Genomic DNA, 141,475 nt, shown 5'->3' on the forward strand with positions numbered 1-141,475 from the left:
ATATTGATATATGTAGAGTATATTGATATATGTTGAGTATATTGATATTTGTAGAGTATATTGATATATGTTGGGTATATTGATATATGTTGAGTATATTGATATATGTAGAGTATATAGATATATGTAGAGTATATAGATATATGTTGAGTATATTGATATATGTACAGTATATAGATATATGTAGAGTATATTGATATATGTTGAGTATATTGATATTTGTAGAGTATATTGATATATGTAGAGTATATAGATATATGTACAGTATATTGATATATGTTGAGTATATTGATATTTGTAGAGTATATTGATATATGTAGAGTATATTGATATATGTAGAGTATATTGATATATGTAGAGTATATTGATATATGTTGAGTATATAGATATATGTAGAGTATATTGATATATGTAGAGTATATTGATATATGTAGAGTATATTGATATATGTAGAGTATATTGATATATGTAGAGTATATAGATATATGTAGAGTATATTGATATATGTTGAGTATATTGCTATATGTAGAGTATATTGATATATGTTGGGTATATTGATATATGTAGAGTATATTGATATATGTTGGGTATATTGATATATGTAGAGTATATTGATATATATACAGTGTATAGATATATGTAGAGTATATTGATATGTGTTGAGTATATAGATATATGTTGAGTATATAGATATATGTACAGTATATTGATATATGTAGAGTATATAGATATATGTACAGTATATTGATATATGTAGAGTATATTGCTATATGTAGAGTATATTGATATATGTTGGGTATATTGATATATGTAGAGTATATTGATATATGTTGGGTATATTGATATATGTAGAGTATATTGATATATATACAGTGTATAGATATATGTAGAGTATATTGATATGTGTTGAGTATATAGATATATGTAGAGTATATTGATATATGTAGAGTATATTGATATATGTTGAGTATATTGATATATGTAGAGTATATTGATATATGTTGAGTATATTGATATATGTACAGTATATAGATATATGTAGAGTATATTGATATATGTAGAGTATATAGATATATGTACAGTATATTGATATATGTTGAGTATATTGATATTTGTAGAGTATATTGATATATGTTGGGTATATTGATATATGTACAGAATATTGATATATGTAGAGTATATAGATATATGTAGAGTATATAGATATATGTTGAGTATATTGATATATGTACAGTATATAGATATATGTAGAGTATATAGATATATGTACAGTATATTGATATATGTTGAGTATATTGATATTTGTAGAGTATATTGATATATGTTGAGTATATAGATATATGTAGAGTATATTGATATATGTAGAGTATATTGATATATGTAGAGTATATTGATATATGTAGAGTATATTGATATATGTTGAGTATATTGATATATGTAGAGTATAATGATATATGTTGAGTATAATGATATATGTACAGTATATTGCTATATGTAGAGTATATTGATATATGTAGAGTATATTGATATATGTAGAGTATATTGATATATGTAGAGTATATTGCTATATGTAGAGTATATTGATATATGTTGAGTATATTGATATATGTAGAGTATAATGATATATGTTGAGTATAATGATATATGTACAGTATATTGCTATATGTAGAGTATATTGCTATATGTAGAGTATATTGATATATGTAGAGTATATTGATATATGTAGAGTATATTGATATATGTTGAGTATATAGATATATGTAGAGTATATTGATATATGTAGAGTATATTGATATATGTAGAGTATATTGCTATATGTAGAGTATATTGATATATGTTGAGTATATTGATATATGTAGAGTATAATGATATATGTAGAGTATATTGATATATGTTGAGTATATTGCTATATGTAGAGTATATTGATATATGTTGGGTATATTGATATATGTAGAGTATATTGATATATGTTGGGTATATTGATATATGTAGAGTATATTGATATATATACAGTGTATAGATATATGTAGAGTATATTGATATGTGTTGAGTATATAGATATATATACAGTGTATAGATATATGTAGAGTATATTGCTATATGTAGAGTATATTGATATATGTTGAGTATATAGATATATGTACAGTATATTGATATATGTAGAGTATATTGCTATATGTAGAGTATATTGATATATGTTGGGTATATTGATATATGTAGAGTATATTGATATATATACAGTGTATAGATATATGTAGAGTATATTGATATGTGTTGAGTATATAGATATATATACAGTGTATAGATATATGTAGAGTATATTGCTATATGTAGAGTATATTGATATATGTTGAGTATATAGATATATGTACAGTATATTGATATATGTAGAGTATATAGATATATGTACAGTATATTGATATATGTAGAGTATATTGATATATGTAGAGTATATTGATATGTGTTGAGTATATAGATATATGTAGAGTATATTGATATATGTGCAGTATATTGATATATGTAGAGTATATTGCTATATGTAGAGTATATTGATATATGTAGAGTATATTGATATATGTTGAGTATATAGATATATGTAGAGTATATTGCTATATGTAGAGTATATTGATATATGTAGAGTATATTGATATATGTAGAGTATATTGATATATGTAGAGTATATTGATATATGTAGAGTATATTGATATATGTAGAGTATATTGCTATATGTAGAGTATATTGATATATGTTGAGTATATAGATATATGTAGAGTATATTGATATATGTAGAGTATATTGATATATGTAGAGTATATTGATATATATAGAGTATATTGCTATATGTAGAGTATATTGATATATGTAGAGTATATTGCTATATGTAGAGTATATTGATATATGTACAGTATATTGATATATGTTGAGTATATTGATATATGTTGAGTATATTGCTATATGTTGAGTATATTGCTATATGTAGAGTATATTGATATATGTGCAGTATATTGATATATGTAGAGTATATTGCTATATGTAGAGTATATTGATATATGTAGAGTATATTGATATATGTGCAGTATATTGCTATATGTAGAGTATATTGATATATGTAGAGTATATTGATATATGTTGAGTATATAGATATATGTTGAGTATATTGATATATGTAGAGTATATTGATATATGTAGAGTATATTGATATATGTAGAGTATATTGATATATGTAGAGTATATTGCTATATGTAGAGTATATTGATATATGTACAGTATATTGATATATGTAGAGTATATTGCTATATGTTGAGTATATTGATATATGTTGAGTATATAGATATATGTACAGTATATAGATATATGTAGAGTATATTGCTATATGTTGAGTATATTGATATATGTTGAGTATATAGATATATGTACAGTATATAGATATATGTAGAGTATATTGCTATATGTTGAGTATATTGATATATGTAGAGTATATTGATATATATACAGTATATTGATATATGTAGAGTATATTGATATATATACAGTATATTGATATATGTAGAGTATATTGCTATATGTAGAGTATATTGATATATATACAGTATATTGATATATGTTGAGTATATAGATATATGTAGAGTATATTGCTATATGTAGAGTATATAGATATATGTAGAGTATATTGATATATATACAGTATATTGATATATGTAGAGTATATTGATATATATACAGTATATTGATATATGTTGAGTATATTGATATATGTTGAGTATATTGATATATGTTGAGTATATTGATATATGTTGAGTATATTGATATATGTTGAGTATATTGATATATGTAGAGTATATTGCTATATGTAGAGTATATTGATATATGTAGAGTATATTGATATATATACAGTATATTGATATATGTTGAGTATATAGATATATGTAGAGTATATTGATATATGTTGAGTATATTGATATATGTTGAGTATATTGATATATGTAGAGTATATTGCTATATGTAGAGTATATTGATATATGTAGAGTATATAGATATATGTAGAGTATATTGATATATGTAGAGTATATTGATATATATACAGTATATTGATATATGTTGAGTATATAGATATATGTAGAGTATATTGATATATGTTGAGTATATTGATATATGTAGAGTATATTGATATATGTAGAGTATATTGATATATGTACAGTATAATGATATATGTTGGGTATATTGATATATGTAGAGTATATTGATATATGTAGAGTATATTGATATATGTACAGTATATAGATATATGTAGAGTATATTGATATATGTAGAGTATATTGATATATGTACAGTATAATGATATATGTTGGGTATATTGATATATGTAGAGTATATTGATATATGTAGAGTATATTGATATATGTACAGTATATAGATATATGTAGAGTATATTGATATATGTAGAGTATATTGATATATGTAGAGTATATTGATATATGTACAGTATATAGATATATGTAGAGTATATTGATATATGTAGAGTATATAGATATATGTAGAGTATATTGATATATGTAGAGTATATTGATATATGTAGAGTATATTGCTATATGTAGAGTATATTGATATATGTAGAGTATATTGCTATATGTAGAGTATATTGCTATATGTAGAGTATATTGATATATGTTGGGTATATTGATATATGTAGAGTATATTGATATATATACAGTGTATAGATATATGTAGAGTATATTGATATGTGTTGAGTATATAGATATATGTAGAGTATATTGATATATGTTGAGTATATTGATATATGTTGAGTATATTGATATATGTAGAGTATATAGATATATGTTGAGTATATTGATATATGTTGAGTATATTGATATATGTAGAGTATATTGATATATGTAGAGTATATTGATATATGTAGAGTATATTGCTATATGTAGAGTATATTGATATATATACAGTATATTGATATATGTAGAGTGTATTGATATATATACAGTATATTGATATATGTTGAGTATATAGATATATGTTGAGTATATTGATATATGTTGAGTATATTGATATATGTAGAGTATATTGATATATGTAGAGTATATTGATATATGTGCAGTATATAGATATATGTTGAGTATATTGATATATGTACAGTATATTGATATATGTAGAGTATATTGATATATGTAGAGTATATTGCTATATGTAGAGTATATTGATATATGTACAGTATATTGATATATGTAGAGTATATTGATATATGTAGAGTATATTGCTATATGTAGAGTATATTGATATATATACAGTATATTGATATATGTAGAGTGTATTGATATATATACAGTATATTGATATATGTTGAGTATATAGATATATGTTGAGTATATTGATATATGTTGAGTATATTGATATATGTAGAGTATATTGATATATGTAGAGTATATTGATATATGTGCAGTATATAGATATATGTTGAGTATATTGATATATGTACAGTATATTGATATATGTAGAGTATATTGCTATATGTAGAGTATATTGATATATGTAGAGTATATTGATATATGTTGAGTATATTGATATATGTAGAGTATATTGCTATATGTAGAGTATATTGATATATGTAGAGTATATTGATATATGTAGAGTATATTGATATATGTAGAGTATATTGATATATGTAGAGTATATTGATATATGTAGAGTATATTGATATATGTAGAGTATATTGCTATATGTAGAGTATATTGATATATGTAGAGTATATTGATATATGTAGAGTATATTGATATATGTGCAGTATATAGATATATGTAGAGTATATTGATATATATACAGTATATTGATATATGTAGAGTATATTGATATATGTAGAGTATATTGATATATGTAGAGTATATTGCTATATGTAGAGTATATTGATATATGTAGAGTATATTGATATATGTTGAGTATATAGATATATGTAGAGTATATTGATATATATACAGTATATTGATATATGTTGAGTATAATGATATATGTACAGTATATTGCTATATGTAGAGTATATTGCTATATGTAGAGTATATTGATATATGTTGGGTATATTGATATATGTAGAGTATATTGATATATGTAGAGTATATTGATATATGTTGAGTATATTGATATATGTAGAGTATATTGATATATGTTGAGTATATAGATATATGTAGAGTATATTGATATATGTAGAGTATATTGCTATATGTAGAGTATATTGATATATGTAGAGTATATTGATATATGTTGGGTATATTGATATATGTAGAGTATATTGATATATGTTGGGTATATTGATATATGTAGAGTATATTGATATATGTAGAGTATATTGCTATATGTAGAGTATATTGATATATGTACAGTATATTGATATATGTAGAGTATATTGATATGTGTTGAGTATATAGATATATGTAGAGTATATTGATATATGTAGAGTATATTGATATATGTTGAGTATATTGATATATGTAGAGTATATTGATATATGTTGAGTATATTGATATATGTGCAGTATATTGCTATATGTAGAGTATATAGATATATGTTGAGTATATTGCTATATGTAGAGTATATTGATATATGTGCAGTATATTGATATATGTAGAGTATATTGCTATATGTAGAGTATATTGATATATGTAGAGTATATTGATATATGTTGAGTATATTGATATATGTAGAGTATATTGATATATGTAGAGTATATTGATATATGTAGAGTATATTGCTATATGTTGAGTATATTGATATATGTAGAGTATATTGATATATGTAGAGTATATTGATATATGTAGAGTATATTGCTATATGTAGAGTATATTGCTATATGTACAGTATATTGATATATGTAGAGTATATTGCTATATGTAGAGTATATTGATATATGTAGAGTGTATTGATATATATACAGTATATTGATATATGTTGAGTATATAGATATATGTTGAGTATATTGATATATGTTGAGTATATTGATATATGTAGAGTATATTGATATATGTAGAGTATATTGATATATGTGCAGTATATAGATATATGTTGAGTATATTGATATATGTACAGTATATTGATATATGTAGAGTATATTGCTATATGTAGAGTATATTGATATATGTAGAGTATATTGATATATGTTGAGTATATTGATATATGTAGAGTATATTGCTATATGTAGAGTATATTGATATATGTAGAGTATATTGATATATGTAGAGTATATTGATATATGTAGAGTATATTGATATATGTAGAGTATATTGATATATGTAGAGTATATTGATATATGTAGAGTATATTGCTATATGTAGAGTATATTGATATATGTAGAGTATATTGATATATGTAGAGTATATTGATATATGTGCAGTATATAGATATATGTAGAGTATATTGATATATATACAGTATATTGATATATGTAGAGTATATTGATATATGTAGAGTATATTGATATATGTAGAGTATATTGATATATGTTGAGTATATAGATATATGTAGAGTATATTGATATATATACAGTATATTGATATATGTTGAGTATAATGATATATGTACAGTATATTGCTATATGTAGAGTATATTGCTATATGTAGAGTATATTGATATATGTTGGGTATATTGATATATGTAGAGTATATTGATATATGTAGAGTATATTGATATATGTTGAGTATATTGATATATGTAGAGTATATTGATATATGTTGAGTATATAGATATATGTAGAGTATATTGATATATGTAGAGTATATTGCTATATGTAGAGTATATTGATATATGTAGAGTATATTGATATATGTTGGGTATATTGATATATGTAGAGTATATTGATATATGTTGGGTATATTGATATATGTAGAGTATATTGATATATGTAGAGTATATTGCTATATGTAGAGTATATTGATATATGTACAGTATATTGATATATGTAGAGTATATTGATATGTGTTGAGTATATAGATATATGTAGAGTATATTGATATATGTAGAGTATATTGATATATGTTGAGTATATTGATATATGTAGAGTATATTGATATATGTTGAGTATATTGATATATGTGCAGTATATTGCTATATGTAGAGTATATAGATATATGTTGAGTATATTGCTATATGTAGAGTATATTGATATATGTGCAGTATATTGATATATGTAGAGTATATTGCTATATGTAGAGTATATTGATATATGTAGAGTATATTGATATATGTTGAGTATATTGATATATGTAGAGTATATTGATATATGTAGAGTATATTGATATATGTAGAGTATATTGCTATATGTTGAGTATATTGATATATGTAGAGTATATTGATATATGTAGAGTATATTGATATATGTAGAGTATATTGCTATATGTAGAGTATATTGCTATATGTACAGTATATTGATATATGTAGAGTATATTGCTATATGTAGAGTATATTGCTATATGTACAGTATATTGATATATGTAGAGTATATTGCTATATGTAGAGTATATTGATATATGTTGAGTATATTGCTATATGTTGAGTATATTGATATATATACAGTGTATAGATATATGTTGAGTATATTGCTATATGTTGAGTTTATTGATATATGTTGAGTATATAGATATATGTACAGTATATAGATATATGTAGAGTATATTGCTATATGTTGAGTATATTGATATATATACAGTGTATAGATATATGTTGAGTATATTGCTATATGTTGAGTTTATTGATATATGTTGAGTATATAGATATATGTACAGTATATAGATATATGTAGAGTATATTGATATATGTTGAGTATATTGCTATATGTAGAGTATATTGATATATGTAGAGTATATTGCTATATGCAGAGTATATTGATATATGTTGAGTATATAGATATATGTAGAGTATATTGCTATATGTAGAGTATATTGATATATGTAGAGTATATTGATATATGTAGAGTATATTGATATATATACAGTATATTGATATATGTAGAGTATATTGATATATGTTGAGTATATAGATATATGTACAGTATATAGATATATGTAGAGTATATTGATATATGTAGAGTATATTGATATATGTAGAGTATAATGATATATGTACAGTATATAGATATATGTAGAGTATATTGATATATGTAGAGTATATTGCTATATGTAGAGTATATTGATATATGTAGAGTATATTGATATATGTACAGTATATAGATATATGTAGAGTATATTGCTATATGTAGAGTATATTGCTATATGTAGAGTATATTGATATATGTAGAGTATATTGCTATATGTAGAGTATATTGATATATGTAGAGTATATTGATATATGTAGAGTATATTGCTATATGTAGAGTATATTGATATATGTAGAGTATATTGATATATGTTGAGTATATAGATATATGTAGAGTATATTGATATATATACAGTATATTGATATATGTAGAGTATATTGATATATATACAGTATATTGATATATGTTGAGTATAATGATATATGTACAGTATATTGCTATATGTAGAGTATATTGCTATATGTAGAGTATATTGATATATGTTGGGTATATTGATATATGTAGAGTATATTGATATATGTAGAGTATATTGATATATGTACAGTATATAGATATATGTAGAGTATATTGATATATGTAGAGTATATTGCTATATGTAGAGTATATTGATATATGTTGAGTATATTGATATGTGTTGAGTATATAGATATATGTAGAGTATATTGATATATGTAGAGTATATTGATATATGTTGAGTATATTGATATATGTTGAGTATATTGATATATGTAGAGTATATTGCTATATGTAGAGTATATTGATATATGTAGAGTATATTGATATATATACAGTATATTGATATATGTTGAGTATATAGATATATGTAGAGTATATTGATATATGTTGAGTATATTGCTATATGTAGAGTATATAGATATATGTTGAGTATATTGATATATGTAGAGTATATTGCTATATGTAGAGTATATTGCTATATGTAGAGTATATTGATATATGTGCAGTATATTGCTATATGTAGAGTATATTGATATATGTAGAGTATATTGATATATGTTGAGTATATTGATATATGTAGAGTATATTGATATATGTAGAGTATATTGCTATATGTAGAGTATATTGATATATGTAGAGTATATTGATATATGTAGAGTATATTGCTATATGTACAGTATATTGATATATGTAGAGTATATTGCTATATGTAGAGTATATTGATATATGTAGAGTATATAGATATATGTACAGTATATAGATATATGTAGAGTATATTGCTATATGTTGAGTATATTGCTATATGTTGAGTATATTGATATATATACAGTGTATAGATATATGTTGAGTATATTGCTATATGTAGAGTATATTGATATATGTAGAGTATATTGCTATATGCAGAGTATATTGATATATATACAGTATATTGATATATGTAGAGTATATTGATATATGTTGAGTATATAGATATATGTACAGTATATAGATATATGTAGAGTATATTGATATATGTAGAGTATATTGCTATATGTACAGTATATAGATATATGTAGAGTATATTGCTATATGTAGAGTATATTGATATATGTAGAGTATATTGATATATGTAGAGTATATTGATATATGTAGAGTATAATGATATATGTACAGTATATAGATATATGTAGAGTATATTGATATATGTAGAGTATATTGATATATGTGCAGTATATAGATATATGTAGAGTATATTGATATATGTAGAGTATATTGCTATATGTAGAGTATATTGATATATGTACAGTATATAGATATATGTAGAGTATATTGCTATATGTAGAGTATATTGATATATGTAGAGTATATTGATATATGTTGGGTATATTGATATATGTAGAGTATATTGATATATGTTGGGTATATTGATATATGTACAGTATATAGATATATGTAGAGTATATTGCTATATGTAGAGTATATTGATATATGTAGAGTATATTGATATATGTAGAGTATATAGATATATGTAGAGTATATTGATATATGTAGAGTATATTGATATATGTAGAGTATATTGATATATGTAGAGTATATAGATATATGTAGAGTATATTGATATATGTTGAGTATATTGATATATGTAGAGTATATTGATATATGTAGAGTATATTGCTATATGTTGAGTATATTGATATATGTAGAGTATATTGATATATGTAGAGTATATTGCTATATGTTGAGTATATAGATATATGTAGAGTATATTGATATATGTTGAGTATATTGATATATGTAGAGTATATTGATATATGTAGAGTATATTGCTATATGTTGAGTATATAGATATATGTAGAGTATATTGATATATGTAGAGTATATTGATATATGTAGAGTATATTGATATATGTAGAGTATATTGATATATGTAGAGTATATTGCTATATGTAGAGTATATTGATATATGTAGAGTATATTGCTATATGTAGAGTATATAGATATATGTAGAGTATATAGATATATGTAGAGTATATTGATATATGTTGAGTATATTGATATATGTAGAGTATATTGATATATGTACAGTATATTGATATATGTTGAGTATATTGATATATGTTGAGTATATTGATATATGTTGAGTATATAGATATATGTAGAGTATATAGATATATGTAGAGTATATAGATATATGTAGAGTATATTGCTATATGTAGAGTATATTGATATATGTACAGTATATTGATATATGTTGAGTATATTGATATATGTAGAGTATATTGCTATATGTAGAGTATATAGATATATGTAGAGTATATTGATATATGTTGAGTATATTGATATATGTACAGTATATTGATATATGTAGAGTATATTGATAGCTCAATAAAGTTTGGAGCCCCTGTCAGTTGTTACATTTGATCCGGTGATTTAAATCCCCCCGTGATGTGTGATCATGGGGTCACGCGTGTACTCAGCCAGGGTACAGATCACAAGCTCAGCATGTAAGGTTTCTCCCATCTGATCTTCATTCTAATTAATCACAGCAGGGATCCCAAGCTTTAATATTTAATACCTGGTACATTAGCTACTAAAACACATGAACGCTCATAATCAGCGTGATCATACGTGGGCAGCCCGTGGACCTTTAAATCTGCTGTTCCACTTAGACACAAATATTACATGCACTCTATGGAATGCTGAGCAAATAAACTATAGGAGATATATATATATATATATATATATATATATATATATATATATACACTTCCCTGAAAAGGATTAATCACATTAGAACTACACAGAAACTTTTTAAGAATGTTTTTCAATTTCTATGGCAACAACCTATCAGAGCCGTTCTTGTGTCACATGATAATTAAGAATTCCTGGCAAAAAATATAAAAAAAAGAGCTCCCTGACTGTAGTCTGTATGTTTAGTATATATTAATAGCTAATGTGTTATAATGTATATTTTCATAATTTTATGTTGTTAATATTTTTTTACTTTTTCTAATATGTTTTGGTGGAATTAGAAATGGAGGCGAGGGTGATGTTCTGTGCTCTTGTGTCACATGACAATTATGAGCTCCCAGCAAAAAGATTTGAATGGGGTGCTGCTAGTCTCCAAAAAAGCTGCATACAAGATTAGCAATTTCATAAAATCCATTTTCTTTACCAATAAAATCCTTTTTTCCCAATTTTAGATCCCAGCTTCGGAACATTACCAATTAGGATTATTATCATTTATTGTTTTATATAGCGCCGTCATATTCCGCAGCGCTGTACAATATATTCTGCTGGATATGGAATATTTCAGTTAATGTATCACTAGTACCGCAAAGACACGTGTCCACCCCTAACAATAGATTTCCAATAGTATACGGATATGAATTAACTCTTTAAATGCTGACTGTCAAAATTTGGAAGGGTTTCTTTTTGAAATTTCAATCAATTTCAATTTAATAAGTTTTGCCAATAGATAACATATCTTTTTTTTGCATATATATATATATATATATATATATATATATATATATATATTATATATATACCAGTCATTGAACAAAATACCGCCCACCCCATAAGGGCTGTTAGCCTGATGACCCACATTTCTCTTATTTAATGTGTTCATAATAAGTACCGGCTTGTATATGATGCATGGTGATGTATATATTATCATATCATCCATAAACAAACTGGATTTAAGGACTTTAAAGGGGGGTGATTGACAGCTGTTGTTTTAGAGATGTAACTTCAGTATATATATAACTGTTTGGGGGCGGATGGCTGTTTCTGTAGATGTAAGGGATGCAGAAATGACCCCAGATCTTTGGAATTCTGCTATTATCAGGGGGCTCGTTGGGGTTCCCTGCTGGGGTATTAAGGAATGATATTACCCCAAATCTTTGAGGAATCTCCCAGGTGGATATGTCTGATGATCTGTGGTTTGGATGAGGAGTGTGAATGACAGGGGTAACAGGACCCCCAGATACCCTGCATCCCACCTGTGCACAAGGTAATGGATAATGTTACTAGCCTGGTTACCTGATCTGTGCTGTGGCTATAAAACATGCAATTGTCCTCTATGAGAAGGTATCAGAAGGTCTGCAGCCAGTCAATGTCACCCAGCTTTGTGACAACCACCTCCCTGCCTCCCCCTGACCCCATCCCTCCTTCTCTCCTGTCCTGGGTCTACCCTTGAATTATCCTTATAGCGCAGGATCTGTGTCTCCCCTCCTCCCCTGGGACCCCAGGCCCCCCGAATCCCCCCCGATCCCCCCCAGCACTTACCTGCGCTGCTCCTGTCACTCGTCTCCTGCCTTTATCTCCAGTTTGTGATCCAAGGAAGGATTTGGTGCAGGGAAGGGGGTGCTGGAGGGTGGGGGGGAGTGAGGGGGGTCCATACATGCAGAGCACCAAATCATGGACAGCTCCACACAGTATATGCATAGGCAGATATGTATATGTGTAAATGTATATATATATATGGACCATTCGCATGCAGTAATTATATAGCCTTTTGCACACTGAGATGCTTTAGGAGCCGTCCTGTGATCTGATCACGTGACAGGCTTGGAATATTTAAAGGGCTGCTGCTGTACACAGGTGTCAATCAGCTGGCTGGAACAGCCTTGATTCTTTATGTTTGTTTACCTGTATGTAAATATGTTTATTGCCCCAAAATTCTGGGGTCGTACTCTAAGACTAGCGGTTTAGATGTAATGTAAGGGCGTTTTGGAGAGTGGTAGATACAGGGAAGAGCCTCTAAGCAGATGTGGTACACATTAAGGGGATTTAAAGATGCATGGGGCAGGCATATAGCTGAGATGAGACCAACGACAGTTCCTATGGATTAGGTGCTCTTACTATACATATAGGAAAGGGGACATGCATTATATAGAGTCACGCTGGGGAAGGATAAAATAAAAGGTACGTAGAATCTGCCGGCCGATCGGGCTCATTCAGCCCGTCTAGTCGCCCGTTTTTCCTGCTATAACGACCTTAATCAGTCGTTGGTCTCGTTTTAAATTCAGGAGCTATAGGTCTATCCCATGCATGTTTAAATTACCTCACTATATTAACCTTCTGCTGGGAGACTGTTCCATTTATCCACCACTCTTTCAGTAAATCCCCAACAGATGTTATGAGAAAAGCAAGATGATGTGACGTCAACCTAATACGTAGTATTCACAGAAAATGACATTTGCACGCGGCCAACAACTCTCATAAATCTTTCCTAGCAAAAAAATAAATAAAAGTATCTATCGCCGCCCAAAATCAATTGTTTTTCCATTTTTGCAGGAATTAACAATTGAATGAATTCCACGTGAATCGACACTGCTGGATCCGTAAAGGACGGCATTGATGGCTGCCGCCGAGGAATAGGGGATAAGCACAGAACACGTCCGGGAGACTTTCCAAATCCCAGGCGGATTTACCAAAGGGTAAGAGCCGCTACGACGACAGCAGCAGGGCTCCGGGAAAATGGGAGTAACCATGGCAACAGAACATCTCCATTGTGTTAAAGCACAATAGATGTGTGCGATTTTCCCCCGACAGGTACAAGGAGATTTAAACAACAGAAAAAAAAAATACTGCCATGAATTTCCAGCGATATTAGCTTTAAAGGGACAGGAAGACAGAAACGGGGGCATTAAAAGGGGGGATTTTAACCCCGTTCATTTACGAACGAGGGGAGCTTGATGCCTTAACAGTCTTAGTACCCTAAATCATGGGGGGTGAGGGCCGTCCTCTCCCACCTCTCAAGCTTTTGGGTCAGAGACGCGATTAGAGATAACTCTCTGCCATCAGAAGCACTTTAATGCGGACGATGCTGTCAAACGACGCTTTAGCTTTCTTCTGTAGCCAAAAGCATCCATAAGAATCCGCTCTCTCGCTAAACGGCGCGCATGTGCGGCGCTATTATCCCCGCGCCAGCTCCGTGTGAGATTTCTAGGGGCTCTAAGGAGACCGATGGGACAGGATTTCTGCGTTAGCCGAATCGGGCCGGAGAGGAGAGGCAGCGTAAATAAGTAATAATTAGAGGACTTTAACATGCGCTCGTTGCTGCTGCGGCTGTGAAAGTGAGGAGCCGGGCACGCTTTTTGGAAGCATCGGCAGGTAATAAACCTTACTTTGAATATATTTAAAAATAAGTTTTAATCATTTTCTCGTTTAAGAAAATCACGTAGAAACAGTTGGTTGCGGATACGACCCGTTGATCCCATTCAGTCTGTGATGACTCGAGATTGCGGGTTTATGACCGCTAGCAAGCTTCTGGAAACGTATTCTTCCTCCTTGCTAGACCGGACCGTCTGACACGTTCTTTACCGCTAACGGGATCCTTCTCCAACTGAGGCCGAAGACGGAGCTGACCTGGGATTCTCACTGTTTGCATTCTGAGTTTTATTTAACTTTTTGTAATAACACAGAAGAGGCAGTCGTAGTCATTGGTATAAAAATCCTGGCCAGCTAAACATTCGCACCTTCAATAGCAAGACGGCAAAGGGCTGGATTTACCAAGAGTGTTTATACGACTCGTCTAAATTACCCTTCTATGCTTACTTTTCAGACGAGAACCAGGCCTGATGACTGGCGATCTTGTGTCAGCGGTAATCCGGGATGCCTTCGCATCGCCAGGACTTTTCAAAGAACGTCTGCCGTGTATAAATTGCAACAACAATTACGGAGGAAAAGCTGCCCTTAAGATCAGGGAGATTTTAAGGGCTATAAGTTTCCTTCTATTAAGTTCCAGGAGTTGATAAAGGCTGAGGTTCAGCGGAACTCACTCTTTACAGCTTCAGGTCGCTGAATTCCCACTCCCCTAACAATCAGCCGTACAACTACAGACCAGGAGTGATAGGAGTTGTCAGCTGCGGTTGGAACAGTCCTGTGTCAGGGTCATTGAGACATAAATCTTACAGCTTAATAACCTAAGATGATCAAGGTGACCCCTAGGGACAGATTCGCAATGGAACCCTAACATTCTGCGTAAGACAATCCAGTATCTTGAATAGTGAGTCCAGTAGCCTATTGGTCTTCCACTGGAAAGCTTCTTTGCACCTTTTATTTACAACTCCCAATATAATTTCTTGATGATCGATGCCCTACAGACCACTCGATGCTAAGAACTGTATTCCAAACATGGCTACAGACCCACAGATCCTGCTTGTTACATCTCCTGCAGTAAAAGAACATTTCCAACGCTTCATGTCCGGATCACAAGGAAATTGTGCCCTTTTTTCCCCCCAGGTTTTTCAAGTTTATGATCAAAAACAAAGCCATGTGAAAAGGACCTACAAAGCAGACACCACAAACGACAGGTTTATTAGAAGCAAAACGCTGCCGCTTTCATTCACGTTCCAAACAGATATTACAACACGGGAGCTGCCGGACAAGACGTCAGGGAAGGTCTGGAAGCCGGACAATTATCAGAACACAAACGTGCGCGACGTACTTTATCTTTTTGTACATATTTATTCTTGATTGTGTGCATAGTGAGGTTTTTTGCACGGCCGCGGGGAAGCCCTTCCACTTTTCAGAGGGTGCGCAGTCTTCTGCAGCACCGCCTGACATCAGGGGGCTTCTCGTACACGTAAGAGCCTTCAGCTTAGATAGAACATCACGCACTGGGTATAAAAATATGGACAGAAGTTATGGACAAACCGATGGATCGTGTCTTTAAAGTAGGCTTCTTAAAAACTTTGGCTGGTAGAAACCTAGAACGCCCCTGGCACCGCGCGCTGGGAGTCCAACGCGGCAAAGGAAAAGATTGAAACGGGGGGGGGGAGGACATCTGCATTTTTAAATTTAAGATAGCCATACACAACTGTGTTCCCAAGAATGAATGATTATTAAAAAAATAGAATCATACATTATTGTAAACAAAATGTGTACAAATTAAATTAATTCTCCAGGCAGAGGGAGCAGCTTTAGGTGCAGATCCTACTGTTTCTCCCTTCAATAAAATCTCTTCTGTTCAAAAATGTAGCTTTTTCCTGCAGGCACCTTACGGAAAAACAGACTATTTCCACGATTTATGTTACCCTGAAAAGAAAAAGAAGAAGGAGCAGGTGAGGCTAGACGTTCACATTTCTAATGTCTGTTTAATCTGCTTAAATACACATTTTAATTAAAAAAAATATATATATATTGCTGGTTAAGCTATTTTACAGTCTCTGGCCCCTGTATTAACACTGGGCACGGAATATAGGATTAGGGCATTACCTCTCTCTTGAGTTGGCTCCAGCAGTCTATCCAAGAGGTATACGCAGGCGCGTAGGGGAGGCTGCCTCCAGCCAGTCTGCACATAAAAAGAGAATGGATTTGTGTGAAATACCGGCCGATTCATTTTGGGACGTTAGTCCGACGAGATGCTGCGGCATGTGCCGTACTCACCCGCAGTTATTAACAGCCATCAGGTTAGAAACCAGGAGAAACGGGTATGTCAGCATACTGGATATGAACTGAAGGATTGAAGGGAGAGATAAGTGAGGAACAGAAAATCGGGAACATTATAAATGCAAACGTAGCACATGGCAACGTTTTTCTGCGTAATATTGCTCTATTTATTCTGGAGAGTAAATAAATATTAGAAATAATATAATAAAGAAAATAAATAAGAGGGAAGAAAAGGCTAAGCCTCTAAATTTAATATTTAAAGACATACAGTAGCCGGTGTTAGGAAGAACGCAGCCCGTAGCATCTATTCAAAACTAGGATTTTTCCGCTCTGTGCCCACAGCTTCCTCTGCATGGAAATGTCATGCGTGTCCTCGGGGCATATCAAAGAGCGCCACCTACTGTCCGATCTGCCACAACACACCACATACCCCCTAAAAATAGCCACCCTTGGCATTAACGGACTAGCAAAATCAACACCGTGTATGACCAATAAATTCTGGGCTACACAGTGAATTCAGATGTCAATCAACTCACCCCAGTAACTGCTTGCGAGTAGCTTTTCATCTCCCCAACAACCTGCAGCGAAGAAAGAGTCAACCTCGTGAGTGCAGGTAGTTCTCACAGAGAAAATTAGGGGAGGGGGCAAGTTATCTTACGAGGTCTAGTCTTACCCCATTATCCAGGGCATACGTGTTGAGGAGATAAGCCACCGTGTTACAGATCCACAGAGAAATGATATCTCCTAATAGCCTTGGAACAAGACCCCTACGAAACAGAAAACAGAAAATGAGCAAAGTATAGCTCAAAAAGGGTATCAATAATATTAAACAAACATTTGGGCGAAATAATTAATTCTTTAATAAATGGATCTAAATTTCTCCTACTCATTTATAGTCAAATGCTCTATTGCAATATAAATCAAAACGAAGGATAAATTAAGTTAAACTAAGGATGCCAAACATTCTATTAGCAGGTTTCGATGTACACATTAGCAGTTTGCCTAGTACAACGTGTAGATCAAAATGTATTGACGCAAAGCATTCCAATGACGACGAAGCCCCTTTTGAAAGTTATAAATTCTGACAGTAAACAACGCTAAGGCAAGTGAAGAAAATCAAATAAAAAGTAAATGAAACATACGCAAAGAATCCTAGAATTCCTTCTTCTTTGTATATCGTGATGATGGATCCAAACACCCCACTGCAAGAAGAGAAGGCATTACATTTCATTCACATACACAGCTATCCCTCCGACCAATCAACTCAACAGCTCAGTGGGACACCATCGCAAGGCAGGGGTGTCCACCTAGAGCCTGGCATTCATCGAACAGTCCAGACATTAAAGCCAATACACAACACAAATGGGGAAAGCGGGGTGTGTTAGGATGTCCACAAACATACATACTTATACTTGGTCTCTCTCCCAATGAACTGGACCATACATCGTAGCGTGATCACTGCAGGAAAAAAAAAACAAAAAACGATAAAACAAATAATATTATTATATTATAATAATTATACTTTTATACTCGCTACGGGATACATTACATCAGAGCGGCCGCTTTGGGAGTTTTCTGAGGGATACTCTAAATCATGACTGTGATTCCATCGTAACAGTCTTTGTTTAAGAAACAAAACAGTAGACGGTCATTTGTAGGACGTGGACAACGTACCATGGAAAGGGTGTGTGATGAGGGTGGCCGCTGAACGAGCAACCATCTCCTGTGTGGTCTGTAAAAGAGGAGAAACGTAAAAACCGTCAGTACGATCGTCTAAACCACAATTCAGCTATTAAGTCAAAAAGCTTTAAAAAACAGTTTTAAGTGGTGATGGACGGCAGTCGCAGCGATACAATTCATAGCAAATAACGAAATCGGATACTGGGATCACTTGTTTATCTATAAGACCCAATAACCAGTAAACTACTGGAAGATAGCATTGTACAGCTCTGCAGAACATGGCGATAAAGCGATAAATAACCCCGCAGCGGCTAGTGTTTACCTGTTTGATAACATGGTCAAGTGATGTTGAGCTGTCTTTGTATTCAGCATCGCCCTCCTGCAAAAGACACAACCAAGCTTGGTCACATACAATAGCTTTCTTTCGCCAATAAAAAAAAAAAAGATGATTGAATTTTGTCTGTTTTTATCACCACGGCTGGTATGTCAGAAAAGTGGCTACAAAGCTTTTTTTAGTCTTAGCCGTGGCATTAATTTTGCAGCCTTGAGGTTACAAATACATCCACTGCCCATCGAGCCCACGGACGCCGATTAATCACAGCAGTAGATGAAGAAGAGAACATATAATATGGAATCATGACGTTCACGTGTCTCCATCGCACAGCGGAACAGTCTCAGCTGATAACGTACCTCTTTTTGTTCAAGTTCATGGTAGCGCTAGGAGAAAAAGAGAGAAAGGTAAATAACCGGAGGCCACTGAGAAACGGGTAACAAGAAGCCGCAGCCCATGGCGTGGTACCGTTACGGAGGCACGTACCTGCAAGACTTTGCTGTGTACCACAGTCCCGACGGCCCCCGCGCATAGTCTGGGAGCCAGGCCCTTGAACAGCCCGCTCTTCCCGTCAATGCTAATTATGTGTTTTGCTGAAAGGGAGAGAGAATATTTTCCATTAACAAATTGATCACTGCAGCCCTTCAGCAGCTATGCATTCTGCAACCTCGGTCACGAGTGGGGGATTTAAAATATAAATTTAAACGTAAGACTGATATTTCTTTCCTCCCACCGAAGACACGGAGTGAGTAACGCTGCAGTATAAACCAGGATGGTTGGAATTTGCCAAGGTTCAGGTAAATCGTCCATGGCCCCAAGAACCTCAGAGAAACTGAGAAACTCTGTGTTCTATCTGTGTGTCCTTTGCATAGGAACGTAATATAGTCTTGTGCTGAACTGGGGGCTTCCTGCAATGCCGATGTTATTTTTTTCTACTAAAGGAAATATATCTGGTTATCGGTATAATCGGCGCCACCTTATTCTGTAAAATACTTTTGAAGCAAAAGAACACAATTTAAAGTCAACTGACATCCAATGCCCCGTCTATCCTAACCCTTTGCGGTGCGGGAATGTAGTTACCGTATGCAAACAGGCCCGGAAGCTGGTACACCTGCCGTCCAAACAGATTTCGCCCCAAGGTAGGAGGCAGTGGCTCATGTCCCACCTAAAAAATAAAAACATTCAATATTACAATTAAATCAGTTACACTTTGTGTTTAATGGCTGATTTCCCACAACACTGAATATTCAAAATCCTGAGTACACCCCGCACCCCATCGGAGTACGCCCCAGTTATCCCCCCCGCACCCCATCGGAGTACGCCCCCGTTATCCCACCCGCACCCCATCAGAGTACAGCCTCAGCTCCTGGTCTTCAAAACAGAGGGGAAGGCTGTTGATTCTTAGTGACGCTTTCTTGACTCTAAGTTCAATAGATGCCAAGGTCTGGAAAATGTCTTACTTCCCACAGCCAAAAAGCGATGTCTAAGCGCTGCGCTGTCAAGTAGGCGGGGAGTTCACGCCCCTGAGGATCCAAACATGGCAGCTAGCGGGTAGCTTTATATAAAGTGAGTAAATACTAAATAATTGCACATTATAAACACAACTGGCTAAAGTGGCCCTAATTGAAGTACTTATTCATCTCCTTTTTAAATACTTTATCATGCTGAACAGCCCCTCCGTGTACTGCTTTAAGGCATAATTTAGATCCCTTTAGGATATTTGGATTTTGAAATTTACTTCCAATGACTCTGAGCATACTTTGCAACAGTTTCACTAAATACCCTACTTAAAGGAAGAAAAGCGTCCTCTGCTTTCTGGTTGAAGCGTCGAGGCTCCTCCGTATGGAATGCCATATGAGGACATCAACTAATTGCTAGTTTAAAATCCCAAATGGAGTATATTTAGTCCGTCACATGCCATAAGGAATCACCGCAAAAAACAACACATAACCACACCATATAACCCTTTCATGGAATAAACATCTGCCACAGATAAAGGCATCACAATATAACGCTTAATACGTCTCATTAACACGCGGGTTCTTCTTGCGGCGACCAGACTTAAAGAACAGACTATGTAGGGAAAAATTCTGATGGAAGAATTAGTTAGCCAGGAGAATAGCGTTTGATACAAGAAAGGGTTACTGAATCCCGGATCATGACGTAGGACACTGCTTTCCAGCGAAGTAAAACTGAACGGAAAATTAAAGAGACGAAATTGAGGCTTCAGAGAACGGTTCCTGGGAAGGACCGCAGCCAGAGACGGGTACAGTCTATATAAAGATGTGAGATCCAAACAGTTGAGGTTTCAGTGACCCCCTCGTGTCTTTCTATAGCGACAGACGTTTATTTTCAGATGATCGGGTGAGGACAGGCGCAGAAATGAAGTGCCTTACGCTGTCGGCGCTGGGATTGGTAATCTTCCTCCACTTCCAGCCGCCAGGAGACTGCGCACAGAACCTTCCACGCCATAAGCGAGGGGTGCTGGACATGGTCGTGACCCTCTGGTGTTACAGAAACAAACTGAAGGTGCCTCTGTTGGGCATCAATTTGTACGGCTGTTATTGCGGCACCGGGGGCCGAGGTGTGCCGGTGGATGCCGTAGACCAGTGCTGTTTCCTTCACGATTGTTGCTATCACCATTCCCGGGTGGTGCTCGAGTGCTACGGCAAAGTGAAATGGGACTTCTATCACTTCTCCTGCGGCCGGGGTCGCACCAAATGCACGTCGGCGAGCGTCTGCGGTAGGATGGCGTGCGAGTGCGACAAGCAGTTTGCCGAATGCCTGACGCGGGCCAGACCCAAGAGAAAACATTTCTTCTATAACCGGAGGGACTTGTGCTTGGAGCCGAAAGGCGTTTGCCCTCAGATCTTTCCCGACGTGACGGAAATCTTTCAATGGCCCCAGAACGTCTCCGGCAAAGAAGAGGAGAGCGGGAAGCCTTGGCTACCATCAAACAAGACCCAAGGAGCTCCTCAACACAAAACCACACACTAACAATGTTCCTCTGCGTTTTCTCTTGGCAAGAAAGGCACCGATTTTGTCCGGTTACATAAATCACAGGACAATTTGCTTGTCTAGGCTGGGAAAACTGCAGACCACCACGACTACCCCAGCGGATGCCAACCACTGCCTCGGCAGCAGAGGACGCATGAAAGCTTCTTGTTTGAATGAAGTAACTTTTATAGCAAATTCAATCATCAATTAAAGTAAAGGGACTCGGTCATAAAACCTGAACCAAAACGCTCTTTCTAGGCTTTTGGGCAAACTAGCTATGAAGAACGGGCCAGGAGCGGACCCCCCAGCGGTAAGGAGAGCCGACACATTTTAAACTAAACGTTCTTTTAACATTAAGCTGTGTAGATGTACTGTATATTCGTTCAAACTAAAATAAAGATCCTAATATGTGCCGTCTAAGCATTAATCTTACAAAACAGTGTACAATCTGTTCTTATGACATCACATGCGGTGATATGACAGTAGATTCATTCACCTTTACGCAACGTTCCCGCTCGGGTACTAAAGTCCAATGGCAGTCAGGGTAATAATTAGCCAACGTACCCCGTGCCAACAGCGCTTCAGCAGCTCTTCTGATTTTCTGCCAGTCTGAGATTTAAAAGCTTTTCCTGTTAAATATTAGATGTGCCGACTACACGGGTATTGATTTCCACGCGGAATCTTCTGCCGGAGCCGCGGATCCTTTATATCATATAAATATATATATCAACGATTACAGGAAAAACAAGAAGAATCACCCGGAATCGACCCGTTCTCTGTTCATCGAAACACCTCTGAAGTCTTCTGATACGGTGAATATCACCAAAAACGTCTTTCTCTCGATGCCTCATGAGTAATTAGAACCGCTACCAAGAGCTGCATGTACAAGAAACTCCCAGTACAATAAGCCATCCTTTTCACCCCCCGGAATTGACCTCTGTGACGGAGACTGTTTGATGCAAATTCAGTGTCTGTGGACAGCAGAGAAACCAATCTACTGTACAGCGCTGTGGAATATGAAGGTGCTATATCAGGGGTGTCCAACCTGCGGCCCTCCAGCTGCTGCAGGACTACATCTATCATAATGCTCTTTCAGCTAACGGGCTGGATGAGGAGTATGGGAGAAGTAGTCCTGCAGCAGCTGGAGGGCCGCAGCTTGGACACCCCTGTGCTATATGAATCAATAGCATGGCTCGACCGTAATAAGATTCCAACATTTTACCAACACTCACGTAGTAAGTTTACTCAGTCGCCCTGCGGGAGGGGGGGGGGCAACAGATCTGATGTCCGGGGCAATATCAATGCCCATGGCTACTATAAGGAAATCTATAAGGAGGTTATTATTTTAAACAGCTGGGGAACTCTATATAGTTACAGCGTTATCTCACCAATCAGAAACATTGTTATTCCTTGGCACGAAGCCCACGTGAATTTTCTTTTTCTTTTTTTTTTTTTAAACTACGCATTTTAAAGCGAAAACACGGTTTGTATTTTATGGTTTAAAATATTTTTAGATGTGTTTAAATGCTGCTAAAAGGAAAAAAACACCCATTAAAATCACTCTTGTTTGGAAAATAAGGGATTGCGCATGTTTATCAAACCCAATAAAATCTGGAATCCTTGAACTAAAGGGAAAAAAAAAAAATACAGAAGTATTCAACGTAATAATAATACAATAAATCTGAAAATTCTGGATCTTCATTCTTTGACATAGAAATAAACAGAAAAAAGTATCTGACGCCAGTTCTAAACAAAAAAAAAAAAAATTCATCCGCCCCGGCCACGGATTTTATTTTGTTATAATTAAAAAATTTTTAACTTTCTTAATCGTCATCAGTGATCTGTGTGTCATTCAGGCAAGATTAAAAGCGTACAAGGAGAGCAAACCTACCGATTATATATTTATTATATGAAAGGTATATTATATGTGATGACATATATATATATATAAACAAAACAAATAAATAACATAAAGCAAATATTTACAACAAAACCTGACACTTTCCTCCAGCCACCCCAAGGTGCTGCAGCCAGCTGTGGGCGATCCACTGACAGATGGCAGCCAGCTGTGTGTCCAGCACCGGGCCCACGTTACCAGGACAGACTGACATCTACCCAAACATGCCCCACGGTGCAGGCTGTCAGCCATGGAATACCCCTCCCTCAGCCCTCATTCCATGCAAACAGCAGCAGCCATGAGCACCTCCTGCTCACCAGTCAGCCATAGCCCTGTACCCTGCACACTGCAGCAGGCGACGCTCCTGACAAGACACCAGCTCGGCCCACACAGGCCACCATACTTCCCGCATTACTGCTGCCAGACCAGGAAGCACCGAGCCTCTGACAGGACTGTGCTGGCCCTGGATCAGCCCCCTGCCTCAATATTTGGCGCAGACCGAGAGGAGGCCCCGCCTGCTGAGGCAGTCACTCACCTGCACCAGCATCTTCACGTACATTAACGGGTGGGACACAACCGTGAGGCAGGAGCCCACCAGCACCTGACTGGCCGTGTCTGCCATCTTGGAGAAGTCACGTGACGCGGGTCGCGGCTTCAAGGAGAAAGATTCAGGCGACAGGAAGCTCAGTGAGGGAGCACGTGATGCGCGTTGCCGGGCAACGCTGAGAGTTTGTGGGAGGAGCTACGTCTAGTTCCAGAAGCGGAGCGGTGCGGTGAGGAAATTTGGGGAGCCATTATTCGGGTGGAGGGGGTTGTCTTTTCTTAAATGGGGGTGCAGTCACTGATAGCCCCACTCACAGGAGCATGATGGTCCCTCACTTACTGCCACCCTGCTCGGTCTTTAAGAAGCTCTCACATATACCTGCCCTCCTATATACCGCCTCCCTGTATACATGCCCCTATATACCTGTCCCCTAAATACCTGCCTCCCTGTATACCTGCCTTCCTATATACCTGCCTCTAAATACCTGCCTCCCCTAAATACCTGCCTCCCCTATATACCTGCCTCCCTGTGTTCCGGTGGGACCCGGCGTCCTGAATTTAACTAGAGCTGCCGCTTAAAACATATGCTATGGCCAGCAATAACCCTATAGAAAGTATATTACGGCGGGTATTTTTGTTCAGGAATCTTACGTGTGTCAAACTGCCGCCCAGGTGTCACAGATTCAGTTCCTGGGGCTTCTTCAGTCTTTGTTCAGATGGGATAGAATGCCTAGAAGTCTTAGAACGGTGAATGGAACCCATAAGGCAGGACTTGTTAAGGGATAGTTTTGTGCTGAAGGGCAGGCCATGTATGTAGCATTACTAACATATATATATATACCGTATATCATGTTCTCAGCTGTAACCCTCAGCTCCAGACGCAGACAGATGGGCCGAGGCCACCATGTGTCCTGCACTACAGACAGATCTCAAACAGGAGGTCCGTAAGCATATATTGACCCATATATTGTGCAATGCACAGCAAGACTATGGAAGCTTCATCGTTGTGTCCTCCTCTTCTTTCTAGGTCTTCAGGGACCCCTATGAACGTTTCATGCAGCACCACCTTCAGTACTATGGTTACTTCAGAGGTGAGAGCAACACAAGACCAGTGTCCATCATTGTTTTCTTTTATTAACATCAAACATGAAATAAACCACTTATTTCCATATAAAAAGTTGAATTTGTTCTCAGATTTGGCCCTCGTGCCTCGACATCAGTGTATTGATGAGCTTGGGGATGATAGGTATTAATGTGTTAATGCCAGTTGTCATCTGACACGATCTTGATTGGGGCTTTGATTACTACTTCTTTGTTTAACCCTTGAGATCCTATTGCACCCATCATGTAATAATATAAATATATGTGGTTCAGACCTCAAGGCTAAAGAAGAAGAGTTCTTATCACGAGCAGGGCAGCGGAAAACAGAACGGGACGAGGCAGAAAGTGACTCCGACCTGCAGTATTCTCGGGACGATCAAAAGAAGCTCATGTGTGCGTCTGGCGGCATTCAGGAAGTATACTCGGCAGGTTTCAGGATCGCTCGGGCTCGCGTCCTGTCGGGTTCTGTTTGTAACCAGGAGGTGGCAAGATTTATTCAACCATTTGTGTGGCGGGATGACTCTGCAAAGTCATTGTAAAGCTACTGCTTTATGACTATTAGCCTCCCTGGAAACTCTTAGGTCCAATTACTATTACTGATAGTCCACATAGACAAAACATTAATTGTACTCCTTAGTATGCTAAGTAAACCATCCGTGACCGACCTGTCATTGTGTTTTAATCTCATGAAAAGTACACAGAAGAGTCTCAGCATTCAGCGGCACCGGGGAGAATGTTTGTAAGGCTTGGTTATGAGTTATTCCGCAGTAGGTGGAACAGAAGCTTTAATAGGATCTGATACCCAGCTTCCGAATGGATGTGATTTTTTTTTTCTCTTAAAAAGGTTAAGTGTCCCATGCCCCAGAAAACATAAACCAATGCCCTTAGTGTTATCTCACCCATTGTACAGCGCTGTGGAATATGATGGCGCTATATAAAACAATAAATAATAATCTTTATTCAGGGTTTACTGATTGATAGACTTGTATTCTCCTTCTGCTTTCATTAGATTCTCTGTTACTGAATGGATCCATCTTTAAGAGCAGACAGGTTGTGTTTGATAATCAGGAGGGTCAGGTTGTCCCACGCCTCACCAAGCCCCGCGATTTGTTCTCATCTTCCAAACACAACGGTGTCCTACAGCTTCCGCGATGGCCGAAAGAATGTGAAATTATCAACGGAGAAATCACGCATATTGGTAACCAACATAATATATCTTTATCACATCAACAATGAGAACCTAGGAGATACCAGAATAGCAACGGTACCCAGAACTTCAGATCCAAGGATTCCCCCCGAAGTTACAGGCATGGAGATTCCAAAATGAATATGGATCTTGGGGTTATTATTTCTTTTAGGGTAAAATAGATGTAATTTAAACATGCAATGCAGTTTAAAACACTCATGCTTTTGTTACATATACATATCTGAGTTCTTCCTTCTATAGAAATGTATGGTCTTTCTGTGTCTCTTCACAGAATGGGATCCACCAGATCCTGAGTATTTCTACGTCCACACGGGGAAGGAAAAAACCCCGCAAGTTTCTTCTGAAGGCAAAAAGAAAGTCGTATATGAGATTAAAGAAGGTAATGCATTCACGTTGAGAATTGGTGACAGACAGAAAGACTTTCACATAGAATGTGTAGCATCAGTATTTATGTATGATGTATGGAATAGGCACGTGTGATGGTATTGATGTGACTTTGTACGGGACATAATCTATGTCAGTGGATTGCGACTTGCGCACGTCTGTTTGTTGGTAAGTAAGATGAGGGGCTGTGTAACATGCGTGATGTATAGCTGTAAGCCTGTATAGAGTAACGTGGATCTTTGGGGTTCAGCGTGTAGTTGTATAGAACTATCTGAAGTTACGTTATCTCAGTCATTAATAAAATAATCTGATTTCAGCTTTCAAAGGCTCTTTCTTCACGGGATCTCGCACAGGAGGACGTCGCTGCGCCAACAACATTCCCTGCAGCAGTTCCGAGGGTCAGGATGACAGAGACCTGCAGTTTGAATCACGCTTTGAAAGCGGAAATCTTCAGAAAGCCGCCAAAGTGTAAGTGGGTCACTCTGGGGAGCTGGTGTCGTTAGTTACCCCTTTAAGAGGCAGAAAAGATAAACGGCGTTGTACACCGAGCCTCTAAAATGGAAATTAAACGTTTCATTTGTCTTACAGTGGGAAGTACGAGTATGAGCTGACCCTACGCACTGACCTCTACACCAGCAAACACACTCAATGGTATTACTTCCAGGTGAAGAACACAAAGAAAGGCGTCCCATTCCGCTTCACCATCACCAACCTGATGAAGAGCAACAGCTTGTATAACGCAGGCCTAAAGCCGTTGCTGTACTCCCAGAAGGAAGCCCTGCTACGTGGTGTTGGGTGGAAGAGGGAAGGCCAAGACATTAAATACTATAAGAGCTCCGTATCCCAGGATGGGAAGAGTTTGTATTGCTTGACATGGACCTTTGAATTCCCACATGATGATGACACGTGTTACTTTGCTCACTGCTATCCGTATACCTACTCTGACCTGCAAAGGGATCTCCATAGTGTGGCAATTGACCCTGTGCGCTCTCATTACTGCAAGATACGATCTTTGTGTAGGAGTTTAGCGGGTAACACCGTCTACCTGCTTACCATTACTTCTCCATCTGCGAACCTCTCAGAAGCTGCTAAGAAGAGAGCCGTGGTGGTGACGGCGAGAGTCCACCCTGGTGAAACCAATGGCTCCTGGATGATGAAAGGTTTCTTGGATTTCCTTCTGAGTGATTCTCCAGATGCTCAGGTCCTGCGGGAGACATTTATCTTTAAAGTGGTCCCCATGCTGAACCCTGATGGTGTCATTGTCGGAAACTATCGTTGCTCTTTGACCGGCAGGGACCTAAACAGGAACTATAGAAGCGTGCTGAAGGATTCCTTCCCGTGCATTTGGCACGCTCAGGATATGATTAAAAGGTGAGACTCGGTAAAGATGGCCATCCTAGACCTTTCTGCCAGCTTCACAAAGACATCTCTAGATCCAGACCCGATCCAGACCTCTGCTTGTAGGCTTGAAGCACCTCTCTGACACATATATGACCTATCTCTAGTCTTAAGATACATTTTGTCAATCAAGGTGTTACTAAGTGTTGCAGCAGCAGGTTTAGCAATGATGTTGGAGCGGGGCTTATGGCAAATCAAGAGAACAAAATGCAGTAGAAGAGTTCCAAAGCAGAGCCCACTCAAAACCAGCCTCTGCTTTAATACTATAGGAGAGATTACTGCTATAAAAATTTCCTAAATACACAATTCATTGCTTTCTTTCTTCTTTTACTGTAGATTCTTGAGTATTAAAAAAGGATTGTGTGATATTTTTTAATCTGTTGGACATGTTAACCTTCTACCCCATACTCTATTCACCGTGCCTCTTAACTTGATGTTTTCTGCACCGTTTAGGCTCCTGTCCAAAAGAGAAGTTCTTCTCTATTGTGATTTCCACGGACACAGCCGAAAGAGTAACGTCTTCATGTACGGCTGTAACAACAAGAACCACCCAGAAACCAGATTGCAAGAGAGGGTATTTCCTCTGATGCTGAGCAAAAATGCACCCGACAAGGTATCCGGGGAAGCGATCTATATGTCATGAGACCCATTTCAAGCTATTTTTAATTCCTTATGTATCCATAGTTCCCCAAAATTTGCTAAATCAATAGTGTGAAGTAACTCAGCACTAAGTACTTGCAGGATGGATTGATCCATGGTATGATTTATGTGGCATGAAGTCAGGTGTATTTGTATTTAAAGTATCTTCCATTTCAGTTCTTTTTTAAAGGGTGTAAGTTTAAAGTACAAAAAAGTAAAGAAGGAACAGGACGGATTGTAATGTGGAGGAAGGGTATAAGAAACAGCTATACCATGGAGTCAACATTTGGAGGATCCACTCTAGGCGAGTACCCCTTCCATCATACCATGATAAGACGCCGTTACTATACGCTGCCCCTTGCGATTTAACTCCCATCATGCTGATCATATTTCCCAATAAGACTTATGTGTACAGGATCAGAGTATGCTTTATGGACCGGAGACCAGATTCTGAATTTACTGCAGAAGTAAAAGGGCATTTAACCCTAAAGGGCGCACATTTATAAATCTTACTTTTAATAAGGTTTGCTTAGTTGTTGCACTTTGTTATCTCTCTAGGTGACAGAAATGGCACCCATTTTACAACAGCAGACCTAAAATCCATGGGCCGGCACTTCTGTGACGCATTGCTGGAGTATTGCAATCCAGACAGCACCAAGGTAATGACCTTATAACGTATCCTCCGGGAGCAGGGGATGTATGCGGTCCTTGCACCTTCAAACTAGAACATGCCTTCATGGTCTGTGATGGGGACCCCTTAATTTGCTACGAACTTGAGCCAGTTGTCTTGGCGGTTTATTGGTTAATCCCCACATACTGGAGCTCATACTGGTTTCCTGAAGCAGTTCATCTCTCTGTGCGTACAGTCATGGTTCCTGTCCAATTTATGGCCTAATATGTATTTTATATGCATTTTTCCCTCCTTGTAGTTCCGTTTATGTTTGTCTGAGATTCAGAGTTTAGTTGAAGAAGAAATAAGAGAAAAACTGAAACAACTTGGACGTGAAGTCGATTCAAACGTCACTTTGAGCGACATCTCGTTGTCAGACATTGAATCCAGGTGAGAAACTGAGCAGGAAGATATTCAGCAGGCAGGGGGCAGATAATGCTAAAATCACGCTGGTAGATATTCAGCAGACAGGTGGGGCAGTTAATGTCACAATCACGCTGGTAGATATTCAGCAGACAGGTGGGGCAGATAATGTCACAATCACGCTGGTAGATATTCAGCAGACGGGGGGTAGATGATGCCACAATCACGCCGGTAGATATTCAGCAGACAGGGGGCAGATAATGCCAAAATCACGCTGGTAGATATTCAGCAGACAGGGGGGCAGATAATGCCACAATCACGCTGGTAGATATTCAGCAGACAGGGGGCAGATAATGCCACAATCACGCTGGTAGATATTCAGCAGACAGGTGGGGCAGATAATGCCACAATCACGCTGGTAGATATTCAGCAGACAGGGGGGCAGATAATGTCACAATCACGCTGGTAGATATTCAGCAGACAGGTGGGGCAGATAATGTCACAATCACGCTGGTAGATATCCAGGCGGGGGAGATTATATCACAATCATGCAGGGAGATTTCAGCAGGCAGGGGGGCAGATAATGTTACAAGATTTTATATAACACATCACATCAAATATTTGACGGAAACTCCGGTGTCGCATCCAACTCCTGTGTCTGAGATTTACTGTCCAGTTATAGAGCAATATATAATGACTTATGTCTCGGAAATTGTCGTTAGTTGAAGTTGTGTAGACTAACAAGCTAATTGTATTTGTGAACATATCCGTGTCTAACCTGTATACGAGTCTTAATCTTTTTATGTAACCAACAGTGTATAAGTTACTTGGATTTGAGTATGGCCCAGTCTTAAATTTAGGGCCAGAGGGTGCATGTTGGGTAAATTGTGGGTTAGTCATCCAGACGATACAGGAGAGATTGAAAGTTGAAATGCTACATCAGGACACTTGGCTTAGCGGTACAGCTAATGGGAGTTCATTCCTATGTTACATGTGGAATGGGTGCCCATCAGTGATCTGTTTCTGGGTACATCGACATTGTCAGATTTATAAATCACGGGGCTGTGTAACGCGAATAATGCATAAATCCACATTAATCTTTCCCTTTCTTTGCTTCAGCACCAGTGGCTCCAACAGCTCCGAATCAGACGGTCTCCCTGCCCATTTACTAAACATTGCAGAAAAGGTAAGGGGATACAAAGCCTTGTGATACAGCTCAAATACCCCTGTCTTAGCTGATAAAGAGTATTTAAACTTGGACCACATTGTTGTTATTTAAGGTATCTGCCATCCTCAAACGTAGTCTGTGGCTTATGGAGGTTTGCAGGACTTTTAGCCCAGTGACAGAACTGGGCAACCCTAATCTAAAAGTTTAGAATAGTGACGTATCGTTAAAGGTAGGTGTTTGATGAATATTTGTTGGGTCACAGTTCCAAAATACCATTCAGACTCGCAGCAGAGAAATGCAATAAAAGACCTCTGAGTTTTTATGATCCCAGACTCAGCCGAAATAAATTCAAATAAAATTTGGCAGCGTATATAATGCTAAAGATGCTTTATTTCCCCAATAGCATTTTGTCCAAATCTTTCAATGATATATTGTCCGTCAGTGGGAGACAGACAAAAAAACCCTCACCCTGTAGATTGTAAGGCTGTATGGTTATAGATTTGGGGGTGATCGTGTATGCAAATTAATTATTTAATTAGTGTTGAAATTCTGCATTTGCATGTGACAACACAATGATCTCAGAATGAGCGGGACGGGTTTATTTTCTTCATATTTTCTTCTACTAACATAATATACAGATCTTTTTGTTCTGTTTATGAAAGAAGCTCTGGCACTTTCTTTAAACCCATGTCTTAAAGTCCAGTGTATGTCATAAGCCTATGTGATGGTGCTTACAGTTTAAATAAGCAATATATATATATATATTATGTGTATATTGTGATTTATTAAACAGCTGTTTTTAAAACAAGTCAATTGACTGGGAAAGCAAAAAGCTCCACAGGTATAATGTACTTGTTAAAGTCTCTTTAACGATGGTTTCTTAAACAAAGTTAGTTAGCGGGGTGCTTGTCAGAAAGCCTGAAGAACGTAATGACCGGGTTCTATGTGTAGTTCTATGTCTCTTCGTCAAATTTGAATCCCTCTCTTTGATAGTTTTATAAGAAGAAGAAGCGATTACGATCACGAAAGGAGAGAAACAGTTTGTATCGGAAGCAAAACTCCAAACAGAAACCAAAGCCAAGTGATGTTAATGTAAGAAGATAAAAGCCGGCTATGTGTTGTGGTTTTTAAAGTGATACTAAAAAAAGAACCAAGCATGTCCTTTAGCTGAAACTGATTCTGTAGACCCCCAGTCAGGACTGGACTGGGGTCAAAAATCAGTCCTGTCACTTTAAGGCCAGTTGCTGATAAATCATAGGAGTGCAGCCTTGGGATACAGACAGCTTTACAATATGCGGCCACATGTGTCCAGTAGGCAGCTTGACTAAAATGTGATTTTGCTTCTTATGATCGTAGGACATTTCTGAACCTTCTGGCCAAACGGTTAGACCTGCGCGCTCCAGAATATCAGGGAAATTAGACAAGGGGAGAACAAATGTGAAGGTGAGTACCAGGCTTGATCTGTGCAAACCATGGGTAAAACTAAAGGTTACTGTATGTACACAAACGTTGACTTATGTGCAGCTTAAAAATTGTTAAAAAGGGATTTTGTGAGAATCCGCTAAAAATGGCCTGACCCAACAGAATGTAATGTGATCAAAGGACCCCAAGCCGGCAAATGCCAGGAGGAATCAGCAGCAGGATCTGTCCTAGCTTAACCCCCTGGCATTTACGTCAAAGGAGACTCACCCTTGGTGGTTATGGCAAAAACCCGAGCATTATGCCCCCTTCCATGTTATCTCCTGTTGAAACAAAGATACCTGCTAAAACATAACAATTTTGGTCCCTCATAGGAAAGAATGTATTGCCCACCAATGTTATTTAGAAATACATTGTACCAACCTATAACTTAGTGAATGGACTATTACAGGTGAAGGATCGGGAAGGTTCATTATCACAGGCGTCGCAGTCGGAAGCGCCACAGACCACGCCGGCACAAAGCTCAGGTAACGGCATGTCACTTTAATTCAAAAGGAAACCATATTTATAAAAGAATGTTAAATTACCAAACCATGATTGGATCTGTTAGCCAAATATTTACAAAATGTACAAAATTGTTTATATATTCTGTTTTTTATGTAATTTTAAACATAAATGTGTATCTTTCTAATCTCCTGATTTCTGTGGCACATACACCTATTTCAAACCCTTTTCTGTTTGGAAGTAGTCATTGTATTCTGGCCTAAAGTTTGTAGGCTGAATTGAGTCTTGTATTAGCAAATTTAGAAAGCAGATGAGTGCAGTCATTCGATGTTTAGTATTAAAGAAAAAGTTAACTAAAGTCTTGTAATATCAAGTCATGAGATAAAATGTGGCATTCAGCTTCAAGCTACATTTTTTTTTCTTTATAGAAAGACACATCCTTTCCTATTCCCGGAAGCAAGAGCCTGTTTCTGTCAAGACTCAGCTGATCAGCAAACTTCCAACCGCCTATGTTGGTGGGTTAGATCTCCGTGTAAACCTGGTGCCTACCGGATAGAATATGCTTTTATTAATAGTCTTTTGTCCCGTAGGGGATTTCTCGATGGTCGGCAATGTGTGCCATCGTCATGCGGCTGTCAGGTCTCGTGAACCTGGAAATGGGAACCGCCTGCCTCTCATCATAACGGTAATTCAAAGAACCAGCGTCCCTCCATCTCCTATCAAACAGCATCCTCCTCCCTTCCACACCATGCTGGACTACAACGGCGACAGAAGACAGGTTGCAGACCATGTTCTCAGAAGAGGTACAGTTGGATCCAGGATCCATTACACAGAAATCTTCTTTCTTCAAATACTTTTAACTCATATCTTTTGGTTTCTTATTTTGCAGAAACAACATTTACATCCCGTGCATTAATCCCTACAGCTGGGACAAAACCATCCAGGTAGGTAGCCACAGCCAGAAGCCTAGAATAGACTGTAATTTATTAAAATAACCCAAAACACTCAACAAAACCCCATTTGTTCAGTAAAAGTTTGAAAAAACTTGGACATCTGTAAAAAAAATAAAAGTGTAACTTTATAAACCATAGATTACTCAGAACAAATATCTCTCCTTACAGCTTTGCATCAAGCATAGAAAAACAAAAACACCTTGAAATGTCTGCAGCCCCCAGCGATCTACAGCTCGGCCTTAGCCCCAAAACCCGAAGGACAAACAGAATGCGCAAGGAGTCTATCATCTCTCTAGTATCATCAGGTATGACGGTGTGTATATATATATTATATATACATATGTATGTATGTATATATATATATATATATACATATGTATGTATGTATGTATATATATATATATATATATATATATATATATATATATATACACAATCAAAAGCGAGGTCTTCACCCAAAGAATTCCACTCATGATGCGGGCAAGAGATTCCTCCAAATAGCAGTGGTATTTTTATGATTTTGAAATTTGTGCGATGATGTCATAGCTCAATACATCAACGCTAAACAGCTAAGAACAATAATTATAAACTTTTGTGTCTGCAGACTACTTTGACAGATTACTTCTGAAGCCAAAGACCGATCGATCTGACCATGCCAAAAAATTGCGCGCCGTTACCAGGTCACAGTCAAATCTATCTGCGATTTAACGTTACCGAAGGTAAGGATGAATCGGGAAGTGCTGATACATAAATGTTACACAGCATCAGAGGAGATATCAATAAGCGAACCAGCAGGCTTACAGTTTAACCCAACTTGGAATTAAAGGGACCATGTGTCCCATTTTACAGTTCCTTAATTCAATTACGCTCTCTATTTAACCCCTGATACCCTGTTGATATACTAATACTACCCTTAAAAATAACATTAAAGGCTCTGAAAGTGATGCAATTTATTTAGGTTTTGTGTATATATATATACCGTATTGGCTCGAATATAGGCCGCACTTTTTTCCCCCACTTTAAGTTTTTAAAGTGGGGGTGCGGCCTATATTTGGGGTCTAGCGCCCGACGCCCGGGACATGCAGTCCCGGGCGCCGGGCAGGCAGCGGGGTTAGGATACAGATCCCCCGCAGCGGTGCAGGGGACCTGCATCCTACTCCCCGATACGCTCAGACAGCCTCCCCTGCCCGCACTTCCCACGGGGGGGGGGGTGTGCCGGCACGGGAGGTTGTCTAAGCGTTTTACCTCTGCCCACCCCCGACTTACCGGAGCAGACTCCAAAAAGCACCAAACTTTTAGGGGGCGGCCTATATACGGGGGCGGCCTATATCCGAGCCAATACGGTATATAAGACATAGTAAGTTTAATTCTGATTATATTTTCTTTGTTCTATACATTTTTGTTTAATCATCTATATAGTTTGTGATAATGTTTAAAGAGAATGAACTCTGAAAAGAAAAATAAATATCGTATCTAACTTTAAGATTCTTTGGGAAAGGGAGCCAGAAGAATATTATCATTCTCAGACAAGCTAATGACAAATATTAACAAAACTTCTCTTTTTGGTTTGTTTTAGCAACCTACTATGTGAAATCAGATCTTTTATTTCCAGCGCGGATGCTTAGGACTATAAACAGGATACAAACAGATTGTGTGCGTTTAATCCCAACAAGCATTAAGGTACTTCAGAAATGAATCCAGAAGACCGTGAACGTTCGAAGACATGAAGGCAGCTGGAACAAAATGAAAACCAGTATTGTATGTGTGCGGCACATCGATCGCTTATCTGAACCGTTTCTGATTACGGTTCTGGATTGCCAAGCGGTGGACCCGTCACCGAAACAGTTTACATTGATAAGAAACATGTGCCATTGCGTTACTTGTTCCCATCTGCTCACCTAGTATTTACAGCGATGCATTTGGATGATGCAAAGTGTTGTATTTGTTTTATCGGCCAATTACCGGCACGGTATCCCGAGAGGCATAATGGCAATTTGATGTGCGGCATAAAAGTTAGGTAGGTTCAGGAAAAATATATTTTGCAACTAAGCCATGTAGTGTTGTCTGCAGCGATCGCTACTATAGCAGAAACAGCCTTAAAACATGGCTGATATAGCCAGCGACAACACAGTTTTAATCCAGAAAGCACATGCCAACCGGCATTGGAGACCCTGCAAGAAAAAGCCAAGACCAGCTCTCAGCCCCCGATCCTATACTTGAAAATCTGTGATGAAGTTGTATTTTTGGGTGACGTGTTTTTTTTATATACCGTTTGCTGTATTTACTAAATCATTTGCCGTGGAGTATTATGGATGGTTAAGTCCTGATTATTACACTGAAGCAATATTTATATCAAAACCCACCTTGTGGGCAGCTGAATAAAACTACATTAAAGCTGCGAAGCCTCTCTTCAAATCTAATCTTTATTCAGGTGAATAAACTGCAAAAGAAATGAAAAATCACTTTTTACCCATTCCAGATTTGTTGTTAAAAACGTATTTTTATTAATATTTACAACATTTACAGTGGGAAAAACTGGGAGATTGTTTAAAACAATTGGATATATAATTACTTTATTTTCCCCCCAAAAAATCAGGACCATTATTGCTTTATATAAATTTGGACGCAGTGTTAACCAGCTGCACAAGTCGGTAACCGGTTAAAACCAAACGTGTTCATGGTGAGACACAAAATTAAGACCGAAAAAGACTGCATAATCCCAGGGTTTGTTTTTTGTGGACAAAAGCACTTAATAGGATTCAGCCTGTAGACCACCAGATGCAGACCCCGGAAGACAGGGTACAGCTTGCTCCAAACAAAAAAAGAATCCAGACTGTTAACCGTTCTCAGTTTATGACATCACATGTAAAAAGGTGCATTTTTTTTTATCTGTACTTTGTATCAGACAAATTGCTATTGAATGCAAATAGATTTTTTTTAATGTTTTTATGGTTTACATACATATTATATATCTAGCAATTTGTCTCACAATGTACAGATAGAAAGAAAAAAAAAAGTCTGCCTAAAATGGTCAGTAACCTATTATTTTGAGCGCAGGCAGAATTTGTTTCTTTAAATTATAATTAAATATGCAGGTAGAAGTTCACCCAGCGAAATACTGCACATTTCACCCCGAAAAGCCCCCTTGTTATTTAGTGTAAGTCACTTAACTACATTGGATTTTCCCTAAAAAAATGAGGTATATTTAACAATTAACGGAGTGTCTTAAAATTGTCAGTTCCAAAACAAAACAAAAAAAATGGTTTGCCTTTAAAAAAATGTATAAAGGCTTTAAGGTTAAGAAAGGAAGAATATGTATAAACAATGAAAACAATCTCTGAGTTTCTCCAATATGAGCACAAAAAATACAAGACAAAGGAAGTAGAGGAAGCAGTTTTTACAGAATCCGTTGCAGATAATACAATACATAAAGGTACAAAACATCACGAGGTCACGTGCTTGAAGCCATTTTCCGTCTCTTCAGTCTCTCTCTCCAATCCACAGGGAGAGCCTCGAAGTTGGCATTTTTCCCAGCCATACCACTAAAAGCACAGATCGGATGAGGATATTAAAAATCCGCACAACATGTGGCAACGTTCCGAACAAAACATTCATAAAAGGCTTCAGATTTATATCTGTGAGCACTATATTAATAGGGATGCACCGATATATCGGTGGGCAAAATATAATGGGGCGAAAAGGGCATTATCGGCATAATGCAGAAAATAATTGTCCGCGGGGGCCAGGCTGCTTACCTATGCATTGCTCGCCAGGAGAAGCAGGAACCAAGCGGAGTCACGTGAATGTACGTCACACGACTCTGCTCTGTTCCTTATTCACCTGGGGGCGGGGCAAGAGAAGTTGTTCGCACAGACTGAAGCTGCAGAGGTCTGCAAGTGAGAGATCTGCAGTCCTGGTAAGGGGGCGGAGTGTATTAGGGAAATTAATCTGTATCTGTGAATGAATGAGTAAATGAATGAGTGTCTGTGATAGCATAGATGTGTAAGTGTGTGTGTGTGGGGGGGGATAGTATGGCATAGGGAGCCTGTAATCACACTCCTATGAGGCTCAAGTTGCAGCATGTACTGGGCCCCTGGGCATCATAGGAGTGTAATTGCTGTTAGCAATCACATACATGTATATATATATATATATATATATATATATATACATATATATATATATATATACATATATATATACATATATATATATATATATACATATATATATATATATATATACATATATATATATATATATATATACATATATATATATATATATATATATACATATATATATATATATACATACATATATATATATATATACATACATATATATATATATATACACACACACACAATATTGTTATTGATTTTTTTTTTGTTTAATTTTGGTGTTAACCACACTTTTATTAAAAGTAACACACCAAAATTGGACAAATGTAATGTAATGATAATGTAATTCACTTCCTAGGCTTTACCTGGATTGAGACACCTGTACATGAGCGTTTCCCCCTAAAGGTTATTTAATATATAGGTGTAACAAACAGGATTAAGGTTAATCAGGACAGTTGCAGTCTCCAATTAAAACCAAAACGATGAAGTTTTAAACAAAGACGAAACTAAACGTGTAAAGACACAAAGCTCTACCTGGATAATTGCTGAAGCTTCCACTCTTCGATGCGTTTCTGACTCGTCAGACTTCGGTCTTCGTCGCTGGAGCTTGAATGCTCCTCCTCATCCAGCTCCTTTTGAATACTTTGCCATTTCTGTACCAACGAGGGCATTTTCACCTTACTCTTTTTAACCTGTAACAAACAAATCAAGTGACATTAGAATCAGGAAACAAAAATAAAAAGGCAAAACCAGACAGCTGTGACTTATGTCAGACCTTTTCTTTCTTGGCCTTTTTGGTTTTCTCCGTGGCTTTGCCTGGTGGCGCTGAAGCTGCAGCTGGGGCTGGTTCTGGCACAATTGGAGCTTGTTGAAGAGTGTGTGGAATTATGTGAGGCATGGCGGGCACCATACCGCTGCCTGGAATGGTATAGTCCAAAGCGTTCAAGACTACAGGAGAAGGAACCTGGAGCGGAAGTCCCATGTAACTGGCTGGAACATTCATCGCGGCGATGGCCGGTGCTGCGGAATAAACACGTTCATGTAGGATGTACAGAAAAAAAAAATATAGATTCAAACTAAAAAGAAATGCTTTAAAAGCGAATACATACCGGCTGCCAGTGACTGCTGAGTATACAGAACCGGACAGCTCCCGATAGTAACGGACTGTTCCGCAAACATATCCGTAGCCTTCCTCTTGGAGGCTTTACCAGAAACAGAAGGATCGACTTTGTTCTGAAATACAGATTTATTTTTAATTGTGCATACAGGAAACTTCGGCTCTCAAAAGAGGGAATACATGCCACAGTAAAGCCACAGTATACAACCTATACATGTAACATAGAAAGGGACACGTTTCAGAGATTAGCAAGTAAAAGCTCTAAGCAGCTCCATGCTTTTTTAAAAACATGCCAAGCTGCAGCACTTGGTGGACAGCGGTGGTTTAGAGAGAAGTAGAACAACAGGGGTAACGGAGTGTATTGACCATTCCATCCCCAGCGAGCAGAAGGGATGAGTTAGTCCTCACCTTGGCGAGGGATGGCTCCAGTGGTTGACACTTGGCTTGGATTTCTTCTGTCCCAGGAGCTGGTGGCTCTCTACCATCGTCATCTTCCATTTCTACTTCCTGGATCTCCCCATCATCTGCTGGGGGAGGGGGTGGCGGCGGCGAGGGGGGAGGAGGAGGTGGTGGCGGCGGCGGAGGAGATTCAGGAGGGGGAGGGGGTGGCGGCAGAGGTACTTCTAAAGGAAGAGGTGGCTGGAGGAGACCCCAGTATGGAGTCGCTGGAGCCGCAGGCTTAGGGGGTTCTGCAAAACACATATAGAACGGTTGTCAGTGAACAGAATCCAACAGACTTTATGATAACATGCGCTAGACAGGAACCCGCTATAAGCGTTCTATGCATAAAGACATTTCATTAGAATAAATAACAGGATCCCAGGAAACTTAATTTCCAAACCAATGGTTACTAAACCCTTCACTACCTTAATTACTACGTAAAAAAGTCTGTGCATGGGCAGCACGCTCAGCAGAGCCGCCTGCCAGGAGGGCATCAAACAGCAGTCAGCGAAATAAAGAATGTCAGTAAAACAAGCACCAGGTTAGCGGAAGGATCGCGTTATAAAAGCTACAAAAGTATATATCGGACATTATTCCCTCTTTACCTGGAACAGACTCGGGGGGTTCAGGAGGAGGAGGTGGGGCGCTTTCGACTTTATCCCTTTCCGTCAGCTTAGAGACAGCGTCAGATTTGCTTTGGGATGCGGCCCCATTCTCTTCCTCGTCCACATCTGGGAATTCCCATTGAGACGCTCCAGAGCTTTCATTAAGATAGAAATAACGTCTGTGATCCCTGAATCAAAAAAAAATACGCGCCTTTTAATGACACTCCTTGCAGAATCTCCACCTCATTTATTCTGCTCTCCTGCGGAAGTAAATTCACCCCACAGGAAGGAAACCCCCAAAACACGTGCAATTCACAAAGGAAAACAACCATCCTGCACGATTAGGACGGTCTCTGTATGCGGTACACTTAACGAGCTTTGTGAATAGGTAAGATGCCTAGGCGTTAGACCAGATCAATTTACGATTACATGTCTGATTTGAGAGTTTTATGTACATTTTTTATTTTTTATACACTGTGCTTAATAAAAAAAAACACTGGTGTGATGAAAGCACCATTTCTGGGAATGCCAAGCTCAAATCTGACATCGTCTACTAGATCCTCATTTAGAGCAAGCTAGGCAAGTGTTTAGTTTCTGGGAGCTGAAAGATAAGAGTAAAGAGCTTCGATTAAGCACAAGATAAAAACAAAACAAAGAATAAAATACGGAAAAACAAACAAACAAAAAAAAATAGACAAATGTAAATAAATATTTCGGTCTGACCTGAGTCAGGAGAAAGCATCTTGCTCTTCGTCGCCAGCTGCTGCCTGAAGCTCGTGATCACTTCGTCCGTGTTACGCAGGAAATGTGGGGTCCAGACATCCTGAAATGTTCACAGAGCTCTCGCATGCGCTTCCCCCCTCATTCCCTCCCAGATCAGGGCACTCAACACCTTGAGCGGCTTTAACCAACTTTGTGTCCGATCAGGAAACGCTTTACATGGAACCTCTATACACATACATGTATATCTCTACAAAAAAAACTTTGCCTTCTCCAATGAGCACGGCCAAGCGCTGCAGGGTCTGCCCACCCAGAACCTAACGGCGGCAGCTTTCAGTCTCCGAACAGATGAGGTCACGAGGTCAGGTGGTGATGTCACAAGTCATGTTTGCGATGTGAAAAGGTGAAAAGTGGGGGAAGATTCGTACCTGTCCCAGTGGCAGGACCAGCCTTTAGGGGTGGCGTTAATTTCATACTGTTTTATTTGTTCTGATGCGTCTTGGAGTTTACGTTTCAGGTAGTTTCCACTCAAGGCTCCTTCTCTCCAATCTGATATGCGGGTCTAGAAAGACAATAATACATAAAAACAAATGAATAAAACACATGCACTGCTAACTAAAGAAAACAGTGTGTAAATAATGAGTTAAACGGGTAGTAAAGGCACCCAAACTCACCTCCGTTTGAAACAGCAGAACATGGAAATTGGACACAGACTGTCTGTTGATGCCGAGGAACTCTAGTTTACTTATGAGACTGTTGGCCAGCTCTCCGATTTCGAACTGTCGGGGAAAAATGAATAAGTTAAGCTGCCCTCTGCAACGCACCCTTACACCGCCGCTCTGAACAGACCAATACTGCTATTATTCTGGCTCCAATGTTACCTTCAGATCTCCCTCTTCCTCCTCTTTTTGTTTTTTCGAATCTGTCACCGAGGCTTCGTCTCTCTCCGGCTCTTTCACAGGCACCGGACACTCGGCGGCTTCAGCTCCAAGCTCTGATAGAAGAGAACACATTTTAACGCCGCGGAAGGGAGACGTATGCAAGCCAAAAGAAACAGTGACACCGTATGCAAGCAAATAAGCGACTTTTTACCCCAATTATGATTCATTTGAAGCAAATTTCCTTAAAGTCGGAGGGATTTATATAAAATCAAACGCATACGGGCTCTGTAAGATTACTTAAAAGTAGAACAGCCTGTATAAGTTTACTGTGTATTCCGAGAGGAGCTGGGACAGCCCTGTTATAATGGCTCACCTGTCTCGGGAGTATCTTGGCCGGTTTTACAGGAGCTGCGACTTGCTGAATCAGGGCTGGCTGATGGAACAAATACTTTCCATTTGCTTTTAATGGGCTTTGCTTTGTGGGTTTCGTCAGACTGGCTGAAGTCGGAACGGGGACTGGACCCTGCAGTGCTGACGTCTCCCTCCTCGAGGGCTCGAAGCTCAGCCTGTGGAGGGGGAATCACAGTTGCACGTGAATTCATTTTACTTTCTAATCCTTCGTGGTGTATAAATCTATGCATTTTGTATTACGGCTGTCGGTCTAATGGCTACATTGCAAAGGCTTTCGAATAACAAACTTATATTAACAGGTATCCTAGAAGAGGAAGATCAGAGCAACAAACACTTCAACTACTTAGTAGTCTCATACTTACTATTTAGAAGAGTACAACACATTAGGGCTATAATAACTAATTTCTCCTTTCCCCACATGTGACCATCTTTAAACACGTTGTGTCTGTAGACGGCCCTATATATATATATATATAAGGTGTCCAGTTTAATAGATCTACAGAGAACTCACTTTTTTCCTTTCCAACACCATTTCTAGCTCCAATGTGTCTCGCTCCTCCATCTCCTCCTCACTCTCTCCGGACTGTACCGTGCTGCACACATCATCTTGCCCGTCATCCGCGCAAGCAGGCGTTACACTATCGGTACACACGGCAGCCATGTTGTCATCTTCTTCGGAAGCGGGGTCCGCCACGTCATCTTTACATATGACCCTCCTACGCCAGCGTTCCTCCTCCTCCTTCACAGCTTCGGGTAAAAGCGGGGCGAGCAGCGAGGCAGCGACCCCCACCTTCTCTTCTTCCTTGTTGGAAATAGCCTGGATTGCTTCATTCAGCTCCTACAACCAAAGCCACCCCAACACCGTTCAGTATTATTGCGTAGGCCGTACTTACGCTCACCTTTTCTTAAATAACGCACAAAAATATATATAAAACAGGATTCTGATATCTGTAAAGCTAAAGTTTCATGTGCTCAAAAACACTCCCTGTACAAATCCAGTGCTCATCAACTAATACCAAAACAGGAGATTAATCCCTAGACATTGAAATTAAATTTCATTCACCTTCTTAACTTCTTTCTTGGAAACCAATGGTAAGGTGCGGTGGGTCACGCCAGACACTGCTTCTTTGACCTCAGGGAAGGACTCGGCTGTGACCGCAGCCTCCACTGTTGCGGTGCTGGGAGAAGGAAAAAAAATACAATAAAACCATAGCATGAGTTGAGAGTTACACGATAGTGACTGATAAAAACCTTCCATTGACAGGGTGGACTCACCTGTTTGCATACCCCTGAGCCCCCTGAACCTGGGTAGCCAGATCTTGGGGCAGCTCCCATGTAACTTCATTTGTCTGAGTATTCCAATAGTAGTAACAGCCGGTGTTCTCATCCCACACTTCTTGCCAGTCCCCCATCTCGACTCCAACTAAAGCAAAACAGATAAACGTCAGTTACAGGCGTTCGCTAAACCTGCCGATCACGAGAAAAAAGGTTTAAAAGAAAAGATATAAGAAGACGGGACGTTATTCATTCTGTGTCGCGGTACCCGAGATCTTACCTCCGGTCAGAGAACACTGGGTATCATATCTCCAGGCGTCCCCTGCCACGGACACACCGCCACCGTTTTGTGCCGCAGGGTACACAGAATGACCGCCTTTCGGATCTGGTTTCGGTGGCGTGGGGGGAGGCGCTGCAGAAGAGACGGCACCGCCGCCATCGGCTGAGGAAGGAGCAGTGATGGCATCGATCTCCTAAACGAAGGGAATGGAGGAAATTCAGACTCAGGCAGCATAGTCTTCACTAAGACTATGACAACACATATAGCATGGACATTATACGACGGACGGGAATCTTTCAAGAGCACCAATATGTCTTACATGTGCTCGCGTTACTCTTAATTCTGTATATTGTTCATGTTAAACACTAACATTAAAGTTAAAACATTAAAATTGTGACGTAGGCCATTCATCAGGAACAAAGTATGGCGTTGAGTTATTAAACATCCCTAATAGATAAACAGAAGTGCAATTTTAAAAGAAAAAGCTTTATTACCGCCAAGAAATTGGCCAAGGTACTGTCGATGTCAGCAGGAGCGTTGGTCTTTGCCGCAGATACCACGGCAGGGGTCCCGTTGGAAGAGCCGGCATCTTCATCATCGCTGTCTGTGTATGCGCCGAGAAGACAGAGCCCACCTGCGCACGAAAGCAGCGTTTACTAGACATCCCGGCCACTCGACAAAAGACATACAAAGCGGCGCATAGAATAACATGTTTTAAAGGGATTATTTTAGACACAGAGATACTCGACAGGCTCGTACCTGTTTGTTTTACAACCGCGGCCTGCAGTTCTGTGGCGCCAACTGCAGCAGGAACGTGTATTTTCTGAGCATCCGCATCATCTGTCAGAAAAAATAAATAAATACATAGTGAGGAAACCTGTGCAAAATACAAATTACAATATATAGTAAGGCCAATGATCTGTTTTGATGGAAAACAAGGGCATTTTAGCTGTGAATTAATTGGAAAAGGGTTTTCTAACGATCAATTAGCCTTTTAAACTTAAACTTGGATCAGTGAACACAATGTGACATTGGAGCACAGGAGTGATGGGAGTGATAAAGGGCCATTGGAACACAGGAGTGATGGGAGAGATAAAGGGCCATTGGAGCACAGGAGTGATGGGAGTGATAAAGGGCCATTGGAACACAGGAGTGATGGGAGTGATAAAGGGCCTTTGGAACACAGGAGTGATGGGAGTGATAAAGGACCTTTGTACTTTTATGAAGAGATTCCATTAAAAATCAGCCATTTCTAGCTACAACAGTCATTTACAGCATTAACTCCGTCTGCGCTGGATTTCTGATCCATTTCATGTTATTTTAATGGACAAAATTTGCTTTTGACAAATCCAAGGCTATTGAATGTATTTATCTCCAGAACTGTGCTTCATATAATCTTTCGTTATCTGTTTTGTTTAGGATGAAAGATATACCGTTTCCAAACGCCTGGAATGATTCTTCCTCATGTACTCTGCAGCTACTCGGTTTACACAACATTACAATGGATGTTTGCAGAAATTTCAGAGATTGTGTTTAAACATTACTACCATATTCATACCATTAACCGCAATTTACGATGCTACTTTTCTAAAGTGGGTTGTGAACAGGTGCTCTTGTTACAGGTTTTGTTAAACATAGAATTTGACAGATCAGACCCGTTCGGCCCATCTAGTCTGCCCATTCTTCCTGCCTATACCATCCATGCTTAAATTCCCTCACTGTATTAACCTCTGCCACTTCTGATGGAAGGCTGTTGCGTTTATCCACCACCCTATTTGTTTTGCTATTAAACGTTGAGGGAAGAAGGGAAGAACCTCTCGCAGGTTGGCATCAACATGAACATAAAGCCAGACTACTGCATTCACGCTTTACATGCCGTCTGCCCCAACCTTCAACACTTTGTTTCCGATACGTCCGATCACAGCCAATCGGTAGCAGGTAGCAGCTGCCAATCAACAGGAGCGCTTTTCGTGCATGCGCTGGAGATGACCGGCATTTAGTATACTGTGCGCAGGGAGATGGGTTTGTCAGTACAGAATATGCATGTTGGGGGGGATTCTGCAGAAGCCCATTTAGGGACACGAGAGAAAGTTACCTCTCGGCTATCGTATGCATTAAATGGTGTTTAATGGCTGGAGCGTCCCTTTAATAACCTGGATCAGAGTGCTATGTTTTAGGACAGGGAGTAACCGCTGGAACACGCACACGCTTACTCTTCATACGTGTGTATTTACTACGCTCTGTACAATACCGACATATTTAATCCCCCATCACAATACACACCGTTCCTTCTCATGTGAGCACCGGGCATGTTCTTTATTAAGCCAACGAGATAAATTATTTCAGAGGAAATTTCAAGCTTTTGTTTAGTTTATTTCATGTAAACAGCAACATCCCTTTACCGGTTACATCATGTACTAACCAGACAATACATGACGCGCCGGAAGCAGTCATGCTTCACCGGGAACGGCTCAGGTTCGCCGCCTCTAATGAATAATTAGCATATCGGCCCCCTCCAGAATCCCCCTACTCGGTAATTCTGTCTCGGGTCCCCTACGCTGGACATTATACTGCTAGCAGGCTGAGACAGAGGCCTATATCCGGCCAGGGGCCTCCTCCCGCCGCAGGGCCCTATTTCGATGACTGGTAAGGGGCTTCCAACTCACCCTCAGAGCCAGAGCCGGTCTCCTCTCGGGAGGCAGCTCGGGGGCCCGGCGGGGAGAGGCGGAGAATAGGCCTCCTGCCGGACACCGCCCGAGTCTTCTTCCCCATGAGAGCGCAATGGAATCCTCGCGGAAAGAATGCGGGCGCGCCGATAGCACGTCACGACGCGGCCAAACTACGTCACCAGAGAGCGTCTCCGTGTAAACAGCTGGAGCTGCAAGCACGCCCAGGGAGTGGGAGGGGAGCTGCGTGCGGAGCGAACGCCAAAGGGTTAACCATGAGAAAGCGATTCCGAACGCAAATAGTTTGAAAAGTGGTTTTATCGCCAAAGCAGCCAATGAGTTAACGGAGAATAAAAGCTTTGGGGTATTTATGATACGAGCGATCGGCGCAGCGTATACACGGCAGACATGTCTGAATCATCGTAGGTTAAGAAGGTGGCACGCTTGGCATGAATTTACATAATGTCTGAATAACTAACTGAGGATCATGAGGGGTTAAAACCCATTGAGGAACCAACATCACGCTATGTACAGGAAAGGGTCCGATCCCATACATTATTATTATTTATTGTTTTATATAGCGCCATCAAATTCCATAGCGCTGTACAATGGGTGGGCAGGACATAAAACCCACCTAATTCCAGCCTGGCCAAAAAGATGTTTTGGCCATAAATAGGGTGCCCAGTAGGCCAACCCCTAGATTGTAAGCGAGGGGTTAAAATCTGTTGTGTCACCCAGATCCCATTGTGTATTCAAAACCCTCCCAACTCTAACTCAGGGGCACTCTGGGCACCCTTTTTACAGGCAAAGCCACTGATGGTCCAGGCTGGAATCTGCTGGGTTGTATGTTGGGGAGCGGACTGGTCGTACCCGCTCGGTAACGCGCCCAATCGATTCATGCGTGTCACCGTCTCACCGTAACATACAATGATTCCGACACGCCTGCCGGGTAAATGCCGCCGATGTTTTGTAGCGCTTACTTTTTCTTTTGTGTTATTGCTTTGTAATAGAAAAATATTTTCTCTTTTAAGTGTTGTCAAACGTCACCCGGAAAGAGCTCTCTATATGCTAAACTACAACTCCTATGATGCTCAGCTTAGTCCCCTCACCATTTGATTCTAACCACTCCCATTATTTTAATTACTATGGAAATAGACATTTTTATCTTTTATATGTCTTTCTATTTTCGGTCACCCTTAAGATGAAAGATATTTCTTTTTGCGTAATTACCGAGCATCATGGGATTTGTAGTTCCTCGGTAGCTGGGGTTGCACCCACTGGTTTGGCTTTTCTGTAAAGAATAATTTTTTTAGCCAGCTGCCCACGACCCAGCACCCTGAATATTTAATGTAAGCATATAGAAGCTGTAATAAAAAGTGTGTACACAGGTGTTTATAATTTATTTTAGTGACTGCGGTTAGAAGTGAAGATAACTTACAGCTCTTCATACGCCTTAAACGACAAACCCCACGGCAGCTTTCACAAAAGAAAAAGGGGCCATTTCAGTTACGGACCCCGCGCAGACTCCCATAAATACGCTGATCTTGCACGTTTTCCAGCACCAAGTAACAAACACACGGCCAGGATGGGCCGGATTCTGCGTTTCCACTTACCGGTGGTCTGCCCTGTTACGTGGATTGTTTTTTTTTTGTATAAGTTGCAATACTTGAAAATATGTTTATTTTATTTACCTCCCTTGAAATTTGTGTCTTCAGATTTGTCTGGAGGTTACATGATTTTGGGGCAGCACACCCTGGACTTGCACCGCATACCATACCGAACGCCACTCGCCAATTGCATTTTGAGTTTGCCCTTTAAAATGATGCTTATTGTGCATCTTGACGTTTTTCTTAGGCATTTCTGTAACTGTTTACGGAGCACTCATGCCTATCAAAAAGTTATAAACCTACACGACTAGAACAGAAATGGTAAAAATTTACTTAAAACGAAACCAAAGTTCTTTCAGTGTTTGTTTGTTTTCGGAAGAAAAATACTGATTAACAGAATCGTAGAAAATATTTCGGGTTTTATTTTTAATTTTATACAAAAAAAACAAGATTGAGATAACAGAATCATCAGATCTTCTCTTCTGGCGGGAGATCCTTTTTCGTGCACCCTGCGCTAGCTCCGGCGGATAGCGGACAGCAGACTTGTGGAGCGATCCAGATGTTCAAAGTAGTCATCCAGCTTTAAGTTGAGTTTGTTAAGCAACTGATGAAAAAGAATGAGTTAGGCGTTTATGATCTTTTAACCACTTTTATACATTCTAACGCAGGAGTTAAACAACAAGGATAAAGGGAATACGTTCACAACTCAGATAAGACTGCGTAGCGCCTTGCGCACAACTACACACAAAGCCTGCGGGACAAGTGAATTAATCGTCTGGGGTACTCACATCTGCGTTGTGTTGATTATTTTTGTTCTCTGCCAATGCTTGAAGGAGATTGTCTATTGCAGAGTAAGGAAGCCAAACCAACGGGGCCGTGGCACTGAGCGGTTTCTGGAAGGGAAGACATTTCGATGGCTCAGGAGGCATTGTGTGTATCTTGTTAACCCCGATAAAGATGGAAATATGTTATACTGTGATGGCATCAATTCGAATTAGAGATACTCACTTCAATTCGAAAATACTGGTGACCTTTACCCAAGAGGGCATCTACGTATTCTAACACCAGGTCTGCTGCCTCCTCCAAGAGATCGTAATTCAAATACAAACGGAGAAGCTCTGCCGCATCAATCGCCTGAAACACAAGACATGGGTTCGAGTGGGTTACAATTCTATACATCAATAATACCCAAATTACCAATATGGTGGTATCTCTGACACGGATTAAGATCACATATGAAATCTGAAGTATGTATTTCATTTTGGTTAGAAATCAGAGTGTCACCAGAAGTGTTCCCGCACCGGGTTTTAGCTATCATTTAGAAACTTGATAGGATTTGAAATCTTAGTAAGGTATAAAATATGGTCATCAAGCTGTTGCAGGAGTGCCGCTGGTAAAATGCTACACTTCCCTGCTATCTAAGGGGGATTTGGCAGGAGACCCATGGCTGCCTATGACAGCATGGCTGTATTTCTAGTCGTACGGTTATGATGAGGCTGGAATGAACAGACATCGGTTACATCGTAGTCTTTGCCAAGAAAGAATATTTGTGGCGGAAAAGAAGCTGCATGTAAATAAAAATGACAATAGTTGTGTGATTACGGGATTACGTTTTTGCAATTCCCACTTTCTTCTAGCTGAAAGCAAACAAGCCCCAGTTCTGCAGCGACTGCTACAAAGCAGTGTTGTATTGCCAGGCAAAAAGTTTCATTGTAATATACCGTATTGGCTCGGATATAGGCTGCCCCCGTATATAGGCCGCACCCTAAAAGTTTGGTGCTTTTTTAAAGAAAAAGTTTTTCTCTTTAAAAAAGCACCAAAAAAACATGCTGCCACTCTGTCCCCCCCCCCCCCGAGATACGCTACCACTGTCCTCCCTCCCCGAGATATGCTACCACTGTCCTCCTCTGCCCCCCCCGGACTTACCGGAGCAGACTCCCGGGTGTCTTGCGGGGCTGGCGGGGGACATCTACGCAATATGCATATACAACTTCCGGTGTTGTATTGCGTAGATGTCCCCCGCAAGACACCCGGGAGTCTGCTCCGGTAAGTCCGGGGGGGGCAGAGGTAAAACGCATCCGCACGATGCGCTTAGACAACCTCCCGTGCCGGCACCCCCCCCCCGTGGCAAGTGCTGGCAGGGGAGGCTGTCTGAGCGTATCGGGGAGTAGGATGCAGGTCCCCTGCACCGCTGCGGGGGATCTGTATCCTAACCCCGCTGCCTGCCTGGCGCCCGGGACTGCATGTCCCGGGCGTCGGGCGCTAGACCCCAAATATAGGCCGCACCCCCACTTTAAAGATTTAAAGTGGGGGAAAAAAGTGCGGCCTATATTCGAGCCAATACGGTATATGAATATTTTTACACTTGGGCTTCTTAACTCCATAGAAAAGGAAAAGGTAACAATACTAAGAGGCATAAAGGACACACACCTTGTAGCTGTTAATTAACCAGCTGGGTAGAGGTAGTCCATGCGCCAGCAGCTTGCTGATGATACAGCGATGATACTGGCCATTCTGTGCCTCATATTTTTCCAGATAGGATGTAAGCAGCCGCCAAGATTCATCTGTTGCGCTAAGGAAAAAAAGAGAATGTAAAAAAATAGCTTGCAATTTTCCATAAGCCCCATTAAAACTGCACTGTGGCTACTAAGATAGACCTCGTGCATGGCTTGTCTTCCTCATATCATTTTTGCAATTGACAAGAAATGAAATTGATTGAATTGCCTGAATCACTCTCATACCACAAGTACTTGAAAAACATCCTTTTTCCTTTGCCATTTAAAAACAGACCAGGATGGAGTATGGCTCCTAGTGAGTATTGGAGACTGAAATGCAGCCCATGGGCAAGGGGTTTATAATATTAACTAAATATACAGTCCACAAAGCCAACAGAAATCAAGTTACGAAATAATTCAAGCGATACCTGGTTTCCTTGGTGGAGACGATCGTTGACAACTGGTTGGTTGCCAACCACTGCCAGGCATCTACCTGTGCTGCTTCTCCGCTGTGTTGTAACTTTATGCATCTTGGATGATAAAAGGAGATGTAGGTTAATCCAAAATCCCTATTCACATCAGAAGAAATAATCCTAGTAGTTTCATTAGGAAACATCAGTCAAGCACTGTTCTCTCATGTAACACAAAAGTATTACATTTTGCAGGTACGCATGCCACTTATAATATGACACAAAGCTCTGAACTCTGTCTCTCTGTGTATCTTGAGAAGGAAAGCAGAAAAGCTATACAAGCATGCAGCAGAATTCCGGATGGCAGCAGTTTGATTTTATGGTGCTTTAAAGTCGACTGTATAAAAAAAACTCACATTACAGGTAGTAGGTTAAACAATGCAACTTGTTAATTTTCTGTTAACATTAAACAAGTAAGTTGAAAACATTATGATGTATTACAGCGCTAGCAAATTTCACAGACGGCACGAGACAAACTCACTTGTAAGCAAGGCCTTCGAAGACAGGCATGAGTGAGAGTTTAAAGGTCTGACAGAGGGAGATGGCCGTATCAAACAGACCAGCCTGCACCAGGAGTGATACAATTTCCTCAGCGGACGCGCTCCCTAAGAGAGAGAGAAACCAGTAAGATGGAGTTGGCGAACCGACTGAGAAAGCGCTCCGCGGTCGTGAACAGAAAACGTATGTCTGGCAACACCAATTATTCCGCTTCACCTCTGTGTAAAAGCTATGCAGATGTATGAACAAAATCTTAGCTTGAAAAAGCTTTTGCACAGAGGAAACACCATATAAGTAAGGAAATAAGTAAAAAAAGGAAAACAAAAATAATGGGAAAATCTTTTTTTTCCAACGCAACTGTCTGACAAACAATACATCTACACACATAACCTGTCGTGATAGCACTGCTTTTCTGTGCCACAAGATAGATAACAACCTAGACCAGTTTAAAAACGTTAAGAAAAAAACATCCTGTAATTTGTGAACCTGATATAATTTGTATGTAAAATAAAATCTCATTAATGTCCTTAAAAACACCGCTTCTTAACTTACCGGCGACAGCTGCTGTGCTAGGGTCCCGCACCGCCAGTGTCAAGCGTGTCTGGGCAAGGACGTATTCCTTTTCCAAATCCTGCAGCTCCAGGATATCAATCTGGCGGCTTTCTGTTACACAATGGAAGTAAAACACATTGGCACCATGCGACAACACACATTTGTGTGGATTTACACAGAGCAAATACAAGCTCACAAAACAACTTACTTGGAATAACGGAAGACTCTCCGTCGTGGTTCCTTTTGGGGGATGCCCCAGCTCGTTCATACTTTAAAATATAAGGAAAAAATGGTTACAGGTCAATAAGCATTATCTACTTATCAGTCTCAATTTATAATCACTGCATTTCCAAATATTTGAACGGTGTAAAGAGTTTAGGTACCTGCTGTTGAAACCATCACTAAGCTCCCTTTTTATTAAACCATTTCAATATATTTAAAAATATTTAAAATGCCCGGTTGATATACTTATGTCCATAAATTCCTTAATTACTATATAAATAGCTCAACGACTAGCTTAAAACTCAATAATGACGTATTTCATGCAGCTCCATACCACGGCTCCTGATGCAGGCTGGACTATCCACGCGTATTTTGGACGGACGAGCCTCAGACAGTTCAGACACGCCAGGTAAGCGTTAACTTGCTTCTGTAGTCCTTCACTGTTTCGAACTTCTCTTCCAAGGCGCATCCCATATTCGAACATCACACTGCCAGCTGGGGAGAAATAAACCGGTTACTGGAATGGGGAACAAAAACAGCAAACATTCACCACATAATTAAGATTATTAAAAGCACAACGTACCTTTCCGGTAGTTATGACGATAAATGTGAAAAGCATACAACAGCTCATAGTAATTGTGGGTCATCAGATCAACTGCACGAGCTCGAGATTCAATAATACCCACAACCTGGGACATTGGACACAAAGTAGATTTTAATGGCTGAAGGAGATTACGCAACAATAAGAAAAAAAAAAAGCTTTTGCAAAAAGTCTCACCTCATTATGCAGGTTTACGTAGGGAAACTCTACGAGGTCTTGAAGTTGCAAGCGTTCACAAAGAACCACTACCAGTTGCCGCAAACAGTCCAACTGCCTGCACAATAAACAGTTTAAGATGAACACTTCAATACTATAGTATATTGTACTATATTCAATACTATAATACTATATATCAAACGTGTGTGTGTGTATTTAATTAATTTAACTGGCACAAAAGTTGAGAATTGTTTGTAATACTTGGATTCCTAAGGGGCATTATTTCAGATCCCAGCTTCCAATAGTATAGGAAGAAACCTGATTACCATAAAAATATTTCTCCTCCTAATTAAAGATAAAAAAGATTGTCAATATACTTGGTCTACACGCTTCATATAGTTGAACAGGAACTCTAAAATAAAAGCCATCAAACAAAAACATTCTGTGGAGCATTGCGACTTACCTGCTAGGATCCGGTATCTGAGTCAATGCATCGTACGCTTGGCTGTTGTGTCCCAAATCCAAGTGATGCTTGAAGATACGCGTCCTTAGCGCAGCCTAATGAAAAAGCATGTTAGTTCTAAATGTTAATAAATTATGCCGCAGTAAAATATTTAAAGATAAACTTCTACCTGACTCCTCCAGTCATCAGCTGCTTCAGTTATTGCCAAAGTAGACAACTGTATCACAAGTTCTGGTAGCCCGATGTCCTCCAGCAAACGCAGCACCTAGAAACCAATGAACACACAATGTAAAACCTGGTCAACTGTAACTGTAATCCAGCAGCAGTGGTTAGAATGAAAGCATACAAGGATTTATATAATATGTTTGACCACTTATCTAGAATGTTACCGCTGTTTAAGAGATATAATTCTAAAGTTTTTTGTATGGTGTGTAACAGCCACAATTACCCCCCTGTATAAAGTTGTGCTAGGAAGCTGAAATGCTATAGATCTTACCCTGTTGTAATACTGGAGACGAGTAGATGTGGGTTCACCATCCTCTACACGAATTAACCTCTCCAAAAATTCTTCTCGTTCCACTTCAGAAGCAGCCTGACAGAAGCATTCAAGTGCCTGCAAATAATGAAAATGATGAAATATATATATATATATATATATATATATATATATATATATATATATATATATATATATGGACAATGAATTGTGAGCATGCTCATGAACCAAGACACCGCAGTGCTACCTGGCTGTGTATGTGGGTTTCTATAAAAAAAACCTGAAAGTTACTATTTAAACAGATTTTTCTCAAATGAATCGTTAAACAGCTTTCAAACAAGCCAGGTATATACAGTGAGCATTATATTCATTTATGCTCCACATTAATTTCTTAATGTTACCTTGTGGCCTTCACCGGTGACCAGGTAACACTGGCCCATCATGAAGTGGCATGAGCCCACGTTCACCTGACACCACGGCTGCAGGAGTTGCACATATTCCTTAAAACAAGTAAATGATAATATGTTAAGACGCAAGCTGTATATAACAGATTTTCTTTGCCATCATCAAGGTGCACTCACACTCGGTGTAAACCTCTCACCTGCAGTTGGGTGTACTGGAAGTTTCTCATCAAACACTCCGGAAAAAGGAAGCCAGGGTTACTAGGCCATCTTGTAATGAATAGTGTTAAAGAGCATGTGCTTTAAAAAAACATTATTTAGGTATGCAATACAATCAGAGAAAAGGCTGCACAGGCCTTTAACATTTAAATAACATGTTTTGGGGATTTTACTTTAAAAATAACCAATACCAGAGATTTTGTAGATTCCGAAGTGGTGCATGACGGTGATCAAATATCAAATAATGATCTAAAACTTGGAAATGGAAGGGCGCATGGCAGAGACAGTAAAGGGTTGTGGCCAGTCACAAGAAATCAAGGCTAAAACGTGAGTGAATATTAGTAGCCTCTCATACATTTTTAAGACCAACTAGTACAACATGCTTAGGATACAGATGCTTTAGAAGGTAATTGGTAATATCGGTGATTAGCTGGGTCCAGCTCAGAGGACTGTGTGCCTGTGTGATACCCGTATGAGAAAACAGGTGAGATAACCGTTTTCTTGCCACATCTTGAAAGAAGAGTTCAATAACAGTCTGTGGACTGGAAGCTAGAGGGAAAAAAAGAGGTGAAACCACAGAGTAAAGACAAAAGGCACGCTCTCTTAGCACAACACGGTGTACAGAATTCCTACATACCGTATTTGTGTGCTGGTGTAAACGCTGGAGAATCCGACAGTTCCAAAACCGACAAATGCTGTAGGTTGGACTCTCTGTAAGCAAATGGAGACAGGCTGTGAGCTTAGATTTTTTTCTAAGATTACCAGGATGTAGTGAATTAAAGTATTGTCACTTTTGTCCACTTGTCTCTGGAGAAGATTACCCAAAAGCAGAAATTAAGCTTTTCACTGGCTGCCTTCATTTCCATGCACTAATTTAAAATAATCCAGTAGGGCAATTTGTGAATTCTCAGAATTTAGTATTTAAACCACAAGGTTAACAGACGCAAAAAGTTCCAACAACATTTATTAATGCAAAATGAGGTGATGCACATCTTAGAGAGAAATAATTATAAGAGCAGATGGTCCACTTTCAGAATACAAGAAGTTTAAAGCACTCTTGATGAAGAAAGTTCTTGTAAAATTAAAGAGGCAATGAAGGGAACTTCTCTTTGCCATTTTACAGACTATGAAGATTCTGATCCATATTGTAGAAATCTTTTTTTGACCTTTTTGGTGCTAGGGTGTTCAAAAACACGAACCCGTATGAAGCTGTTAAACACTGTTTTCATGTGAAAACACATGAACATCATGAAGAAAGGGAACCAGGGCAATTGGGAGTGCATCAGTGATATCTATTTCTGTATGACTACAAGTATACATTTAGATAAACTCACAGTATATCTACAGGCACAGAAGTAGCCAGACACTGACAGCCCCAGCGAATCACGTAATAGGATAAGAGCATTTGAGATGTGCGAGGTATAAGGTCTTGCTGAGATTGAAGGAGCTGTCCTCCTCCTGCGAAAGCCTGTGAGCACAAAAAAAAGCAAAGTTATCGGCTCGCTCTCACAAAAGGCCACTGCTGGGTTGGATGACATAATGGAAGCTTTAAGACGGCTCATTTTCAAAGATAAAATAACTCATAACATATTTAACTCACCATATCGCCCATCCTCAGCAAAAGGTGTTGAAGAATTAGCAAGTCACGGCAGATCATGAACCTTGTTGTTGAGATTTTGCCGACGGCCTGGCACACAAGGCTGGCAGCTGTGATGCTACCATATAGACTAGAAAGATTCATGCGCACATTCAGAGGCTGAGCTGTATTAAAAGAAACAAAGCATAAAAAAAGACTAGTCAGATGTTTGTGATAGCATTTTCAAACCTGTGGTCATACTACAGAAGTATGTCTGATCTTTTTTTAAAAACGTAATTTTTTTTATAATTTACTTAGAAAAGAAAAATAAATCAGATTATTCAGATAATGAAAGTATCGTATACCAAACAATTACTGCTAACCAACCTAAGTCTATTGTCTTGTCTATATTGATGGACGTTTCATAATCCATCTCTTGAAGCAAATACATAATGCACTGAAAAGGGTTTCTGATGTCCTGAAATTTATTGTGAATGTCCTCCATAATATTGTCCCTGGAAAGAAATGAGGGAAAAAAGTAATGAAATCGAATACACAATTGGCAGAGAGAACTGGATAGTAATGTTCAGCACTGGGAAGGACCAAAGCCATGCCAGGGAGACGGGATTATCTTTGCACAAGGCACAGTTAGCACCTATTACAAGAGAAAGAGTGCAGAATCAGAAGGCACCACCCTACCCGGCTGGTAGATGCCCAGAGCCACCAGATAAACAGTTCACAGATGCCATTCAGCTGCTCTCCAGCTAAAAAGTAAATGTCAACTCCCATTTCTGCTGGGAATCACTAGAGTTGTGGTTGTACAAGAACTGAAGAGGTGATGGCGAAAACTGCCCCGTTCTACAGGTAGCAAAGTGATAATTTCTTGTAATACAATCCCCTGTTTTTGCTCTATAAGATATAACTCCCTACATTCGACTGGTCAGGCTGAATACACTGCATAGTCAGTCAGATAAACCTTCCTCCTGGGACACTCTTACATGTCATTTGCGATCATATCCTCCAAGATCTGTTCTGCGACTCTCTCTGGAGGTTGTAGGTGACAGCAGGCGCTTTCCATGAGAAAAGCCATGTCAGGGGATATGTAATCGCCAATCATACGTAGACATTGCATCAAAGAGATTGTATCACTGGCAACATCCATATCTAAAGGCAAAAAGAGAAGCAAACAACTAGTTTTAAGGGACTCTTGATTATGGTAAACATAAATCACTTTTAACAACCTTATGGGAAATTACAGGGCTAAAATTAAAGCACAGCTTTGATTATGATTCAGTATTTACAAGCGTTAAAATTAAAGATCTGTTCACCCATTCGTTGGGGAACACAGCAGAAACTGCTCACCATCTGAGATTACACTTTCATCCACAGTAAGCAGCTGCTCAGGGGGTAAGAGGTAGAGATGATCCACCAAAGGACTCGGAGCCAGAAAAGACAGAAAACCCTTGAGAAAAATATATACAGAGTTTAAAAACTGTATTCAATAACACAATATAAAAACACCAATGGTTCCTGTATATCCTCAACTAATGTTTTCAGCTGCAGAAGAAACTTATACAACACAACTTACCTTCCTCATTAGACACACCATGGCAGTGTGAGGGTGCACAAGGAGAGCAAGGGGACGAGAAAGTGCTTCCTGGTATTGCAGGCAGCAGGTATAAAACTTTGACCAATATTCCGCTTGCAGCTGGCGAAATTCCTCCTGTGACATCTCATACTCTGTCAAGTTACTACGAAGCTACACGAAAAAATAAATGAAAATACATATTGTGAAAAAGGAAAGAAAATCCAGTCTCAACACAGGCCAATGGTAAACAACATCTCACCTCATTTTCCACAGTCAATGTAACCTCTTTCTTCAGCCCCTCCCAAGACTGATCCAAGACCTTTCCGCTACCTCTTTGCATAATCTTTTGGAGAGGAAAAAGGGAAACAGATCTATTTACACGCACCATGATCAGCCCCCTGGTAACATTTGACACAGACGTACAGGGGACCTGTCAAACTAGGAGCATGGGGATTGGTTCAGACAGCCTTTTTTGGCTGGAGAATGAAGAGAACCACAGGACAAAAAAAGAAATGACTCCTGTGTCATCTTCTGCCACAGACATTAAGTTCACTGAGTGTAACACTTAAACTACATATCTCAGGAACAATTACCTTGATTGACAATCAAAAAACACCAGTGGTCCAAAGAAAGCAAACATTTTATTACCTGAAGCGCCTTAAGGAGAGCACCAGCAGTAAACCGTCCAGGGGCAAACAAGCACTCAAAATAAGTTTCCTGTAAGAAACATTTAGTTTACATCGTTAAGACGTTTTACTACAGATCTACTATTCTGCGTCTATATATGTAGAACAATAAATAAAGGAAAAATAAAAATCTCCTACCCTTGGGTCCTGTTCATCTCCAATACTTAACTCTTCCTCTGGTAGGGGATTTACAAACACCTGGTTCCACTGGCCAGCTTGGTTACTACAATCCAAAAACATCACAAATTGCACAATAATTAAAGCAACATCATACCCATTTTTTAAAGCAGTGCCCATTTATACAAATCACATGCAACCAGCTATAAGAAAATATACTCACTGTTCAAAATTAATATGTTTGACAGTTGTTTGGTTTTCTTCATCGAGCCACAAGGCCCAAATGTCAGTAGATGTCAGAGTGAAAGTAAAATCAACCAGAGTTTCCTAAAGATTACAAATAAATAAATTTGCATGGATGTTAATCGAGGTAGACACTTAAAGGCAGAAGTGAAAAACCTCCTTGTTATCTAGCAGTTGCTATTTTAAAACATTCCCTCTATGCGAGTGGTATAGAACTCTGTACAACGCCTCACCTTGTTTGCGAATATCGATGAAACGTGATCCAAGCTGTAGCGGTTGCTTTCAGCAGATACCAACTGGAAGATGCAAAACTACGAGAGAGAAAACGAATAAGTCAATTATAAGTAGGCTATTTCACACTTCAAAAAAGCTGACTAAAGTGAAGTCTGCATACATACCTGTCCTTGCTTGGGAGAGTGCAAATAGACTCCAAGGTACAATCCTAGCGAAGTAGAGTGTGCTAGCCTTAGTCTGTGGCCAGTTCCAGCTGTTTGCCGGAGATCTTTAGTGACCGGAACAAATTCAAGCATATCAGCTACCATAAGACACATCTGGTCCTGAAATCAACATTCAGACCCTATGTTGTTAACACCACTTTAACATCACATAATATACCACAAAAATAAATGTCAGCTGGGCTTACCTTGTAGGACCACATGCGGAGCTTATGATCCTGACACAAAGCGAAGAGGAAAGCATCATGTTCAAGGCAGTGAACCGCAAGACTTACTGGAAGGTGGGCTGGACCTTGGTCTCCTCTGAAAATAAACACAGGGTCAACTTAAAGACACAAAGGGCTGTAAACACTATATGTTTTAAAAAGGAAGACAGACTGCCTGATATAACCAGATCTTTACTGATTTTACTGAACTAGTGATACAAAAGAATCCGTGATTTCTGTTACTACAAACTTCTGCTTCACGCAGCAAGTACCAAAAGATTCAAAAGCTTATACATGTAAACAGACATAACCAAACTCTACCAGGATATTATGGTCATTTGAACGCTCTAGACATCTATGACTAGCCATCATAAATTAACGGGTACAATGGGGGAATACCAGTATTTAGTAACTTTACTTGTAGATGGGTATGGCCTTAGTGTTTAACTTTCAAGCACTTGTTGATCACCTAGGCATCAGTTGAAGAGACACAACGAAAATGCATTTATCTGATCTATAAGCTAGTCTGGGAAGGCAACCATCTTTAACTAAACCAACCGTATAGAAGTGGGCATCCAACCAGTCAGGAATCGCTGCATTACTGAAGTTTGCTTCAGCTCCTGGGTAGTCACCAATCCTAAAACACAAAATCACCATATAAACTTGAAATGTCTGATGTAGAGTTGCTGTACAGATCAAACACATTAACAGAGAAACGTATTACCTTCAACATCGTATGGAGGCATTTTTATGACAAAGATGCCCCCGGAAGTTGAAGGAAAAGCAAAGAGGGCCTCCCCGTCGCTGCTCAGCCATGCTGTAGAAGCAGAAGAGCTCTGGGCACGGCCAGGAATAGCAGGAATCACATAACTGTTAGACGGATCCCCAAAACTCCCCTTTCCAATGTCTGTGAATATAGACTGCATCTGGCTTTCTGTAATTATTTCCTAAGTAATAAAAGAAATAAAATGTTTAAATATTCATGTTGAAAACCATTACAACATTTTTTTAAATCTTTGTTTCACAGTGTATGATTAAAGCTGTCCTAATAGCAGCCGGAAATATGATATACAGAGATCAAGGCACAGAAGACTACATACTTGGCTGTAACATTTTAGGAGAAACGGCTACCTGGCTAACCAGATAAACACTTCTCTGTACCAACACACCTAACATATTATTAAACATTCACAGTACTAAGTGTATGACTTCTGACAACATGAAATCATATTAACGTATGATTGGGCACAGTAAACTCCAGACATTGCTAGAAGAGGTAGAACATCATTAAAACTATCAACTGTAACACACAAACTCCTACTTACACCACGGTACATGCGGGAAGGATGTGACAGGGTAAGCCGATGAACCGTCTGGTTTGTTACGATCATGATGATCATATTGCTGTGCGTTTCACAGACATGCACGCCTCCAGGTAATATACAGCAGTTCAGTATCTTGAGTCGAATGGCATTGTTCAAGAGATTTATATCCAGAGACTCTTCCACCAGCTCCAATGTGTCATCGTAGGATGTCCTTCAAAATACAACAACACACATTTGGTCACTGTCTCTGTAACGCTACTGCTAACAATACAAGGGATGCAAGACCCATGAAGGGTAACATACACACAAACAGCAGGCCATTGGCCTATTCCATTCAGCTTCTTCCTACCAAAGGTTAGTTAATGTCAAAAATGTTGTTATAATAAATAATAAAATATTAACTTCACTAGTCAGAAAAACACTGCCAAGAACCACTCACCAGTGGAGGAACCGGTTTCTTGTTGCTGACAGGAGGCTACCACTTTCTTTATAACAGTAGCCTCCAGCACTCTCACTGTACTTCGGGCCTCCAATAACAGGACTGACATCTGAATGAAGAAATAAAAATATACGGTTATCTCGTGGACCCAAATTATGTGTATTGAGTAAATTTTCGTTACTGGAAAGTGCAGAGGTTAGGGCTGTAAGATATTCAAGAAGACGACATTAGGGGAAGCGGACGAAGAAAGAAGAACAAGAAGAAGCAAGAGAGGCAACCGGAGATGAGGACACAGAAGGGGGTCGGCGGAGAAGGTAGGGAGACGTTGAGAGAATGAGTGAAAGAGAGTGAATGAGCGCGTGATAGAAATGTAAGGGAAAAGAGTGGTTTTCCCCCCCCCCATTACTGTATATTCAGGCTTTTATTTTATTAGCATTGAAGGGGGGGGTGCCTAATAATTGAACACCACATTTTAATTGCAGCAATTACCACCTTTGATGTAAGATATTAAACCCAATGTATTTAAATACTATAGGATTAGACATTGACGTGTAACAGACCACCTGGCCACCTGCTGGAAAAAATAATAGGTACTATTATGACTTATAAAAAAAGCACAAGATATTGAAAATGACAAGTCAGGTGCCATAATGGTGGGGGTAATTAATGGCGACATCAGTGCTTAACACATTCTGCCACGTAGTAATATGAGGGCACAGCTGTCAATCCCAGCGCAGCTGTCGAGTAGGATGGGGTGGCAGGTTACAGATTTAACTACTGCACTTAGACTGTAAGCTCTACAGGCCAGGGATCTCCCTTTCTCATATACACATACCTATTGTACCCCAATAACGTTTGCGTGACTGCTGTACTTTTTATAAAGTCCCCTTATTACACGGTAAACCGGAAAGCGCTAAGTAGATCAGTTACAGCCAAATACATTATATCATTGTGGCCCTTTATTTTATAGCAGAAGTACATGGCTTATTACCCCATCAGAGGGCAGAATTGTAGCTTTTTAACCGCACAGTCACACTATGATATAGGGGGAAATTATGTTTAAAAGGGCAGGATGTTATTGTACCAAATCCCCCTGTACTGACAGGAGAAGAAAAGTTGTCAAAAGATTTGGGGCAATTAAACAGCATTTAGCCCTCAAGTCTTATTATGTGACAATGGGAGTCACTGCCATATTGCAGCTCATCTTGCAAACTTTCTTATGAAGCCATTTTCTTTAACTCTGTGAGTGCAGGAAGCAAATCTGTGCAACACTTTAACCTCCCCTCCGGCACTGGGGGTTAATGATCGGCCTTAACGTTTTTACCCAATAAGTGTCAGCGCAACGTGCTGCATGGCTGGCTTCCCTGGCACTCAGTGAGTTAACTACTGCCACTGCACCCTACGAAGGCCTCGGGCTCTCTGCATTAACCCTTAGTCCACCGGGAAGCCCCGAGAACTCTCACAGTACCGGGGCGGATAGTCACGTCTCGGAAGTTCCTCTGAAATCCCCACTCGACTCCCGTCAGCTCGGTAAAGCTCCGCTCCAGAACCACCGAAGCCGCCATGTTTCTCAGTGCCTGGGTGAGGGGGCGGGGTTAGATGATTCCCGCCCAATCTATCACTTGAAAAAAAATGGGTAGCGTCTAGCAGTTCCTACCCAGGAGAAGGACTCTGGTGATGTCAGCAGACCATGTGACTGTTTGGTCACATGATACAAAGAACTACAGGAAGAAGAAGAAGGAAGACGAAGAAGAAGAAAGAAGAAGCAGAATCTTTAGGATTAGTCTCACTCTTTCTCCTCTCGGGGGGGGGTGTCTCTGGGTTCGAGCGAGTGAGTGAGTGAGTGAGTGAGTGAGTGAGTGAGTGAGTGAGTGAGTGAGTGAGTGAGTGTGTGTGTGTCTGTCTGTCTGTCTGGGTGCCGGTGTGTGTCTCTCTGTCTGGGTGCCGGTGTGTGTCTCTCTGTCTGGGTCCCAGAGAGTGACTGTGTGTCTCTCTCGATCGACACTCGCTCTAGTTACCCCAGGGTTCTCACCTCAACTCTCCCGCACGTCACTTTTTAGTGAATAGACTCATTTGTTATAGACAAAATGCCAAGTCTGTAATTGAGACCTTCACAATGTGTGTATGAGAGCCTGGCCCTGTGACACAGAGCGATACAGGCACACATTTTAGGTGACAGAGGGCACAGGTAGCCTGTTTAGAAGTCAGAAACGGCACATACAGGCTGCATAAGGGCCAGAGGTGGTACAGGCAGGCTGCTTAAAGGGCAGAGGCAAAACAGGCAGCCTGTATTTGGAGACTGAGATGGCACAAGTAGCCTGTTTCGGATTCAAAGATGTCACAGACAGGTCACATAGAGGGAAGAGGTGGCAAACTCAGCCTGTTTAAGAGCCAGAGGTGGTACAGACAGACTGATTAAACGGCAGAGGCGGCACAGGCAGGCTTTTTAGGGGAAATGGCGGCACAAGTAGCCTGTTTTGGATGCAAAGATGGCTCAAGCGTGTGGCATAGATGGAAGAGGTGGCAAACTCAGCCTGTTCAAGGGCCAGTGGTGGTACAGACAGACTGTTTAAAGGGCAGAGGCTGCACAGGCAGGCTGTGTTTGGAGACAGTGGTGACACAGAAAGGCTGTTTAGAGGCACGCTGTTTAAGGACGGAGGTGGCACGGGTAGCCTGTTTAGGAAGCAGAGATGGCACATACAGGCTGTTTAAAAGCCAGAGGTGGTAGAGGCAGGCTCTTTAAAGCACAGATGCAGCACAGGCAGTCTGTTTTAGAGGCAGAGGTAGCCGAGACAGACTGGTTAAGGGACAAAAGCGGTTGATGTAGCCTTTTTATGAGCAGTGGTGGCACAAGTAGCCTGTTTCAGACGCAGCGATGGCACAGGCAGACTGCATAGAGGGAGCGGGTGGCAAAGGCAGCCTGTTTAGGAGACAGAGATGGCACAGGAAGCCTGTTTAGAAGGCAAGGATGGTACAAACAGGCTTTTTAGATGCAGAGATTGCACAGGGAGGCTGTTTAAGGGCCAGAGGTGTTATAGGCAGGCTCACAGATATGCCGGTTAAGGGGCAGAGATGGCATAGGCAGGTTGCTTAGAGGAAAAGGCGTTAAAAGCAGGCTTTTTGGAAAGGAGATGTGGCACAGGCAGGTTTTTTTAGGGGACAGAGATGGTACAGATAACCTATTTAGGAGGCAGGTTGCATAGGCAGGCTGTTTAGAGGAAGAGGTGGCAGATGGGCTTTTTAAAGAGCAGAGGTAGCACATTAAGTCTGTTCAGGAGCAGAGATTGTACAGACAGGCTGTTTAGAGGGAGAGATGACTCAGACTATCTGCTTATGACGGAGAGGTAGCACAGGCAGTTTTTTCAAGGATAGCAGTGGCATGGGCATGTTAGTGACAGGTGGCACAGGCAGGCTGTTTAAGGGCACAGTCTTTGAAGACAAAGATGGCACAGACATGTTTGGGGGTTAGATTGTACAAATAAGCTGTTTGGGGGCAAAGGTGGCACTGTGGGACATGTTGCCCATGAAATTGGGTGCCCTTTGGTAATTTTGACACCAGGGGTTTCTAGTTATGTCCCTGGTATGGCGTGTGGGAACATGAGCTTGACCATACAATAAAATACCGTATTTGCTCAATAAGAGCAAATGCTCTGAAAAATAACCATTGTCTTATATTCGAGGCCTCTTCTAATCAGACCTCAAATAGAGGTCTGACTACAAGACTAAGATCCAGTTCCTCCTCAGCGCTGCAGGGGACCCGGATCCTCCTCTCTGGCAGCCGGTGGATGTCTGCAATACACGCAGACAACCTCCGCTGCTGTCCGCAGCCCACTAGACACCAAGGAATCTGAAGCACGGGGGACAAGTCAAGGGAAGCACTGGTAAGTTGGGGTAGGGTAAGAGTGGCGTATGGGCTTTCTGGAGTCATATAGGGGGTACCAGAATTAAAAAGTGATGAAAGCCAGTGTAAAAAAGGTATTTAGAGGAAAATAATTACATATACTTTCCTTTCTCTTGTTTGCCGGATACCCAGCTGCAGCCCGTAACAACACTCACCTGGTGTTGGAAGTTATAGAAAAAGTCCACTAGGGGGCGCTCGTGTATACCGGTTAAAATGAAATAAATAAAAGGAGAAAAAATGATAGTGTAGTAGTTCACACAGATGATCTTGCGTTTTCTCTAACTTTTAAAAGAAAACTTTTAAATACTTTTGAGAGCTCATTTTATTAGATCGGACTTTTTAATACTCTTTTAGAATCCTCTGTTCGAGGAATCGTATTTCTGGACGAATACTATTTATTTACCATATTTTATTTATACTCGTTTGGGCATGTGCCCGGAATAAATTTTATTTTTATTTATACACTCTTTTGGTGTAATATTACTTACCCACCTACTTGGTGCACATCAATACCGGCTGAAGGCCGGGAAGGATCCTGAGAATCCGGAGGAAACAGGGTAGGAACATCTTTGAAAGGCAACCAGTATCTACAGGCACTATATATCTTCATGAACTGTAAGTGTGCATCCACCCTGGCGTGCTCCAGCATATTATGATGCTACACCATTGTGTTTTCGTATGTTTATGCTTCCTCCCACATATATCTCACGTACGGACCCTGAGGTTTTGATTTACACGGGCTTGACCAACATATACACACTATAAGATCATCTGTGCGAACTACTACACTATCATTTTTTCTCCTTTTATTTATTTCATTTTAACCGGTATACACGAGCGCCACCCTAGTGGACTTTGGCATATAGGGGGTTAAAGGGAATATCAGGGAGGCAGAGTGGCACATAGGGTGTTAAAAGGAATATCAGGGAGGCAGAGTGGCATATAGGGAGTTAAAAGGAATATCAGGGAGGCAGAGTGGCATATAGGGGTTAAAAGGAATATCTGGGGGCAGAGTGGCATATAGGGGTGTATACAGCATACATATCTGGGAGGCAAAATGTTTACTAGTAAAACTTTTTTCCTATAGGGTAGTCTTATATTCAAGCTTTTTTTTCCCAACATACAGTGGCAGTACGATGGGTAATGTTCTTTTCTCGGGACAAGCTGATCTAAAGATAAAAAAACAATTAAGTGCCCCGGAAGCCCTCCTCCTTACCCATAAAACCGGGGCCGAACCGGAGGTAGACAGTTCTTTTCTTGTCCCTTACAGGGACGGACAGGTGTTTCATCGGTCCGGACAGGAGTTCGGCATCTCGGCAGCTGGTGAGGCGCACAGGTTGCTGCCTGGGGGTCTTCGTTGCCTCCGATTGCTCCCCGGGTGGTGAGCAGAGAGAGGCTTCCCTCCGTAGCGGTCCGCGTTACGGAGGATGTACTGATTTCTTCCTTTTCTGAGCAAGGAAGTGGGAGCATGCGCAGTGTAGGTGGAACGCACGCCCGGGTGGCGTTGCGTTCCACTGAAGATCCGATCGCGCTACTGAGCATGCGCGAATCGGATCTTCCGGAGGGCGGCAATTTTAAAATTGCATTTAAGCGCTTTTGCCTGTCTGACTGCTGGAGCTTTCGTCAGTACAGTGCAACCGTGTCACCAGCCCCCCCACACGGTTCAGAGGAGGTTAGGGTAAGATATTTTCTTTATCTTTACTCTTTCTTATCCTCTTCCCTCCTAAAAAAAAAAAAAAAAAAAAAAAAAAAAAAAAAAAAAAAGAAAATTCTTTTTACTATACATTTTTTATTTTTCATCAGATGTCTAGTCCGTTACCATCAGAGAATCCGGATAAGGATAAAAGACCTGCTTCCGCTCCCAAAAAGGCCACTTCCAAAGCTAAGCATTTGTCCTGTGCTGAATGTGCTACTCCTCTGCCTGATGGCTGCAGGAAAAAAGTGTGCAACGCCTGCTCTGCCGAACAGCTTGCTGCTGAGAAGCGCAAAGACCTTCAATCCTTCCTCGGGTGGTTCCAGGAAAATTTGGCGCAAACTTTTGAAGCTTTTCAATTTTCGGCAGCTCAATCTCAGGAGAGAGTCAAGTTGGATTCCACGCACAAGCGCAAGAGATCCAGGTCTTCCTCTCATTCAGACCTTTCCTCGGGTGAGGTCTCCCGGTCCTCTAGTTCTTCTAGTGATAGTTCGGAGGAAGAGATGATTTTCCCCTCCCAGGATCTCCGTAAGTTCACCAAGGAGGTGACTCGTATGCTCCTAGTAGGTGACGTGGGGAAGGTTAAAGGTTTTCCTGTACTCCCTAAAGTGGATGACCTTATCGCCAGGGAATGGAAGCACCCTGAAAAAAGAGCCTTCATTTCTAAACGCTTTAAGCAGTTGTTCAGGCTTCAGGGGGAATATTCTTGGGAAGATCCCCCCAAAGTGGACATACAGGTGGCCCAGCTCTCCAAAAAGACTACTCTCCCCATCGGTGAAGTGTCCGGGCTCAAAGACCCTATGGACAGGAGAGCAGAGACTTCTTGCAGGCGGGTGTTCCAGGCGGCAGGAGCTCAATGCAAGGTGGCAGTGTCGAGTGCTGCAGTGGCTAGGGCCCAGCACATGTGGCTTCAACTTTTGCAAGATCGTCTTGCGGATGATGCTGATTCTGAGATCAATAAGCTGTTGAAAAATTTAAAGCTTTCCAACGATTTTCTTGTGGATTCAGCTCAGGAGTCCCTTAAACTCTCAGCCAAGAACATGGCTTTGTCATCTGTGTCACGCAGAGCCCTTTGGTTACGGTCCTGGACGGCGGATTCAGCTTCTAAATCTGCGCTTTGTGAATTACCTTTGGAGAGTAAGAAGTTGTTTGGTGCTCCGTTGGAGGATCTTATTAAGCAGATCTCGGATACTAAAAGAGCTTTGCCTCAGGATCGAAGGCCAAGGTGGAACCGCAGATATCCTTATAGGAACCCGAGACCCGTCTTCCAATCCTCCAGATCTCAGAATTTTCGCGGGCCTTTTGGAGATAAGAAATTCCAAGAGCGGCCGAAAAAGCAGGATAAAAGAAAGTTCTGACTGCAAAGTGGGAGGACGCCTACGACTCTTCAGCCTATCCTGGGAACAGACCACACAAAATCCGTGGGTTCGTCAGATTATTTCGGAGGGTTACAGGATAGAGTTCTTTCGGCCTCCGGTCCGCCAGTTTCTGATTTCGTCCTACCCTTTGGAAAGGAAAAATTGGACTCTCTTTTCCGAAAGCATGAAACTTCTGGGAAAAGCGGTGATAGAGAAAGTTCCTGTTCACCAAAGATTTCAAGGAGTCTATTCCCGGTTGTTTCTGGTACCAAAGCCGGATGGCTCCTTGCGTCCGGTTCTGGACCTGAAGTCAGTAAACCGCTGTATCCCCTACCAGCATTTCCGGATGGAGAGTATCACCTCGGTCACTCAGGTACTAAAGGAGGGAGATTTTATGGTCACCTTAGACCTGAAAGACGCTTATCTTCATGTACCGATTGCCGAAGCGTCCAGGAAGTTTCTGAGGTTTGCCTTGCGCGTCAATCACAGGGTGCATCATTTCCAGTTCAAGGCCCTTCCATTCGGTCTGGCATCAGCCCCAAGAGTTTTTACAAAAATCCTTTGTCCTTTGACAGCTCATCTCAGAGAACAGGATATCTCGATAATTCCTTACCTGGACGATTGGCTGATCATGGCGGCCTCCCGGGAGAAACTTTTGTCAGACCTTTCCACTACTATGAAGTTCCTGGAACTCCACGGATGGTTAATCAACAAGAAAAAATCTTGCCTCATTCCCGCTTCCAGGACTCTCTTTCTGGGGTTTTTGGTGGACTCAATGTCCCTTTGCGTTTATCTTCCGCGTTCCAAGCGCCTCAAGATAAAACAAGAGATCTCGTCGCTGCAAAGAAATCCAATTTGCTCTGTCAGGAAGGCTATGAGCGTTCTGGGTCTTCTCACCGCTGCCATCCCAGCGGTTCCTTGGGCAAGGTGTCAACTGCGTCCCTTGCAATGGCAGATCCTCTCGAACTGGTCCAGGCAAGAAGAAGATCTGGAAACGTCCTTCACTATAAGCGGCCAGGTTCTCTCCCAGTTGAATTGGTGGAAGCAGTCGTCCCATCTCGCCAGAGGACTCTCTTTCCGTCCCAGAACTTGGATTATTATTACCACGGATGCCTCCGGCCGAGGATGGGGAGCCCATTTGGGCTCCCTTTTTCGAAGAGGAGATTGGGCTCCAGTAGATGCTGTCCGCTCTTCAAATTTCCTAGAGCTAAAAGCAATTCTTCAGGCTCTCCTGGCCTTCAGATTGTTTATAGAGGGTCAAGCTGTCAAGATCCAATCAGACAACGCAGCGGCCGTCGCATATATCAACAAGCAGGGCGGCACGCGGATCCGGAGTCTTCAGATCCTGTGCTCAGTTATTATGGAGTGGGCCCAACTTCATTTGACGGACATTTCGGCGACACACATCAGAGGCCGCTACAATGTAATCGCGGACGATTTAAGCAGAGCAAGATGGTCGCAGACAGAATGGTCTTTGACCCCTCAAACCTTCTCCACTCTGGTGTCACTCTTCGGTCTTCCGGAAGTAGATTTGATGGCGACTCGCAAGAACCGCAAGGTCCCGGTGTTCGCATCCCTCAACCGATGGGATCTTCCACAATTTTTGGACGGTCTTTCCATGGTGTGGAATTTCCGGTTGGCCTACATCTTCCCGCCAGTGGCATTGATTCCTCGAGTTCTGCTGAAAATCCGACACGACAAGGCCAGGGTCTTGGCCATCCTTCCATACTGGCCCAACAGGGGTTGGTTTGTCCTCCTCCGGCAGTTGACCATCACCTTTTGGGAGCTTCCAATTTCTCCACATCTTCTCGAGAACATCGACCTTCGCCTGGAACTTCTTCAGATGTTCCGTTTGACAGCCTGGCTGTTGCAAGGCTGATCTTGAGTGACCAGGGTTTGGACGAGGACGTCGCAGACTTTCTGTTGACTTCAGTCAGGAGTTCAACTTCCAAAATTTATTTTCGGGTATGGACCAAGTTCCTCCGATGGTGCACCGCTAGGCACCTCCCCATTTTCCCTCCTGCCATCAATTCCGTCATTTGTTTCTTACGGGAAGGTCTGACTTTGGGCCTGAGTGTCTCGACCCTAAAAGGGCAGATCTCGGCCCTTAGTCATTTTTTTCTTTCGGATCTGGCCTCTCACGTGCTTATTAGACGTTTTTTTAAGGCCGCTACTATTCGCCGTCCTCCTAGGAGGTCTTTGTTTCCATCATGGGATCTTGCCGTTGTACTTCGAGCCTTATGTTCAGCTCCCTTTGAACCTCTGGAGGAGGTATCCATGAAGTTTCTGTCGCTGAAAACAGTTTTTTTAGTGGCTATTACATCGGCTAGGAGAGTTGGGGAAATCCAGGCGCTTTCGTCCTCTCCGGAGTTCACGATTTTTCATGACGATAAAGTGGTTCTCCATGTTAAACCTTCTTTTCTCCCCAAGGTCATTTCCCGTTCCAGTATTAGTCAGCCCTTGGTTCTTCCTACTTTTTTTCCGTGTCCTTCTTCTCCGGATGAATTGATTTGGCACACGTTAGATGTCAAGAGGGCTTTGGAGATTTATATTGCTCGTACCTCCTCCATCCGTTCTTCGGACCAGCTATTTATAAAATTTTTTGGACGGTCGGCCGGGTCAGCAGTTTCTAAAGCTTCTATTTCTCGTTGGCTAGTGGACGCCATCCGCATGGCTTACCACTCTAGTGGTCTCACTCTACAATGGCCCATCAGGGCACATTCTACTCGGGCTATGGCGGCCTCCTGGGCTGAAAGAGCTGCAGCTTCTCCTGAGGACATTTGTACGGCTGCTACCTGGTCCTCATTTTCCACTTTCGTGCACCATTATCGGCTAGACATCTTTTCCTCCTCTGCAGCGGATTTTGGGCGTAAGGTGCTCCAGGCAGTGGTCTCTTAAGATGACCCCCCCATTTCTGGGATCTTGCTATATCCCATCGTACTGCCACTGTATGTTGGGAAAAACGGAAATTTTTACTCACCGTAAATTCCTTTTTCCTTAATACAGTGGCAGTACCAGTTTCCCTCCCTTATTTAATAAATTATGTTTGGCAAGCTATTTGGTGTCTGTCTTGTTACTTACTGTCTACCTCCGGTTCGGCCCCGGTTTTATGGGTAAGGAGGAGGGCTTCCGGGGCACTTAATTGTTTTTTTATCTTTAGATCAGCTTGTCCCGAGAAAAGAACATTACCCATCGTACTGCCACTGTATTAAGGAAAAAGGAATTTACGGTGAGTAAAAATTTCCGTTTTTTCTCCTAAATTAATATTTAAAAAAATTTGGGGGGCGGGGGTTGTCTTATAATCAGAGTCACCTTATAATCGAGCAGACATGGTATATTGAAGTGGTGTCCAAATATTTCCAGGGGTGCTTTTCATCCCCAGTCTTGCTCTGGATATGATATCAATAATTTTGGTTTCTGTTTTTTTGTTTTATTATAGGCAGAGTTAACCACAGGGAAGGGCAGTTCTTTATGCCATGGTTCCCCAGAGGTTACCACTCAAAATTTTTTCCTCTCCTGTGTGAAGAATGACTCTTTGTGAGTCCCGAGGTAGCTCCTTCTGTCCCTGCCCCCATCCATAAAATTATTTTCTATCACATAATAAAGCTTTGATTGTCCCCAGAATCATTGCTGTCTGAGTAATTCTTTCAAAATCCTCAAAAGGGATCAATCCCCTTTTGGTTCAAGTAAATTATTTCCAGAATGTGGTTTTACTGTGAAACAGACATAATAATTTTCTATTTATTGTAAAAACAATTTTAACTAAAACACATGTAAACGAATGCATTGAGAGCCATTAACTAAAAGCGTTCAATAACAAGGCAAATAAACATCTAATCACCCACTTTCTGTGTGACAAGAATCCAAACTTGTGTAAGCCTGCCTGACCAGTCTAGCTTGGCAACTGTCCTGGTAAATGTATGAGAGTCCCTACTGCACAAAAAAATCCCAGCTGTTGTATTGTTGGTATTTTGCTTATGCCGGCACTGGCTTCAAAGTGTTGATTAAAATACCAGCCAGCTGGCAGCCCTACATAAGACATGTAAAAAACTGGCAAAGGAGGAAAAAAAAGAAGCAATGCCCGACCTGCTTTTCCAGGTCGATTAGTCATGGACACATAATTAAATATAATTTGAAGTTTTTAATTGTTTATCAGGTACACAGGAAAAATAAAAACAGGTTACTACTAAGTTCAATATTATTTATGCTAGAGAATGCTAAATTAAATCAAAACACATTTATTATAATCACAGGTGATAATGACATGGTGTGCGGTACTCTGCTTTCAGATGAGAGCACAAATACTTTGATGGAATACTATAGTGGGACCATTACATTTCTGATCCTTTCAAAAACTATTGCCCTAGAATGAAATAACAGCAGTTAGCTAGGTAATGTATGCAAAAGAGAGTATTTTGCATTTAAAGAATTACAATCTCACCTAGATATTTAAGTACTTTGCAATTCTAGTCTTGACCACAAGGGGCAGCATGCACAGCATAAGGCCAGTTTGTGCTGCATATGCACCAAAGCTGGATCCTTTTTTGTGTTCCATTTATAGAATTATTATAGTGACAACCTGTTTATCTTAACTTGAACTGAGTGTTTGACACAAATGAGTTCACAAACCCCTGTGTTGCTGGGCTTTTATGTGGGATGGCCATGTAAGAACTACATCATAAGAGAATAATTGTATTCTTAAGTGCTGCTCTTATAATAAAACTGTACATCGGTTTGCTGCAGAAACCTGTTGTTATATTTCTTTATTTTATTGTGTAAAGATATTTAAAAGTCTTCTGTCGGGAGGCTCTTGTATCGGCTCATTCTGGCTTTCTTCATAGAGATGTATACTGTTACTGCAATGAGTGCAACTATAACGACTCCTGAAACAGACATAACTAGTGTGTTCACATTTAGCTCGCTGCTCCCTCCGGAATCTGTAGATGGGAAAAAAAGAACATAAATTATATAGGTTTATGTGACGGACTGTTAACATGCTTGAGTAATTTAAGTAAAGTGTTAAGTTTAATCCAAAAGAAAAGAATGATGAAATAGGTGTGATGTCACACAAATCTAAATCAAAAGGTGCAGAATCTTTTTTTTTTTTTTTTTTTTTTTTTTTAAAAAAGGTGGTATGTCCAATGCCAGGACTTTTTGCAAAAATAAAGCAAGGATGGCAATATTTATTAACCACCATGTCCGTAGTAATTAATGGAACCACGTCCACAACAGATATATGTGTAAGGGCTGGTAATTCCATTTATACATATGTGCAAGCTCACATTTTACCGCTTTTCTATGCTTGATTTATCTAGTCCTGTGCATCAACCTCAATAAAAATATATGGTGAGTTCAGGTAGATTCTCTTTTCCGGCTGATTTCTTTCTGTACTATTTATTTGGGTTATATACAGTACATGGCCCATGTTACTGTATACATATACGTATATATATATATATATATATATATATATATATATATATATATATATATATAATGGATATCTGGCACATGCCTGGTAGCTTTATGAGCTGCCCTTATTCCTGGGTGTTTGTATCATTTGTGCTCCTATGCCTTATTCTTATAAGGCTACCTGTCGGCTAGTTCTATGAATTACCACTCCTTATTACAGGAATTCGGATTATTGTTGATGTCCTTACCTTTCTTGGATGATTGTCTCTTCATCCGCAAAGGACCCTGTGAAATGAAGTGCTGCAGTGACTCAGACGCCTCAGGCGTTAATGACCTCTTATGACGATACGCGTCGGGTTCTGCAGACGACCTGACGAGGCAGCCCTTTGAGCACCGTGTGTTGGGATCCCCGAACTTGCATAATATGACGGTACAGCTCACATAAACCTCAAGAAAAATGTAAAAAAAAATGTTTTGTTTTCATCTCTTTGCTAATTTGGGAAGGTATGCCATGACAACTTCAGTAAGATCTCCAAGGAATCAAAGCTCATGGCATTTCCAGCAAACCAATCCAATATAGACTTAGATTGAAAGTAAGGAAGGGAAGCCCAGGCAGGTGGTGGTGGTAGGGGATTCTATAATTAAGATAACAGACAGGGTAATCTGTAGCTCTGATCGCAACAACCGAATGGTTTGCTGTCTCCCGGGTGCCCGGATCCGGCATGTTGCGGACAGAGTGGATAGATTATTTGGAGGGGCTGGTGAGGATCCAGCAGTCTTGGTGCACATCGGCACCGATGACATAGTAAGAGGAAGCCTGAGTGTCTTAAAAGGTAATTTTAAGGAGTAGGATTAAAAAAAGGACCTCCAAGGTAGTATTCTCTGAGATACTACATGTGCCATGCGCTACTCCATAAAGGCAGCGGGAGATTAGGCAGCCAAATGCATGGCTGATCTTGGTGTAAGAAAGAGGGCTTTGGGTTTTTAGAGCACTGAGCTGATTTTCCTTTGGGGTACGATCTCTATAGTCGTGGTGGATTGCACCTGAATGCATGGGGTTCTAATGTACTTGGGAGAGGATGGCTTAAAGGTTGGAGGACAGACCCACAAAAACTTAGAACGGAGAGGTATGTTAATATATTATGGTGAATCTCCTAGAACTTTAGGTCTTTACCTCTTCATTGTTTCCAATGAATGCAAATGCCTCCATTCCAAACCTAGATTTTGTACGGGTTCCGGGATAAATGACTAAGGTTTCATCTTTTAGGCACCTATAGAAAGATTCATCGTGTAGTTACCATTAAAATTAGTAACAGACTTGGAAACGCGTATAAATGATTAACAAGAATCAATGATTTCCACTTAAATCTGTCACTTTATCTGGAGAGCTGGGTTGGTGCCCTTTAAATCGTTAGTACAGAAGAGCATGTTAAAGCTTTACTATGTATACAAACAACTTGGTTGTTTGTTTTTGGTTAAAATAATTGAGCCCAATGAGATACGTACCCATTGTCGATGATGCCGTAAAACACCGGATCATTAGGATTATCGTGCGGGGTAGCCTTGCAGGATTCTACAAACAGCTGAACATTTGGCACAGATGATGTCACCTCTACCTCCATGTACAACTGGTCTCTTAGCCAAACCTCTAGCGGATACTGTGTTTGTACCGTTGTAAACTGATTATCGGTATAAAACTGGAATTTGTAGGTGAAGTTGCCAAATCCTGCCTCTGTAAACTCGAAAACCGCCTTTTCGGCTCGGAACGCTGCAGATACTCGGGTCTTTTTCGGAAACGAGCAGTTGAATGGGATTACCACCTGATGTTTCCTTGTGATTACATCATACGCATTATCAAATGAAGTGATTTGGTTTTTGAACACAATGTCATTTTCAGTTTCCTAGGGGAAAAAAGAAATATCCCAATTTTAACAATTATCTATGGTGATGTATCTAAGATATACTCATACATCATGCTTTAAAGTATAACAAATAATTATAATAAATTAATTCAAAAAAGCAAACTGTATGCTGGAATGCCAGCAAATCCATTACGTTACTGGAATGTCATTATCTGACTGCGTTCCATGTGAGCATAGCCGACAGCCAGTTTTACGTCATTAGGCAGCCGATGGCCTTAAACTGGCCACCTCCATTCAACTCCCAGGGTCCAACTGCTCCCTGCCTCCTTTAAGGTGATTTGGTGCTAGCCCCACCCCTAAGTGTAGTTATCCCCACCCATATGTGTGGTTAGCCCTGCCCCTTTTATCTTGGTCACTCCCCCTATTAGGAGCGGTGGAGGGAGAGCTGCTTGCGGCCAGCTCTGGGAAGTTCCTGGGTCTTCTAATTAAGATGATTTTTGAAGAATATTTAGTTCTGCCATTTATGAAGATATCGCCTCTAGCAGATTACCTCCATTTGTGTCCCACATGAGTTAAATCCCACACTTGCAATGTGGTGGGAAGCATTGGACGAGACGAGGCATCGGGGATCGTTCAGACGCAAGTGATTTTCGTAAAGCCCACTTTCTCTTGACTTTTCGATGATCAGAGTCATGGTGTTTTCATTGCACATTAACGTGGAGTTCACTAATCACATGGAAAGAAATGCATGTGTAATTAAAGTCGGCTTCCACTTGGTGAGAGGTATATAAAAGGTGCTGGAAGCGAATGATCGCAGGTCTCATTACTAATTCATCGTTTTATAATGTACAAGTAGATCCATCAACCTCTGTTCATACCTCCGATGCAGATCTCATACGGTTTAATGAAAAAATCCCAAAATAATGATATATATATATATAGAAGAAGCCATCGTTTCCTCACCTTTTTCATTTATCTAGGTTTTGGTGTGACTGTCCCAATTGAGAAATTCATGGTAATTGTGAGATATGGAGAGTCCACCATTAAAATTTTTGCCCATTTTTGCCCATTTCCCCTTGTTTTTACAAGTCAGTTTTATATACTCATTGTACAGCGCTGCGGAATATGATGGCGCTATATAAAACATTAAATAATAATAATTATAAGGCAAAACCCCCAAAATACACAAAAAAAAAAATGACTATTTTTGGGTGTATCTCACCCAAACCCCATCTTTGCTCCATCATTTTTACGTTTTCTAACACATGAAATCGCCATGGAGATAGAGCCGTGTGTGGCTGCCTAAACCTTAGTTATACTTAAAGCTAGATGCTGTACAATACTCACATGAAATCTTTGGCCCGACAATTATTACAATGCATCTAAGTTCTGATTGGTACCTAAAATTTTAAAGAAAGACAGAATATGAAAAGAGGAAAAGGTTCCGTTCACAATTCTTGTTTTATGGAAAAAACATACTGACCCGTCAACGGTTTCTGCCAAGAAGCAGAAAGGCACATGGGTTCCAACGTCATTAGCACTTGGGGTCCATTCCACCGTCATAACTTGGGAGTTTGTATTGTTTTGCGTAAACCTTTTAGTAATATTGCTCGGCCCGCTAACTTTAAAATCTGTTATGCTAAAATAGAAAAGAAATAATGACATGGAAACAGGTCTGAAATAATAATAATAATAATATAATTCTGATCGAATAAATAATCTGCCCGTTTATACACAGATTGGGGAGATTCCTGCTATATGTTTATGATAATTACGTCAAGTTTCTTTATTAAAATTGTTACATTTTCAAATTCTAATGTCTGTATAATCTCTCTAATCTTAGCACATGGGATTTTTGGAGAAAAGAAACCGGGACCTGGCTACTGAGAAGCCATAACATTTTCAAATCATGCCTGTTCCTATTTGTTACCCACTTTACATCTTATATTATAATAAAAAACAATAAAAAAGTGTTTTATTTTTCTGTTGAGAGACTGCACATCTCTAAACAATCTTTAGCCCTGTAGAGTGTAAGCTTGTGCCCTTTGGCCCTCGTTACCAAATGGTTGGGCCGTCTTAGTCTGTCGGTTCTATTTTTGTCAGACCTTTTGAATGTAGGGACTGTAAGAAGTGCTGCGAAATTTGTTGGCGCTGAATAAGTACGAAATAATCATAGTTGTAGCACAGGATCTCTCTGCTAAAACAATGCGCAAGGATGACATTTTGTCGGTGTTCAACTTCCTGTACATCTTCACTGGAGGATCATGGGTAAAGAATGGTCAATTTGCATAACATTGGTTGAAATTAATTTGTAAGTAAAGTTTGTGTGAATTAAAGATTTTTACATGGGTATTGAAATTTTTTTATTTATTCCCCTGATCGCAACACATAAAAAGCAATTGTCACCCCGACAGCCACACATAGAAACATAGAATTTGATGGCAGGTCAGACCAATACAGCGACGGAGAGTTTCGGTTTTTGGCCTGGTCTTAGATTCTGGATAGCTTTATGGCCATCACCCACTTCTTATCTGTCATCGGTAAAGTAAACCTTCCTTACATTACATCCGAACCTCTCGTTTTAGGTTACGACCTCTTGTCCCGACATTTCTCCTCATACCTGCTGTATAAAGCCTGTGCTGAGAGTTGAATTTGGAAGAGGGTGTCTGCCCTGGCCCGCAACCTTTTGCTTTGCTCCGGGGTTGGGGGGAGAAATTTCGGTCTGTATTCCCCGTATGTGCATGATGGCACTGCCTTGGTAACTGGCATAAAGAAATATAAAATGTAAGTCAGTTAATGTGCAATCATCATATAGGCTACAATACAACGCAAGATTGTTGCACAGGATACCCAACAGAAGTAGAATGTCACGGTTTATTACATTGGGATAGGGAAGAAACGTTTAATTCCACTGAGGCTCTTTTCTAGAACCTTTGGGTTTACCAAATATTTATATTTTTCTATCACCAACTCTAAGCATAGCCCCTCCATATAAGAATAATTATATATATATATATATATATATATATATAAATTTTGCAGACCCCATTTGGCTCACCTTTCAGCTTTGTTTTATGCTCATCACAAGTAAAATAAGAAGGGATTTGCTAAAGTACACAGACCCCTTCCCAAATCCATCTACGAAGAGGATAAGCGCACTTACCTTCCCATATAAACTGTAGAGGAATTTTACTAAGATAAGGCATTGTTGGTTCATAGGTCGGATGTGTTGTGTGCGGATTCCAGCTCTGGGTAGTCCAAGGAATATGCCATGATGGTGTGGACTCTGTTTTAGTTATAAGCTCTGTGTAAGCCTCTGTAGTCGTATCCAGGGTAGTGTCGGGAAAAGCCTCTGGAGTACTTATTGAAACAGATGTGGCATGAAGATAAGTTGTTGGAGGTGATGAAGTGTAAGGTTCTGTATGAAGGTAAGTTGTTGTAGGTGATGAAGTGTCAGGTTCTGTATGAGGATAAGTTGTTGTAGGTGATGAAGTGTCAGGTTCTGTGTGAAGATAACTTGTTGTAGGTGATGAACTTTCTATAGGAAGGTCTGTAGTCAACCACAGAGTAGTTTCATGGACAAAATCCGTCGTTACATCTGAAATAGCCTGTGTAGAGACCTCATCAGTGGTATAAGAATCTGGAACAGATGAAGTTTCCAAAGTTGTTGTATCGGTGAAGTCATATCCATCTGTAGTCCACCAAAAATACCTTGCAGGATTATTTGCCGCCTCTCGTCTCTTGCGACCATAGGGTCTGTATTTGTAACTCAATGTCCCATCCCTGTATCTAAGGTATATGTCTTTTTGGGGAAAATCCTCCAAAACCAGCTCCATCACATACAGGCCCAAGGAAATTGTAGAGGAAAGTGATAGAATACAGCGGTTCTAAAATGGGGGGAAAAAACCCACAGAATTTGTTGCTATTAGTATTGATGTCTGTATAGTGATAGAATTAAACTATAGAAGACTTCGTATGCTTTACTTCCTTGACTATACATTTCTGACTTTCAAACTGCATATCATTATAAACACATTTAGGTTATATGATATTACATAAATTCTTTAATAAACCCAAATCTTTGAGGAAAAACCCCAACGCTATCCACCAGGATAAAATGTCTTCTGGCTCGTTCATAAGTCCTTATCCACAGTTTTATTTAATTGTGTGAAAATACATTCACTTATATCTAAAAAGTACACGCCAGCCCTGTTTTCATATTATATGCATATTGGAGTTCATATTGCATGGGCTCCAGTGCATTTAACGGGATGGACGTCAGTGCAGGCATTCAGGAAGTGTTCATAGGTACGCTTCTTGCACATGCTCAGTAGCGCTCTCATTTAAACCAATGGCAGTAGTGGTAGCCAATGACATGTATGCTAGCTGAAGCCATTGACTTTATATACAGAAAGTATGCTTATATTTCCTGGTTTCAGTAGAGACAGCCAGAGGACGAGTTAAATGAGACATAACGGGGCTGCAGGAATGAGTGGGGGAGGGGTGGGGACTTTTTTTTACATGGTGGATTAATCTAACGGGCTGCGGTGGAAATTTCGGTTGATACACTTACCTGGTCTAAGCTGAAATATTGGTGTTTATTACAGCCATTGCACTCCCCAGTCAATGGTTCTCCGTATCTACACCGTACAATGTCTCCATCGGGATCATGTGCCATTAAGTTTAAGGAGCTTGGACAGTTCTGAGGAACCCTAACAGATAAATACACATAACTTATTCAAGTGCTGATATTTTGTACCCTGCTTGAACTTTTGTGTGACCATTTAGGTTACCCAAGAGAGACATAGGTGCTTCCATTTATCAACCATTTTCCACTGAAAGTGATTTCCATATCTGTGCCGCACAATGTCGCCATGTCATTTGGAATTTGAGGGCCATTACCTGATAACTGGTATTATATTGGTCTCTGGTGGGTTGTTGGGCGTTGATGTGTCCGATCTGATTCCTAAATCCACAGCTGTTAGAAGATTCCATCCACTAACGCCAACCTTATTATTGACCCAGCAGCAACCGCCTTCACTGGAGAAAAGAACCACAACTATAACCAGGCCAAGGACGGTTTTATTATATAAACGGATTACACAGCATCAAACCCCTACTTAAACCATTAAATGTGTGCCTGGGGCAAAACCAGCAGATGCCCCAGGTTCTGGCTAACCGTAGTTATGAGAACATCCAGACAATGAATGTTGGTGGTGAAAAGGTTATTTGAACATTGAAACCATACATTCATGGCTGGAGTCCAGCTTACCTGAGCTGAAATGGTTTATCGTTGTATAAGTGCCTGATGAAATGGCCCTCTGTTTGGTACCACGGACGTGGATATGAGCTGCTTTCCACGGGGGCATAGCTACTATATACAACAGATCCGCAGTCCCCAGAAGAGCAGAACCAGCTGAACTGATAATCATTATTCTGATCAAATGCTGCTTTGTACTTGAAGTCAACCTAAGAGAGTGAAAACATTATAATTATTGTAACTATTACTGTTGTTTTAAATGACTGTATAAACCGCCAGGGCTCGGGTTAGTGGCATCTGGATGCAGTATTTCGTAAAAGTTTCTGTGTGATAAAATCCTCATAGGGAAGAATACGGTTCCTTCAATTGGCAATCAATGGTGCTTTCTGATGATACAATTGTTTTAAATCAAATTGTTCAACTGTGTTTTAAGGCTGTGTATTTAAAAAATACTTTTGTGAAATAACCATAAAATACATTTTATAATTAAAAAATTAAAATAACATGAAATGGATCAGAAATCCTGTGCAGACGTTGTTAATTTTGTAAATGACTATTGTAGCTGGAAACGGGTGATTTTTAATGGAATATCTTCAACGGCGTATAAAGGGCCCTTTATCACTCCCATCACTCCTGTGTTCCAATGCCCCTTTATCACTCACATCACTCCTGTGTTCCAATGGCCCTTTATCACTCCCATCACTCCTATGTTCCAATGGCCCTTTATCGCTCCCATCACTCTTGTGTTCCAATGGCCCTTTATCACTCCCATCACTCCTATGTTCCAATGGCCCTTTATCGCTCCCATCACTCCTGTGTTCCAATGGCCCTTAATCACTCCCATCACTCCTTTGTTCCAATGGCACGTTGTATTCGCTAATACAAGTTTAAGAGGCTAATTGATTGTTAGAAACCCTTTAGCAATTATGTTACAGCCAGAAATGTCCTTGTTTTCCAGTAGTGTATCCATAGCCAAGATGCTTAATTGTTAACTGCTGGCTTACCACAAGTGCTCCATTATGATTTGTCCCTTTGAATCTGTAAGACATGAGACCCCCTTGCATATGGGAGGCAGACACTGCAGTGGAGACAGAATAACTCAAAATGAAATCCAGAATTACCATGTCAATACTCAATGAAAACATTGTAAAGTAAAGAGTCCTATCATATTATAAAGAGATCAAATAAGTGTTCCTTATAACAAAAACTGTTTCCTCGTCTACTTTAATGAGGCTTTTAGTATTTTTTAAAGAATATCTCCATGATACATTTTAAAACATGTACAAAACCCACCATCAACTCTACTTTCAACTGCTACAAGGACGCATCTTAATTCCGACTGATACCTTTAGAAGAGAAAACAGGAGGTGTTATTTAGACAATCAGGTCCTCTGTTACGTGTCGTGGAAAGGAGGAAGATACTAACCTTTGGGAAGTTTCGGCTATGAAACAGAAAGGAATGTGGTCCCCTATATCACTGTCACTCGGTGTCCATTGGATTACTATGTCCTTTGTCCATGAAGACCCGCTTTGGAAAATCCCACCCCTGGTTAAGTTGGCCGGGCCGCTAACTTTAAAATCTGTGATGCTAGAACACAAAATAATTATTAATTATTGTTATCGGTAATAGTAGTAATAATAATGTAACAAAGACATAATGTGACTAAGTACCAAAAAAAACTTTGTACTAGGTATTTGCGGCTCATTTTATTTGCCAGTTTAACCCCTAAAGTAACAGGGCATATAGTTGGAGTCTTTAACAATGCTACCTTGGCATAGAATCCCCTTAGCTCTGCAGGTGCATGTCGACCCTAAACAGGCAGAATGGCCAATTTAGGAATCTGGTTTTATCGACCATCGTTAAATGAAGGATAAATTATTCCACTGAGAACAATACACAGTATTTCATAAAAAGAAGAGGCGCAGGTACCCCCAAATAAATGTTGTTCTGATCAGGACCCTCTGGATTAGACCAAAACACTGGATCCAATGAAAGTTCAATTTTGGTAATTGGAAGAACCTTTTTCTCTTACCACAGTAAACACCATGTTACATCTCATATTATTTTAAGATATTTCTGTACCTGGTGTACGATGCCTGCGCTGATATATGTAGTTGGAATTCTGAACCTGCCGTGGCGTTCAATATTTCACCATGAGAAGGAGTTGGATAGATGAACTGTGGTCTGTATAATCCATATCCACAGGACGATAATCCACTAGTGACTAAAAGCAAATTGCATTTAAATGACTTATAAATACCACTGAATTAATACATAATGATAATAAATAATCTATTCATAATGTAAGGTTTTTTTTTATATACAAGGCACTGGAGACAATATGTAACGGTGTATATATATAAGTATAATAAGCAAGGTATTTGTATTTATTACCCACTTTATGGTATACTTCCTGTTCTTGATATGAATTATTATTATTATTACGCCTGTGGTATGTTATCTCTTTCCCATTAAAGTGCTGATTGATGCTGATTGGTTTAGACAGCCTTTGTAAGGGTTCAGAAGGAAACGGAAGAGAAATTCAAGCCAGGAAATGTATCAGAAAATGCTGGAGTTGCCACAGGCTGCCACTGATCTTAGATCATACGAGATTAACGTTTATATTCTCTATCGCCTAAATAATTCTATTGTTTGATAAAGAAAACACACACAGTTGTGTGCGATAAAAGCTCTAGGGTCCATTATGGTAGCGTGTATCTGCTGACAGTGGTCATAGAAAGGTCCTGGTTTATCTATTGAGACTTATGGGGTACTTACCTTCCACTATAAACTGTAAAGGTATTTTACTCAGACCGTTCATGGGAGTCATTGAAGGTTCTGAGGTTGTCTCCATAAAAGCACTCGTTACATCTACAGAGATACAATTTGTATTGGTCTTGATGAGATTCAACGAAATAAGAGAGACAGAAACATACGGACTAAGTCAGACCGTGAAGATAGAGGGTGGATAAAATAAATGGTGGAATACTGTTGTGATGTTAAAGACTTTTTGGAACGTAGACACATCTACACAGTCTTTTCATAGCTAATGGGCCAATTAGAAGACCCGAAAAGATCTTATCTACCATTAAATTCTGTAAAACCCCATTGGAACTGGATTCCGTCCGGCGCTCATCTCCAAATACCTGTTTCACTCAACGTAGAGGTCTGCGTAGAAGTCTGCGTGGTGGGGAATGCTTGAGAAGATACGTCTGTATATGAGCTTGGGGTGGAGTCCCAGTAATTCCAGCGAGAGTTCTTGGGTACCTCTCCACTTTTGCTGTTATATGGTCTGTATTTGTAAGCAATGGACCCGTCGTTGTATCTGAGGTATATGTTATTGCGTGGAAAATCCTCCAAAACCAGCTCAAGAACGTAAGTGCCCGTGGGCATCGCACTGGGAATGGAGAGAGAGCAGCGGGCCTAAAGATAAAAGGAAAGATTTTATACTTAGTGGTATAGTTTACTATACGGTTGGAGGTATTAGTGGCACCTGCCTCGCTTTTTGGCTTTATAGCTTCGGAAGTGAGGACCACCAGTGCGTTTGGATACTACCACCGCGTCTACTGACAAAGACGGCGCCGGGAAGTGACCATCAGTATGGCAAGCGATGTATATTTTAGTACTGAAACACTTATGGTAAAAATTGTGCAAACCCTCTTTTATATATAAATATGGTTTGCTCAATAATGTTCTCGGGGAGATTAATAAATACATTTTCTATTTTTGATATACAGGAGAGCAGAAAAAAAGGCAAATTTATAAAAAATATTTTTTTCTCCACACACACACAAAAAAAAGTAATTTTTAATAGTGATTGAATTCATAATAAATAGCATTTATTTAAATAGCAATAATAATAATAACATAGTATTTAATTATTGTGCATGATAATAAACCCCTTTAATATTATATTTAATCATATATTTATGGTTTATATCCATAGATTTTTTATGATCTATATATTTATGATTTATTTATGATCATGTAGAGATCACTTACTTCATCTAAGTAGATTTTCGGGGGCTGGTTACAGTTGGAGCATTCGCCGGCCCAATATTGGCCATATCTGCACCTCACAATGTCACCATCCGGATCAAATGCCAATAGATTGATGTAGCTTTGGCAATTATTAGGGACCCTCAAATATAAAACACGTTCATGATAGGATGCAATATATAAATTGTATATTTTTTTTTGGACAACAAAAAAGGATTTTTCCCGCTTTTCTACAATTATCTTCGTGTAACTCCTGTGCTCCGGGTAAAAAGTTTCCCGCGGACAAGACGCAGCTCATAAGCCATACCTACAGCATATTCCTAGAATTTCTATGAAATCCCCCAAATCTTGCTTAACCTTAATTAGTTTTACGATTTGTCTTAAAAATGTTATGTTTCATGTATTGCTTATTTGGTTTTGACACTTTTTCTGCCACAAACTCTTCCCTAATTCATTGACTTTGCTCTTTTTACCGGCCATAGGATGTAGTGATTTATTTGAGCTCCCTGATCCATTAACCCTTGTAGAAAAGCATTTAACTGTTTCTTCTCATTATATTTTTGGATATGTGTCCCCCCCCTTAGTACCTAAATACCCTTTATCTACCTTTTCTGCCCTGATGCCCCTCTTTTCTAGGAGCTCAGAATGTTTGCTGGGTATGAGGGTATCGCAGGGTTCTACAGTCATAAAAATCACAATAATATCTCGAGAAGCATCAGAAATGCTGTGTTCAGGTCGTGAATTAAGCCACTTGAAAATGTTCAAAACGCAATGGTTTCTTCTAATGTAGATTTCGTGGACTAGAAACATATTGCATATATCTATATAGACCAAGAAAATGCAGCCCAGTACCTGATGACGGGTATTATGTTGGTCACTGGTGAGTTGTTTGGTTTGAAAGTATCAGATCTGGTTCCCAAATCCACCCCCGTTACAAGATTCCATCCAGAAGCACCAACGCTATTATACACCCAACAACAGCTGCTTTCTCTGGAGAAAAATAATAATAAAAAAGGTTAATGTGACCTTTAATCTATAAATCACATGATCATAGTATCCAACTGTCCCTAATTTGGCCAAATAGTCTTGACCGAGGGAGCTCCTACCCTTCCCAAACAAACACAGGACAACAAAGTATATCAGCCTTACTTCAGCTGTGGTTACATGGCCATGGTGCAATTCTACTTCTCCTCCCATGACACTTAACATACATACACATGTATTCCTAAAACATCATCAACATGGTTAATGACATCATCATCAACTAACACAAATTAAATATCTGGTTTCAGGATAAACTGTTTATTCCCGATGGAGATACTGGCGTCCAAACCAACCATCCGCATTTACCGGGGTGTAGAGCCCTGGGACTGTTCTGCACTTATGCCCCTGGGCATCAAACACCAAGAACCATAAACACCTTTTTCACCAAAAATTAGAATTTTAAGAGGTTAACCACGGGTTAACGGGAGTACCCTGTAGGAGCGTCTTACAGATACCACAAAGGGCTAACAGGTTTACAAATGACCCTCAAATTTATCTGCTTAATAAACATTTCACCGACTTACGTAAGTTGGAACGGTTTGTCGTTGTGTAAATGTCGGATAATGTAACCTTCCGTCTGGTACCAGGCGTTGGAGACACTCGTGGGCACAGCGCCATGCCATCTGTATACATCATATCCACAATCCCAACCAGAGCAATACCAGTAAAACTCATAGCCGTAGCGATCTATAAACGCTGCTTTATACTTGAATTCCACCTAAAAGAAAAGATAACGTTCTACGGTCATTAATGTATTTACAAAGCGCCAAATGTATTATTATATTATTTATATACTAATTAGCCTAAACTCGTCTAATAAGGGCTGAGTACTTTCTGTATGTGTAATATATTCTTTATTAGAATGAGGAGATGGTGGGAGATTATCATACATGGGAACCTTCTAGAGGAGATCCGTGAGATATTAACACTTTAATAGCCCATCGTGAAGGTTCTATGTAGTGCGTGGCCCAATGTGTTACCAAATGAGTTCCATATTGGCTTTCATGGAGAGCAATCATTACATACTGGTGGCCAAAGCACCAGATATTATCAAAGACGTGTAGAAGAAGGAGTCCGCTCCAGTTTGTTGGCTCCTAGGAATCTGCCCCCTGAGACCCGAGATTGGGATGAAGACCTCGGGACTCAGGGGCAAACCCCTGAAGACTCCAATCACCTCCGACTTTATGGCTTTGATCTTACCACAAAAGTTCCATCATAATTTCTCTCTCTGGCTCTGAACGTCATAAGTCCTCCTTGCATGTGGGACCCAGACGCCGCTGTGAAAACACAAAAACACAGGATTAAAACGTGGTAGGAAGCCATATTTAGTACATTGTCCCCTCAACTGATCCAAGTGTCAAGACGCGCGAGCTTTTATACCCAGCGCCCAAGGAAGTTCACCTTTGAGTTGGGAAAATGTCACGTCGTAAAGTAAACAGATTACATACATCGCTGTCGGATTTAGGCAGTTTTAGAAACTTCATCAATCCACATACTTCACCGACGAAATAAGGAAGCAATCTGACAGTGGTTATAACGCCATAAATCTCCTTTTATATCGGCTTACAGTCGATAACTTAGCATATGAACATATTACGTTTTTATGGCTAAAACGTCAGTGTGTTATTATCATAGTTTTTGTATCTTTGCTATTATCCAAAACAGTATAATCATTTAACGGTAAGAAAGTATTTTCTCTACACAGACCCTGTTAAATAGGACAGAAAGATGTAATTGATAATGATGACCTTTAGATCGTAAGCTCCTTTGAGCAGGACCTTCCTCACTCTGTAAGTCTAATTGTTATGTTATATATATACTTCTCCTTGTACCCTTTGTACAGCACTGCAGAATATGGTGGCGCTATGTAGAACGATAAATAAGAATAATTAACAACCATTGGGGGCAGCAAGCAGGGTAATACTCACTGTACACCGCTACAGAATATGACGGTGCCATATAAAACAATGAATAATAATAATAATACAGAAGCTAGAGCCAGGGGAGCTAATATGAAGAGCGACACGTTAAAACATGGGGCAAGTCGTGTGAACAGGGGCTTATTCTGACTTATTCAAGCATAGCATGTTTCCTCGTGCGTAGCTTGTTTCCGTGTGCGGGGTTTTTGGTGGATTTTCTGGTTATTTCACTTTGGGGATCAAGGACATCTTGGGAAATTACCTTTTTAACTAGATTACTTATTATCTTAACACTGGCGTGTGTGATGAGCCTTCGTATTACGTGTTGAAACGTGTCGTTTGCATCCTTGGCGTGGTAGTAAAGAGGACTCGTAACTTGATGCATAAAATCCGAGAGTAATTTCTTGTAACCTTGCCGTCTGAATCTCCCCAGGTCTTAAACATTTTAGGTAGCGTTATATATTGTCTGCAAAGCAGCAGGCGGCCACAAATAATGTCTGTGAGCAAGGTTACGGAATCATAAAACACACCGCGTATCGCCAGGGCCGGCGCTTTAAGGCCAGCGGTGGCCAACGTTGTACGGGCCTCAACCGGCTGGGTACACATGGACACATATTCCAATTTTTATACTCGCACCGCGAGCCGCCGCGCGTATACGGTGGGCAGAGCGGCAGATCAGGGAAGTATTTAGTTCTATTGGCCACTGGCCTGGCAGGCATTTGCCGGATGGCCAGTCAAGGCCTGCCTACTGGGGAAGTTTTTGGGGTGTCACATGTCTTAAAGGTCATGGGATGTTATACAGGATGATAAACAGGGCCGGCCCTTACATGGGTTTCTGGATATGTGTTTCTTTCTGGGTATGTCAGTGTGTGTCTGGGTATGTTAGTATGTGTGGTTATGTGTATGTGTGTCTGTCTGGGTATGTTAGTATGTGTGGTTATGTGTATGTGTGTCTGTCTGGGTATGTTAGTATGTGTGTCTGGTTACGTCTATGTGTGTCTGGGTATGTTAGTATGTGTGTCTGGTTATGTGTATGTGTGTCTGTCTGGGTATGTTAGTATGTGTGTGGTTATGTGTATGTGTGTGTGTCTGTTAGTACGTGTGGTTATGTGTATGTGTGTCTGGGTATGTTAGTATGTGTGTGGTTATGTGTCTGTGTGTCTGTCTGGGTATGTTAGTATGTGTGTCTGGTTATGTGTATGTGTGTCTGTCTGGGTATGTTAGTATGTGTGGTTATGTGTCTGTGTGTCTGTCTGGGTATGTTAGTATGTGTGGTTATGTGTGTGTCTGTCTGGGTATGTTAGTATGTGTGGTTATGTGTCTGTGTGTCTGTCTGGGTATGTTAGTATGTGTGGTTATGTGTATGTGTGTCTGGGTATGTTAGTATGTGTGGTTATGTGTATGTGTGTGTCTGGGTATGTAAGTATGTGTGGTTATGTGTATGTGTGTCTGGGTATGTTAGTATGTGTGTGGTTATGTGTATGTGTGTGTGTCTGGGTATGTTAGTATGTGTGGTTATGTGTATGTGTGTCTGTCTGGGTATGTTAGTATGTGTGGTTATGTGTATGTGTGTCTGGGTATGTTAGTATGTGTGTGGTTATGTGTCTGTGTGTCTGTCTGGGTATGTTAGTATGTGTGGTTATGTGTATGTGTGTCTGGGTATGTTAGTATGTGTGGTTATGTGTATGTGTGTCTGTCTGGGTATGTAAGTATGTGTGGTTATGTGTATGTGTGTCTGGGTATGTTAGTATGTGTGTGGTTATGTGTATGTGTGTGTGCCTGGGTATGTTAGTATGTGTGGTTATGTGTATGTGTGTCTGTCTGGGTATGTTAGTATGTGTGGTTATGTGTATGTGTGTCTGTCTGGGTATGTTAGTATGTGTGGTTATGTGTATGTGTGTCTGTCTGGGTATGTTAGTATGTGTGGTTATGTGTATGTGTGTCTCTCTGGGTATGTTAGTATGTGTGGTTATGTGTATGTGTGTCTGGGTATGTTAGTATGTGTGTCTGGTTATGTGTATGTGTGTCTGTCTGGGTATGTTAGTATGTGTGGTTATGTGTATGTGTGTCTGGGTATGTTAGTATGTGTGGTTATGTGTATGTGTGTCTGTCTGGGTATGTTAGTATGTGTGGTTATGTGTATGTGTGTGTGTCTGGGTATGTTAGTATGTGTGGTTATGTGTATGTGTGTCTGGGTATGTTAGTATGTGTGTCTGGCTGGGTATGTTAGTATGTGTGTCTGTCTGGGTACGTTAGTATGTGTGTCTGTCTGGGTATGTAAGTATGTGTGGTTATGTGTATGTGTGTCTGGGTATGTTAGTATGTGTGGTTATGTGTATGTGTGTCTGTCTGGGTATGTTAGTATGTGTGGTTATGTGTATGTGTGTGTGTCTGGGTATGTTAGTATGTGTGGTTATGTGTATGTGTGTCTGGGTATGTTAGTATGTGTGTCTGTCTGGGTATGTTAGTATGTGTGTCTGTCTGGGTACGTTAGTATGTGTGTCTGTCTGGGTATGTAAGTATGTGTGGTTATGTGTATGTGTGTCTGTCTGGGTATGGAACTAAATGCAGATTTGGAAACATCATTTATGGCAGTGTTTATCATAAGAGCTAATCCTAGAAACGATTATTTATTCACATATAATTTACGTTAATATATTGATGTTTCCCATGCAGTTGAAAATAAAGTAGATTGGCACCGTCTCCGCTCAGACTGACGTTATCGATGTATTTTATGACTCTTGAAAAATCGCTAATAAAAGCCGACGGCTGATTTGCTTCCCCTGGTGATTGATTTGGTGCTTAGGATGTAATCCATAACCAGATACCGCCACGCGGGAACCACAGGGAATCTTTGTAAATATTAGCGATATCCTTCAGATCGGGGTAAAGGTTCAAACTATTCCACGTGATAATTAATAATCTGCCTTTTTCATATTTCTACACAATAAATAAACCCAGCGAATCATGTTTATAGAGTAAAACACTACAGCAATAGGCTTACATATTTTAGAGCCACTTAATACAATGAGTGAAGGCATCCTAACTTCTTGTTGTCAGCATCTGCGTGATTATTCCTCCCCATTAAAGTACCTTTTTTATGAAACTGAATGGCTCTGTCCTGAATACGTTTTCCCAACAATTCCCAAGTAAATCCAAGCAAGTTCAGGACAGTTGGCACCTATGTGGCTGGTAGTCTGTCAGTATAAAGGACCGAATGAATTAAAAGAAACACAAAATGCGGCCAACCATTTACAGACCAATGTATACATATAGGGAAAAGAAAAAAGTGTCGGTGCGCTAAGCTAGTCTCAGGCTCAAATAATACAAATGTGTAATACGAGGCCTACCAAACAGGTGTAAGCATGCTGCAAGAAACAGTGTATTGGCTGTACAATGTATACAAAAAACAAAAACTGTCTGCGCTTCTTACCCTAATAAAGTTGGCAACAAATATATAAACATAATATAAATGAGAGGTTTTGGTTATATGAATTGGCCAAAGCATAATTAAGCTCACCCGCCACGTCAAGGCACACTCTCAATAGGGTGAGAACCGACTCTCACCTCCTACGTAGTGGGCACACAAAGCAGTTTATACTGCTACCAAAACCTTATTTAATGTATGCAATGTATACATATACCTATATACCTATATACATATATACTTATATACATATATACACACGTCCTCGAACCTATAAGATATCGCTGTTGAGTTATGCGTGTTTGCGAACGGCGACATAAAGATTTTATCAGTTTTCATGGTCTGTCGATAAAGGTTGTAAATCCCTCATATAATGCTTGCGAGGAAGGAACGAGGAAGCGAGACGTTGCATTGAGTGTCGTATAAAGGTGCGGACGCCAGGGTTCTGCACAAAGTGCCTTCCGACAAGCATGGGTTCCTCGCTGCTCACGGTCTTGGTTTTCAGCCTGATCGCAGGTAACCTAGAACACCGTAACATAGAAACATAGAATCCGATGATAGATAAGACCCGCTCAGCCCGTCCAGTGTGCCCGCCGCCCTTAAACCTTTCATTTCCGTCCAGTGTGCCCGTGCCTGGCTGGGCATTACTAATAAACCCATCGGAATTATCTGCATAACACACAGATTTTCCTCTTCTTAAAACCGCGTGCTTTGTTGTTTTGTATTTTATTTTTAACGTTTGTTTTAAATGTTTCAAGTTTTAATTCTTTTTTAGGCAAAAGATGTGTTTTTATTGGATTCTGATGTTCTCCCATCCAGGTTTAAAAGATAGTGTTGCTAGCAGATATGGCTTGATGATAAACAATAACGATGAATATAGCACATATACTATATATATATATATGTATATACTGTACATACACACACACATATATATATATATATATATATATATATATATATATATATGTATATTATTCCAACTGTAAAGTCACAGATGTTTTATCAAGGAAAACCTTTTTTTAAATGAAACATTGTTTTACGCAACTTATTTATATATTTACCCCAACAATATATATATATATATATATATATATATATTAGATGATGATGATTATTATTTATATATTAGGGCAGTAATTTAAAGTAACATTTATATGTTACTTTAAATGCCTGTCCTAATAAATAAATATTAATAATAATTATTTCTATTTCTATTAAAAGACAAGGGAGCATGTTGATGTCTGGATCCAGCACTAGTTTAAATGCAGAGGAAAAGCAGATATATATATATATATATCATTTTCCCTTAAAATACTGAATTTTCTCTGGGATTAGCTTTTATGAACGGATTGTGTAAATTCTTTTAACAGGGGCTGTATTAACCACAGCAAATGTGATGAGTCCTGTAGAGGTAAGGATAGAAACATAAGATTTGAGAAAAATACTGGATGAATAAAAATACTGGATTTCTATATTTTTAAAATGATGTGAACTGCTTGAGCAGCTGCTTGTAAGATATACCGTATATCTATCTATCTATTTATATATATATATATATATATATATATATATATACTGCTTATTTCTATATGCAGACACTTTTGATACAATTTGGAAAATGTGACAGATCAAAAGTACTAATAAGGCAAATTCTAAATACTTGGCTGTTCTTTTCACACTTGTGTTTAATATTTAATTTTGATTGTATGTAAATATGAGCCTTTTTAGGTGAATTACCGTAATAATCATTGTTTTTTGTGTGTCTGTGCAGCCTGTGTGCTCCAGATACACGAACGCTCCGTGTAAGGATGAATATAAACCGCTGTGTGGGACGGACGGATACAACTATGGAAGCGAATGTCAGCTATGTATGGAAAATAGGTAAGGGGGGTGTATATATATATATATATATATATATATATATATACGGTTAAATATATATACGGTGCAAAACTATATGACTTTGTTTCACTTTGGTTGGATTTGCATTAAATTATGTTACTTTTTTAATATCAAACACAAAATGTAGATTTATTAAAGAAAATCACCCTGAATTTGCCCCGCGGCCCCACCTACTTCCTGCCCCTTTATCAACTTTTGGATTCTAGCCCCGCCCATATTTACATCTGGCGCCACCCCCCTTCTGTCTCCCTTAAATAACAGAATTTCCTAACAGTGGCCAAGTATTGAGGACAATCCAAATGTCCAACACGTGTCCCAATTATTCACCATGTTAATAGATTGATTAGGGACCCAGACACAAATCATAATTAAATTATACATTTATTTCCTGCTATTGAAGACAATTTGTGTTTTCTTTTCACACTTTTGCTATAATTGAGTCACAGAATAAAGGATTTTCTCTATTCCAGGCACAGATCAGAGAGAGTCCTAATTAAACATAATGGACGCTGCTGACTGCAAACAAAGTCTTCGTACCCAACAATCCCGAAGATGAAACGGTCAGCCAAGCGTCTTTTCCTGCAATAAAACTTTAATTCCTAATCCGTTTTGTGTTAATTTTGACCCTGCTTTAAAGTAATGTTATATGCAAAGTACAAATGCAGACTAATAAAAATAAAATAATGTTTAATATTTGGTATTTTTTTACATTTGTTGTTTGAGATGCTCAACGCTAAACTTTTTTTTGACGCTTAGTGTCCCAGCACCACTAAAGATGCCTCCAGAAACCTCAGGAATTCTGTATTGAAGCAGAGTAAAATGTGTGTTTTTTTACACTATTATTTCATTCTATACAAAAAATACATCTGTTGGACCCAACGCTCAATGTCAAACGTTCTTGGATATGCCAAGAGGGAGAGGGACAGTAGGTATTATACCCACAAACCTTTATCTCCTGTGCTTTAAAGCCAAAATGTGGTATAGTTTAGGGTTAATGAGGTAGGACAGGTCACAGAAAGGTCCGGCCGGACAGGGACCACAGATGTTGTAAAGGATGCATAAAGTAATGTCATTTTATCCATTGTATGCACTCTAAAATGATATTTTCATCTGTGGACATAAGGGTTTATCACAAAACTCAATGTCATCAAGATCAGAGTGAATACTTAAATCCAGAAGGTCTTACTTTTTGGGCAAGACCAAGAGGCATCAGCTTCGCCACAACCGATCCTACAGCTATGTGATGGTGACCGGCTCATAGAATCCGGTCTGATTCATTCAAGGTGCCATTGAAAAAAGGTCTTCAACCACAGCAGGATGAACACTTACATTACACAATATTACTTGCTAAAAAGTTCCAAAAAACAGATAATTATTTAAATCACTGGATAACACTAAACACACAAAATATACCCTCTCAACGCATTGTAAATATTATCATATATTGACCTCCAAGCTGCTCCAGACGATAGAGAAATCATCAGTGACGTTGTCTCCGCCACCTCCCCTTCCACATGACATCCAGAAAGACTGAAGTGGTGAGTCTACACTACGCAGCAATTTGGTCTGTCTAGGTAGATCATGGTGGCTCAGGTGATGTCACACTACAAACCCTTCACCTTGATACCTATTTTTCATAGATTTCTGTTTTTTTTTTAAAAAAAACCATTCATTTTATGAAAAAAATCACCATAGAGATGAGCAGCTATCATCATTCAAAACTCCAACACAACTGTCTGTCTTCTTTTGGAAAGTCGCCATACAGGAGTGCAACCGCCTCCCAAATCCATGAATAACTAAAGGGAGCTTGATACGGAGAGATGAGAGACAGTTTTTCAAGAATAATTATATCCTGTCCACTGCGGCCATCACCTAAAGGGCCTCTATTAAAAGAGATCTTCACTATCTGTTTAGTTTCACCTTTTAATTTTGTTCTGTTCTCTTTTAATATTTGATCAGACACAGTTTGGATTGCCTGTGAAAATACAGTTCTAGTAAACCTTCAAGGACTATTAGAGACAAGTGCAGATCTCCATATAAATAATCTTTTGTATGATATCAATGGATCCCAAATGCAGTTATGTATCACTAAAGAATCTTGTCCACGTATAACATGTGTGCTTTGTCTGTCAAGAGATGAATGCAACATGGAAGAAGCCACGGACGAGGTATGTTGTATCTCACCCCTGCGTTAATCTGTACAGGACATGGGGGCATTTTCTCCAGTGACCAATTCTTCCTAGCACAAGGAGACAAACTGGACATGGAAACATCATGGAGACTGAAGAGGAAGCACGATGATCCCCACGGTTAGGTAATTGTAAGCTGCGGAAGGGACTGTATTATCTGGCTGGGCTGGTTTTAGTTTGTACGGATAAGGCTTCAGTCTATCTACTCTCATTGTTTTAGAAAGCCACCTTATTCAGTTACCAAAGAGGATACTGTACGTCCGTAGGGACGGAAGCTACTTAACGGCGGGCATCACCGGGGCACGGAGATCCTGGTAGAATGTAGTTTTATCCAAATATAGACCAGCATGAATATCCCTCTTGAAGAAGGTGTTAACGCTTGGACAATAGATGGTACTATATGAGTACGTTTGTGAATGGAAGTATTTTTTGCATATAAATAAAAAATAATCCTAAAAATATGTAAATTTTTTTTTATTTTACAAAAAATATTTTTTTTTTATTTTTTTTGTACACAAGTAATATACACAGCAGTGAAATAAAAACACATCTTCACCTCTAAAACACACAGACAGTTGCCACGCTATGGTGGCTTACACAGAGCTGCAGAAAAAGGAAAAAAAAAACAAAAAAAAAAACTTCACAGCATAGTGAATGAGGGTCTTGGAGATGTCAGGACCCTGATGATTTGCACAGCAAACAGAGGAGGGTTATTCAGGAGACCAAGAGGGGCGTCCTGTTGTTCTTCAAACACTCAGTAGGATGGATCTCTGCGGACAAGAGCAACAGGATTTAAAATTATGAGTTAAACTAGTTCTGTTTACTGGTATTATGGTTGACATTCTTGGATAGGAGACTATGAGTATGCTGAACAGAGGGAATAACAAGAGGAAGAAAACAAAATATATAGGCTACAAATAATATATATATATATATATAATTTAAAGAAATGAAAGGTAACAACTAGGGATGTAAGAGGGTCTAGACCTTAGAACTTGGAGGGATTAGTGCAATGAACCATGCGACCGTGACGTTACCTGCAGAACGTGATCAGAGCAGTAACACTCAGTATGACCTCCAAGCCGTAGAAAACTAAGAGGATACAGCTCAGCACGGTCTCCAGGCGCAATGCGTACGTCTGAAGTAGCAGAAAATATAACGCCATCATTCCAGCTGGGACAGTGAGACCCACACTCACCACCAGGGGCAGCTTCCGTTCACAAAGGTTACCCCGACAACCTGCCGCACAGAACAGACAGGTATATATATATATCTATACATCTATACAGTCCATCAAAAGAGCTGTTAACCATAGTAAGGCACAAACAGTATAGATGAGTGTGCATGCTAAAGGAAAATGACATTTTTATGTATGATATTGTTTTCATATTAGAACAAAAAGCTGTCATACCGAACTTGGGAAGGCAGTATTGTATTGGCTACAGGGGAATTATTACATAACTCCAGCCAACAAAAAAGACAGGACTCTATGAACCCCCTCCCCCCAAAATAATATTAATGGAAATCCAAAATGTCCTTATTAATTCATTAATATTGTTCTTCCCACGGGGATCACCTGCCAACCAAAAACATCTCACCTAGATATAAACGTGTGACTTCAATACCAAGATAAAGAACTAGCATCACCACCTCCAGAACCAGGTTAGATGTGGGATAAGGTAGAATCAGCCCTGTCAACAAAAGAAAGACAATTAAAAAGAGCGCTCTTCAAAGTGTGCGCACCATGGACCATCACTCGCCCCTAGGATGGTATGACACGTAACACGGGGTATATCTGTCTTTAAAAAGAGTGTGTATGGGATCCATAATAGGATCAGGAGAGGATTGTTTTAGCCTGATACTGTAGATTTTATACTACTGCTAAGAGTAAACAGCACAGTGAAGGAAGAAGAGGCAACAAATAACTACTTTAAAGCCACAATCTGTATATTTATTGCATGTCGGAGACCATTTTGCATGGACTAAACTACATTTTAATAAATGCAACCTGGAGAACGTTATACAAGCCCTGGTACTGTCCCTTTAAGAAACCCGGCTTCTCTGTTTTACATCAAGTTGCTTATGGTTTGCAATCACAGTGATGAGAAAACGAATACATCTCCTGACGATCATCACGGGCAAACGCCGCACACTCACCTTTATACAGGAATACGAGAGCCTCGATTAGGAAGTAGGAGGCACAGTACCAACCATTTAGGAAGAAGAGGATTTCAAGAGGGGTGGAGGAGAGCTGATTTTTGTAAAGGAATAATCATTAAAAAGGAGAGCACATATTTTAGTAAATACAACCAGAGGATCAAGCGGCATGATGCTGAGAAGTCACTAGTATAGAATTAGGTAGGAACACTTACCTCTTCAGATAAAAAACATTTCATTATGTATATGGGTATTGTTTGTAACTATATAAATATGTGTTACTTATATACTTATTACTCTGGTGATGGAGGAATGGGCAATAGCACAGGGATCAATTGGTTCTTCTCTAGAAGAACTATTTTTCTTATGATTACAGTATCTCCCAATGTCTGTCAGACCAACAAGTGCTATAGACTTTTCTTTGGCCGGTCCTGTTCTAAATGGAATAAAAGGCCAAAAAAGTGGCAACGACATCTGGTTAACCCATAACCCATGCCGACTGGGCCAGAGTGATTGCCTGTCACTTTAACTGAAGGAAGGATACAACACCGCGTCTTCTGCCTGTGGAACAAGCAAAGTCTTAGTTAGATGACCGTACTGTAATGTATACCTCCCGAGTACCACCTTCAGGTACCCAAACCCCCCTGGTTTCTCTTCTGAACCTACAATGATTTTGTCTTTACCCCTCGGTCCCCTTTTCCTGATGCCCGTCTTTTCTAGGAACGTAAAGCTTTACACGCTGTAATGTTCAACCATGTTTATAAATGTCATACACGTAGCTATCCATGTGACCTGAGCTGTTTGAAATGTTGGGAGGTCTGTTGGTGTCATTATTTGGCACAGAAAGTGTCTATGTATAATATACAATCTCTCAGGCAACCTGTAAAATGTGGAGCAGTTACCATGGAAACCAATGGAATGTTTTAGGTATCTGCTCCACATGTGGCACGGTGCCCCTGAATTTCTCTCTGTAAATATGACTATATATAAGTCTACACACACTCATAATAACGCATAACCCTCATTTACCGTTTTACTATATTGTTTTCTACATGAAGGTTCTAGAACCTGATGTATAACGTGAAATAAACACATGAACTGTAAGATCATACGTTCTAAGCCTCAAGCGAAACGCTTCTACTAAGGAGGGGACGTGTTATTTCTGCAGCGTTTATTGATCTGCCGCATTGTAGCGATCGGTAGAGACTGCTCACCTTTGGGCGCCATATTGCTGCTCCAAGGACGCTAGTGACGCCACTTCCTGGATACCGCAGCAAAGCTCCACGTCACGTGACTAGCGAGCTGGGCGGAACTAGCGTTGAGTTGCTGTCAGCTGTTGCTTCGTCTGCTGAACGACGACGAATTACAACGAATTATACAAAATAAACTGTGATTGAATTTGCTGTAAATTCTATTTATATGAAGATCTTAATAATATCTGCTGCTACATCATATCCCGGAGCCATGCCTGGCTACTGCATGCTGACCGGCACCTGCTTCTATGCCCCAGGCTTCCATATAGTTTGTGGATAACTCTTCACTTGCCTTTGTAGTAATACATTACATACGATGTGTGTGCGCATGTGTGTGTATATATATATATATATATATATATATATACATACATACACACACACACATTATATATATATATATATATATATATATATATATATACACACACACACACACACATGCAAAATTTTAGTTTTTAAGTTATTATAGAGCATAAATGATCAGTTGCCTTTCATCCTCCAAAATAATGATGGTATACCCCAAGCAGGTGACCTCCACCTAGATGCTCCACCTGGGATCCAAAAAGCACCTGCTTCTACCCACCAGCAGGACAATGTCATATTTACCAATATTGTAAAAAAGATGTGCATGTGGACCTCCCACGTAGTGTCCTGTATTGACACACAGGGTCCTCTCTTTTCCCACAGATCCAGACAGATATTTGAAGAATGGCTGAAACAGCTGGCACGCAGGGCATAAGCAACCAAATGCCAGGAGCCTACTGATCTTTGAGTCTAGGAGCCACGGGAAAAACTCACACAAACACTAATAATATTAACAAACACCATTGTTTTTATTTTTCTGTATGCATTTTTAAGAACCTGTAAATCTTTACAAAAATAAATACAACAAACATTCATAGAAAACGATTCAGTTATGCAAAATATATTTAAAATGGTTGCTTCTGTAATTTGTATCATAAGCCCCCAAAGGTATGGAACGCATAACATACTTGGATTAGCGAAGACAGCGTGCCATTGGAACACAGGAGTGATGGGAGTGATAAAGGGCCTCTGTACGGTTATGAAGATATTCCATTAAAAATCAGCCGTTTCCAGCTACAATAGTCATTTACAGCATTAACCTCGTCTGCTCTGGATTTCTGATCCATTCCATGTTTGACAAAATTAGCTTTTCTTTCAAAACAAGGGCATTTCTAAGTGACCCCAAACTTTTGAACGGTAGTGTGTGTGTATCAAGCATATTAACTATTTGTTAGTTTAAGAATATTTCAGGATGGTGTAACACCCCAAAAACATCACAAGGTGGCGACAAACAGCCATTTACGGTGCCCTTCGGTGGCTCGAACTACAACTCGCACTTCCAGGGGTCCCTAGATTCTCTCTCCTACACGCTCTACTAGAGTGCTGCACTGCATTAATTTTTTTTAGACAGTATACCATATAAAAAATCTTGGATCAAACATAATCAGCAGTATATTCTAGAAGATAAAAACATAATGGATGATGCTAACATCGTCTTCCGAATGTAAACGTTTAATAACTGCAGTTTGGCGTATTCGATACAAAAACCAAACAAGGCAGTTTGGCTTTTTTTGCTATAAAAATCACCCTACTTCAAAGGGATGCAAGGGGTAGATTCACTAAACTACGCACTGCATTCAACTTCAAATATTCCATTTCATTAACATCACAATGCAGTATGGGAAGGAGATTGAATGTATCATCTCATGACTTGGTGAATGACGATGACATTATTTCTCTGGGCAAATTTAATTTTAACTACTATTTCACAAACAAATGCTATTCATGTCGTTTCAGAAAGCCAGGGAAAAATCTCTTTTTTGTAATGAGGAATTTAAGGTGTCAAATATTTTATTTCTTGACAACCAAGCTTTTCTTTAAAAATATATTATTGTAAAAACAAAAGTGGCCATAAAGAAGTCATAAAGAGGTCTGTAAAACATGATACTTTGTGTTTAGTAATACTACTTGGTATCTGATCTACTGGCCTCATATGACGGAAGGGATGTAACACGTTGGACCATGCATGTCAATACGCATGGTATTTGCTGCTCCCACGGTGATCCAGCCATAAGATTACACTTTTCATCCCCAATGCAGAGTTTTATCCGCGTATTCTTGCAAACTCCTTGCGCAGCCAGAGGGAGTCACGGTAGAACCGCGGATCTCCCAGGATCAGAGCTGTCCTCTTGTAGAAGTAGAAATACAGGACCGCCGCTGTCAGAACACGTTAGGAAAGCATTAAAGGTAAAGGCAGGTAAAAGGGTATACAACACCTACACCACCATATGCCCGAGTCTCTGCTCTCCAGACAGACTCTTATTGGGTCTATGAATACAGCATCCAACTCCTGTAGGCCAAACACAGACAATTCCCCCAGTGTTCCCTCTAAGGCGAGTAGTCTTGAATGGCTACAGTTATAAGCAATCCTTTACAAAATGTGCTGTGCGACATACAGTATTAGAAGTATTTTTTAATGGTAAGTCTTTTATTGCTGATTGCTGCGCTTAGTGAGAACGCTGTGCTGTACGTGTGCTAACTTACCAAATCTTTGCAGCACATATAAAGCCTGCAGTCCGTCAGACCAGATAAAGGTGTTTTCATTTTTCCACCGTAGATTCTAGAAAGAACAAACTGAAATCAGCTATTCTGCCATCATTTGGTAACAGTGTCCTTATTATAGGTCATGTTAAAGCAATGCCTAAGCAAACAGCTTTTGGTGAAATGCCTATAGAAATGAAGTTGAGAAGAGCTATATGTAATACCCAATTTTAAAACCGTTCCCTTCTATTCCTACCTTGCCATATATATCTCTCTCAAGGGCTGCCCCTATCCGCTGGAACGCTCTCCCACAGTCTATCCGTCTTGCTCTCTACCTTTGGTCTTTCAAAAAAAAAAAATCCCTCAAGTCCCACTTCTTTAAGGACGCCTACGAACGTACACATCACCTGCCTTCCTCCCATCTTCCTTTAGCTCACCTTTCCTAGTCCCTCTCCTGCCTCCAGAAAATCCTTATACTAGTGCGGCTGCTCCATCCCTAACAGAGGCACTTTTACCTCTTGCGCAATACACCCTAACTCTCTCTAGATTGTAAGCTCTTTTACGGAGGGCTCTCCTCGCCTCTTGTTTCTGTAAGTCACAGTGTTACGTTATATACTAGTAATGTCCTCTTTACCCATTGTGCAGCGCTGTGGAATATGATGGCGCTATACAGAACAATAAATAAGAAAATAATAATCCAGGCAAAGAGTGTTGTTTAGGACATATTTGCAACATGTAGATATGAGATGAATGTAACTAGACAGACACTTTTTAACATTATAAAGGGGTCTCACCATGATCCAGACGTGCAGGGACACGCTGAGGGCCAAGTAGAGAGCACACATTAGGACGGTGACCTGGAACCGCTGACACAGAAGGTTCAGAAGCCCGGCCTGGAATACGAACGTGTTGAACAGCATAAGGAAGAGGACGATTGCTGCAAAAAGAGTTCCCACATCCTGCAGTCTGAAAAACATGAAAGCAAAGAAAAGCTAGTAACACGGACCCCAATGGTTACCACCATCACCCTGCTTCGTTAAAGGTGTTGCTCCACTTGGACAAAACATCCATTGTATGTTAAGCAAATAAATCCTAGGCAAGTCTTTTTATTCTTTCTGCTGAAGGTTTAATTACATGAAGAAAAAAAACACACATTTTTTTTAGTGTCTATGGCAACAATCTTACAGTTTCTCCTTTTACATCACATGAGAATTAAGTGTTTTGGGAGAAGCTTTACATTAAAAACATGTATTGCCATTGGTGGCGGGTGTGAAACAGAGATCTCTGCGGTCCCTTGTGTGGGATAGACAGGTAGGTAGTTTCCCCGGGTTATGCATGTTGGGCTGGGATGGGGCATACTGACTAAGTATGGCGAAGGTTGGTTCAGGAGGCTTTCTGATGGCGGCAGGCGGATGATACTCACATGAAGAGGACCAGCTGGATGACAGGAGCCGAGCGCAGGAGCTCAGAGAAGGAATTCACAAAAAGGTCGAAGAAAAGCAGCAGGAACTGAAGAGAGAGAACCAAGCTGTAGTTACCGGGCTGGAGCATTCTTCACCGACAACCGCCTGACCTGCAGGATGAGACGAACACACATTACGGTGACGGGAGAAAGACAGCAGCGACAGAGACATCCGACAGTGCCGACAATTAAACGCGCAACCGCGGAGGCGTCCTCCGCTACTCGCTAATTCACGGTTATACAGGATACACACAGGGCGCCATTTCTGTATTAAAACGCACCAGTGATACGATAAACACACTGAGCATGTCGGCTAATAAATAATTAGAGATGTCATTAGCTGCCGGCATCAAAGGCTCCACCGACAGGGAAGGAGAATCAAAATGAATTGGGTTCTCTGTCATTTAAATTTCTACCCTATGCACCCGGGAATCTGGACAACATTCGCTAAACGATTATAGTGAGAAACGCACGAAAAGAGAACATAATAACAAAAATAGGACACGCAAAGTGGCGTGGAGACTGGATATGCACATGGCATGGTAACCAGGGCTAGAAGGACAACTCCCATCATGTTCAGCCAGACTCCTCATGTCTGAGGATTATGGTACTCGTAGTCCTGGGAGAACCCGTATGTATGGGAGGGCTTGTTTATTAGCAGCTAAAGGGGGGGGGGTTGCTAAGACTAACGAGGAACGTAAAGAACACGGCACAAGCAGCCCACACGAACGAAATCATCCCTCACCATCCCGGTTCAAATCTACCCTCAATAATCCCGGTGTTTCCGGTCGTCTTTAGTCACCGCGGAGTTCTCGGGCTTCGGCTGCCATGACAACCATTAGCTGTGGGATCACGTGACAACAAAAAAAACCCGTTCACGGCGAATTCCGGCGCGGCGAAGCTTCTCAGCCAATGAAAGACGAGCTTCTACGTCATATCACCCTGGCGGCCATATTGCTTTTGGGAATCGGCCCATTTAGGGCAAAGGATCAGATGGACTTTTTAAAACCTTGCTTATTTTCAGGGATAATTAGTCAGCAGTACTGTTTACAGACGCCATAAATATTAATTATATTATATATATTTTTTTAATTTAAACATTAATTTAATTTATGAGTACCTATTAAATAGTATAATATTAAAAAATACTCTCCACATATAATCTGTGACATGTTTGCAGGATACATTTTCCTATTCTTCCCACTGTGACCATGTATAAGTCTCCAGTATGTTATGGTCATTATCCCTGCTTGAATGCAGGTGACTCAAGTGTATCTTCACATAATAACAAGTCGAGTTTTCCATGAGGGCTGGCATTGGAGACATTTGGGCCACACATTTAGTCAGTTGCTCCGTAGGATCTTCACGATGTGCTACTTAAGGGTTAATATTTGAAGGGTTTCAGGGTCAGCTCATTGAGAAAGTTCAGATATGCATATACAGCATTAAAAACAAAAGACCAAGTTGCTTTTGAAAAGAATTTTACACTTTGGAGGACTCTCTCCTCTGCAGTCTATCCAAAATGGCGCTGGTAGGCTTGTCTTCCTTACACGAGGCTCTTCTTGTGCTTCCCTACTACGTGAATCCCTCTAATGATTCCCTGTTACCCCGAGAATCACGGTTAAAGTCCTTGTACTAACCTATAATATAACATATACCTGTAATGCCCCATAATACTGCTACCCAAATACTCTCCTACTCGACCCGTCACGCTAACGCTATCCTTCTTTATCACCCTCCCTCTCAATATAAAAAAAAAGCTCAAAACCCACTTCTTCCAGGAAGTTAACAATCTTTGCAGCTCGGACTTATCTGCCACTGATAAATTCATCGACAGCGTTACCTTCCCTCTTTCTCCATACCTTATTCTTCTCTACGCCGCATTCCCTCTACGTTGTAAGCGGAGCCCTCTTTACCTAATGTATCGGCTCCGTCTGTCGGTTCTGGTTTTGTCGGACCCTTTGAATGTATGAAATGTAAGAAATGCTGGGGGAATTGTTGGCGCTATATAAATAAAAGATAACAACAATACACAATTTACCGTAATTAATAAACACATTTCTGCTGTTTCTGTACAAATCATTGTGTTTTATTGGAAAGCAATCACTTCCGCCGGTCCAGTGGACTTGTTGTAAATGTATCGTTTTTATGGTATATGAATAATGTTAAAAATGGTCACACAGTTTATACAAACTTCAATTGCATCTATAGCCAAAAATCATCACCATCACAAAAAAAAAACCTCAAATCAAGTGTTTATTCAACTGAGACCGCACAATTAGGGGGAATCTTCAGAAATACAGGAATTAAGAAATATAGCCAGTCCTGCCACTATCACGGATCTGTCAAAGAGGTCGACCTGGCATGGTCAATCTGTGTCCAAATGAGACGATCCAAAGAACCTGCAGACTTGGTGCTTCCTAAACACTAATTCTGGGCTTACAAACATACCGAATCCTCACTTCCCTCCCAGTCCTTCCCACACGGCTTTCAGAATAGCTGCAGCTGCCACGGCGCCGGGGTCCGGACGACTAAGTGAGGATGAGCCGATGTAGCTGGCTCTCCCAGCTCCTGCCGTCATGTGCCGGGTGTCCTCTGCAGCCGCAGCGGCGCTCTGCGGGGAAGCGAGAATCAGAGCTTTATACGCTGCACGGCTATCCAAATCAATGCAAAACTGAGACAGCGCATGAGCAAACATCACCTGTACGGCTGAAGAAAGGATTCGCATTACATCACAGTTTGGACCGCGCAGGGGCTGGAGAGCATGACCCGCGGCACACAGAGAATCCAGCTACAGAAAAGAGGAACGCGTCTCATAACTCAAATAAGACCCACATATGTTTTATCGATGGGATAAAATGTACTCACCATGGTCCTATCGCCAGGCTCTGCTCCTCCATACCTAAGCAGAGAGTCGAATATCAGCACTCACATTTAGACTTTACTACCAAACCACAACCTGCCCGCTTTTAAAAAGTTACCTTTTAACCTTTTAAAAGTTATCTTGTTCTCCCGATGACCTTTCTTTTGAGGCCATTACAGCCACTTATGATCCCATCCGTTTAAATATAAGCGCTAACAAACGGAAATCAACGGCCGACCGTGTTCCTCCTCATACCTTCTGCTATACATACCGCTTCATGGCTCCTATACCAGCATCCATCGCAGCTGCCCAAGCTGGGGGGCTGGAGTCATCCTGCAAAGGCCGTGCCGCCGCAGTCAAGAAAAGGCTGTATAGCTGTGAAAATAAGTAAGTAAATACAAGCACACATTGGCAAAAACCTACAACTCATCTTAGGAATCAACTGCAGACAACAACTTACGATTTTGTATGACCTGCTTTATTTAAAGTGTTTTGGAGGATAGGTTCTTAATATGGCATCAATTCTGAATATCAACATTATCCGAAGAATTGTTGCAGCCGGTGCCCTTACCGCGCCAGAAGTGCCTCCCATCTTCTCCAGGAGGACTTGAGACAGAGCCGTGAGGAGCCGTGAGGGATGCGAGGGAAGATGCCCTCCACTCAGCCAGTCCTCGATGGCTGCAGAGATATTACAATTAGGATGCCAGCTGACGGAAAGCACACGAGACACAGCACCCCAACCTTACACCCCCCAACCTTACACCACGCACCATGTGCCGCTCGGGCATGCGTGCTTCCACAATCGCCGTCTCCCGCTGCACGATCCAAATCATTTAATTCTTCCTCCAGCGAAAGGAGAGCTCGACACACGTGTCCCAGCACACGGACGTAGACCTGCACTCGTTCGGCTAACAAATGGAAATGATATGTGCTGTAATATCCCACGTTTGAGTACAGACATCATTTTACCTACAATGCGTTATTATTAAAACAAGCTGATGCCTCATAGATTTAATATGCTACTAAAAGGTGGCCATGGCATCTGGGCTAGCGCGGAGCAGGCAGATGGCTTCAGAGATTGCTCTATAGCCTTGTCTTCTTCCAGTGGAGTGGAAAAATAAAATGACTATACATTACTATACATTACTACACATGGCCACCATGTATATGGTAGACAAATAAATAAAACTCACCATCTGGCTCAGGGTCTTCAGGTAGCGGACTTTCTGGAGGACATGGATGGCAGCGAGTCTGGCCAGTGACCCGAATGCATGGGACCCTGGGCCAAGCAGGAGCTGCAGTTTCATGGTCTGAGAAAACGAAGCACACGTGGGCAAGCAGATACGTTATACATGGGCATGGAAGGTCATCTCTGGATCTCCTCTTTAACTGAGGACAAACCCTCAACATAGTAACTCATGCGCTATACTGAACAGTATACAACACAGATAGCAACATATGACGCTAGACCTCATATTGAACAAAGTACTTGTTACCATAAAGCTTCAGGATTTCTTGAGAAGACTTCATTATGGTCAGAGAGACTCCACTCATCTCCAGCGCTGTCATAAAGGACCCCAGCACTGCGCGCTCAATCATCACTCCCCTCTCCTCTGGAACACAATCCAGCATTGCGGCAAATCACAACACAAGCATTGAGTGAGAGCAGATAAAAGGAGTGAGTGGGAGCAGATGAAAGGAGTGAGTGAGAGCAGATGAAAGGAGTGAGTGAGAGCAGATGAAAGGAGTGAGTGAGAGCAGATGAAAGGAGTGAGTGAGAGCAGATGAAAGGAGTGAGTGAGAGCAGGTAAAAGGAGTGAGTGAGAGCAGATGAAAGGAGTGAGTGAGAGCAGGTAAAAGGAGTGAGTGAGTGCAGATAAAAGGAGTGAGTTGGGAAGGTTGTAGAATGGGCTTGACTTTCAGATACCTACCCAAGAGACGTACTGCTGAATCGGCAACAATCTGAAGCTCCAGACAGGATAAACCCCCAAGATTATTCACAACCAGAATCACAGAGTCACCTGGAGAGACCAAAACGATTTGTAGCAGAATATAGGAAAATAAAAGGTAAAAATGCAAAAGTGACCTCAACAAATTGGACGCTGCTGTGGAAGGAACATATGAATCGGTCTCTTTTGCCATTCAATGACCCTCTAACCAGGGACGTTTGCAGCCCACCAGGTGGACAGGACCTGATACTAACCTGAATTCACATCCACTCTTGATTGGCTGGCTGGGTCTGTCATGTGATCTATCATAATTTTCACAACTTCATCAGATGACATCATCTGTTGCGCCAACGAGAGACATTTACATTCTTACCTAATGAATAGGGCCCACCATTAAAAGAATACGAAAGCCTTGTCAAGGAAAGCGCATTAGTGTGTGTAAAACTGTTAAAAAAAATATGCATTTTCAAACATACACAACGGATAATACAAAACAATTAAATAAACCCAAGGGAACAGACCTTATCCCTGCGTACGCCGGCCTCTCCGTGTATACCTAGATGGAAAATTCACGTTACAGAAGCACATATATATATATATATATATATATATATAAATTGTAAATATACACCATTACACAAAAAAATAAAAATCAGAATAAGGAATATCAAAAGCAGGACAGATGTCAAACCACCTAAAGGGGCTTCATCTGCCACATTGCCTTACATGACGAAGGGTTCCCACAGTAAGAAAAGCAGGTAGACCATTACGATATATATATATATATATATATTATGATATATACATTAATTTGCCACTTATCATCTGGGTTGGATTTAAATACAGCATGCAGAAGGCTGAACCACAGAGCATAAGAAAAAAAGAGTTAAATAGAATGGGCAGGATAGGGCTGGAACGAAACCACATATAACATCCCATGGTCTCCTGTAAAAAGACAGCATATTAATGCCGACAGCTTCCGTACCAAGCCCCAGTTCCAGCTCGTCTGCAGCAAGTTGGAAAGTTGGCCCAGAACCCGGGACACTGCATGGAGAAAGACTGACACCCAACGTTCCTGCGTGGGCAAAAAGATGAGAGAACTGAATTACATCTGCACTGATCAGCAGCGACATAAAGAGCAGAATATTCTTCTTCTCCTACCCATCCTAGATGCGGCCAGCGTCACGGTGCGGAGGATTTCTGGCAAACTTTTGCCCTCTTCAGCCAATGCTCCTGCAATCTATAGAGAGAGAGGATAGGGAAGATATGAGGACACTAAATACGGCCAACTGCAGTCAAAGATGTGGAGCAAACGAGGGCAGGATGGGGTGGCAAAAATGAGACAAAATGAATGGGATGTATGGGATGGTATTCCACCTGGACAAAAGCTGAGGGTTTATTGTTATTGAATACCCCACGGGTTCCCTCCGGACCCAGAGCAGTTTGCTTTGGGGTTTCTCTATCATCACAATTCTTTATCTCCCCCTTCTCAGTCTCCCATTTGTGGGTTTTACCTTGTGGATCAGCACCGTCCCACAGATCCCACGCCGTCCGGCTTTCCTGGGTGAGGTGAATGCGCAGTCATCTGCAATCACAACCATCTCCACGTCCACCCCTTCTCTACGCGCTCGCTCCAGAGCCAGCCCGAAATTGAGACGGTCACCTGTGTAATTCTTCACGATCAGCAGGACACCGGCTGGAAACGAAACGGACGAGGAGAAGGAGCAAAAACTCAAAAATACATGAAAAGGCGGCATGGGGTATAGGAACAATGGATCCAGGGTGTATGGGGAAAACATCTGGGGTTGGGGTCTGAAAGATGTTTTAATACGGAGGTACAGGCGTGGATAACGATTTGGGGATGTCGGAATAGCCCGTACCTGCCCCTGCACGGGCCACAGCTTGGATTGCAGCCACGATACTGCCAACTGGAGGAGAGGTGAAGACGGGGCCGGCAATGGCTCCCGTGAGCATCCCGTGTCCAACATAGCCTGGCAAGAAAATAATAATTATAATAATAATAATAATAATAATTATACCGTTATATAGGAGGAATATTTCTGATTTTAGGACAGGACTCTCATTGTAAAATAATTAATAAGCTGCTTTTTTTTTTACTGAATTTCACACTGACCGGCACCTTCAAAACTCTACTGTTCAAAACTTTGGGGTCACTTAGAAATGATATCTTCATCGGTGTACAAACTACAAAGTGCCCTTTATCACTCCCATCACTCCTGTGTTCCAATGGCCCTTTATCACTCCCATCACTCCTGTGTTCCAATGGCCCTTTATCACTCCCATCACTCCTGTGTTCCAATGGCCCTTTATCACTCCCATCACTCCTGTGTTCCAATGGCCCTTTATCACTCCCATCACTCCTGTGTTCCAATGGCCCTTTATCACTCCCATCACTCCTGTGTTCCAATGGCCCTTTATCAGTCCCATCACTCCTGTGTTCCAATGGCCCTTTATCACTCCCATCACTCCTGTGTTCCAATGGCCCTTTATCACTCCCATCACTCCTGTGTTCCAATGGCCCTTTATCACTCCCATCACAACTGTGTTCCAATGGTCCTTTTTCACTCCCATCACTCCTGTGTTCCAATGGCCCTTTATCACTCCCATCACTCCTGTGTTCCAATGGCACGTTGTGTTCACTGATCCAGGTTAAAGCTTAAAAGGCTAATTGCTCATTAGAAAACTCTTCTGCAATTATGGTACAGCTAGAAATGTCCTTGTTTTCCATGAAAACAGCTCAGTGACCCCAAACGTTTGCACGGTAGGGTACTTACATATCTATACGTCTGTGTGTATCTCTGTGAAGTGGGGAATATAAAACATGAAAGCGAAACAGCAGCAGCATATGAGCTTTTTCTTATGGTTTATTCAAGTTGTAACGTCAAGAAGAAATTGTCTAACAAGGAGGCAACCCGAACGTGCTGTCTGCAAATAGATCTTTGTAACTCACTATTGAGCCACTATCACTAGCGATAATGAAGACGGTTCTGGATGTCCGGTTCTAGGTCACGGGTTGGCCGTTTAAAATAAGACCATGAGAGACGTACGTTGAAGAAGTTGCTTGTTTACTCTTATTCTAAACAGAGCCAGTAACTGATACCAGAAAAAGAAGCTGCAACTTGTGAGCGAGGACACAGGGTTCACCTCCCAGCATGCGCTGCCCTGGCCGACAGCCTGGCAGATAAGAGACAGGCGCTGGGGAAACTATAAACATGGATTTTGCTGCGACGTGGGCTACAGCCAACTAACCTCCGCTCTCTATAATGTCCCCGGACACAAAGGCACGGCTAAAAAAAAGGCAAAGCTGTAAACACACAGGGTATTCCGACATATTGCACATTTATGATGTCACACATATGGAAATGGACCACAAAGATCGTCCTCTTGCACGATCTCTACCTGCGTGCGCCGGCTCGTGTCCTGAACCACCTCCAGACAACAGGGCTACGCGCCCCTCGATTCTTTCCAGATCTGCTCGGAGGACCACTCGGTGGCCTTGGAGAAGGCGCAGACCGGGACAACATGACGTCAGTCCCCGCAGAGCATCGTCCACGCAGCCAGTCACCGAATTCAGAAGCTTCTTGCTGGCCTAAGAACAGGGATATCTTTGTAGTTACGGCGTCCAGGGCAAATAGGGGTAAATACAGAAACAAAACGTGGCACGAAGAAGACACAATAGGAAAGGTGCTAACAATTATATGGGAAGTCATATAAAAAGAGAGAGACGGCTGGATTGGGATATAAATTGATAACTGGTTAGAGATCAAAAGGAAACATGAAAGATGGGAAAAGTCTAGAAAGACAGCTATTGGCTACAAACCGCCATTTTGGAATCCTTTTCAGATGACAGCTCCTGTGAAGAACAATTTATATTATTATTATCATGATCTTTTATTTATACAGCGCTTCCTACATATCATATATTCTTGGAGTCGGCCAAAACTAGAACCGATACATTTGGTAAAGAAGGTCCTGCTCGCAAAGCTTACAATCTAGAGGGGGGAACAAGGACGCAATACACAGAGCCGAAATAGTCACAGCAGTTTGTGAAGTCAGGACCTTAGAACAGGTACTGGACCTGCAGAGCGTCACGTAAACGGATATACGAAGCTAACGGTCACTTATACACTTAGTTAGAGGAGGTTGGCTTTATACGATGTGCTACAAGACGATAGGAGTCTAACAGGTGAAACTGATAAGATCAGAGGCAGGAAGAACTCATAATCCGGGGTGGGATGCGAAGGTACAGCCGAGGCGCAGAGCACCAAGAACACTACCAGAGTATCGGAGATTTACAGCCAGGGACGGTTGCACAGTGATTTACAGATCAGGACAGGGGCAGTTAGGACCGCTAGGACAGCGTCAGAGGACAGGGTGCATAGAGATGGAAGTGATGAAGAGAGACGGGGTAATCGGAGCTTACAGAACAGCGGGCAGCTGTCACCTCCGGGGCTTCCGCTGAGCAGATGTGTCCTGCGAGGACTTTAAACTCAGTCCACAGTGTGAAGGGCTGATCATGTGACCGTGTGGATGCCAGCGGGTGGATTATACAAACCAATTATGGGTGGTTTATCAACTGGCAGAAAAACAAAGGAGGTGGCTGTGCAGCGAGCGTGACATGTCACAAATCCGAACTCTCCACCGCAATCCTTACCATGAATTATTCAATCGGATTCAGGAGCCATATGCCTCTCCCATATTTAAATTCCCTCACTGTATTACCTTCTACCACTTCTGCTGGGAGGCTGTTCCACCTATCTCCCACCTTCTCAGTAAAATAAAACTTCATCTAAGCCTCTGACCCTCTAGTTTTAGACTATGGCCTCTTATCTTAACACTTCTCTTCATTTGAAATAAACTTCCCTCCTGTACTTTGTTAAATCCTTTGAAGTATTTACACGTTCCTATCACTACCTTTCTCTCTTCTCCAAGCCCTTCAAAGGGTTAATGTAATCACACAAGCAGCTGGGCATACCTCGATGACCTATGTGCCATCCAACAGGCAGCGCGCTGAATTCTGGAACTTGTAGTCCACCGAATCACTGCGCACTCTCCGTCACATTCACGGCCGTCCTATCCGGTCTTCACTCTATGGTTCGTCCAGCCGCTCTAGTCCTGATCTCGTTTGTTGAGAGAGACGCTCCAGCCTCGCTCTTCCCCTGTCGTTGGTGCAGTGTGTTCCGGTCCCTGTGAGTGTCGGCCTGTTGCTATCTGTTTTCGCGCCTGTCGCTCTGCGGGATTGTCGCGACAGGAGCTCTGACAAGCTACACGATGTCCTATAATTACGTAGTGACAGCGCAGAAGCCCACGGCTGTTAATGCCTGCGTGACAGGTATAAGTCACATCGTGAAATGCTTTTTGACCTAAATACATAATGTGTGCCCACAGTGTTTATGTAACATGTTCTGAATGCATGCGTGGTTACCACAAAAGTCACACCAACTCATGTGTGTCCTGAAAGTGTTAACGGGATGCTGGCTTTTACCCCATACCATGCATATGCCCCCCTATTCTTCATGCTCGTGTAGATACATTCTTTGTTATCGGGTGGCTCCCATTACTTAAGCTCAAGCTAATAAGGTCTGCCAGTATGATCATCTTACACCATGTAATGCACTTGGTGGTGTCCCAGGTTATTAAGGGGCAGCGGTTTATGGCAGGCGGACTAGGTGGGCCGAAAGGTTCTTATCTGCCTCCAAATTCTGTGTAAAAATGTGATTTATTTTGTGAGTTTCTGGGGAAAAGCAGCACCTTAATTGCAGAAAGCGAACGGTTTTCCTAAATGTTGTTAAACGTTCGCTTTTTAGTGATATAACATTATATGTGATTTATATAAAAATATTTACGGCGGCCAACTGCACTCATTACCCCGCCCCCCCATGTTCGAATCGTTGCTCGCAAAAATGGGTTTATACATGATTACGTTAGTTTAGCTGTCGCGTATGTTTTGCTAGATGATCTCGTGCAAAATATTATTTTTTGGGACTTGGAGACCACCCCTGAAACGCGACAAGATGAAAACGTAAACACTAAATTGAAATGTTGTTTATGCTGTTGTTAAACACGTGATTCTGTTGTTAAGCATTCTATTTATTTAGCTATGGTAGCATGTTGTAGACATAAATAAAATAGCGTATATTAGTGTATCTTAGAGATCATCCCGTAAAGAAGAAGAAAAAAATCACACGGCTATGTACAGTAATGTTAGGTTAGCAAAAAGCATCCTTTTATCTACAGGATTGGAGGCGGCCACTGTTGTCAGCACCACCCTGAGCTGATGCTTTATGGCAATGCTGATGAAGTCCATTCCTCCATAGACTTTTATTAGCATGTCCGGCAGGGTGATTAAGACTGAGCCATTCAATTGTTTACTATAGGCAGTAACAAGAGGAGTCAGGGCATTTGTCTAGCTGATCAGGCTCTGATAACGGAATGAGAACACATACAAAGAGCTAATATGCAGCTGTCTGAAAACTTTGTTATGCAAAACAAACAAACAGAAAAGCACAATATTTTTGAAAACCTATTTTTAATTTTATACAAATAATAGAAGAAAAAAATATATGATGAGGGTTACGATGGTAACCCTGATGGTAATTTAATAAGACCTATAACGTTAATCATGGGATATTCAATATGTTTGCTCTGCACATTTTGTTCTGTACGTTAGATATAAGTGTATTTGGAAAAATGTTGCTGCAGTGCAACTGATTAGACACGCCAAAAAATTACATTTTTGACTTTAGTGTTGCCTGTTTTGTGATGGAGTGCCAATGATATAATGCCAGGTGCCCAGCTGCCAACAAGTACTGTGGTAGTGATCTCTTATTTCAATGCACATTTACTTTATTGCATTCTAATTTCCCCTCACAGGGCATTTTACGTCTGAAGATGACTTAAATCTCCTAATAGCCAAAAATACACGGCTGGAGATCTATGTAGTGACTCCAGAAGGCCTGCGACCTGTAAAGGAAGTCGGAATGTACGGCAAGATCGCTGTCATGGAGCTTTTCCGACCCAAGGTGAGCTCCCTTCTGGTTTTTGGGCAAGGATGCTTTGGTAGGGTTTATATTGCAATACAGCGTTGTGTACGGGGCTCTAGCAGGATCCTGTGATTTATGGGTGGGAAGTAGTATACAAATACATGTAAATATTGTGCTGTCGTATTATTTTAGGCAGCGCCTGACATCTCAGAGTTTTGGGATTCTAGCACATGTTCTGAAAGTTGAATGCATGCTTATGATAAAAGATGAGAGAATGTGGAAGATGCATTATTAGCTGAGCCATTTTTTTTTTTACTATATTTCTAGGGGGAGAGTAAGGACCTGCTGTTTGTACTGACAGCCAAGTACAATGCTTGCATCCTGGAGTATAAGCAGACTGGAGACAGCATTGATATCATTACCCGGGCACATGGCAATGTACAGGTAAGGACCTGATAAAGCAAGACTTCTTCCCATAACTTACTTTCATTACTGTCAGTATATTTGTATGTTTTTGCAAATATCTATCAAATGATTTCCCCTAGATAAAAATAATAAAAATATTATTCTCTACTAGGGCTGCAACAACTAATCGATAAAATCGATAATAATCGATAATGAAATTCGTTGGCAACGAATTTCATTATCGATTAGTTGAATCGATTATTATCGATTATAAAATGAGGGTTTTTTCAGAGCAAACGCTCTGAAAAATCCCCCTCATTATATAATCCGTTTAGTCTGACTCACCGTCTCACAGCAGCAGCTCCTACTTACTCCCCCTCCCTGTAATCACTGTGACAACTGGCCCCGCCCCTTCCTTCTCCAGGCCAGAACCACATGGCTGTGACACTCATCTAACTGTAAGTATATGTATGTATATATATATATATATATATATATATATATATATATATATATATATATATATATATATATATATAATGTGTATGTGTGTGTATGTATATATATATATGTATATATATATGTATATGTATATATATGTATGTGTATGTATATATGTATGTAATATATATATATATATTTGGGCTACTGAAAGTTAGGGGAGGTGGGGGTTAATTTAGGGGCAGTTATGGTTAGTGGGGTGTTTAGGGTTAATTTAGGGGCAGTTATGGTTAATTGGGTGTTTAGGGTTAATTTAGGGGCAGTTATGTTAATAGGGTGTTTAGGGTTAATTTAGGAGCAGCTGTGGTTAATGGGGTGTTTGGGGTTAATTTGAGGCAGTTGTGGTTAATGGTGTGTTTAGGGTTAATTTAGGGGATGCTGTGGTTGATGGGGTCTTTAGGGTTAATTTAGGGGATGCTGTGGTTAAGGGTTAATTTAGGGGCAGTTATGGTTAATGGGGAGTTTAGGGTTAATTTAGGGGAATCTAAATCCTGGGGGCAGTGAAGTGACATATCTGGGGGTATAAGGCATATACAGTATATAAGGCATATGTGGGGAGGGCAGTGTGGCATGTCTGGGGAGGACGGAGTGGTGTATCAGGGTGTATAAGGCATATCTGGGGGTAGAGTGGCATATCTGGGGGTAGAGAAGTGGCATGTCTGGGAGGCAGGGTGGCATGTCTGGGGAGGATGGAGTGGGGTATCAGGGGATATAAGGCGTATCAGGCACAGTGGCAGATGTGGGAGGCAGCGTGGAGTGGCAGATGTGGGAGGCAGCGTGGCATATGTGGGAGGCATTGTGGAGTGGCAGATGTGGGAGGCAGCATGGCGTGGCATATGTGGGGAGGGCAGGGTGGCATGTCTGGGGAGGATGGAGTGGTGTTTCAGGGGGTATAAGGCGTACCAGGCACAGTGGCATGTGGGGGGTAGAGTGGAGTGGCAGATGTGGGAGGCAGCGTGGTATATGTGGGAGGCAGCGTGGAGTGGCAGATGTGGGAGGCAGCGTGGAGTGCTGTGGTAGGCAGCGTGGCATATGTGGGGGGGCAGCATGGCATGTCTGGGAGGCAGCGTAGCAAGCCTGGGCTCAAATGTGCATATATAGGGGGGCTGGTTGGGAAATAAAGACAAGAAATGTATTATCAAAGTTTTTTTATTCTGCTGTTTGTATTTAACATCATTTGTTTAGTAAATTATTTTAAATGAAAAATTTACATTCATTTTTTTTATCCGATTAATCGATTAATCGAAAAAATAATCGGCCAACTAATCGATTATTAAAATAATCGTTAGTTGCAGCCCTATTCTCTACCTCCACTCATGTGAAACAAAAAAAAATGAGTACGAGAATAAAAAAATACATCAGTTATGCTATTTTTGTGTCGAGTAAAAACCCATTCAGACATTTTTATAGACAACAGATTTAAAGGAAAAAAAAGTAATGGAAAGTCATGCTTACAGTTGGAATAACTATTATTGATACATGTAGCCATATTTATTTTAATTTCACAATGTTTTCCTCCCATTTGTCTTTTCAGGATCGCATTGGCCGCCCTTCTGAAACTGGCATAATTGGCATTATTGACCCTGACTGCCGTATGATCGGCCTCCGCCTTTATGATGGACTTTTCAAAGTTATCCCTCTAGAGAGAGACAACAAGGAGCTCAAGGCCTTTAACATACGTTTGGAGGAGCTTCATGTAATTGACGTGAAGTTCCTATATAGCTGCCAGGCCCCTACAATCTGTTTTGTTTATCAGGATCCACAAGGTCGGCATGTTAAGACGTATGAGGTCTCCCTGAGGGAGAAAGAATTCAGCAAAGGTCCATGGAAGCAGGAAAACGTGGAGGCCGAAGCATCAATGGTTATAGCAGGTATGTATACCGTCAATACGCTAGGACTGAAGTCTGTGGCAACCTGTGATGAAAGTATATTTTCATGTAGTTTTTACATTTACATATATATACATCACAGTATAATCGTTACTCATTGTGGGTTGTTGGGGCACCTAGATACCGAGTGGCAACAGGATTTATCTTCTCTATTCCTTTAGACTTAATCTTTTTGTGTTTTTAGCTTTATTAAATTGCTTTGCTGTGTTTGCACATCCACTGGAGATCTTTCCCAGGTATCTGCAGTATAGTAGAAATTTCTAACCTTTTAAACCTTCACTCATGACCTCTTGTTCTGGCGCTTTTCTTTTTATTAAAAAATGGTTCTTATGTCTCTAATTTGTGGTCTCCAGAAACGGACACAGTATTTTGTGCTGAAATATTGTGGAAGAATGTGTACTTTTGACCACTGGTAATAATTTTTGGTATGGAAAGCGTAGAATTACTTACTGAATTTTTATGTCTCTCAGTCCCAGAACCCTTTGGCGGAGCGATTATTATTGGTCAGGAATCCATTACCTACCACAATGGTGAAAAATACCTGGCAATTGCACCTCCAATTATTAAGGTGAGTATAAACACCCTTTAGTTATGTCAGATAAAAAAATAGTAGATAATGCTTGTGTGATCGTGTATTGCAAACAAGTGAATGTTTGTTGATAATGAACTGATTTGTTCTGTCTATTCAGCAAAGTACCATTGTTTGTCATAACCGTGTTGATGTGAATGGATCTCGTTATCTGTTGGGAGACATCGAGGGAAGGCTTTTCATGCTTTTGTTGGAGAAGGAGGAACAGATGGATGGTAGTGTTACTCTGAAGGACCTCCGAGTGGAGCTTCTTGGGGAGGTGAGAGATGAGAATACCTGGTGCAGTTTTGCTTTGTTTGGGAAATGTGTAGATGAACAGAGCTCTCTGATATTTTAACATTAAAGCCCCGTTTTCTGTCTTCTGTCTTAGACGTCCATCGCTGAATGTCTCACATACCTGGATAATGGAGTGGTGTTTGTGGGTTCACGACTTGGAGACTCCCAGCTTGTGAAGGTATTAAAATATTTTGGAGGCATTTACTCTACATATTATTGCTATGAAAAGCTGTTTGCTAGCTAGAAGAATGACTTAAAGAATCATGCGTACGTAATTGAAATTGTTATATTTAAAGATAAGGTGCAAGGTTGTATACAGGGTAGACTCAGCTTATTTTTATCTGCCTCTGCAGCTTGTTTGTCATTCTTAAAATTTGACTTTATATCACAGTTTACTTTATCATTAACATCACTTCTTTCACAGAACCATCTTGTTATTTCTATCTGTTTTCACAACGATATCCTTCTCTAAGCCGAAGTCATTTTGTATTCTATCTCCCTTAAATTTGTCACCCACCCTCTACCGCTATCTCTCCTTCAGTCCTTTCTTTGAATCGCAGATCATTCTGCAGTCTTACACTTTCCCGTTTAAACATATTCTTCTTTCACTGCAGCTCACGGCCGACAGCAATGAACAGGGTTCGTATGTTGTGGCCATGGAGACCTTTACAAACCTGGGGCCTATTGTGGATATGTGTGTGGTGGATCTTGAGAGACAAGGACAAGGACAGGTCAGGTGACATCTATTTATTCCTTATGTACCTTTTGCATTGTCAGCATGCTTACATCTCTTCTGTTCTACAGCTGGTAACCTGCTCTGGGGCCTTTAAGGAAGGATCTCTGCGAATCATCAGAAATGGCATTGGGATCCATGAGCATGCCAGCATTGACCTGCCGGGGATTAAAGGTGACATTGGGGAATGGTGCCAATAATGACTGTGATTGTTATTGCTGGAAATTATACATATATTACCAAATGTTACACAAATAGGAATTTACACCTGTTTCAGGTGTACAGTATATTCATATACTTTTATTTGTCTCTTCTTTTGAACTAATCACCAGGTCTGTGGCCTCTAAGAGTGGCAGCCAATCGTGAGACAGATGATACTTTGGTTTTGTCTTTTGTGGGGCAGACCAGGTCAGTAGTTTGCTATAGTTTGCAATGTATAGTCAGTCAGTCAATCAAAAGGACTACTTCAGATGCTAAGTTGTGTCAATGCCCTATGTAGGGTTCTGACGCTGTCCGGGGAAGAAGTAGAAGAAACGGACCTTGCTGGTTTTGTAGATGATCAGCAGACATTTTTCTGTGGAAATGTGATGCACCAGCAGCTCATTCAGGTAACTATGAAGAAGGTTCCTCTGTCGGTCTCCAGTTCACTTACTTTTTCCATCCATCTTTAAACTGGTTAAACCCAAACACGCAAATTCTTCTTTATAGATCACATCAGCCTCAGTGCGACTCGTTTCCCAGGACCCCCAGAGCCTTGTGAGTGAGTGGAAAGAACCTCAGGGTCGCAAGGTCAGCGTCTGTTCCTGTAACAGTCGCCAAGTGCTACTTGCCGTGGGGAGAGTTCTCTATTACCTGGAAATCCACCCTGGAGAGCTGAGACAGATGAGGTAATCAAAGATCACAAAATAATGCAATGGAGTATCTGTGGAGCTTTTTTTTCGTTGTAACACGTTTCTCCTTGCCTGCTGTATCTCTGAAACTGACCATTTAAGCTTCCAGTGTTCCACAGTAGACACAAACTGACTGCCTTTTCAGGTTAACTGGTTAGATGCCACCATGATAAAGTCAGACAGATTGTAATAGTAGTTGAATGAGAGAAAGTGTAATAGATGAAGCTGGCAACAGATTATTTTCCTGTCCGCAGTACGGTTAGGAGGCAGACTTTACCCAGAGAAGCCTCTGTTTTTACTAGAAAAACTCTTCTTTATTTCCAACTCTTGTGTTTAGTTCCAATTTGATGATTTCCTCACTGCTGGCGTCTTTTCATTTTTGTTTTTAATGATCTGTCCCACAGCTGCACTGAAATGGAGCACGAAGTTGCCTGTTTGGATGTGACGCCTCTTGGCGGCAACGATGCCATGTCCTCTCTCTGTGCCATTGGGTTGTGGACAGACATCTCTGCGCGGATTTTGAGTTTACCAGATTTCCAGCTGCTCCACAAGGAAATGCTGGGTGGAGGTATTACCAAATAGCCCAATGTGGACAGGACACGGTCTTCACATCAGAGAGACCGCAATTATACAAAAGCTTCCCGAGCTACATTTTTATTTATCTTTTTCGCTTATTGCCTCTCATTACAGAGATCATCCCTCGTTCCATCCTTATGACGTCATTTGAGAATAGTCACTACTTGCTGTGTGCTCTTGGAGATGGTGCTCTCTTCTACTTCAGTCTCAACACCGAAACAGGTTTGATGGACATGTTGAGGGAATATAGTCCAGTGTTTCACGGTTGGCTTGTGGACGTGAATAGTTACAGAATTCTAGATGTGATTCTTAAGTTATTAGTAACTCGTAGAAGTAACATCACTACCGCAAGTCTTCATGGTTTTTGGATGAAAAGCACTGTTAACATTAGACTGTTCTTTTTCACAGGTCTTCTGAGTGACAGGAAGAAGGTGACTCTTGGAACCCAGCCCACCGTGCTCAGGACTTTCCGCTCGCTATCTACGACCAATGTGTTTGCCTGCTCTGATCGACCCACCGTAATCTACAGCAGCAACCACAAGTTGGTCTTCTCCAATGTGAACCTGAAAGAAGTCAACTACATGTGCCCCTTGAACTCGGAGGGATATCCTGACAGGTGAGGCTGATGGGTTGGTTTCTGTTTAGGCTTGTTAAGATGCTCATTAAGCCATTGTTTGGGTTACCCACAAGTCTCGTGCAATCGCAGTTCGGGCAGCGTCTGTACAGATTCCTTTCTAATACATTTTGTTGTAACAACTCTTCCACAACCTTTATCTTACTGTTTTATTCCTTCCCTGCCCCCAATCTCTTTTATAGCTTGGCTTTGGCGAATAACAGCACACTGACTATTGGAACAATTGATGAAATCCAGAAGCTTCATATCCGCACAGTGCCGCTGTACGAATCTCCAAGGTGTGTGGGGTTTTACATGGATTGGCGGTATAAAGCAGCCATAAGTAGTCAATGCCTTACAATCTTCTCCTAATTCCAGGAAGATTTGCTATCAGGAGGTGTCGCAGTGCTTTGGGGTGCTGTCAAGTCGGACCGAGGTCCAAGATGCTAGCGGAGGCAGCTCTCCTTTAAGGCCTAGCGCCAGCACACAGGTTGGTATCTAAACTCCAGCCACATCAGGTACAGGTTTGTGGTTCCGTTTCAACAGCTGAAGGATTTTATTTTTTGTTATACAGGCCCTCTCTAGCAGCGTGAGCTGCAGTAAACTCTTTTCAGGGAGTACATCTCCCCATGAAACCTCGTTTGGAGAAGAAATTGAAGTTCATAATCTGCTGATAATTGATCAGCACACATTTGAAGGTAACCAGGAAAAAATGAAGCTGATTTTTTGCATGATGACGTGATAAACTGCCCAGTGTGCCATATAGGTCGTCTTGTAGGATGAATCCTGGATAAAATGGCCTATGCAAACCTTTTCATTTGTTGGTCATTGTCTCTGTTTCCTCAGTCCTGCACACGCACCAGTTCCTGCAGAATGAGTATGCACTAAGTTTGGTGTCTTGCAAGCTGGGGAAGGATCCAAGTACGTACTTTGTGGTGGGAACCGCTATGGTTTATCCAGATGAGGCAGAACCAAAACAGGGAAGGATTGTGGTTTTCCAATACTGTGATGGTAAGCGGAAGTGTTTATAAATACTTTAGGTTTTTATAAGGTTATCATATGGAACTGATGTGGGAGTATACTTAGGCACTGTCGAATAGTCCGTACAGTACAAATATGACTATATATTTCCTTCACACACTGTGTAGCGCATGGCATGCCATTCATATAATGACTATATTCCCACAATATGGTTCCTTTTTAAATGCTTCCGTAATGTGTGATGTTAAGGCTAACTCTGCGTACTCCATTCAGGGAAGCTGCAGACTGTGGCTGAAAAGGAAGTGAAAGGAGCCGTGTATTCAATGGTGGAGTTTAATGGGAAGCTTCTGGCCAGCATCAATAGCACGGTGAGACTGAAGAGTCAAAAGCGAGTGTGCAAGACTATAGAAAGGCAGAAAATGGTGTTGCTAACCAGGCACCTTGTTTTTGTATAGGTGCGTCTGTACGAGTGGACCGCTGAAAAGGAGCTGCGAACAGAATGCAACCACTATAACAATATCATGGCCCTGTATCTGAAGACAAAGGGAGACTTCATCCTGGTGGGGGATTTGATGAGATCTGTGCTGCTGCTTGCCTACAAACCGATGGAAGGAAACTTTGAGGAGGTTGGGATTTATGGAAAGCTGAAGGGAACTGGGGAGTCTGACTTAACGTATTGGGCAAAAGGATGGAATTTATTTCTGTAGGTTACTGTATTTAATAATAACAATACATCGAGGCAGAGTGATAGCACAGATAACTGTTTAAGGGGCGACCGGCTGAAAGACCCATGTAATTGAGGACTTTGTGATAATTCTGAGTTAACTCCAGTAAGCTATTTGACAAAATGGTTTTTCTTAAATTAGGAATCTGTTTTTCCTCCAGATTGCACGTGATTTTAACCCCAACTGGATGAGCGCTGTGGAGATTTTAGATGATGACAACTTCTTGGGAGCTGAGAATGCGTTTAATTTGTTTGTATGTCAGAAGGACAGGTAATATAACAGGTTCTGTAATGTTGGGGGTTTCTGTTGTGGATTATTAGCAGTCTGCCATATATTGAACTTTGTAAATTGATGCCATTTTTGACAGCCTTAAGTATCAATTATCAAATCAAGGTTTTGTGAAGAATCTGGTGGTGGTCGGTGCAGAGAACTGCCATAACTTTCTCTTAGGAAAAAAAAAAGCTCCTCTTCTGGGCATGACTTCTTGGCTGGAATTCTGTAAACTGCCGGGTGCGATATTAATGTTTTTTTTTTGTTTTTTTTTATTGCTATTACAACTATTAGTGCTGCCACAACAGACGAGGAGCGCCAGCACTTGCAAGAGGTTGGCCTCTTCCACCTGGGCGAGTTTGTGAATGTCTTCTGCCATGGATCCCTGGTGATGCAGAATCTTGGGGAGACGTCTCCACCAACCCAAGGCTCAGTGCTCTTCGGGACAGTTAATGGAATGATTGGTGAGATCAGAAATGTTTTTTTTTTTTTTTTTCTTCTCAATTCCTTAAGATTTTCAATATCTCAGATGTATCAATATTTTCTCTGTCTCTTAGGACTGGTGACTTCAGTTTCTGAGAGCTGGTACAATCTCCTCCTTGATGTACAGAACAGACTCAACAAAGTCATCAAGAGTGTGGGCAAAATTGAGCACTCCTTATATCCTTTGTGATTCATTTAGACATCACCTCTTTTCCTGGCGCTATTATATTTTTGCCCCATTTGGCTGATTTACAGCAGTATTTATACAATTATTTGGCAGAGCATGCTAAAGACTGTATTAAGTCATACAACTGGTGTAAGTCCTGAGTAAGAGGAACATTTACTAAAAAGCGCGATGTTACAGGTTTGACATGGACATTAACTACCCCATTTCAGTCCTACCTGTGAAAAATGTATTATATGACATATGATTGTTTTTGGAAAGGTAAAATGATCTTGTTTTTATTTTTAAATCCCAAAGGGGTTTCTATCAAGTCAGCAAACTTAACTTTTTTTTTTCTTTTCAAGGTGAAACTCCTTTCTTATGGGGTAGATGTTCAGGGTTGATTTCACTGTACTCCCCAGCTCCCCCCCAAAGGCAAAATAATGGTTGAGGTTCACGTCTGTTGGAAATTTAAGTGGGCTTTTACATCCTATACTTTTCCTTAACTTGCTTTTGTTACCTGGAGGTCTTTCCATACGGAGAGAAAGACCGAACCTGCGACAGGATTTATCGATGGAGATCTAATAGAAAGTTTTCTGGATATCAGCCGGCCAAAGATGCAAGAAGTGGTGGCCAATCTTCAGGTGAGGATAACTGAGATCCACCATTGCTCTTTGTATATGTTAATGTGATCATCCTGGAGGTTGACCGGTGTGTGCAGAATTTAGCATCCTTCTGGCTGGATTTTATTAGTAGCATGTAAAGATGTATATGTCCTTTAGGCTTTCAAATATAAATAATTAGTAAGCAGGGTCATCTTGGGAAGCTATGCCCTCGTGGAACCTGAGCTTTGTTAAGCCCTGGATCATATGGGTCATATAAAATGAATATTGTCATTGAATTTCAGATTGATGATGGCAGCGGAATGAAGAGAGAGACCACCGTTGATGACTTGATAAAGATTGTAGAGGAGCTGACAAGGATTCACTGATTCTCTGGGCATTGCTTGAAGTTTTCCGCCTTGGCTTCCCCAATCCTCCTAGCACCAAGGGATGGACCCTCTCTGTGGGACCTGATGGACAATGAAAATGCTCAAAACTCCAAGTGATGGAGGACTTCTCTTTGCTGCCCTTCTGGCACTTAAACCCTTTGCTTCCAGCGGGGATCACAGAATTTGCAACCCCTCCGTTAGCAAAAGGAAAACAAATGTGTGGTTGTACGAGATACCCTTGCCTGACTCCCCTGCCCCGTTCTTGTTGCTCTCACCCTATATTCATACATGTATTTTTTCTCCCTCTTATAAAATATTGTGATAAGAGTTGCTTTAAGGACGCTGTATGTAGAAGACGGGGTGTGCAGGAATGGGGCTGTGTGTTGTCTGCAGCAACTGGGTTGTTTAACATGATTTCTGCTGTAATGGTGCCGTGACCTCCCTTATGAAAAGGGAAAGGAGGTAAATCATTTTGTGAGGTTTTATGGAATAAATTAGACTGGAAGTCACATAACAGAGAGCTTAATTGGTACTTGGCAGAAGATCTAGCCGACAGTGTCATGTCTAATAATCTGATGGGTATCGGTACATGTCACGGATCCTGGGATTTGTATGCATTTACCCAGCGCCCATAAAATGGGATTTGGATGCAGGTCTCTTAGTTACGGTAATGCATTCGGCTCGGCTCCTCGTTTAGCTCATCCGAACTTTTTACTACCAAGTTTGCTGTTGACTTTCTACAGAATCGATCAGATGTCTCCAATGCGGAAGAATTCCATGAATATCAGTTGTCAGATTGAAGACCTGCTCCCCGGAATTATAACTAAATAGATATGGGCCAGTAAGCAAGCGAATCATGCAGGTCATCGCCCCATTGTGATCCGGAATACCGGATAGTATGAAACACTTACACTGCCAAAAAGTGTATCTGTATATGTGGAATCAAAATAAAAAACGAGCCTTGTGCTGACAGCTAACTATGGGTCGTCCTCAATCACCAGACACAACTCCTATACTCCTCAGCCAGCCTACAACTCCATGATGCGTGCTTAGAATTCTCAGATTAAAGGAACGACTTGTAATGCCTACATAAAACCCGAATTCACTGTAAAAAGTGGCTTTTTCAATTAAAACAATTTTTCTTTATAAGTTAGGAAAAAGTTGCTTTGCGGAATTTGTGGTCAGTAAGTCCTTGAAGCATGCGTGGGGTTCTGCCGGTCTTTTTAATAACCAACAGTTACCGGCACAGTAAAGTTGAGCTCGTTGATAGAAGGAAGACCTAGATGGTCCTTCAAGATGTTACTCTCCAACTGCTCGGTAAATTGTAGCCGGCTAGTTCCCATCACGGCGAGGATGTTAATAGCGAGTGTATGATGGAAACTTGAACCTCACGGGTCTCTGGAACATCAGCTTACTTAGTTAAACGTCTCCCACGTTGGTGCTCGGAGAAATTGTAGCGGTGTGCGCCTGTCGTCGCGTAGTTTTATCCGCTTTAGTGCCTCGCTGCTTGTAATAAAGTTATTTGGAGAGCCGCTACCAAGGATGACTCTCACCATAATAAACATGCAGCCGCTTACTTTATGTGCCGGCCCGACTGCCAACGCTGGGATTTAAGAAGTTGTGTTAAAGGCGAGATCCACGTCCGCTATATGACTAAAAAAACATTCAACGCACCGCTGTGTATTAAAGTCTGAATTCCCTGTTGACGGATAATTACGCTTTACAGGGGCATAAATTCCGGGTGAGGCTGGGGGCAAAGCTTTCCGCAGAGGGCAAAGTTCTAGATAATGGAGCATTCCTTCTGAAGGTGAATGATACAATGTATAGAGCAGTTCTGGAGCTGTGAGAAATCTGGAACAGACAGCAGGGACGTGCCTTTGGGTTCATGATGGTTGTTCTGCACTTATGTTAGCCCCCCAAAACTGAGTGTTTGAAATATGACCCAAAATTGTGTGGCTGTATGTCAACCGGGGGTTAATATAATGAATATAATGTTCTAGTTAGAATCTGTGGTAGTAGAATAAGTACCTGCCACCAGAACATGCCCATATGGCCAGCGAAGGCATAAACGTGGTGGGGGGATTGGAGCGGTGAGGATCTGTATTGTAGGGTTCTAGGTTAGAATGCTGCGCAGCCATTGGAGGTTACATCCTGACCTTCCGTGCGGTTCTGCCGTAGTCTTGGGTTCCCACTTGGGTAACCCGCCCAAGGCCTGTATGGTTGGAAGTCTCAAAGTACGTGATAATAATAAACTTGGTATAAGGAATTTCAGAATAACGCTCACGCCTTTTGGCTACTAACATCACTCATTCAATAATCGCAGTGGCCCGATCGTCATTGAGTTCGTAGCCCGGTAGAACATGCGCATCATGGTTCGCTTTGAGGTCGAAAGGAGTTTATTTTCCATTACAAATCTCAACTAAGAAAATGTAACCATTTCCCAGGAATGGAGATTTTAGTTTAGACTTTTCGTTGAGCGCTCTTATTATGTGCTTTGAAGGGGCGTCCGTAATGGTGTCTTCAGTAAGGGGGGGCCCGGGTGCTTCTTTGTAACGTACTCAGTCTCTGAAGAAATGTCTGCATGTAACATGGGAGAAACTCAAAGACTTACATTAATTATGATATTGTTTGGGAATTAAATGACACAAATGTAACTGATCCAAATGATAAAAATTGGAAAGTGGTGTCATTACCATAGCAACCGTAGAATGTTACACTTTACAAATGTGTATTACACTCGAATACTTCCGCCTAATAACCGCCCCACCGCTATTCTACCTCCAATACACCCCCTGCACCCACATTTCCCAGCCTGCTCTACCCTTCCCCACTCCTGGATTCGGTCCCAAATCCCCCCCCATCTATGCGGTTCTCCCCTTCTCCCTGTCACCCTCCAAGACATCACCCCCTCCCTGATCCATGTTATTACCCCCTTTGGTACTCCCCTGTCCCGCTTCTCTCTTTGCTGTTACCCCCTTTAGTTCTCCCCAGCCCTCCATCTCCCTGACCTTCGCTGTCACCTCGGTCTTCCATCCCCCTGATCCATGTAGTTGTAGATTGTAAGCTCCTCTGTCCAGGGCCCTCCTCACCTGTTGTTTCTGTAAGTCTAAGTTATATGTACTGCTTGTTATGTCCTGTTTACCCATTGTACAGCGCTACGGAGTATGATGGCGCCATATTAATAATGGTTGTTTCCAGCCCCTGTCACCCCCAGTCCCCCACCCCCCTGGTCCATTCGGTTACCCCCATGTGGTTCTCCCTGACCTTTTCTGTCACCCCACTCTTCGCTGTCTCGCCCCCTCCCTCCGCCAGCATCCCCCGCTTCTCCCACCCCGTCTCCTCCCCTGTCCTCCCCTCCTCGCTCTCCCTCCTCCCCTGGCCTCTCCCCGGTGCTCTCCTCCCTCTCTCCCGCCTCTCCCCGGGAAGGACTCGGAAGATGGCGGCGGAGGATCGGTGCCGGTCTGACGCTGCTCGGGAGAAGCGGCGGGAGCAACTGAACCGCTGGCTGGTCTCGGACACGGAGCGGAGCGTCCCCCCGGGGGGCCCCGGTTCCTCCCGCCGCCCTGGCCGGGTCCGCTTCGCGCAGGGGGCCGTGTTCATGGCCGCTTGTTCGGCCGGAGACCGGGAGGAGGTGCGGCAGCTGCTGGCGGCCGGAGCCCCCATAAACGGAACCAACGTGGACGGGCTGACAGCTCTGCACCAGGTACATGGGGGGGACTTCCTGCCAGCACCCCGAGAGTGACAGGGACCCCAATAATAGCAGGTGGCGCTTTAACGGGATCTATCCCATCTAGAACCCGGAATACAACCGGGGGGGCCCCTGCCTGGAACCCCGAGAATGACAGGGACCCCAATAATATCAGGCGACGCTTTAACGGGATCTACCCCATCTAAAACCCTGAATACAACCCGGGGGACCCTGCCTGGAACCCCGAGAATGACAGGGACCCCTTAAACAGGATGGGCCCCATAGATAGGAGACCCCTCAACAGCCATTCATTCCAACCCCACGTTTATATCTGGGGGGCCCCCATCCATTCTGCCCCGTTCTATCGGTGATATTCGGGGCCCCTTTAATCCACGCGCCGCTCATCAAGCCATATAAGTCCATACGGCCCGCGTCCTCGCCTTCCATACCCCCGGCGCCTCGGTGCACAACCATACCGTGCGCTCCCCTGGGACGTACCGCGCCGCTGCATACGGTGTCACTCCCAGCACATCCAGGCGCAGCTCGCTTACTTGTCATAATCTGTTAGATAACGCTTCTAAAATAACCTCTCCCTCCCGTCCACTCTGCTCTTAATACCCCCCCCCCATGTCTCTTCTATACAGCCACATATCATGCCCTCTTTTTCCTCCCCAGGCCTGTATAGATGAGAATATGGATATGGTTCAGTTTTTGGTGGAAAACGGTGCGATGGTGAACCAGCCGGACAACGAAGGATGGACCCCTCTTCACGCGGCGGCGTCCTGTGGCTTCGTGAGCATCGCTCAGTGAGTTCCCTCCGCGTTATCCCCTCTCGGACTATGCTCTATCTTTTTTTTTTTTTTTTTTTTTTTTATTACATTTTGTGCCTTTTAATTTTTTTTTCATGATTTTATTTTAATTTCATATTTATTTTTTGTTATGAATCCGACCCCCGTTAAAATTCCCCCTGTTTAATAAAATTAATAAATATTAGAGAAATTCTAACCCTTAAGGACCCCTGGACTAGTCTGCATTTATAGACTCAAATACTGACCCAATAGCCCCCCCCCGGGCAAGAAGCCCCTTTGTTGCCCCCCCTCAAACACGCCGTGATATAAAGTTGAAGGCATAGATCTCTTGTACACGTCTGCCACGCATTGCCACCCCTGCCAGGCACCAGAATGTGTCTTGTACCCACGGGGGGGGGGGGTCGTTTTGTATAGTAACCGTTAGTGCCCCCCTGCTGCCGACTCGTCTGGCTCCAGGACCGGCTGGGCGTGCGAACGGAATTAAAACAAACTCCACGCTCCGTTTTAAGTCTTGGAATCTGTGCCAAAGAACTTACAATCGTTTGTTTGGGGGGGGGGTTGATGGAAACAATACGTAAAGGAATGTTAAGGGAAGAGAGCGCAGGCGTGACGGCTCTGGGCCCCGGGCTCCTGACGCCCTTTACCTTCTCCTGTCTAATTATTCTTTTAGGGCATTTTAGGCACAGAAGTGACTTATCGCTAGGGGCCAGCCTGGCCTGTCAGTTCCAAGCCTCGCTCCCCCTGAACGAAAGGGTCCGATTGGCTGCTTTGGGCCAGATGTGCTGTTTGATTTTGTACAAAAACATAGGATTTTGGAGACTTTGTTTTCGGGGAGTGACGGCTGCAGAGAGCAGTAATCTCCGTAATTAATCAAATGTCGCTCTGTGTCTCACGTTCTTCTCTGTGCGCAATGTGTCCAGGATAGGGACAGTGTGTGTATATATATAAAATATTAATTTTAGTTACCATGGTAACAGGTGTATAGACATTGTAGTTTTAAAGGAACAGTCGATCTATGTACAATGATGCACACGACCAGTCAGAAGTTTGGGGTCGTTTAGACATTTCCTTTTTTTTTTTTTTTTTTAAAAAGAAAAGCAAAGTTTGTCCATCAGAAATCCAGCACAGACGCGGTTAATGTTGTAAATTACTATTGTAGCTGGAACGGCTGATTTTTAATGGAATCTCTTCATCAGCCTACAGAGGCCCTTTATCACTCCCATCACTCCCATCACTCCTGTGTTCCAATGGCCCTTTATCACTCCCATCACTCCTGTGTTCCAATGGCCCTTTATCACTCCCATCACTCCCGTGTCCCAATGGCCCTTTATCACTCCCATCACTCCTGTAATCCAATGGCCCTTTATCACTCCCATCACTCCTGTGCTCCAATGGCCCTTTATCACTCCCATCACTCCTGTGTTCCAATGGCCCTTTATCACTCCCATGACTCCTGTGCTCCAATGGCCCTTTATCACTCCCATCACTCCTGTGTCCCAATGGCACGTTGTGTTCGCTGATCCAAGTTTAAGTTTAAAAGGCTAATTGATTGTTAGACAACCTTTTTGCAATTATGTTACAGACAGAAATCTCCTTGTGTGCGTAATGTATATATATATATATAGACTTGTAGTTAGCTGTGCTTAGGGCTGTTGGAGACATTTTCTCTGTGCTGGAGGGGGGTGTGTGGCCCTGGGGCCCTCGCCGTTATATGTTGTATAATGCTTTGCAGAAAGGCCGGAGTAGTTCTTTATGCTCGGCACCTCTGTCCGGCGGGCCGTGATCTCTCACCGGCTGCTTAACCCCTTAAATCCATTTAGACGACATTACAGGATTCTTGTTCTAATTCTATGTGACGGGGAGATTAATTAATCCACGCAATTTATTCCTGGCCCTTATTAAATCTGAGCGATCAATTACGGGGCTATAATTCACAGTCGGCGCTTTATTGGTAATTATTACATGGAAGGATACGCCGTAAGGCACGAGGAGACTCCAGCGAGCAATGACTCCACACATCATCCTCAGCCACCCGCTGGCTCGTCTTGCAGCGTGTCCGATTACGATGGGTTTGTTTAGCTGAACGCGTTTCGCCTGCTTCTTGATGATCTCTGGCATGCTGGCGGGACAGGTTCTACCAGGGACACACAATCGGCATTAAGGTATTCGGAGCGATACACGCCTAAACGTTTTAAGAGGAAAAAAAACAACAACAACTCGCTTTTCTGGCTATTTAGCATCCTTCCGAGGAATGCGCGGTGTAGGCCTCCGGCACCAAAATGGTTAAGCCAACATACGCATACGGTGACCCTAATTGACTCAGTTTTGGGGACAGAAAAAATAATCCTCTGTGACGTCACAGCGACTGCGGCCCCCTGAACGGCGCATGATCGGAGTGCTTTTACATTCCAGAGCTGGGGAGGGAGCGGGGGGGGGGTGGACGCTGAGATAGTTGTCACTTTAAATTAACTATTTCAGTTCCACAATTGTTGACCATGAACAAAATTCTTTCTGAACCGGTTCGGTGACGGACATTATTCCAGTCTGTCTGCCGTCGCTCTGCTCCTTAGATGATGCGGAGAAGACTTTTTTTTTTTTTGTACGTCCGAGACCCGTCAACACAAAGCAAAGTTATAAAGCGGAACGTTGCGTGATTCTGCCCCATTCATTAAAGTTGGTGGGGGGGCCACCCTTTGTTTACCTCCGGATACGTCTCATCGTTTTTATTCTTTTGCCTTCAAGAACCGATCCGCAAACCCTTTGTGTGCCGATCCTCTGCCCTTTCTGTTTGAACAGGTACCTGATATCTAAGGGGGCGAGCGTTGCCGCCGTTAACAGCGAGGGCGAGCTACCGCTTGATGTGTCGCACGAGAGCGCCATGGAGAAGCTGCTGAAAAGTGAGATCAAAAAGCAAGGTATGTATTAAAGGGCGTTCTAATTCCATGATCAAATTAAGCAAAGCGTATATTAGAAACCCACCATGGGGGGCAGCCGTCCTGATTATCCATCACCTTCTTTTAAGGTAGTGTCAAAGCAGGACTTTCGAATTAACTAATATGCTTGCTTTGCCACCTTTTGCAGTAGATCTCTGCTTTTATATGGTGGGCTAGTAGCCTTTTAACCAAATATTCCCAAATAAGCCCAATCCATATGTGGTTGTAATAAATGAATTGTTACGCTACGCTGTGAACATGACCGTTCCGCCTTAAATGATCGGCGTATTCACCATTAAGCCAGATGTGTGTCTATAAACCGGAACAGTTACAGAAGCCATTGAGGTTCTACGATCCGGTGGGAAAACGAGAAGATTGGAACGTCCGGGTGCAGCTTACCTAGAGTCCGCTTCTTTTCTGTTTAGGTGTAGATCTAGACATCGCCCGGAGGGAAGAAGAGGAGATCATGCTGAGAGACGCCCGGCTCTGGTTGAACAACGGGAAGTACGAGGACGCCAGACACCCCACCACGGGTGCCACTGCACTCCATGTGGCGGCGGCCAAGGGTTACACAGAAGTCATTAAGTAAGTTGGGTCCGTTACGTTTGGGGCTTGGGTAGAGTTTTAATTGTAAATAAGGAGCTGAATGGGAGACGAGTTCAAGGTAAGCATGAATGATAGATGGCGTGAGGAGTCCCACTGTAAAGAAAATCCAGGGTGGAGATTTTCCATATTCGCTATACTTTGGGTTTTCTTGGATATTGCGCCTTTTTTCAGTGTTCATATAGTTTTCTCCCGCCGCGTTGTGCCTTCTGTACATCTTCCGTCCGCCCCATGTCTCTCACTCTTCCTGTCTGTCCCAGGCTGCTCCTACAACTGGGGTTTGACGTGGACTCCCGTGACTTTGACGGCTGGACTCCTCTGCACGCCGCGGCTCACTGGGGCCAGCAGGATGCTTGCCGTCTCCTGTGTGAGGCTCTCTGTGACATGGAGGCTGTCAACAAAGTGGTGAGGGGGTCGGAGGTCTCCTCACACGATACACGGACGCCTTTTAACCCCCCCCAAGTTACCTTTGCACCTTTTGCAGTGTCTCGCGTGTGTCTGTCCTCCTGGCATCTCTCACGGCCTCTCTGTGTGTCGCTTGGGCCTTCATCTTGTATGTTTTTCCCCAGCCGTCTTCTTTGTCCGCTCTCGCTCCTGACAGATTTCTTGCAGTGGCTCTCGCATCCCCAAAGCTAACAGCGTTTCTCTTCCAGGGTGCTTTCTGTGTGCCGCTTTTATTGAATATAGTGTATATTGTTTTTGTTAAAATATCTGTTTTTTGGGTTTGTACAGGGACAGACAGCGGCTGATGTCGCGGACGACAGTATAGAGTCTTTACTAGAAGAGCTAAAGGACAAACAGAGTGTGGTGAGAAAGCTCTTCTTACATTTATGTTTCTTTCTACTTTCTTACTTAAGATTTATTTCTCTCTCATTTCTTAATTTTGCTCCTTTTTTCCCCTTTTTTCATCTCTTTCTCTCCTTAGCTGCGCGTGGAGAAGATGAAAAATGCTCCACAGATTCTGTCTCCAACCGGCCCTCCAAACCAGAGCGCGAGCAGCAAGACCAGGAGGTGCGTGAGGAACCTTGATGCTTTTTGTGCGGCTGTTAACGTGTGTAATGAGGGTGGAAACTGTGTGGCATGGCATATATGTGTGTGTACGTTGTGAGTGTTGCACACTGATTGTGTCACGTGAGTGGTTTTGCTGTGTTTCACGATAGAGAAGCGGTATGTTGCACATGGACTGGGGCACACGACTTGTGTTTTTTTTTGGGGGGGCACGGTGTGAGCTTTTGAGTGTTGAGTGACACCAGGTGGTGGCCCCCAGGCACCTTTGCACATCTTGCACTGACCCCTGCACGGTCCCTGCCCCTGCCCCTTGTTCAATTAGGAGTTCTATTTCTCGTCTGAGCAGCCAAGAGAAGGTTGCACTACGGGTGCAGGATAAAGAACGCCGCGCTCAGCCCTCCACCATGGCCGGAACTACCACCCAACCCATTGCCTCTAGCTCCGACGCAGAGTCCGGCTCCGACGCCGAGTCCGGTGAGTGAACCCCGTGTCCATTGGTCATCTTGTTTGCCCGTCATCTCTTTATTCCATCTGACCCGTTACTGTCTTATTTCACCAGTGTACATTGTCCTTTTACTATGGTTCGGGCTAATTCCTAGGACACTGACACTTACTATCCTCCATTTATAATTTACAGAAAAAGTGAAAGCTCAGGAAAGAATTAATAACCTGAATAATCAACTGCGGAACCTTTCAGGAACTGCTGCAAAAAAGGTGAGCAAGCGTCGCCGAGAAAAGCTTTCCTCTGCGCACGGTGTTGCCAGCGGCACTACTGATGTGTGTGCGTGTTTAATCCCACCACGTAGCCTCCGGTCACACAGGACCAAGCCAAGGCCGAGCCAGCCTCGGGATCATGGAGGGCCTCTCTTAGGAAGACCGGAAGCTCCAGCGCGTTGAGTTCTGGCACCGTTTCTGAGGAAGGGAGGAGAGCCGCGTTACCAAAATCTGCTTCCAGTTCCCAGCTATCAGAAAGGGTAGGAGTCGCCGCATACGATTTGCCACCACAGCGTGACTTTTTGTCCTGTATAAGCAGCCCCCCCAACTTTTTATCCAAGCTTCTTCACACCTTAAATCCTCCCAGTCCTTTATATATTATGTCACTCTCGTTTTTTCTTTTTGTTCGTTCTTTAGTAGCCGAATACCACTATCCTTCTAATGGCCATCATCTTTTTCTTTTTTTTTTTTGGTCTCTAGGAAAAAACTGGAGCTGAGCTTCGCTTAGCCCGTGTGCCCCCCAGCCAGAAATTGCTAGGCGACCAGGAGAACCCTCCGCTTAGCCGTGGTTCACTTTTCCAGCAGCGTTATGGGGAGGACGGGTTGGCTTCACTTCGCAGGCAGAGAGGAGAGGCCCTTACCGCTAAAACAGAGACTCCTGTTTCAAAACGAGAATTCTTGACATCTAAGCCTGAACCCTCTGTATCGGCTGCAAACACAACGCCTGCCAAAACCGACAGCAACGTTTCTGCACCCAACGCTCTTGGAAGGTAATGACGATTGTTATTAAAACGCATCTTCATAACAGGTTTCTCACAACCTTTGCTATCAAAGATGATGATCCGTTGCTGACACGGCTTAATGGAGGAGCCGGTGGCCATTTGTTGATACGAGCTGGGAAAGAAAACCAGATGACCCCAGTTTTCCTTCCATTTTTCTTTCCCAGCTTGTATAGAGATGTGCGTTCCAAAGTGTAGTTTAATTGCAGCCCATTCATTCTTTTAGACGCACAGACGTTTCGAATGCTGCCAGTACCACCACAACCTCCACCACCACAGCCACCACGAACTTGGAGACTACGCACAACCCTGAGACCAAAGAAAGACGCAGGTAAGCACACTGCTTGCTTGTGTTTTTTTTTAATGTCTTTGCATTCTTCTGCCAACCCGTTGTATGTTAATCGTTTTTGTACAACACTCAACACAACAGGTCCTATTTGACCCCTGTGAGGGATGAAGAGGCAGAAGCTCAGCGCAAGGCAAGGTCTCGTCATGCTCGCCAGTCTCGTAGATCAACTCAGGTTTGTGGTTGCCTCCTTCTTGTATTTCTCATTTGGTTGTATACGCAGCACCATCAATGGTCTGTGTTTGTTGGCTCCCCGGCTCCTTATCTACCAGCTTCTCTCTCCTTTCCGTGTTCTGCAGGGAGTGACTCTCACAGACTTGAAAGAAGCTGAAAAGGTGATCAAAGGTCAACAGGAAAACAAGGAAGCTGAGCCAGAACCCGTAAAAACCCAAGAAGAGGAGAGCAACAAGGACAACCAGTCGAAAGCCAGGAGCAGCCGTGGGTCAGGTGAAGACTCGGTGAGTGAACATAGGTCAGGTTCTGATACCTGGAACATACATGATGTTCTGGGTTTGTAGGAAAGATCGATGCATTTCTGATTCATACTGAGGCCATAATATGTTCTTTTCTCTTATATTTGAAGAGTGAAGTCAGCTGGAGGGCCAGGATTGCCAGCCTGCAGAAATCAGACCTTTTAGGACTAACTACTCCAGATTCCGCTCCAACTTCCCACCGAAGAGCAGCAGGGCAAGCTTTAGAGAGCAAAGGTAAGGTGACTGAGAATAGGAAATACTTTATGGAACAAGTTAGTTTTTTTAAATTGACATGATGTCAAAAATAAATCAGCGTGGCTTTAGGATCATAATGTCTGAAACTCATCTGTTGCTTGTAGAACTGCAGAAGTCCCAGGAGGATGAAAAGGAAAGTGATGAGAGAGGTGGGAGGAACAAAGCCGGCGTTCGGGACCGGAGGAGGCCGCGAGGGAAGAGGAGATCCACGGGGGTTCCACAGACCACCAAAGATGTAAGAATTGACTAGTAGCGCAGAAAGTGTTGCGGCGTAGAGACGATATAGTCTGTGAGGCACAGATGGGAACGGACCTAACGAGGATCCAAAGGATGCTTCTGATTTGTTTTACTACAATTCCTGTTTCAGAGCGATGGAGAGGAATCTGAAGAGGAAGACGGGGAAGAGGAGAAACCACGAGCTCAGGTGCCTAGGCTCATTTGAGGGAACCTTTTCTTAATTAAGTAGGGTGTTGGATATATGTTTGTGCTGAAGAAATGTGCATGGTAGATAATTCTTTGTAACGTTGGTTTTGTGTTTATTGTTGCTGCCCGGCTGAGCTACCGTGTCTCTTTTGATTGGTAAGTTACTCGCCAGATAACGTGATCGGCTCCATGATCTGCTGTGGAGTATTTGACTGTAATCTACCTTGGAATTTAAGTGACACAATGTCTCTCTTCTCTTTTTTTTCCTCCCAGGTAGATGGACTTGGCTCTCGGTAAGATACATTTTAACATTTTATATGCTGTGGCTTACTTAGTCCTTCTAGCTGTGTGTGCAAAGATCAAACCACAAAAAAACGTGGGAGGTGGTTGCCACGCTTATGCAATTGGCAGAACAATTCGGTGATCTGTGTGTCTCAATCGTCGTTTCAGGGCAGATAATGTATTCAACTCACATACCAGCAGCCGTGCAGAGAGAACGCTGGGAGCAGAGCATCGGGATACAAAAGACTTTAAGAAAGTGAGACAACTTGTTGTGTGTGGTCATCTCCAATGACTGGAGATTGTTTTGCTACATAGTGTCATGTTCATCAACATCTCTGGTTAAAGGAGATGTTAAGTTGGCAGTTACATGTAACATCTTTCCTGGGGTGTATGGGGCTGCTAAACCTGCGTAAAGACTATTTTTAGGTTTAATGAGATGAATTTACCCGTTTACTTATGTTTTGGGGGAGTCGTCAATGTACTGATCCTGGTTCTTTTTGGGTTGTTCTGTTGCTCCAGCTCTACGAGGACCTGGTAAGAGACAATGGACGCCTCCGTTCGCAGCTGCTAAACACCCAGAACCTGGTGAACGAAACTAAAGCAGAGTTGGAAAGAGCCACGCAGGTAACCAGAAGCTGGGACCCAGAGAAAGCTGCCTAGTTCACTGTGGAGCAAAACGTTAAAGGCTTTCGTCCTAGGCCGTGAATAGACACCATAGAAGAATTCTTACGGCAACAATTCCCATTCTGCTCCATATACGTCGAGGATCTTGGAAGTTGTAGTTAAACTGGAGGGGTTCCTGGGAGATAACCCCATCCATAGAATGATTTGTTTACGTTTTGACACTCTTCCTGAAGCTATTTCTTGGTGGATAGCGGGAAGAAGTCAGAACAGCTGGCTAGGTCAGAGGTCAAGTAGTGCACCCAAGATAATTAAAAGGGTCAAGTACTCCAGGTCAAGTTAATCAGTGCCATACGGGCTCAGAATGTAGTAGGACGCGGCGTAAAACGATCAACTAGTTGATCTCGTGCAAATAAGAGAGACCCTGTGGTCAAAGTCACCAACATCATTCACAAACTTTTCATTTGTTTGTTCCTCAGAGACAAGAAAGAAGTGTTGACAGATCTTTCTTGATTGATACCGAGAAGAAGGTAAGAGGCAGACTCAGCTCAGTTTACTTGCACATGGCGTGCGATGCACAAACACTGTTGATTTTCTAGCGCTCACGTGTTATGTTTACTATGAAGGCCACGCGGACTAATGGGATATTGTCCTTTCTCTCCTCTGTGCGATCCGCAGGAGAAGATTATACTGGAGCGCAGGGTGTCTGAGCTGCACGAGGAAATGAAGGTAATTGCAAGCAGCTATAGTTTTTTGTTTAGTTTAATGGGATAAAAGAGAAATTCAGCAAATATATATATATATATAATTTTAACTAACTATAGACTTGGCAAAAAAAGTTTTTAGAAGATTGTATTAACCCCATCTTATCCACATCTACATATTTTCCCTTCCCACCGATGTTTCCAAAGCAGAAGATCCAACAATGTTATAGGATCAGTATTGGCCATGTAGAGCCCTTGTCTGGTCATACAGCACATGCCTGGTCATTCCGTGTTCGTTAAAATAACCAGGCGTGTTTTTAGGCCCAGTCTATACATGTTAAGAGCGTCCTGCCTCTGAAAAGACAAGCCGTGGAGCTTTGTTGCCTGGTTTCCTCAAATAGAAACGTGGTTTTCATGTTTGTGATCTATTTTCAGCGAGTTAAAATGTGGTTTTTATGGCGCTGACCCCACTGCTTCTTCTCACGACTCTTTCTGTATTCTCAACACCCTCAGGTTCTCGGGGATCTGAAAGCTGACAACCAGCGCCTGAAAGATGAAAACGGGGCCCTAATAAGAGTCATTAGCAAATTGTCCAAATAGTGCAGCTGTTGTGGGCCTGCTCTCTGTGGTACCCGGGATTTCCTGCTCTCCCACTTTTCACAAGCTTTGGGACCGACCAGTTGGACATAGAATCTTAAAATGAGATGTTGGGGGCGATATGATATGAATCCCCCCCCTTTCTCCCTATTGCTTCACTCCTTTCCTTTTTTTTGTGCAGCCACCCCTTTACCTATCCGGGATTTGTCACATCGGAGGTCTCTTCATCCGTCGGCAACTCCAAGAAATGGACCCTATAAAGCAGTGGATTTCAAATGTAGCTTACAAAGCTCTGAACCCCCAAAAGAAGCCACGTAAAACGTGTATTTTTTTTTTTAAGACCTCACTAGATCCATCCTCGTTTATTTTATTTTTTTGAGATGAGTGCAATGGAGTTTCTTTGGAAAGACTTCGCTTGGGTCCTTCAGCCGAGAAGAACGTGCGTAGGACCATCTACAGATCTCCTGATGGGTTCAAGTTGCGGAAAGCTGGTGTTTTTCCTGAAGAATGTATATTTTTGTCTGTACATTTAGAAAACGGGAAACACATGCAGATATTAAGCTGTTTTCATTTTTAAATCGGGTCTACTTTTCAAATCTGAGGAACACAAGAGACTTCCTCTAGTTTTATCTTCTGAAAAAAAGCTGGACAGACGACCAACCCCGAATTTTTTTTCTTCTTCCTCCTACTTTCCCTTGTGTAAATTAACAAGAGCGACTTAGGCCGTGGGAAAGCGGTGTGGATTATTTCGGCTACGGGGACCTCGGATGTGAAGGGGTGGCTGATCTGCTGTGTTCTGACTGTAGTGTCTCACCCGCGTGCGCACCGAGAACCGTTCTACATCCATAGAAGTTCTCCACCCACAGAGTTCTACGCCCGGATTTCCGCGTGGGGCGAGCACCATCGGATTTGCAGGATTCAGGAACGAGCGCCCGTCTGTTCGGCCATAATTTTTCCGTTTCCGTATTTGTTTTTTTTTTGTTGTTTATATCATGATCTTTAGCGGCGGATTCCCCACACTGTTGAAAGAAGCTGCAGGGTTTAGGGGTAGGTATCACGAGATGTTTGAAAACGTATTTTTCTTAAGCACATTTGAAACACTAAACAGGGATGTGGTATGACATGTGGTATGGTCACCATTTTATTTTTCCTTCTCCCCACTAGTGTGAGCTTCTGAGTTTGTTCTTTTTTTTTTTTTTTTTATTTATTTTATTTAGTTTTTTTTTTTTTGTAAGGGGTTGCAAAAACAAAATAAAAACTGCCCCGTCCCCCCAAAAAAACAAGTTAGATGCCAGTGTATGAGATGATACGGGTTGGGTTATGAGGTCACATGTTCTTAAACTCGTATTTCCATAAGTAAACGTAGTTTTGGGGTAGACGTGAAATCGTGAGCTGATATGGCTTTCTGACCTCGGAG

General features: G+C 41.1%; 12 protein-coding genes across 17 annotated transcripts; 4 read left to right on the forward strand and 8 right to left on the reverse strand.

Moving 5' to 3' along the window:
• Positions 1–16,830: 16,830 nt before the first annotated feature.
• On the reverse strand, positions 16,831–25,508 carry MTCH2 (mitochondrial carrier 2). Its single transcript, XM_053449825.1, has 13 exons — positions 25,364–25,508; positions 21,015–21,099; positions 20,421–20,527; positions 20,294–20,320; positions 19,926–19,982; positions 19,598–19,655; positions 19,330–19,381; positions 19,066–19,125; positions 18,597–18,690; positions 18,460–18,501; positions 17,921–17,988; positions 17,750–17,825; positions 16,831–17,569 (listed from the first exon to the last, which is right to left on the reverse strand). The coding sequence occupies exons 1-13, from the start codon at positions 25,448–25,450 to the stop codon at positions 17,483–17,485; spliced, it is 900 nt and encodes a 299-aa protein (XP_053305800.1). The 5' UTR covers positions 25,451–25,508; the 3' UTR covers positions 16,831–17,482.
• On the forward strand, positions 25,467–35,876 carry AGBL2 (AGBL carboxypeptidase 2; the record flags this gene model as incomplete). The annotated part of the gene is made up of 21 exons (XM_053449249.1): positions 25,467–25,601; positions 26,231–26,311; positions 26,399–26,462; positions 26,746–26,865; positions 27,482–27,670; positions 27,951–28,058; positions 28,381–28,531; positions 28,652–29,434; positions 29,915–30,074; positions 30,278–30,404; positions 30,659–30,759; positions 31,030–31,160; positions 32,253–32,319; positions 33,295–33,393; positions 33,658–33,744; positions 34,172–34,247; positions 34,653–34,739; positions 34,815–35,027; positions 35,114–35,168; positions 35,346–35,482; positions 35,782–35,876. Coding segments are annotated over exons 2-21 (2,886 nt in total), but the record flags the coding sequence as incomplete, so codon positions are not given.
• Positions 35,877–38,559: 2,683 nt separating this feature from the next.
• FNBP4 (formin binding protein 4) lies at positions 38,560–47,858 on the reverse strand. Its single transcript, XM_053449824.1, has 17 exons — positions 47,698–47,858; positions 45,791–45,871; positions 45,526–45,665; positions 45,032–45,224; positions 44,752–44,899; positions 44,540–44,654; positions 43,988–44,314; positions 43,439–43,631; positions 43,066–43,178; positions 42,859–42,963; positions 42,613–42,746; positions 41,465–41,652; positions 40,827–41,107; positions 40,411–40,534; positions 40,077–40,321; positions 39,836–39,993; positions 38,560–38,719 (listed from the first exon to the last, which is right to left on the reverse strand). Exons 1-17 carry the CDS (start codon positions 47,801–47,803, stop codon positions 38,629–38,631), a joined length of 2,742 nt encoding a protein of 913 aa, XP_053305799.1. The 5' UTR covers positions 47,804–47,858; the 3' UTR covers positions 38,560–38,628.
• A 1,845-nt stretch (positions 47,859–49,703) lies between these two features.
• Positions 49,704–64,107, reverse strand: NUP160 (nucleoporin 160). The gene is made up of 36 exons (XM_053449388.1): positions 63,981–64,107; positions 62,513–62,621; positions 62,074–62,284; positions 61,473–61,695; positions 61,307–61,385; positions 60,731–60,845; positions 60,486–60,644; positions 60,321–60,398; positions 60,068–60,171; positions 59,866–59,950; positions 59,690–59,758; positions 59,301–59,384; positions 59,042–59,212; positions 58,816–58,915; positions 58,452–58,617; positions 57,841–57,968; positions 57,478–57,638; positions 57,212–57,345; positions 56,515–56,588; positions 56,270–56,426; positions 55,859–55,928; positions 55,659–55,757; positions 55,258–55,374; positions 54,931–55,026; positions 54,762–54,856; positions 54,320–54,416; positions 54,125–54,230; positions 53,876–54,036; positions 53,528–53,588; positions 53,320–53,430; positions 52,751–52,874; positions 52,228–52,329; positions 51,735–51,876; positions 50,313–50,438; positions 50,093–50,197; positions 49,704–49,908 (listed from the first exon to the last, which is right to left on the reverse strand). Exons 1-36 carry the CDS (start codon positions 64,075–64,077, stop codon positions 49,819–49,821), a joined length of 4,206 nt encoding a protein of 1,401 aa, XP_053305363.1. The 5' UTR covers positions 64,078–64,107; the 3' UTR covers positions 49,704–49,818.
• A 10,090-nt stretch (positions 64,108–74,197) lies between these two features.
• LOC128467924 (uncharacterized) lies at positions 74,198–84,866 on the reverse strand. Its single transcript, XM_053449666.1, has 17 exons — positions 84,778–84,866; positions 84,082–84,223; positions 83,425–83,586; positions 83,292–83,344; positions 83,003–83,076; positions 82,011–82,207; positions 81,641–81,778; positions 81,312–81,450; positions 79,902–80,625; positions 79,359–79,500; positions 78,222–78,377; positions 78,086–78,138; positions 77,289–77,464; positions 76,383–76,777; positions 76,051–76,147; positions 75,125–75,323; positions 74,198–74,401 (listed from the first exon to the last, which is right to left on the reverse strand). The coding sequence occupies exons 1-17, from the start codon at positions 84,851–84,853 to the stop codon at positions 74,250–74,252; spliced, it is 3,075 nt and encodes a 1,024-aa protein (XP_053305641.1). The 5' UTR covers positions 84,854–84,866; the 3' UTR covers positions 74,198–74,249.
• Positions 84,867–85,131: 265 nt separating this feature from the next.
• On the reverse strand, positions 85,132–88,384 carry LOC128467590 (uncharacterized). The gene is made up of 5 exons (XM_053449261.1): positions 88,243–88,384; positions 87,567–87,760; positions 86,851–86,988; positions 86,002–86,140; positions 85,132–85,422 (listed from the first exon to the last, which is right to left on the reverse strand). Exons 1-5 carry the CDS (start codon positions 88,363–88,365, stop codon positions 85,132–85,134), a joined length of 885 nt encoding a protein of 294 aa, XP_053305236.1. The 5' UTR covers positions 88,366–88,384.
• Positions 88,385–92,778: 4,394 nt separating this feature from the next.
• Positions 92,779–94,984, forward strand: LOC128467929 (trypsin inhibitor ClTI-1-like). The gene is made up of 4 exons (XM_053449677.1): positions 92,779–92,904; positions 93,762–93,802; positions 94,163–94,272; positions 94,764–94,984. The coding sequence occupies exons 1-4, from the start codon at positions 92,859–92,861 to the stop codon at positions 94,807–94,809; spliced, it is 243 nt and encodes an 80-aa protein (XP_053305652.1). The 5' UTR covers positions 92,779–92,858; the 3' UTR covers positions 94,810–94,984.
• A 1,965-nt stretch (positions 94,985–96,949) lies between these two features.
• Positions 96,950–99,911, reverse strand: TMEM216 (transmembrane protein 216). Its single transcript, XM_053449676.1, has 6 exons — positions 99,854–99,911; positions 99,184–99,200; positions 98,640–98,733; positions 98,081–98,173; positions 97,520–97,721; positions 96,950–97,252 (listed from the first exon to the last, which is right to left on the reverse strand). The coding sequence occupies exons 1-6, from the start codon at positions 99,864–99,866 to the stop codon at positions 97,237–97,239; spliced, it is 435 nt and encodes a 144-aa protein (XP_053305651.1). The 5' UTR covers positions 99,867–99,911; the 3' UTR covers positions 96,950–97,236.
• A 1,857-nt stretch (positions 99,912–101,768) lies between these two features.
• On the reverse strand, positions 101,769–104,065 carry TMEM138 (transmembrane protein 138). Its single transcript, XM_053449675.1, has 4 exons — positions 103,884–104,065; positions 103,255–103,426; positions 102,464–102,539; positions 101,769–102,136 (listed from the first exon to the last, which is right to left on the reverse strand). Exons 1-4 carry the CDS (start codon positions 104,009–104,011, stop codon positions 102,024–102,026), a joined length of 489 nt encoding a protein of 162 aa, XP_053305650.1. The 5' UTR covers positions 104,012–104,065; the 3' UTR covers positions 101,769–102,023.
• Positions 104,066–106,165: 2,100 nt separating this feature from the next.
• Positions 106,166–113,837, reverse strand: TKFC (triokinase and FMN cyclase). Of its 4 annotated transcripts, none has more exons than XM_053449672.1 (18): positions 113,731–113,837; positions 112,576–112,608; positions 112,155–112,344; positions 110,615–110,725; positions 110,249–110,430; positions 109,896–109,974; positions 109,720–109,809; positions 109,256–109,290; positions 108,989–109,073; positions 108,717–108,806; positions 108,282–108,398; positions 107,979–108,095; positions 107,556–107,693; positions 107,357–107,463; positions 107,057–107,160; positions 106,791–106,824; positions 106,624–106,713; positions 106,166–106,536 (listed from the first exon to the last, which is right to left on the reverse strand). In XM_053449672.1, exons 2-18 carry the CDS (start codon positions 112,579–112,581, stop codon positions 106,381–106,383), a joined length of 1,731 nt encoding a protein of 576 aa, XP_053305647.1. In that variant the 5' UTR covers positions 112,582–112,608; positions 113,731–113,837; the 3' UTR covers positions 106,166–106,380. The 4 variants fall into 4 exon arrangements, with proteins under 4 accessions (XP_053305647.1, XP_053305648.1, XP_053305646.1 ...); XM_053449673.1 differs by having other exon boundaries at positions 113,670–113,759; XM_053449671.1 differs by lacking the exon at positions 113,731–113,837 and adding an exon at positions 113,179–113,304.
• An 87-nt stretch (positions 113,838–113,924) lies between these two features.
• DDB1 (damage specific DNA binding protein 1) lies at positions 113,925–126,150 on the forward strand. The gene is made up of 26 exons (XM_053449678.1): positions 113,925–114,087; positions 115,629–115,777; positions 116,066–116,182; positions 118,179–118,515; positions 119,004–119,101; positions 119,223–119,381; positions 119,493–119,576; positions 120,013–120,129; positions 120,203–120,305; positions 120,464–120,539; positions 120,631–120,739; positions 120,840–121,018; positions 121,426–121,589; positions 121,712–121,819; positions 122,006–122,213; positions 122,414–122,509; positions 122,589–122,700; positions 122,785–122,908; positions 123,057–123,221; positions 123,465–123,559; positions 123,647–123,817; positions 124,077–124,186; positions 124,481–124,650; positions 124,744–124,846; positions 125,353–125,476; positions 125,740–126,150. Exons 1-26 carry the CDS (start codon positions 114,027–114,029, stop codon positions 125,821–125,823), a joined length of 3,423 nt encoding a protein of 1,140 aa, XP_053305653.1. The 5' UTR covers positions 113,925–114,026; the 3' UTR covers positions 125,824–126,150.
• A 3,077-nt stretch (positions 126,151–129,227) lies between these two features.
• Positions 129,228–140,804, forward strand: LOC128467925 (protein phosphatase 1 regulatory subunit 12A-like). 3 transcript variants are annotated; one of them, XM_053449667.1, is made up of 23 exons: positions 129,228–129,526; positions 130,187–130,317; positions 133,117–133,235; positions 133,679–133,838; positions 134,117–134,261; positions 134,589–134,663; positions 134,782–134,867; positions 135,187–135,338; positions 135,502–135,578; positions 135,671–135,838; positions 136,059–136,348; positions 136,584–136,688; positions 136,788–136,878; positions 137,003–137,161; positions 137,287–137,410; positions 137,536–137,666; positions 137,799–137,855; positions 138,128–138,147; positions 138,305–138,392; positions 138,656–138,760; positions 139,237–139,287; positions 139,436–139,486; positions 139,975–140,804. In XM_053449667.1, exons 1-23 carry the CDS (start codon positions 129,260–129,262, stop codon positions 140,059–140,061), a joined length of 2,739 nt encoding a protein of 912 aa, XP_053305642.1. In that variant the 5' UTR covers positions 129,228–129,259; the 3' UTR covers positions 140,062–140,804. The 3 variants fall into 3 exon arrangements, with proteins under 3 accessions (XP_053305642.1, XP_053305643.1, XP_053305644.1); XM_053449668.1 differs by having other exon boundaries at positions 135,211–135,338; XM_053449669.1 differs by lacking the exons at positions 139,237–139,287; positions 139,436–139,486; positions 139,975–140,804 and having other exon boundaries at positions 138,132–138,147.
• The last annotated feature ends 671 nt before the right edge of the window (positions 140,805–141,475 follow it).

Source organism: Spea bombifrons, chromosome 10 (assembly GCF_027358695.1).
Source record: "Spea bombifrons isolate aSpeBom1 chromosome 10, aSpeBom1.2.pri, whole genome shotgun sequence".
NCBI classification, from domain to species: domain Eukaryota; kingdom Metazoa; phylum Chordata; class Amphibia; order Anura; family Pelobatidae; genus Spea; species Spea bombifrons.

What these genes read in the sequence shown, in the direction of transcription:
- MTCH2 (XM_053449825.1), bottom strand. Translation starts at nt 25,450, where the DNA reads ATGGCAGACACGGCCAGTCAGGTGCTGGTGGGCTCCTGCCTCACGGTT. An exon ending in CGTATGCCCTGGATAATGGG is followed by an intron (nt 18,502 to 18,596) that starts GTAAGACTAGAC and finishes TCTTCGCTGCAG; the next exon opens with GTTGTTGGGGAGATGAAAAG. An exon ending in ATGGCTGTTAATAACTGCGG is followed by an intron (nt 17,826 to 17,920) that starts GTGAGTACGGCA and finishes TTTTATGTGCAG; the next exon opens with ACTGGCTGGAGGCAGCCTCC.
- FNBP4 (XM_053449824.1), bottom strand. Translation starts at nt 47,803, where the DNA reads ATGGGGAAGAAGACTCGGGCGGTGTCCGGCAGGAGGCCTATTCTCCGC. An exon ending in CCTTGGCCAATTTCTTGGCG is followed by an intron (nt 45,225 to 45,525) that starts GTAATAAAGCTT and finishes CCCTTCGTTTAG; the next exon opens with GAGATCGATGCCATCACTGC. An exon ending in GCTCAGGGGTATGCAAACAG is followed by an intron (nt 44,655 to 44,751) that starts GTGAGTCCACCC and finishes TCCTTCTCCCAG; the next exon opens with CACCGCAACAGTGGAGGCTG.
- NUP160 (XM_053449388.1), bottom strand. Translation starts at nt 64,077, where the DNA reads ATGGCGGCTTCGGTGGTTCTGGAGCGGAGCTTTACCGAGCTGACGGGA. An exon ending in TGAAAGTGTAATCTCAGATG is followed by an intron (nt 58,618 to 58,815) that starts GTGAGCAGTTTC and finishes TTTTGCCTTTAG; the next exon opens with ATATGGATGTTGCCAGTGAT. An exon ending in TTCGAAGGCCTTGCTTACAA is followed by an intron (nt 52,330 to 52,750) that starts GTGAGTTTGTCT and finishes TTATCATCCAAG; the next exon opens with ATGCATAAAGTTACAACACA.
- LOC128467924 (XM_053449666.1), bottom strand. Translation starts at nt 84,853, where the DNA reads ATGGAGACAACCTCAGAACCTTCAATGACTCCCATGAACGGTCTGAGT. An exon ending in ATAGCCGAAACTTCCCAAAG is followed by an intron (nt 83,345 to 83,424) that starts GTTAGTATCTTC and finishes TCTCTTCTAAAG; the next exon opens with GTATCAGTCGGAATTAAGAT. An exon ending in AGTTGAAAGTAGAGTTGATG is followed by an intron (nt 83,077 to 83,291) that starts GTGGGTTTTGTA and finishes TCTCCACTGCAG; the next exon opens with TGTCTGCCTCCCATATGCAA.
- LOC128467590 (XM_053449261.1), bottom strand. Translation starts at nt 88,365, where the DNA reads ATGGCTTCCTACCACGTTTTAATCCTGTGTTTTTGTGTTTTCACAGCG. An exon ending in ATTATGATGGAACTTTTGTG is followed by an intron (nt 87,761 to 88,242) that starts GTAAGATCAAAG and finishes CTTTTCTTTTAG; the next exon opens with GTGGAATTCAAGTATAAAGC. An exon ending in CGAAAATCTACTTAGATGAA is followed by an intron (nt 85,423 to 86,001) that starts GTAAGTGATCTC and finishes TTTTATCTTTAG; the next exon opens with GCCCGCTGCTCTCTCTCCAT.
- LOC128467929 (XM_053449677.1), top strand. Translation starts at nt 92,859, where the DNA reads ATGGGTTCCTCGCTGCTCACGGTCTTGGTTTTCAGCCTGATCGCAG. An exon ending in GGTTTTCAGCCTGATCGCAG is followed by an intron (nt 92,905 to 93,761) that starts GTAACCTAGAAC and finishes TTCTTTTAACAG; the next exon opens with GGGCTGTATTAACCACAGCA. An exon ending in ATGTGATGAGTCCTGTAGAG is followed by an intron (nt 93,803 to 94,162) that starts GTAAGGATAGAA and finishes GTGTCTGTGCAG; the next exon opens with CCTGTGTGCTCCAGATACAC.
- TMEM216 (XM_053449676.1), bottom strand. An exon ending in TCTCGTATTCCTGTATAAAG is followed by an intron (nt 98,174 to 98,639) that starts GTGAGTGTGCGG and finishes TTTTGTTGACAG; the next exon opens with GGCTGATTCTACCTTATCCC. An exon ending in AGTCACACGTTTATATCTAG is followed by an intron (nt 97,722 to 98,080) that starts GTGAGATGTTTT and finishes TCTGTGCGGCAG; the next exon opens with GTTGTCGGGGTAACCTTTGT.
- TMEM138 (XM_053449675.1), bottom strand. Translation starts at nt 104,011, where the DNA reads ATGCTCCAGCCCGGTAACTACAGCTTGGTTCTCTCTCTTCAGTTCCTG. An exon ending in ATCCAGCTGGTCCTCTTCAT is followed by an intron (nt 103,427 to 103,883) that starts GTGAGTATCATC and finishes CATGTTTTTCAG; the next exon opens with ACTGCAGGATGTGGGAACTC. An exon ending in CCCTGCACGTCTGGATCATG is followed by an intron (nt 102,540 to 103,254) that starts GTGAGACCCCTT and finishes TGTTCTTTCTAG; the next exon opens with AATCTACGGTGGAAAAATGA.
- TKFC (XM_053449672.1), bottom strand. An exon ending in CGAGCTGGAACTGGGGCTTG is followed by an intron (nt 109,291 to 109,719) that starts GTACGGAAGCTG and finishes TTTTCCATCTAG; the next exon opens with GTATACACGGAGAGGCCGGC. An exon ending in TTCAGCAGTACGTCTCTTGG is followed by an intron (nt 108,399 to 108,716) that starts GTAGGTATCTGA and finishes ATTGTGTTCCAG; the next exon opens with AGGAGAGGGGAGTGATGATT.
- DDB1 (XM_053449678.1), top strand. Translation starts at nt 114,027, where the DNA reads ATGTCCTATAATTACGTAGTGACAGCGCAGAAGCCCACGGCTGTTAAT. An exon ending in TGCACCAGCAGCTCATTCAG is followed by an intron (nt 120,740 to 120,839) that starts GTAACTATGAAG and finishes TCTTCTTTATAG; the next exon opens with ATCACATCAGCCTCAGTGCG. An exon ending in CCGCTGTACGAATCTCCAAG is followed by an intron (nt 122,510 to 122,588) that starts GTGTGTGGGGTT and finishes TCCTAATTCCAG; the next exon opens with GAAGATTTGCTATCAGGAGG.
- LOC128467925 (XM_053449667.1), top strand. Translation starts at nt 129,260, where the DNA reads ATGGCGGCGGAGGATCGGTGCCGGTCTGACGCTGCTCGGGAGAAGCGG. An exon ending in CAGGAACTGCTGCAAAAAAG is followed by an intron (nt 135,579 to 135,670) that starts GTGAGCAAGCGT and finishes CCCACCACGTAG; the next exon opens with CCTCCGGTCACACAGGACCA. An exon ending in AGTCTCGTAGATCAACTCAG is followed by an intron (nt 136,879 to 137,002) that starts GTTTGTGGTTGC and finishes CGTGTTCTGCAG; the next exon opens with GGAGTGACTCTCACAGACTT.